Genomic DNA, 144,179 nt, shown 5'->3' with positions numbered 1-144,179 from the left:
AACAGCTCCAAAGTGAGGTGACTAAGGACTGGCAGAATGCCTGTATAGTGCAACTATATAAAAACAAGAACAAAAAAGAATGTTCAAGTTACAAGAGCATAAGTTCATTGATTCTATCTGATAAGCTGTATGGAGAGTGGTGATTTGAGAAGGCACTGACATGCACAAAACATTAGACTGAGAAGGTATTACATAGAGTAGTTCCTCCCACAACAATATCAGCGACCAGCAGAATGACACTATTCAGTGATATAACTACACATACCAACCACTTTCCTCTTCATGCCTCCCATATTGCTGACCCAACCTCCCCACTCATAAATAACATATTTTCCCAAAACTATCATCCTAGCAACCAGCAGTTTCTATCTAGCCAAGAAAATGAGTGAATTATTGGCAAATAAGTATGGACCTCAGTCAATGTGCATCTGGGAACTTCTTCCATGTGTTTACAGACATAACTACTCATCCCTGCCATTTTCCACTTCATACCTCTCACACTGCTGACACAAACTTTCCATTCATTAATAAGTTTCCAAAAATATATCACTCTTAGCAACCAGCTGGCAACTTCAGTGGCATGTCCACAGACAGACAGGGATGAATTTCTACTGTGATCATAATATGTCTAAAGAGTGACATGATGAACTAACTTTACTGAAAAACATCCATGATCATATGTCTGATGCTTGATAGAATGAGCTACCTGTCTTACTGGGGAGCATCTGCCATAAAAAGCCAAAGAAGCCTATGATACGCAGGAACTTCCAATAACCTTTGCAAGTGGTATGTCAATGATGACTACGTAATATGGAAATTCTACTCGTCATCTGAATTAGAATACAAGTACCATGATGTGTACTATGTTGCCATAATACAGCAAGCTTTTGCAAAACATGGAAAAAATCAAGTCATCTTTACTAAGCAGCTATTAAGATAAGGACAAATCAAAGGATGAACAGATGAAGATAACTTAGTTCTGTCATCCTCTCTCTGGGATGCAAGACATAAAATATAGGTAATTAACCCTTTTGCTGCATCAATTGGGTATATACATTATCCCATTTATTCCCACTAATACAAACAGATTTATCACATGGCTTCCAAAAAACTTTTTCCTCTACCGTGACTATTGGGAACATCCCTATGTCAAAAATAAAGTCCGCCACACCCTGTTTGCTGTCATCTATAACACCATACTCAACATTTGTATACAAATGCCATACTGACCAACCTTGTGGTCAGCTGTTCTCTTATTCTCCATGTCTGGAGGACTGTTTTTTCGACTTATCAATAAATATCATTTACCTTACATATATTCAGTTTTAAAGTACCTATCCTCAGATATAAAGGTACACCACCAAATTTCCAGCAACTGATGGTTCGGCACCTCCTATAGTCTGGACAAAATTACGTGAGGGAACTTGAAATTACCACGGCCACCAGACTAGTTTACTGGGAAGCCACAGAAGGCATTGTGTGTAGGGCGCACTTATTTACATTCTTTACACTGCACTTGTTGGTGGTGATACAGCAATTCTGTAAGTTTCTTAGCTTATTTTGCTTAAATCTAACTCTAACTGTGGCTTCTCAGACATATTAGAGTGTCAGTCGTGGTGTCAAACGTAAACACCAGTCCATATCGATCCAAGATAAAGTAGAACTGTTGAAAAAAATGGACTGTGGTGTTTTGGTGCGTAAGCTGTGTGACATTTACAGTATTGGTTCATCAACTCTTTATGATATAAAGAAACAAAAGGAGAAAATATTGAAATTCTATGCAGACAGCGATTCCAAGAAGCAAATGACGATCTGAAAAACTATGAAAGATGGTAAGAGTACTAAGCACGATCCAGTGATGATGGAATGGTTTCAACAGCATCGGAGTAATGGAGTGGACTTGCCAGGTAGCATGATAATGGACCAGGTTACGTTGTTCCATGAAGAACCTAAATTACATCATGAGCGAGACTATAGTGAATGATGGCTTCAAAGATTCAAGAACCCTCATGGAATTTCCATGAATAAAGTGTGCGGAGAAAAGCTGTCTGCAAACCACGAAGGAGCTGCCGAGTACGTGGATGAATTTGCAAAACTCGTAGCTGACGAGCACCTCAGTCATGGGCAGGTGTGTGATGCAGACGAAACTGCATTATTCTGGTGATGCACACCTAGGAAAACACTAACAGAAGACAAAGAAGACCCTACAGGATTCAAACAATCTAAGGAGACTTACCATCTTAGGGTACTCAAACACTTAATATTTGTTTAAATTTCTAGCAGTCCATGGTATACTTTAGACACATGAGAGATGTATAATTAGCGGGTTAGAGGTGTGTTGATGAATTATTATTATGGACCACGGTTGGTCCGGCAAAATGGTTAATCCTGTAAGGCTTTAGAACCAAGAGTGCCGGAAAACTGGTGTACCTGTACCAAGATACATCTGAGCTTTTGCATTAAACTGATAAAATGCCTACATATGTTGGTGTCTCTAGGATAAGCACTCAAGTTAATTCACTGAGAGTCCATACACGATGCTTGACCTATGATTCTGATTTTTTGGCAAATTACATTTGTTATATTTCCCGTGATATTCATAAGTATGTTTTATATCCTCTTACTTACTTGCATAAGCCAGAAGTTTTGGAGGGCTGCCATCTGTATGCAGCACAGCATGTTGTGAGTGTTTGCACTCAACAGATTATGCAGTGAGTGAGTAGCTACCTAACTCTTGTGTCATTTAATTCTTTTGTTTTGTTCGTGAAATAGCTATCTAACTCTTGTGTCATTTAATTCTTATGTTTTGATTGTGAAATATCTGATTTTCTCATCAACTGTCTATTAATTACTATGTAACTATTACACTCCATTTTCCCTCTGACGTTGGTATATGGCAGAAGTTATGAGATGAGCTGTTTTATGTTAATGGTTATGATTTCTGAGCCACTTTTATTTTCCCCATAACAATCATGAGTAGCAAGAGGAAGATGGCTGTAACTGATGCAGAAACTGAAGGAATTTTGGCAGAGGTACTGATACAACTGAGTGATGAGATGTAAAGAACAGACTCACTTCCATCAACTAGCTCTGTTAAAACAGATCCTGTACACAAACAGCATATAACTGAGAATGTCCATAACCAAAACCTTCTACATTCAGACAGCAGTTGCCTAATGTGAAAGACTTGAAATGTATATATAATAACAGTGTTTACATTTAAGATAAGAGCAATGGTTTTCATGAAATTTAATTGTCAATAATTCATAATGTATATAACAACGTATTCTGCACTGTCATTATCATAATTCACACTGACATAGAAACTAAAAGATAAAAACCAGAGCAAAATAACTTTATATTTTTCAAAAGAATTTCACTTCTTATATAGATGGTGATACTACATGTAATACATAATACTACTGAAATCCCAATGTAGGTAGTAGTTTGTAAGCAGCCATCAAACAGAGAGGTATATTACCCGCCTCATCATCAGAAGGGTTATTGACAGCTGCATAGGGAGCCAGCAATTCAGAGGTTGTCAAGATGTGCTCCTCTGTCCCAAGCAGGTCTTTTTTTCTCTGCCTCACCCACATGTGGACTGCTGGCATTCTGTCTACAAACATGAGCTCTCCTTGTCACATGACACTAAACACTTACTCACACAATTCATTATTCGCAGCTAGATTTTCCTGAGGTAAGCGCTGTACACTTTCCCTGCCTTTTGGCAAAATTGTAGGAGCAATAGACCAAAGTAGTAGGTAGGAACATTAGGCAGAGGCATTAGGTAGATTTAGTTGGCAGGAACATTAGGTAGAAGTAATCAGTAGGGATATTAGGATACACTGCATTAGAATTTCCCTCTGCCAGTGACCTGTTAAGAGTAGGAAACTAAGGGCTAAGAAGCAGTAATAGAGTTGACCAGTTATGGTGAATCTATTGCCATGGGCATCAGTGATATAGACAGATAATGAAATCAGTTTTCCTAAGGAAAAATAATTTTTGCCTAGTGAATTTGAGCACCACTTATGGAAGAACAACTTGCTCAAATTTTCTATGTAATTTGATGAAGAACATAATTTTTCTCCATCTAGTATGGACTTTAAGGAATTTTAGCGCCAGATCTAGAAAATATACCGCATCTTAGAATTGAAAACACAACAGAAATTGTTTATTTCATTCTTTTGTTGGTTTACTAAAACTTTAGAAACCAGCCTGAAATTCAACTATGCAGCAAAAGGGTTAAAGAAAAAATATCGCTGACTCAACCACTTGAGTACGTACCCTGAGTAGAGCCCGAAAATATGGAGAGCACGCAGAAAGCACCATTTTGTGGGCTGAGTAGGAATGACCATCACAGGCAACAGTAACATCAACAAAATCCTCCTCGTCCCGTAGAGACTGGAACGCCGTAACAATCTTGACTGTGTAGTCGTTCCACCGAAGTGAATAGTGCTGTTCTGACCCCATGATGTCCTAGTTTAAGCGGCCACAGTGTTGTGTTGTAGCTGCTTGTAAGTGGGCCGCCACCACCTTCATCTGTCTCCCCTCCTCCTCCCCCTCCCCTCCACCTCCCCCTGCTGCTGCTGCTCCACCTACTGCCACCAGCTGCTCCCGGGCCGCCCGTCCTGCTGCTGGGACGCTGCCTACTTGGCACCACCACCCACACACCTGTCAATATAAGTACATAAAATCAAACTTCCTAATATCTAGTACATACAGTATACATAAAAAAAAAAAGAGAGCCGAGTTACTGGACTGTCTTTGATAACCTCAGGTACATTCTACAAAATACATGAGTTATGAATATGCATCCATAAACACAAAAATACACTCCAATAGTATCTGAAGAATGTTTAATGATGTCTGTTTTGCAAGATAAAAGGTGGAAGCTGATGGTGAATGGGCCAGTGATGATGGTGGTGTTGCAGTTTGATTTTGCTGTACATGAGCTGGTTCTGATGTAGAAGATGTGCACTAGCAACCGGGGGTTGTTAATGTAGACAGCATGTGTTGATCAAAAACCAATGACAATGAGTGGTGAGTACTGATAAACAGAAGTTTTTTGCTTATTGTACAGTGTATGTGCTAAGTTTATGGTTGATGATGATGACTGGATACTGATACAAAAACAAAGTGTTAACAGATGGGATGGGTGCTCAGGTAGCTAAGGGGTTAGGCATTTCTGAAGTAGGTACTTAGAATGTTAGTTGTTTAAGCGAGATGAATATATAATATGTACTAGCCTATGCAGGCAGACAAGTGTAGATGAAGGATATGTGGATGTTAATGATGGTTCACAGGATGATACTGGGTAAGTGCGTGATGAGGTTCCCCCCACACACACGCAAAATTAGGGATTAATGTAGAGGGGATGCTTATGCAGAATGATGCTGCTGCAGGGTGGCTGCTCAAGCTGGGTTGAGTACAAGTGTAAAGAGGTGTGTATATAAAACACAAGCTGTGGTGTAAATGAGGACTTAAATCACTGAAAGATGCATGTAAAGTGTGTTGATGCTGGTGCAGGCTGATATAGGATAAGTTCTAATATAAAGTATGTGATGAAGGATGGGCAGGTGCTGATATTAGGATGAGTGTCAACACTGGGATGAATTGATGATGATGAGGTAAGGGTACAGTATATTCTGAGATGGGCAGTGGATGCTAATGTGTGCTGAAAGTGTGCAAATGTTGACGCTTGAATACACACTGGTACACAGAAAGGTGGTGATGTACAGCAATTATAAAAGATGAGTAAGTGCCAATATACGGTGGGCCTGGAGATAATGCAGGAGTGTTCCAATGCACAGTTAAACATTAATGAAAGGAGAATTCTGATGTATGGTGGCTGCTGATAAAGAGAGCACATGATGTGCGCTGGGCAGCTGATAAAGAGCACGTGCTGATGAAAGGTGAATAATGATGGATGGTGAGTTTTACTGCATGAATGGGTGTTGGCATAAGTGTATTTGGTCAAGCAGGGTAGGCAATGATGGAGAGTGGGAGTTAATTTGGGGCTGGTGCTAATATCAGGGAGAAAGCCAGAGGTGGAGTATGACCTGTTGTAGTTATGAATACCATGTTTGGATGGTGTGTTAATGTTGGCTGCATAATGATATAAAGGTGGTTGTAAATAAATGGGAAAAAATGAATGTTAAGAGATGGTACGAGCTGAGAAAAGAAGGCATAAAAATCGAGTGCATTTACTGCATAGTAAGAAGTGGCATTGATGCTCAGATAGGAGTTCATACCAAGATTAAATGTTTGTAAACCTCCACAATGACACTTGACAAACACACCCTTAACATACCAGGGGAATGCATACATATACATATCAGACAAACCACAGGCAACTATCAATATACCACTTTACACACTACCTTCTGCTTAAACTTCCTGAATCAACCACCTATTTTTTCATATGTATAATATATATATATATATATATATATATATATATATATATATATATATATATATATATATATATATATGGGTAAATGCCGAGGTTCTGGAACGCTTTCCAGTACAGTTCCCCATCAAGTAATAACAATGTAGGGCGAGTGATGAAAATACGGGTGGGAGTTATGTATGGGGCGGGTGTTTATATGGGATATATGTCAACAAGGGTTGTGTAATAACGTAGACTTGGAAAAGCCATTATGCAGTAACATTTTCAGTGTGTGTGTGTGTGTGTGTGTGTGTGTGTGTGTGTGTGTGTTTCCCATAAATACTGACAGTCCTGTGTCTACGAAAGCCATTGATTGCTACATTACCTAGAGAACCACACGACATTAAAGCGTCAAATTCTGCTAAATGTGTAAAAAAGCATAAGCTGATTTCCTGGGTCTTTGCTATAATATTATCGGCTCCAGATGTTACCGAATTAAGCCCACTTCTTTAAACTCCGTTTTGTGTAAACTGGACACATAATCATCCCATTTCAATGCAACTCATATTTTTTTTCATCTTATACGAGATAAGATGAATAAAACTGTCAATAACATCCATATGGTGGAGACCAGTGCGTGTGGTACTCAAATGTTAACGTCAATGATATACGTGACCAGAAATGTTTGCTATCGATTCCTGTGTAGGAGTACAGTAGGACGTTTACGTGAACATCAGTTGTTTAACCATTCCTATCGACGTACACACATGTATACTCTGAAAGTGAAAATACTATGGTCTATATCCGAAAAAAAATCAACTGTGGTACATGATGCAATTGGTCTTCCCAAGGAGCTACTCTTCTTTTGACTAATACAAATCTAAGCTTAAGAATGTCCATGACTTATCTGTATACATTCAAGCCAATCACTATAACTTATACACGATAAAAACAATACGTCCGAGAGGAAACATAGCATTTCGTGGAGGGCACGATATATATATATATATATATATATATATATATATATATATATATATATATATATATATATATATATATATATATATCGTGCCCTCCACGAAATGATATATATATATATATATATATATATATATATATATATATATATATATATATATATATATATATATAAGGTAAAGTTTGTGTGGCCTGGCTGTAAGTCTAACAAATGATGCACTATAGAGAACTGATGGCTCAGCACTCGAACTTACTCCAGCTGTCGACACCAAAAAACGGAGTGCCCGTAACACTACAACACAGCATCCTATGAAGAACGTCTCAAAATATAATACGCCCCAAGATCTAAGTTTGCGTAAATTCTGCAAGCTTCAGTTACGCTGACGTCCGTAAATATATTCTTTATACATTCAGAACAAGGTTTTGCGTAGTGGTAATTTCAGAGAAAGACATGGAGTGAAATTACAACGTATTCACCTACCAATAACATTATTCATTAAACCTCCCAGGTGTGGAGGAAAACACTTTTTACAAATGTTTTTTTTTCCACTAACTGCGCACTTTATCCAGAACCGAGGCAGGCATAACTACACCGGTCTTAATAAAAAAAAAAAAAAAATCGTGCAACATACTTCATGCGGTCAGATTTTGAAGCCCACAGTTTAAGTTTGGTGCCATACTGAAGGGACCAGCTCAACTTTTGATAAACTGAAGGACCCAAGAAATCGTGTAGAATACTAAGGGGAAAAAATGGGACTCGGTGCGTTTGCATATGGTTGTAGCACGCGGGAAAGGAATGTCAATGATCAAGGATAAAAAGTGAGTGAAGGCGCTGAAGATATTGCAATTGCAAGCTGACCGTCTTACTACGTTTGTGCCTAACTTCTCGGAATGTTGTGTGATTGTTTTATGAGGAAAAAGTCATGAGTACACACCTGTATATAACCATTATTAGTTTTATGTCAGCATTCCGTTGTTTTCCCTTACCTTTAATAAAGGCCTACAACTGTATTCGGCCTTTCTAATTGCAAGCATTCTCTTGAAACTTATTAGCTTTCCACATAATTTCTTTTCACTAATTAGGGCACTTTATATAAGCATGACTTTTCTCATATAGTTCAGTAGTTCAGCGGAAGGCGCTTGCCAGGTAGTAAATTATATCACTTGTGTCTGGTTTGAATCAAATCAAAGTAACGAACCACCCAAGGATTGCGTAAGTATATTTCATTGATGAAAACTACAATAAACTGTCCGATAATTTTCGCAAAATCTTGAAATTATTGATAAGACAAAAGCCTTCGATGCCCGGCTAGTCCCTCCAATATGGCCGCCGTGATCTGACGTTGGCTCCAATTTTAACAGAATTTTTTTTTTTTTTTTTTGATCAGTGGTCTAAACCAGAATCCTCAATCACTTCTTAACAAAGTCATCAATCACATATACAGAGCTCAAAACTACCTGCTTCTTATTCCTGAGATTATTTGAACTTAATGTGGAGACTTCAACCTTCGAACTCCTTCACTAAGAGTAATATACATTCTACAGGACCAAATACACTATACGGAAAAGTTCATGCTGCGGATAAAATCGTTTTCCATACAGTTTCAATTAAGATACACAAATTCCCTAAAGAAGCATAATAAAGAAAGAATTACGACGGCGAATTAAAACAATTATTGTTACTACTAGAGAACGCCCTCCTCGTACCCTTAAAACACGTAATCATAATATATATATATATATATATATATATATATATATATATATATATATATATATATATATATATATATATAATAATAATAATAATAATAATAATTTTAATAACAATACGGTAAGACGAGTCCCGCAGCGCAGACGCACAGCTCGAGAATGGAAAAGTTACATTATCTATTTTTGCACTACAAACTAAATTCATACACCATAAAGTAACATCTCCGGGTTGTAACTTTTATATAATACAATATTCTTGGTCTTTCTCAAATATTTAGTGTAGAGGTAAGTATCGGGAGTCGTGACGTCATATTGGTCACGTGACTCTTCTGAAAGTTTGGCGGGCAAAACCCAAAGAGCAGGGCGCACGTCTGGAATTGGATTAAATTTGTGTCCTCATTCGTGGCATTCAGCGTTGTTCTGCACAGTAAGTATCTCTCTCTAGTTACGCTTTTCAACTTGGTGAACAGTTGTGTCGGTGTTGGAGATGCCAATCGGCAAACTAGGGTTCAAATTTGAATTTCAGTCGTCTACCAAAAGAACCCGAAAGGAGAGATGAGCGGTTGGAGGCCATTGATAGGATTTTAAACCTGGCCCTGACAGTGACGTTATAGTGTATGGAATCCATTTCATCAGCGGTAAGTTAATGCTTTGATTAGTATTTTAGTGTTTGATTCAAGCTATGTATTAAATAATGTTTAAATCTTGTCAGGTGTATAGTTAGGCCCTAACTGAAATATATAATAAAAATTCTTACCTTAAAGTATTTTTGGCAAATTCATGTTTCGCTTTTGCCACCCGGTTTAGAAACATTTATTCAAACAGGGGCATACAGCTCCATCGTTCACTATGTCTAATGACGATATTTTGATGAGCAACTTTTTTGGAAATAAAACAAGTATAAACTCACTTTGAAGCTTCAAGTGACTTGTAAGCTTTTAAAACTTCTTCAATGAAATTCCCGGGTGTGGAAATCAAACAACGGAAAATACCTCCAAAAGAAACATTAAGCAATGCACTTGGGTTGTCAGAACAACCATCCAAAAAAAATGATCTGGAAGATTCCATTCATAAAAAAATGATCTGGAAGATTCCATTCATAAAAAATGATCTGGTAGACTTCCTCTTCGCTTGAAATAAGGTAATTTCACTTTGAATTTTTCAGTCACTAAATCCAAAGCTCTCTAGATAACTGACATCACATTCACAGCCGACTCGGCAGCTATGACTTCTTTTGCCTACCACCATTTTGCGGATGCGTGGAATTAAAGCGTTTTGTCGTTTGGGTGACCTGCCCAATTGCACTAATGTTATTATTTGAGTATTGTTTTGAGTATTCTTTTTCACTTCATCCTTCCATCTCCGATTTGGTCTCCCACTTCTCCTCGTTCCCTTATTTCTAAAACATATATTTATAAATAAAAAAAATAACGTGCGCGTGTGTCTGTGTGTGTGTAAAATTGCATTCATATGCACACGCGTGAGTCAGCACGTGCTATTCTGTCCGTGTTCATGCTTATACCCGTCCATTTGAGCGCTGCATTAATGGATGCATCCTCTTAAGTAACACATTAACTCTAATCCCACACAAAAATCCTCTCGAGAGAGAGAGAAAGAGAGAGATTGAGACACACCAAAGATATACATGCTGACACTCCCACAATTTGAAAAAACTGACTTCTTACCCTAAGAAGCTGGAGAGATCAGGTATGGTTGCCAAAGACACAACTTAGAAATACGCGTAGACACACCAAAGCTTATTGAAATATACCATGATAAGGCTGTTGCAATGCACGGAACCAAGGGAAAATATCAGTATAAAAAGCTATAATGGAAAACTGGAGCCATAGATTCACTGCCGACCATCCCTAATTTTACCGCCTTTTTTATGCCACTAGGGGTTACCACTACTATCCACCTGAGTATTAGGAAGGTCAGTGACGGCTGCGCGGTGAGCCAGCTCTTCAGAGGCTGTTAAGTTCCACTCATTTACCCAGGCATGCCGTCTTGCCTCTCCCACACGTGGACCGCTGGCACTCAGTCCACAAACATTTTTCTTTCTTTTGATTTGTGACGCCATTAGCGGTTACTTTAATGTTCACCCATGCTCATCCTGAGAGCGGTAACGCACAATGATTATGAAAGGCACAAAGGTTCTTTGTCAGATCTCAGTGGCTAGCTATTAGTACCTAATTTGTTACAAAGACGGTTCACTGCATAACGTTACAATCTTTCACAGGAAATGTATCGGTTACATGCAAGTAGAAAAAAATAATAATTTTAGGTATCTTATTAAAACTGAGGTGTCTTTGGGCTTATCCATAAATGTTTCAGCTCTTTAAGAATGTGTTCTTGTAAGTGTCCCTATCTCTGGCCGCAAACTTTACATTTCATACCATCTCTCCATCCCGCATAGAACTTCACAACAGTTCATTCATTCACATGACCCTTCCTTTCTAACTACATTTTTCTACGGTGAGCGTTGCGCACTTGACCCGCCCTTTTGTACTGCTTTCGCCGTAAGTACTAAGTATTCTCTCTTCTCTCTCTCTCTCTGGTAGGGAGTGAGCAGCAAGCAGCCACCGAGCACGAAGGCACTACCATCCGTGTATTGGGAGCGCAAGGACGGCGGCGCAGAGCCAGCAGCACTTCAGTGGCAGTCAAGTTTCCCTCCTTGAGCCAGGTTAGTTTTATCTTTCTGCCTCACAACATGTTACTTGCTGGTGTTGTCAACACACACACACACACACACACACACACACACACACACACACAGTCTGTTTCACAAATAAGACGACTACGTAAATCACCCAATTCGTTATTCTTAATTCTATTTTCCTGCTCTGAATGGTCCGCGCTTACGTTACCTGATACATTCTCTCTCTCTCTCTCTCTCTCTCTCTCTCTCTCTCTCTCTCTCTCTCTCTCTCTCTCTCTCTCCAGATTTCGTTGTTGGTGGGTGGGTAAATTCTTATTGTTTAAAATAATTTTGGGTTGAGACGGTAGGTGACTGGAGCACATCATTACTAAAGAGGCAGCAGTGAATTCTTAGATAAATGTATGCAACACTGGTGCGGCACATCCCCTTGTTAAGGAAACGCTGACGAAATACTGAGGGGTTCTCCACTATTCATTACGAGGGAACAGAACAAGGCAGTAAGCTTAGACCGAGAAGCGTTTGTTAGTGTCTATTAAAAAAGTATTCTTCGTTAAATATACTGAGAATTGGGACTGAATTTCATGGCTAAATACTGAGGCTTAAGTAACGAATGCAACAGCCATATCCTACCACTAAATAGACCATTGTAAGATGTTCTGTTTCCCATGATGGGCTAATGGCGCTCGCTGCGTCCGGTGCTTTACTGATAAACCTTCTCGCACCAGAAGGCGCTGCATCATACGTCCAGCTGCAAGCTAACACCCTCGATGTCTCATCATTGACTTGCACCTCACCCTCGTTTGACTTAACTTTAAACCAACACCCGTGACCTGTACTCCCATGACCTGCACAACACTACAATCTGGCCTGCTTCTGCCACCTGACCTGTACCCTATACCATCTGACTTACTACTCTACCTACCATTTAGCAGTCTAACTAGCACCTCCCATGATTTGAACTGCGCCTAACTCTGGCCTGCACCTCACACCGCCAATTTGCCTGCACACCCACATACCACCTGACCTATACATTACTACCTAACCTGTACCGCACATTCCACCTGACCTACACATCACTACCACCTAACCTGTACCCTACATTCCACCTGACCTACACATCAGTACTACCTAACCTGTACACCACATACCACCTGACCTGCATCCTACATCCCACCTGACCTACACATCACTACCACTCACCTGTACCCCACATACCACCTGACCTACACATCAGTATCACCTAACCTGCACCCTACATACCACCTGACCTACACATCACTACCACTAACCTGTACCCCACATACTTCCTGACCTGCACATCACTACCACCTAACCTGTATCCCACATACCACCTGACCTACATGTCACTACCACCTAACCTACATCCCACATACCACCTGACCTACACATCACTACCACCTAACCTGTACCCCACATACCATCTGACCTACACACCATTACCACCTAACCTTCACCCCGCATACCACCTGACCTACATGTCACTAACACCCAACCTGCACCCCACATACCATCTGACCTACACACCACTACCACCTAACCTGCACCCCACACACCACCTAACCTACACCACTAACACCTAACGTGCACCCCACATACTACCTGACCTACATGTCACTATCACCTAACCTGCACCCTACATAACACCTGACATACACATCACTACCACCTAACCTGTACCCCACATACCAACTGACCTACACACCACTATCACCTAACCTGCACTCCACATACCACCTGACCTACATGTCACTACCACCTAACCTGCAACCTACGCTACCGATTGACTCGCAACCCACAATATCACCTGACCACCCACATCAATACCATCTGACTTCACCCCACACAACCAACTAACCTTCAGCCCACATTTCTACCTGACCTGCACTTGAACAGTACCACCTACTAACCGACCTGTACACAACCCTACCATCTGAACTGCACCTTGCACCCTAAAGTACGACCTGATGAGCACCCCACACTACCACCCGACTTGCATCCCCATTAATGCAACCAAAAACCCACAGTAACTGAACTGCACTTCAAATTTTCACCTGAAGTTTACTCTTCAATACCACTTGGCCTGCATTCCACATAACCACCTGACCTGCACTTCAACACTTACATCTAAATGGCACCTCATCTGACAAAAAGACTTGCTTTCCACGCCATCACCTGACCTGCACTTCAAACCATCACAGTGACTAACGCCTGACCTGCACCCCACACCATTTGACCTTTACCTAACAATACTTCGTCCTGCAATTTATGTTAACAGACATACAATCCAAACGACCACAATGACCTGCACCCCACACTACCAGGTGACCTACACCCTACAGTACCACGTGACCTGCACCCTTAACTACTACCTAAGCTGTACCGCGCAATCACTTGACCTGCATCCCACACTTCCTCCGGATATGCATCTCATACAACCATCTGACCGGCACCCCCAAACTTCCACCTGACCTACAGCTCAAAGCTGCCACCTGACCTACATCTCACACTACCACCTGACCCTCACCTGTATTTTCATCACATTCATAGCCTTATCTGGTTAAGATCATATTACTGTCACCTGATATCTCTTACTGTCATGTCATCATCGCCACTTGTCAATGTCAGGTCACAACCAGTCTAACTGTCATTCATGTCATGACCACTTGACCTCTCATCAGTGATAAGAATGATGTCATTAACTGACATCACTACGTCAAGCAATAGCAAAATCATGTTACAACCAGCTAAACTATCATTACCCCCAGCTATGCGATTAAGGTTAGGTCACTAAGTTATTATAAAGGTCGAGTCATGAACATAACTCAAAAAAGGTCGTAAACTTGTCATCTAGGCTTTTTTATCACCATCTTAGCCGTCGTAAGGTCACGTCTCGACCGTCTGAGATGCTATCAAGGTCATGTCACAACCAACAGTGTTGTCTTTCCGCTCGGCATTACCACTTGATGAAGCTAGTCTGGTCACTAAAGATGTCACTAATCTGATGTCAGACACTGAAGCTGCGTCAAACTATGTCATCCATAACCACATGACTTGTCACTAAATCTCCATCAACAAGTCACAACCATAGGCACAGTCATCAAAATCACGTTATTTAGCTCCACGGTTGTTAATAAGATTACGTCATGTCACGGGCTGTCATACAGTTCAGATCACCCCCATCTAACCTGTCACCATGACATTAACACTATTGACAAGATGAAACAACAGACCTACGACCTACATGAAACAATGCTCAACGCAATACGTAGCCATAAAGATATGACAGAGAAAAACTGCTAAATCAGTATCTTACGTAAACATCATGACTACTCACAGGTTTCTACGTAAAGGTTACTGGAGCTAGAATGTGTGTGTATGTGTGTGTGTCTATTACCTACGGGTATTAGGTAATTGCAAACAAACAAACACACTCCAGCTCTAGAAAGCGTTTGTGTGTGTTTACTCTCTGCGAGTTACGTGGAGTGTTGCCCCGCCTCTTAACCTTGTACATGTGTACCATGTCTTTACTCCTACGTGTGTGTATGTACAAACGCACACCATCCTGTGTGTGTTAACTGGAAAGCTTTACACGCGTGCTGTTCTCTCTCTTAATCTTGTTTATGAAGCGTGTCTTAACCTTACGAATACACACCCCCAACTTACGCCAGGTAACTATTTATCGACCGTCCCTAAAGGGGAAGATGAACAGCTGGGTTCCCTGTGAGCAAGTTGCCATGTCTGGGAATCAAACCCTGGTCCTTCACACTGGTGTTCACAACCCTGACAATGGCACTGCGGGTGTTTGTGTGGGATTACTATTTGTGTTCCAAGGAAAGAGTTTTACGCTTGAGCTGCACCGTCTCTTTACCCTGTACGTGCGTACCATCTCTTTACGTCTGTGTATGTACATAAACACACACATACCAGCATAAGCCGGGGACCTATGTTTCGACCATCGCTTCAGGGGGAGGATGAACACCTGAGTTGTATGTGGGCCGACTACCGCGCCCAGGATTCGAATCCATGTGGGCCTGTGCTAACTCAAGGTCATTAATCGTGTGTGTGTGTGTGTGTGTGTATTTGTGCTGTACGGAGAGGAAAGTTTCACACCCGAGGCCCCATGTCGGGTGTATATGTGTATAATTATCTAGTTTCACACTCGTGGGGCCCCATTTCTTGGATATTCTCTATCATACAACTCCATAAACTTGTGTATGGTGTCTACATTAACAATGTCCTCAGTCATTCTTTTCCATTCATCCACCACTCTTATAAGAGTACTTCCGGACATCCCTTTTAACAAGTTTATTTCTTAATTTCATGTTATGTCCTTTGGTTGATCTATTCCTTCATTCGCTGTCCACGTCATCGATCTGTTTGTGTGAAAGAGATTATTATATGTATGTTACCTGGATAGAGTTCTACACTCGCGTTGCCCAGTCTCTTAATGTTGCTTATAAGTACCATGCCTTTATTCCAATACACTCACACACACACACACACACACACACACTTCTTAAGGTTTTAACACCGATGATGTAGACAGTGAACACTTCGATGCTGGGATAGGACAAGCAGAGGGCATGAGATTAAAAATAAAAAAAAAGTACTTTTATAGTAAAAGAGTGCTGGATGAATGGAATAGTTTGACTGAAGACAGCGTATGTAAATTTTAAAAAGTTATAAAATAATAGAGAATGCTTCAAAAGATGGGGGCCCCACGAGTTTAAAGCCCCCTCCCCGTACAGTACAAACAGGTGATTTCACATATGCTTTAGGAAACCAACTGTCTGCAACCGAATATTAGAAATGCAATCAAGTTCATGGATAAAAGATGGGGCCTTTTAAGTGTAAAACTCCCTTCCCGTACAGAACAAAGATTTAACTATAAATAGGAAATTACACGCTGACATCCCAACCTAAGGCAGGTACCCAATTATCGACCAACCCTTAGGGGAGGAGGATGAACACCCGAGTTGGTTGTGGGCCGAAGGCTATCCCCAAGGTCCGAGGCCATGTAGGATGACTGCAGGCAAGACCGTTTCGTCTCAAGGTTAGTAGTGGACAGTGCGTGTATCTATCAAATGTGTAATCACGGCCAGGGTGTTTAACACTAGTGGGGCCTTATCTCTTGAGTGATTAGTATTTGTGTGTTACAGGGAGAGCGGTTTTAAACTCGTGCTGCCCTGTCTCTTATCCTTGTATATATGAATCATGTCTTTGCTCCTATGCGCGCGCGCGCGCACGCACACACACCGGCCTAAGCCAAGTACCCATTTACTGACCAGTCCCGTGGGTAGGTTAAACACCTAAATTGGATGTGGGCCAGCTGTCACGCCTAAAATTCGAACCCATACGGGGGTAGACTCCGGGCTGGCCCGTTCTGACTCATGGTAAATAACGATGACCACTTCACCACGGAGGCTTGTGTGTATTCACCCAGTTATATTGTATAGGGAGGGAGTTTTACACACCTTGGGTCCCATGTCTTGATTAGTATCCATCCCAACATCTCTCAAAGAACTGTTCACGTCATCGATGTTTTAAAATCATAAGTTGTGATCACGGCATCCCTCCCCTGTCCTCCATGGTGGGCACACTTTAAGCCATCAGCCTTTACCTGTAACTAAGAACCCTTAATTCTGGTCCCCATCTTTGTTGCCTCTCGACCTTTCATAACTCTTAGTGCTTCTTGAAGTGATATGACCAAACTTAAAGAAACATATTCTAGTTTTGGCCTTATGTTAGATAAGTACTGATTGCTGTGTATTTCCTTATCCATATGCTTCAAAGCCATTGTTACCAAAATTTTTCTTCTTTACTGATCTAATATGTTTGTGTGATTATCTAACTGATTACCTATTCTTACTGTATGGGGAGGGTTTTATTGTAGGGGCTATCTCTTAATATTATCTATCATTACACCCTAAATTCGTGTAAGCTGACCGCATTCCCTATGTCCTGTCATTCTAATTCATTCACCTACCACTCGTATACTAAAAACAGTACTTATTTGCCTGATTTTTAAAAGTTTCTGGCTTAATATATCCTCTAGTTGTCCTATCACTAAATCCCTTAAAGAACTGTTCATTGTCCACGTCATCCATGTTTTAAAATCTTAAAAGCTGCGATCAGGTCACCTCAATCTTTTCTCTTCCAAGGTGGGTAAATTCAAAGCCTTTAATCTTTCCCTCTAACTTGGCTCTCTTAATCTGGTACCATCTTTGTTGCCCTCCTCTGGAACTTTTCCATTAGTTCTTTGTGCTTCTTTGAGATAACTAACTTGAGAAGCATATTCTAGTTTTGGCATTACGTTGGATAAGAAAAGCTTGCTTTAAATTTCCTTTTTCATATATTTGAAACTTTTGATATTTGCCAGAAGACCGTTTGTCTCAGTTCTCCTAGAGTGTGTGTGTGTGTGTGTGTGTGTGTGTGTGTGTGTGTGTGTGTGTGTGTATCCTGAAGGCACATCTATAAGAATGAATATTTACATTGGTTTCATAAATAATGGACATCATAATAAACGTCATCGTATAAAAATGTGATAACAAAAATATGTGTTACCACTTGGTAAATACTTACCATAATTGGCGGTTACCAGCCGTTTCGGCACTTTAGAGGCTCGGTACGCCTAACCAAAGTGCGAAATGAAATCTTATCAACACTTCTTTGAAAATGGATCCCCTGTGACAGACGTACTACTATGGACACGAATCTGAGAGAACAAGTCCTATAGACTGAAAGCGTTATACCTTGATATCTTTGTTCACCCTTCAACTACAGACGAGGAGTCCCCAAGACATGGAGCCGCAATAATATTATTAGAGACAAACCAATGTGCAACTACACAAGAGTAGTGCGAAACATGAGGCAAAGACCCTTGTCCATTCAAGCAAATGACAGCCTAAGACAGAGCGAAGTCCCTTGTCTACATCTACAACTAATAGCCTAAGAATGGGGTTATGTCCCTTACCTTTCGTATAACTACTACCCTTGGCGAGGGGAAATTCCCTCGCCCATACAGAAAAAGTGACCTTGGTCGAGCCAGAGAAGTCCCTCGACCATATAAATTTACTCAGTGGCCTCGAATAGGACTAAAGGTCCTCGCCCATACAATTAATTACTATAATGGGTCAGGGAAAGTCCCTCGCCTAAACAGACACCTATTAGCCTGGGACTGGGCAAAGTTCCTTGCTCATGACGACGCTTATAGACGCACAAGGTAGGGAAAAACCCCTCGCCCATAGACAATTAGTAGCCTAAGTGTAGGACAAAGTTCCTTGCTCACTCAAACAACTGATATCCTAACAGCAGAGCATTTCCAGTGCAACTAGTAGCCTGTCAAAGGATTGACTGATAATTTAGAATTATCTACTGCATGAATAACAAAGGTCCTGAGTTGCGTCTGTATGTACAGCAACGTTCCATATCCATACAGACACTGATCATCCTCTGATCCAACTGATATCCTTCAAACAAATGCCCTACAGAAATAGGCTTCAACAGATATCCTTTAAACAGATGGCCTGATGTAGTAGGCTCCAACATATATCCTCGAAACAGATGGCCTGAGGAAGAAGGCTCCGACAAATATCCCTGAAACAGATGACCTTAGGTAGTGCACTCCAACAGATATCCATGAAACAGATGGCCTGAGGTAGAAGGCTTCAAATATCCTTGAAACAGATGGCCTTGGGTAGTTGACTCCAACAGATATCCTTGAAACAGATGGCCTACGGTAGAAGGCTCCAACAGATATCTCAAAACAGATTGCCTCATGTAGTAGACTCCAAGAGATATCCTTAAAACAGATAGCCTAAGGTGGAAGGCTCAAACAGATATCCTTGAAGCTGAAGGCCAGATGAAGAAGCGTCTATCAGTAAACTTCTACAAACAATCATTCAGATGTCTTCCTATCTCATCAATAAATGAAGATAATCAACCCTTTTAACCACAGATAGGTTCCTAAACCATTTAAGGGCATTCACACCTTACCAAGTGAAGATACCCTTTCTCGCTAAGGGTAAATCCTATACCAGGTTGACTGACATCCAACTAATCAATCATTATCTAATGTGCCTATAACTTGTTCCTTTGCTGTTATTTAAGCCACCAACAATGACACTCAACCCTCTGAGTACGACAGTTGGACCCCCCAGGACGGACGGCCCGGCCTTTACCCCAAGATTTGAGGGTCAAATCAGAGGTCACGCCGTACCATACACAAGGGTTGTAGCGTAGTCCTAATATAGTCAATGATATGGCCTATGAGAGGGGTAACAAAACAAAACAAAAATTTCAGGCCATCACATGTACCGTCATGATGGCTGCCTTACGATTATTCAACCTATCTAAAATATCGTCACTACCACTTGACCCACAGTTTAGGCTTATCACAATACGATGACCTGTCATTAACATGTCATGTCATTACCACCTAACTAGTCACTCGGGTATTAACATCAACTGACTTGTTCCCTGGATGTCATGTCACCGTCGACCTGTCATCAATATCCTTACCCAAATGATCATGAAAGTACAATCACATCCATTTAACCTGTTATTAAAGTCACGTCACGACGATATGGAATGCCAATGACGCCACACAGACCTCAGGCATATCAGTATCACGTCGTTAGGATAATATCACAGGTATCAAGATGGTTGTTGAGAAGGTCAAGGCACACTGGATATGTCATTGTCAAATCATCACCAAATTGATATTAAGCTACAACCAAACGACCTTTTAAAGGATGTGTTATTCACACCATATGTTATTCAAAGACTGTGTTTAGGGTTAGATGGTAACACTAAGCCCTTCATATCTTCGAACTTTCCAAGTGAGGGGTAGCCTGCACCACATCCTACCGTTCGCCTGCTTATGACATTCCTCAAAAGACAAACTCAACATATTGCATTCACAGTTATCAGTTTCCGTAGCATATGTTTACTTTTGACATATAAAATACGTTTACGGAATTCCAGTTCACGTATCTTGAGGCGAACACATCGACACTAGCGAGCCAGACTTATGTATATTTGAGTACTGAAACATGCAAACTTCCAGCTGCGGCATGTCACCGCCAACCAGCTGATCTGCTGTCAATGTTGTCACTGCCACATGACCTGTTTAGGTAAGCTCAACTCCCCATGACCTGTTATTTAAGCTACGTTAGTGTCAGTCGATCCACCACCAGACACAAAAAAAAATGCTACCTGCATAATTCATCACCTTGTTAATAATGAACTAGTCTCCCTGATACCGTCCATATCATATTACATGGATCAGGAAAGTATCATCACAGACCACCCTAAAAGTTTTGTACTCACAACAGACTGACATCTAGCTTCAAGAATCCTAACTTAGGTTAACCTATCTAGCTCACACTGACTAGCTGGTGAACATCAAATCGATACTGTAACACTGACCGACTCATTCAACTCCTGGTGACCATCACCAAGCAACAACCTTTTATGGTGTCACCATTATAACACTAATTAACAACTTATCACCAAATATAACTACGTCACTTATCAGCGCCTGTCATCAACCATCAAAAGTACTCGTCTTCAAAGACTGCAAATTCACTGACACCATGTCTGATTCACATCGATATCACTGATCACTATAAAAGTATTGAATGTTCCTTCATGGGAATTAATTCATCACGGTTCAGTAACATCCATCCAGAGCTTATCTGTCTTTACCGGCAACATACCAAATCATTTATTCAGGTTCAGCATTATCCATTTTTTTTCAACATTGCCACAAACAGTGATGCTTACTGTATTTTCGTCAATGACAGCTCACTTTGCTTGTCCCCTTACGGTATGCCCGGGGTAGCTAACCTATATGGCCACAGACAGCATAAACTGAACACATTGCACAATCACCAAGGGGTCTTTAATCCTCTTGAATACAACATTCTTAATTCAATCCACATTAATTTCAATGCCCAACATTATAATCAAGCTCACTTAAAACTGCTTCACTGTATCAGTTGCTGCTCAAGCACAGGAAGCTTGATAATAGGCGTACATCTGGTGTACATTGGAGTAATAAGACGAGGCGGACTGGGTGCAGTACCAGCAGCCCGACGGCTGGCAGGCTCCAGGTGCCGGCCCTCCACCCCGACCCCACTACCACTCCCATGAAAATATATGGCTCCACGCATTTTGATTTTCGATACTCCTTTATATAATCGTCTTTCATTTTTTCTTCACAAATTTTCAATGATTCCTCACAACTACCGGGCTTACTTTACCATTCAATCACATCGAAATCATTGGCTTCACGTCACTAGTATGAAAGAAATGAACTGGTTTCTACTTGTCAACAGATTTATTTCGTCAGGACTGAACTCCGAGGGTTTTAGCGAGGAAGTCACTCCAATAAAAACGAGAAAAGTGAAACGTCTGCTGTTCTACTCTGTAGTACCATAAACTTCATATATTATTTGACACTACAACGAACTGCTTATATGCCCACATCAGAACGAACTTTTGCAATATTATGTCCACAATACTTTGCAAGCAGCGTTATGACCCCGAGGCAATGTCAAAATGTTATCAAGAAGAAAGTTAACTGCTACTGATATAGTTCTAGTACTAGGTCATTCACATTCCAGTTATAACAAAATGACATGTTAAAGTAACTAAATGAAACTTAACGAGGGTTTTATCGAGAGTTCATCACTTACCATCTGATCGACACCACCATACCACCAATGGTTACCAGCACGTAGCACATAACATAGATTTATCCCAAAGAATAACCCCTTCAGCAGCCCCAGAACTTCTGCCAATATTTGTAGGCATGTACATATGCCTCGGTAGCTACGATGAACACACCAGAAGGACTCCAGCATCCAGTGTGGGGGAGGCAGCTCACCATCCACCACCACCACCTCCACCATCGCCGCGTCAGCCAAACCAGACACCCAACGGCACCCAAAGTTCACGTCATCACTGAAGCCAAACCAATGTACTATCCACGTTGTTTTACCTCTTATATTGTGGGCAACACTCTAATCCTTAAATGAGCATAACTATGGTATATCTGAGGTACTGTACGCTCCAGATATTGGTAAATATACGCCAGGCTTACCTCATCTGTAGTGACAGGACGCGGAACGAGAGGTGCGCGAGCCCTCTATCGGCAGCCGGGCTAAGCTGACGTCCCGGGAGCGGCTACGGCTTCCACCTCACCATGCCGCCCCTGACCGGCACGTTGCCTCATGCACCATGCACTTTTTTCTCTTTTCCACCATAGACTCCGCCATTGCACCATGCGCTTCCTCTTTTCCACCATATTCCGTAACTTGTTTCTCTACTGCACCATAAACTTCACCATAACCATAATTCTTACGCCGCCTCACCGCAGCACCATATACTTCACCGTATTCCATGCAATTATGGGAGGAGGGAGGCGGCAGGGGGAAATAGTGCTATTCAACAAGTAAGACATGCGGTAAGTGCTACGCGCTAGTCTTGTCAAGGCAAAATCTAGCCGTCAGTACATTGCTCCTCTACTGCTCATGTACCAACTTGCACCAAAAACTGTTTCTCCGCTTTTATATACCATTCACAAAGCACTGTGCATTACCTTTCCCCTGCACCATACACAATACACTGCCGTTCCACTACATTTTACACCCCTACTGCTATATACACTATATTCACCTTCCCATTGCACCGTGTATTTCTTCTATCCACCATACACCATATTATGCCTCCCCTAGGGGCGTATATCCTTTCTACTCCCGCTTACACCATACTGCCTCTCCATTACATCATATATCTCCTTTCTGTATACTACACCAGTGAGTACCTCGTGTACCTACTCCAGTGTACACTATATTGCTTCCCCCGCCAAATCATACGCTTCTCGTTTCATAGTACACCATACAATGCTCCTGCATTAAACCATACATCTCTACATTACCATACACCATACAATGTAATCCCAGTGCATCATACACCTGCTCCCCACCCACTATAAAGGTTATCTACACCACAATACGCTTTTCTTCACCATAAACCATATGCACTAATTTCCATCGTGCACCATTCACAACACATTGCCTCTACAATGCACCATTCACCATACAGTGCTTTCTTGGAGAACCATGCACTTCAGTGCTCCACAGCACCATGAAGTTTTCGTATACACCGCTCCACCATCCATCATATATTGCCTCTCAATGCACCATACATCTCCCATCTGCTTTATTCCACTATTCAACGTCATCATTATCTTCACTATATATTTCATCACTTCCTCCTCTACTTCACTACATAGTTCCGCCATATCCCACTATACACTTATACCTCATATACATATCCTCTTCCATACATACCATCCCTGACAGCACTATATCCTCCATACACTATATTATTCCACCTCTAACTACATCATACAGTGCCCTCGTGCACTATATACCGTCACACCACACAGTAACATGCACCAAAAACAATACTTTGTCATTCACTATCAAAACTCACTTCAGTTTGAATTATTACACTACACTGCACCTTATGCTCTCATACATCATACATTGCATCCTTCACCTTCTCATACAAAATACATTTAACCTTGTCACACTATATGATGCCATCTTTACCACCTATGCACCACATACACCATAGAATGTCATACCGCGCCGTAGGTCTGATACAGCCTAAACTCCCACACAGTTTATTCACCATACACTCGCCATCTTTTATGGCACCATAGACCTTATACACTATACAATATCATAAATGACAGCACCAAAGACCTTATTCATCATACATTATGATTGTCTTCTACATCAACATAATCGTCTTTACCATGCAATGTTTTACTTTACAGTGCCATGCATCATACACACCATATATATCTCCCATCTTTAGTTTCACCATACACTGCTGTGCTTTACAACGTCATACACCCTCAGCACTGTACATACCCACTACCATACATACACTCAAATTTCACCATGCCATGCCCCTTATAACTATACACTGTCGTTTCATACCGCACCATACAACTTGTACACCATACACTGATACTTGTCTCTGACCACAAAACCCTCACACACAACCTATCATTCACCGTTAATCCCATTTACCCCTCACCATGTTACCATCATACACCTCATCCCATTACATTCAATACAAGCTACAGTACATATTTGCATTACCTTACATCCCATCATTCGCACGATACACTGAACCCCCTTCCTCTCTAAACACCAAATAAAGCACAACTACTCTCACATCATAAGCTCCCGCCCTGTATTGCACCATACAGCCCGCCACACACCATACACTACTAGTCACTACTGCAGCAAATCCCTCACACTGTTGTCATTCTGTAACATCACTTTTCATACAAAATCATCTCATACTGGACCGAATAATTCAGGCACTATACACCACCATACACGTGCTTATACTTCTTACTTCATGTGTAATGCACCGAAACCGCATTTCCATTATGATTCCCCCTTTACTATCAAAGCTGTACCGTCGTCAGCGGGCGAAACCTAGTAAAGCGTCGCTGAGGACCTTCTCGGCCCACCTTACTGTGCTCCTGAGTGGAACGCTGCCTCAGGGTTGCAGAAGCCCCATAAATGTTGTCCTAATGTTACATAATAACCTAGGTGCCCATACTTTGTCTGGGTTATGATTAAAAGATTCCACGACAAATACAAAAAAAAAAGTCAACATATTTGTAACTTACCGTTACACGATTCATACAGGAGAATTTCCCTCTAAAACTGATCCTTGGATTGTTGCAAGTTCATTAGCTGTCTCCTGGGCTCTCCGTCCAGCTATCGTTTCCCTATCTTGACTCTGTCTGGCAGCAGTTTCATCCACTGTGTTTAGTATCGTCACAGAAGATGTAAGCATTTTTTTTAGCGTCGGCCGCGCCCCAGGGCTCAAAAGACGATTTTATATGCGTACATGTTAGCCAGTCCCTGCTTTCCCTAGTTTCTTGTATAACGCATATCACCTTTAGATCTTTTCATTCAAATCAATGGCTATTAATACATTTAATGTACCAGAAGATGCCAGGGTTCTGTCACGTCATAGAGCGTCACTCGCAGCACTTTCCCGAGATACGATAATTAGGGATTTTTAACGGTTTTCAAGATCCTACTCATTACTGTACCATTAACCTGTGTTTCGACCAAAGTACCTAGATATGTTACCTAATATCTTAAACATAGAAGATGGGGAAGAAAGAGGTTCTATATCTTGCCACTGATATGCCCTTTGTTCCATTCAACAAAAATTGGTTGAATTGGCCTAGTGTAGTTAGATAACAGACAGGCAGTTCCCGCGCAAAATTGTGATCCTTTCCACTATAAATATATATATATATATATATATATATATTGCCCATACTTAATCGCGTTAGCGAGGTAGCGCCAGGAACGGACGGAGAAAGGGTGCATTTGCTTACAACCATTCTCTAGCTGTCATTTCCGGTGCATGGAAGCCACGGCTCCCTTTCCACAACCAAGCCCCAAAACTTTTCAGTGGTTTACCCCAGCCTCTTTCCATACCTTGGTTCAATCCATCGACAATATGTCGACCCCTGTATACCTCATCGTTCCAATTCACTTTATCCCGTAAACGCCTTTCATCGTCCAGCGTGATCTGGTTCCGTTCACTCAAATTCTTTTTTCATTCCAACCTTCCTTCTCCAATTTAGTTTCACCGTTGTCCTTTTTCCCTTCACCTCTGATACACATATCCTATGTTGACTTGTCTTCACTCATTCTCTCCATATGTTCGAACATTTGGCACACCCTCTTCAACTCTCTCAACCACATTCTTTTTGATTACCACATCCATCTCTTCCCGTTTTATCACTCGATCACACCACAGAATTCTCATACCTCGCATTCATTTAACATTGTTGGAACTGATGTACCATTAAGCATACCGATTTCTGCCCTCCCAGGCAACAACCTCTGTTTCAACAAACTCATCAGTGCTTCCAAAATCTTCGCCGCCTCGCCCTCCTTACGACGCGCTTCTTCCATGGTTCCTTTCGCCGCCATGTTCACTCACGGGTATCTGAAACACTTAACTTCCTCAATTTTTTCTCCATTCCAACTCACACTCAAGTTAACCTGACCCTCAACCCTACTAAACCTAATATCTTTCCATTTATTCGCATTTACTCTCAAATTTCTCCTTTCACACACGCTTCCCAAATCAGTCACCAACTTTTACCGTTTCTCACTCGAATCTGCTACTAATATGTATCTCCAGCAAACAAGAACTGATTCGTTTCCTAAGCCCCTTCATCCCATACAGACGGCATAATCGCCCCTCTCCCCAAGACTCCCTCATTTACCTTCCTCACCACCCAACAAATTAAAGACCCACGGAGACATCACACACCCCTGCCGCTGACCAACCTTCACTTGGAACTACTCTCTCTTCACACTCGTACACATGCCTTACACCCTTGATAAAAAAAAAAAAAAACTCGCTGTTTCTAAAAGCTTTCTTCCCACACAGTGTGAGTATATATGTATGTATATATATATATATATATATATATATATATATATATATATATATATATATATATATATATATATATATATATATATTTTATCCCTGGGGATAGGGGATTAAGAGTACTTCCCACGTATTCCCTGCGTGCAGTAGAAGGCGACTAAAAGGGGAGGGAGCGGGGGGCTGGAAATCCTCCCCTCTCGTTTTTTTTTTTTTTTTTTTTTTTAATTTTCCAAAAGAAGGAACAGAGGGGGCCAGGTGAGGATATTCCAAAAAGGCCCAGTCCTCTGTTCTTAACGCTACCTCGCTAACGCGGGAAATGGCGAATAGTTTAAAAAAAAAGAAAGATATATATATATATATATATATATATATATATATATATATATATATATATATATATATAGGCCCATAGCCTAGCGGTTAGCATTCCGGCCTCTTGCGTGTCGTAGAAGACGCCTTTATGGATGGCGGGGGGATCCTTTCCTGCAGTTTTTATTTTTTCCAAGAGAAGGAACAGAGAAGGGGGCCAGGTGAGGATTTTCCCTTTAAGGCTCATTCTTTTGTTCTTGGCGCTACTTGCTAACGTGGAAATAGCGAATATGTACAATATTTTTTCTTTTTTTTTTTCATACTATTCGCCATTTCCCGCGATAGCGAGGTAGCGTTAAGAACAGAGGACTGGGCCTTTGAGGGAATATCCTCACCTGACCCTCTTCTCTGTTCCTTCTTTTGGAAAATTAAAATATATATATATATATATATATATATATATATATATATATATATATATATATATATATATTCAGGTGTAACTTAACTCAGCCTGCAGATGCTTATACCATGAATGAAAAGACACCTTCGATGAGGGTGCATCATAGTTCGACGATGAAAGGAATACCGTCTCCTCAGGGAACTTCTAGTTCCAGATGAGACAATCATATTCCTACTGGGAGAAGTGTAACCTCAGAGCTCAGAGAGCCCTATAGAATAGATATTGGCGTTGTTTGATTATATGTGTGTGTGTGTGTGTGTGTTCTCCCTTACTTGATCGCCGTTTATTGCATTACCGAGGTAGCGCCAAGAACAGACAGAGCGGCCGCACCCGCTCACAGCCAGCCTCTAGTTGTCATATTTAATGCACCGAAGCCTCAGCTCCCTATCCAAAAGTAAGTCCCACAGACCTTTTCATGGTTCCTGTGGCCGCATCACATGCCCTGGTTCAATTCATTGACACCACGTCGATCACAGTATACCACATCGTTCCGATTCACTCTGTCCCGTGCAGGACTTTCCTCTACCTGCATGTTCAAGCCCCGATCACTCAAAAAATTTTTCACACTATTCTTTCATCTCCAATTTGGTCTCCCCCTTCTTGTTTCCTCCGCTTCTAACACACATGTATTCTCTATATTAACCTTTTTCCACTCATTATCTCCATATATATATATTTATATATATATATATATATATATATATATATATATATATATATATATATATATATATATATATATATATATATATACATATATATATATATATATATATATATATATATATATATATATATATATATATATATATATATATATATATATATATATATTTCCTTCTTTCTTTCAAACTATTTGCCATTTCCCGCGTCAGCAAGGTAGCGTTAAGAACAGAGGACTTGGCCTCTGAGGGAATATCCTCACCTGGCCCCCTTCTCTGTTCCTTCTTTTGGAAAATTATAAAAAAAAACAAGAGGGGAGGATTTCCAGCCCCCCGCTCCCTCCCCTTTTAGTCGCCTTCTACGACACGCAGGGAATACGTGGGAAGTATTCTTTCTCCCCTATCCCCAGGGATAACCATATATATATATATATATATATATATATATATATATATATATATATATATATATATATATATATATATATATATATATATATATATATATATATATATATTTATCTATTTATTTATTTTGCTTTGTCGCTGTCTCCCGCGTTTGCGAGGTAGCGCAAGGAAACAGACGAAAGAAATGGCCCAACCCACCCCCATACACAATGTATACACGCAAACGTCCACACACGCAAATATACATACCTATACATCTCAATGTACACATATATATACATACACAGACACATACATATATACCCATGCACACAATTCACACTGTCTGCCCCCATTCACTCCCATCGCCACCTCGCCACACATGGAATACCTTCCCCCTCCCCCCTAATGTGTGCGAGGTAGCACTAGGAAAAGACAACAAAGACAACAATTCGTTCACACTCAGTCTCTAGCTGCCACGCAATAATGCCCGAAACCACAGCTCCCTTTCCACATCCAGGCCCCACACAACTTTCCATGGTTTACCCCAGACGCTTCACATGCCCTGATTCAATCCACTGACAGCACGTCAACCCCGGTATACCACATCGATCCAATTCACTCTATTCCTTGCCGTCCTTTCACCCTCCTGCATGTTCAGGCCCCGATCACACAAAATCTTTTTCACTCCATCTTTCCACCTCCAATTTGGTCTCCCACTTCTCTTCGTTCCCTCCACCTCCGACACATATATCCTCTTGGTCAATCTTTCCTCACTCATTCTCTCCACGTGCCCAAACCACTCCAAAACACCCTCTACTGCTCTCTCAACCACGCTCTTTTTATTTCCACACATCTCCCCCACCCTCACATTACTTACTCGATCAAACCACCTCACACTACACACCGTCCCCAAACACCTCACCTCCAGCACATCCACCCTCCCGCGCACAACCCCATCCACAGCCCACGCCCCACAACCACACAACATTGTTGGAACCACCCATATATATATATATATATATATATATATATATATATATATATATATATATATATATATATATATATATATATATATATATATATATATATATATATATGTGTGTGTGTGTGTGTGTGTGTGTGTGTGTATATGTAAATATATATATATATATATATATATATATATATATATATATATATATATATATATATATATATATATATATATATATATACATGAAATACTTAGAAAAGCAAGTGGATTTGTATGTAGCATTTATGGATCTAGAGAAGGCATATGATAGAATTGACAGAGATGCTCTGTGGAAGGTATTAAGAATATATGATGTGGGAGGTAAGGTGTTAGAAGCAGTGAAAAGTTTTTATCGAGGATGTAAGGCATGTGTGCGTGTAGGAAGAGAGGAAAGTGATTGGTTTTCAGTGAATGTTGGTTTGCGGCAGGGGTGCGTGATTCCTCCATGGTTGTTTAATTTGTTTATGGATGGGGTTGTTAGGGATGTGAATGCAAAAGTTTTGGAAAGAGGGGCAAGTATGCAGTCTGTTGTGGATGAGAGAGCTTGGGAAGTGAGTCAATTGTGCGCTGATAATACAGCGCTGGTGGCTGATTCGGGTGAGAAACTGCAGAAGCTGGTAACTGAGTTTGGTAAAGTGTGTGAAAGAAGAAAGTTGAGAGTAAATGTGAATAAGAGTAAGGTTATTAGATACAGTAGGGTTGAGGGACAAGTCGATTGGGAGGTAAGTTTGAATGGAGAAAAGCTGGAGGAAGTGAAGTGTTTTAGATATCAGGGAGCTGGATTTGGCAGCGGATGGAACCATGGAAGCGGAAGTGAATCATAGAGTGGGGGAGGGGGCGAAAGTTCTAGGAGCGTTGAAAAATGTGTTGGAAAGCAAAAATGGGTATGACTGAAGGGATAGTGGTTCCTACAATGTTATATGGTTGCGAGGCGTGGTCTCTAGATAGAGTTGTGCGGAGGAGGGTGGATGTGCTGGAAATGAGATGTTTGAGGACAATATGTGGTGTGAGGTGGTTTGATCGAGTAAGTAATGAAAAGGTAAGAGAGATATGTAGGTAATAAAAAGAGTGTGGTTGAGAGAGCAGAAGAGGGTGTTTTGAAATGGTTTGGTCACATGGAGAGAATGAGTGAGGAAAGATTGACAAAGAGGATATATGTGTCAGAGGTGGAGGGAACGAGAAGTGGGAGACCAAATTGGAGGTGGAAAGATGGAGTGAAAAAGATTTTTGTGTGGTCGGGGCCTGAGCATGCAGGAGGGTGAAAGCCGTGCAAGGAATAGAGTGAATTGGAACGATGTGGTATACCAGGATCGACGTGCTGTCAATGCATTGAACCAGCGCATGTGAAGCGTCTAGGGTAAAGCATGGAAAGTTTTGTGGGGCCTGGATGTGGAAAGGGGGCTGTGGTTTCAGTGCATTATACATTACACCTAGAGACTGAGTGTGAACGAATGTGGCCTTTGTTGTCTTTTCCTAGCGCTACCTCGCGCACATGTGGTGGGAGGAGGCTTTTCATTTCGTGTGTGGCGGGGTGGCGACGGAAATGAATAAGGGCAGACTATGAATTATGTACATGTATAAATATTTATATGTCTGTGTGTGTGTGTATATATGTATACATTGAGATGTATAGGTATGTATATGTGCGTATGTGGACGTGTATGTATTTACATGTGTAGGTGGGTGGATTGGGCCATTCTTTTATTTGTTTCCTTGCGCTACCTCGCTAACGCGGGAGACAGCGACAAAGTATAATATATATATATATATATATATATATATATATATATATATATATATATATATATATATATATATATATATTCATGAGCCCCGGTGGTATAGCTGTGTTAGCGTTACTGACGCGCCGCTTAGGGGTCGAGTCCGCGTCTCTGTATATGTTCGTGATTTATTTTCCCCTCATGGTTATCAGCATATATATATATATATATATATATATATATATATATATATATATATATATATATATATATATATATATATACACACACACACACACACGGCGGTTTATGGTTGCGCATGTCCGTGAAAGGGTCACTACCTATGGGAAGGGAGTTTGCCTGATGGGACATTCCAGTAAACATTAACTTCTATCACTGCGCCTGCGCCATTCCTCCGCTGATCTGCTGCTATATGATTATTATCCTCTCAAACTGTACCATTGCTGAGTTGTTTATCTTGTTCTGTGTGTGATCGGTTACCTTCCTCTTTAATGATGTTTAGTTATGTGTGGGGTATCCGATTATCTCACCCTGTATTTTACAGTACGGAGGAAGTAGTTTTGCGTGCGTGTGCGTGGAATATCCGATTTTCTAATCCTGTATTTTACAGTACGGAGGAAGGAGCTTTGTGTGTGTTATACTTTTTTTCGTTGGAGGTTCCAGTAACGGACAAAGTCCACATCGAGGCCGAGCTCTTCATCGAAATATTAAGGGATATATATATATATATATATATATATATATATATATATATATATATATATATATATATATATATATATATATATATATATATATATATTACTGGCTCCGCTTGTAAGTGATAAAGCCGCGAGTGAAAATTCACCTTCGACGAGACTATCACGGAGTACAGTCTCGTGAAAGATCTCGCTCTAAAAGGAGTCCATTTCCCAGCTACGGGAAGTAGCATGATTCTTCCATAGAAGTTGGTTCTTGGGTAACTACAGATTAATATATATATATATATATATATATATATATATATATATATATATATATATATATATATATATATATATATATATGTGTGTGTGTGTGTGTGTGTGTGGCTACAGTGACGCACATATGTGGTAAATATTATTATGTAAGATAATTGTTGCTGGTGGCGTGGTGGTGGCGCGCCTGGCCGCATGCACCTGATCACCTGAGGTCAGTCTCCGTGTCAAGTAATGATAATGCTGGGTGCGTACCGGGGCACGTGGCCGCCGCTCCCATTCCCGCAGGCCTGGCCACCCCTGGCCAAGTGGCCGCCAACCCGACACCATACATATTGGCCGCTGGCCACGTAACAAACAGAATCAAACGAATGGTGGATTAAATGCTGGCCTAGTGATGTCTAAAGTCGAGTCCGAAGGCAAGGTTTGAGACAGCGCTGTGGTTGCTGGGCGCAGAGAGAGGAGAGAGAGAGGTGGGGGCGGGCGGGGGAGAGGGAGTGAGAGAGAGAGAGACGGAGACAGCGAGAGAGAGGGAGGGAGAGAGAGAGACATACACAGGCAGAGAGAGAGAGAGAGAGGGGAGGGGGGAAGGAGAGGACTGAGAGAGAGATTTGAAGAGAAACTAGTGAGCGTGAGGGAAAATTATTGTACGGGCCTATTTTACACACACACACACACACACACACACATATATATATATATATATATATATATATATATATATATATATATATATATATATATATATATATATATATATATATATATATAAGAAATCCTGGGTAATAAGCTATCTAATTTAAGTTATGGTTTCTTCCGAGGCAGCTAAGAAAGGATGTGCCAGGTGAGGAATCAGCTGGTATTGCTTGTGAGAATGTGAATTGCACAAAGTAGAGATGCTTGGCAGTCGGGCGACCCGTGAGGACACCGCGTCACCAAACCCTCACACTACTTTCGCTAGCTCACAACGTTTTCATAAATGTTTGGAATCTTATATTTCTTGAAGGAAGTAAAGTTTAGCGTCACGTTTTTTAAACTACGAATGACTAGAGTAAGTCGTAAGTTGAATTCTCACTATAAATCGTGACAAAAGGGTTCGATCGTGTGTATTCACACGCGATATAAAGTAGGAGAATGTTGTGGAGAGTGCCAGCGAACGAAACTCTTCGACAAGCCGGTTGGCAGTGGCGTAAGTTGGTCTCGCGCACGCACAACACGGCCCACCAACATGGACACACTATACACCCACCTATTTTGAAACCCAAATCATACGAGTGAGAAATAACTCGTAAACTTACATAAGACGAACGCCAGCGACGGTACGGACGAGCGTCTGATCCGACGAGCAGAGAGTTGTTAGGAGTACCCCGACAGTACCCGGGCTCATGGAGGCAGTAGGCCCAAGGGAAACTGCCCGAGGGACACAGAACTTGATTCATCCACAGCCCATGATCAAAATATCCAGAGCTCCTCCACCCACACCCATCCACCCCACACTCCCTTCAACCCCACTTCCAGGGGTGTTCCTCACCCAACCTAAAAAGCCTCTTTCATATCCAAGGATTCCCTAAACTCATTCTACAACCAAGTGCTGAGTTTGGTGGTGCGGGGGCTAGCGTAGCCAGGCCCAGGGTGCCGGGGACGGTACCCCCTCTCCCTCCCCGTCACGCACAGCACGCACCCCTGCACCGCCGCAATCAATACCCGGTACTGCCGCGCTGCACTTCTGCTGTACCCACTGTACCCTCCACACTCACTGTACTGCCGTGCCACCCGTACCATACCTACTGTACCCTCTACACCCACTGTACTTCCCTAACCACACTATACCATACATACTGTACTTTCCACATCCACTGTACTACCCACTGTACCCTTCCCACTCACTGTACTACCCTACAACCAGTACCAAGCCTTACCATACCTACTGTATCCTCCACACTCACAATACTACCCTACTACCAATACCACACGCTACCATACTTACTGTACCCTCCACACTCGCTGTATTACCCGATCACCCACACCCATGTACTACCCTACTACCGGTACTGAACCGCACTGTATCCATACCCACTGTAATCTCCACACGCACTGTACTGCCCAAACCAATCGCACCACACCGTACCCTACTTACTGTACCCTCCACACCCATTATCCTACTCTACCACCCGCACCATATTTAATGTACCCTCCACTCCCTCTGTGCTACCCTGTCAACCGTACTAATGTACCATACTCACTATACTACCCTGCAATCCGCACCACATATACTGTGCTACCCTATTCAACATTCACCATACCCTACACACCTGTACCACATTGTACCATACATGCTGTATCCTCCACACCCACTGCACTACACCAAGCGAACCACACCGTACCACACCCACTGTATTACAGTGCCACCTCTACCACCACTGTACCATACTCCTTCCCTACACACACATCCACTGTATTCTTGACACCATTTGTACCATCCTGAGACTGCTACCACACCTGTTATACCTCACTGTTTCACTGTACCTCCTGGCAATCTCACTAACTGGAACTTCTATATCTACCGTACCCTCTACACCCGCTGTACCGCCCTGCTACTTTAATAATGTCCTTCTACACCCATTGTACTGCCCTGCCATTACAATAACTATATCCTCCACACCCTCTGTACTGACCTGCCACTACAAAGATTGTACCCTCCACACCCACTTTACCACCCTTCCACCACCCTAATTCCACCCTCCACACCCGTTATACTGTCCTGCCACAATGGAGTTCTGCTTAACAAACTCGTCACCACACCTCTACCACACTAGTATGGTAGGCATCAGCACTTCCTGTACGGTTCTACCACATGTGTACCACACTAACATACGTAGCACTGTGTAACTATATTTACCTCACCCACTGTACTCTCCTCTCACATCATGTGCTCAATGTTCACACCACAAGTACTATACGCATCTAACACTCCACTAACAGACCTGCTTTAGAGACATATCTCTATTCAGATGGCTCAGGTAAGATGAATAGATAAATGAAAATGTATGAATAGATACATGAATTAATAAGATAAATCATTGGATACATAAGTAATTAAAGATTTCTACAAACCTAAAACTAAGAGAATCTGCAGATGACAATTACGAAAACGGGAATCATAGAAATGAATAATTTATATATGTACATAAGCAAGGAAAATCTGTTTAGGACACAACAGGTTCATCTAACCTCCTTGAGAGGGTCGACTGAACTCCCGAGTACTACGGGATTAACTTCTGAGGCCGATGGAGGACATCGCACTCAAGTGAAGTCATCGTACTAAAGGAGTTGAATAATCGTATTCACGGGGTTAAGCCAGAGTGGTTTTCAAGAGGTTAAATCTATCGTATTCGAGACGTTAATTAGGAGTACTCGTAGTGCTTATTCGTCGAACTCAAGGGGTTAAGTCAACTCATGGAGAAGTTGTCGTTCTCAAGGGGGTTAAGTCGTACTCATGGGGTTAAAGGATAAAAAGGAAGTTCCTTATGACGACCACCAAAATAGCGAGTATGCCAGCGGCACCTCACCCTCCTCCACAACACGAGACATAACAGCTATTCCGCCACATATGTGGGGGGAAATAGGTTCCAAATGTCGAACTGCCTTCATCAGCTCCTAACAGATCAGCTGGATCAGACGTCCGACATCCCCCGAGTATATAAACAAAATATAAAAAAAAAGCGTAAAATGAAAGATCGAACTAGCCATATCCCCACCTGTGTGGACACCTGAAACTAATAATTCAGACGGGCGCTGAATATTTGTTGACCCATTGCTCTAAGTGTATCGTATATGGCGGGAGCTGTGACCCTACGTAGTGGTCGGCTGCATTTAAGGCCTGTCACAAACTTACTAGGGCCATTAAGATTGTCAAAACTTATGACTCTCCAACGAAGAATCTTGAATACTTTCCGAAAGGGGTCTAGATCATTCTCCGCATATGTTCCAGGCTAGCGTAATGATCTTTACCATCGCATTCAGGAGAACTGCTCATTAAATGATTTCGTTGGATATGGAGTGGAACCAATAAGTACTGTGATATATATATATATATATATATATATATATATATATATATATATATATATATATATATATATATATATATATATATATATATATCAGAAAATCAACATACGTGTGACTTATGTGGCTTCCGCAGAAATTTACAAGACTTGATACTCAAAGAAAATGAGGCTGTTCTTTATTTTCCTTATATATATATATATATATATATATATATATATATATATATATATATATATATATATATATATATATATATATATCGAAGGTTGACCGTGAACCAAAAACAATGTGCAGAATCAAACAGAAATTCAAACGTTTAACTGTAACTAGTGAGGTAGAGCAAGGCCAGCCGCCTGTTGACGACCCTGTCATCCCCATGCTATATAAAAGCATCATGACGAATGACTACTTAATTATATAATGATGATAAAGGAACAGGTAAGACCTCATCAAAATCACACCGTACGACCCTGGACGGAAAGTATCGAGACGAGAGAGGAGGTTTTACAGATAGGCAACAGAAGCATTAATGAGATAAGATAAACTAAAGCCAAAACCTTACAAGGGAAAAGATTACAATTACCATACGAACTTACGTCCCATGAGGATCAAAGAGAAATATAGAGAATATTGAGGAACATGGCAGACGTGAGGCAATTTTTGTCCGCAGACATGTCGCAAAATATTTCTCCTCAAATGTAATGTCTAACACTACCCCAAGGATATGGAGGTCCTGTACTATGATCCTCGGGAAACCGATGAAAGATACGTAGGATAAGTATATCCTGTTGTCTGGGTATTGTGATGACATAGGGACCAGATGACCTCGTCAGACACTTGTCTCTCTCCTAGTCCACTCTCTTCCCATTTCCCTTTCCTATCTTTCCTTCCTATCCTCCTTGAACTCCATTTTGTTTTCTGTCTCCCACTCTCATACGCCTATTTCTCTCCATCTCCCTCCCAGCCAAGCAGCGGCACCCGCGTGCACTCTCACACCTTGCGTATCTGCCGGCCCGTGACCTGGCTGCTGCTGGTCGGGTCATGCAGGAGGCTTTGCTGGGGACACGTTGGTATATCAGCCCTTTGTTCACTCCCTCGCCCCGTTATGCTGGCCAGGGGTGATGGCCTAGCCCCTACCTTGCTGGGGGAAGGACTCGTGCTCTTCTGGTGGGAAGGAGGGACAGTTTTCTACTAGTGAAGGAAAGAGGTAGCGTTCTATTGGTGGTGGGAGGGGGCAGTGTTCTACCATTGGTTGAAGGAGACATGTCTGGGGTGAGAGAGTTCTACCCGGTAGCGATGGGGAGAGAGCGATTAAAGGGAGCTGTTCCGGTCCGGGCGAAGGAGGTGTCACACTAAAACGATAGGAGACGTTTGTGCGACACTGAGAGGTGGAGTCTTGTCCGAGTGGTGGGGGTACTTTCGTCAGGAGGAATGGGACCAGATGACCGGGCCAACTGTGGCTCAGTCCAATGAGTTCTCTTACCCCCCCCCCCCCCCCGGGGGGGGGGGGTCGTTTTCTCGAGCGGAAGGTCGACTTATGAAGCCGATGGAGTCGCTCACCTGTGAGTATATGGATCCGTCTTACCGAGTTAGGGGACGACTATCTTAGTACGTGAAGGGTTGTCTTAACCGAGCGACAAGGTCGTCATGCGAAGAAACTGGATCTTGCCTTGAAGTACCTACGTAGGTCATCGTTTGAGGCGAGGGAACCCACTTGGTGGGGGAGGGAGTGAGTGAGGTCTTATTGAGTAGGAAGTGACCACATCCAGTGAGGAGGGGAGGGGGGGGGAGCATCTTGCTCAGTCAATACCATGCCAAGTGGTCGTCTTTCCAAATGACGGGGTCGTTTTACCAGAGTTGAGTGATAACGAGTCAGTCGATCGTCTTACCGAGGGACGGGGGTCGTCTTACCAAACCAGAGAACATCCTTCCGGGTCAGCGGGGGGAGTTGGTAGGATGGTAGACACAGTGGTGGCCTTGCCTTACCCTAGCCATGACCGTCTGTTCCCACTAATGGGGTGGGGTGGGGGATTAGTCCATGTTGATGGGTCGTTCCACTCTGAAAGTGTAGTATACTGACTGGGATGGTCGTCTTTACCGAGTGGTCACTTTACCAAGTGAGGTGAGGTGGTCACCTAACCGGGTGAAACGGTCACCTAACCAAGTGGTGTGGTCACCTGAACGTTGTAAACTAAATGGGCATTCATACTGACACTTGTGCCACCTGCATCGCGGTATATTTAATGAGGTTGAAATAAGAACGGATAGAAATATTGCTTGGAAAATATCAAACACTTGTGTATCGTGTTCCATGATGGCCAGAGCTGTAATTTTCCCTAAAGTTATAAGCCTGGTTAAAGGCCTGGGTTAAATCTTATTATGGAAATCGTAAACTCGTCACATCATTAATCACGTGCCATTCAATTCTTCAGATGCTGGGGGAAGAAAATGCTCAACATTTCATGAGGATCTAACTCAGAATTTTCAAGCTAAGTTAAAACCCAGGTCAGTTCAGCCTTTTTGAGCGATTGTGCGATCCTCCAGCACGACTGTATGACCCTTGAGCGATACGGTGTGATCCTTGCTTATCGAAGGCACGCAGCCAATCGCCCACCCCTTCACGATCATGTCTAAGATCACCTTTCCATACCCATGGGCCAAGGCGTCGTGCTTAAGGGTATAAAGTTGTCGTCCAATCATATCCGTGGGTCGTACCGCTGTGTTAAAGAGCTGCGTTTTACCACCACAGTACATATAATCTCTGTAATGTAAGAAGGATTGTACTCTATAATTCATAGACGAACAATGCGGTGCCAGTATGTGGTCCACAGTGGATAATCATTGGCTGTGGGATTCGCAGTTTGCTTTAAGAGGGGGTCGGTGTGCTATGCAGTCGTCCTCATGTTCCCTCATCTGACCTGGCTCTGGTCATAGGCACGAGTACTCACAGATGTCAGGCCTTGGATGAAATATGGTAACAAGGCTGAAAATCAACAAAAAGGAAAGAAAGAAGGAAAATTTATGTTAGGAGATTCTGATGAGGTGGAATACAAACATGCCTTTGACAGAGGATCAGGTCTGCGGTTGTTAGGGAAGACGTGGCAAAAGGTGTAGTGTTTGCTTAGAGAGTACCTAGTATTTTGTGTATGTTCTTGTGTTCTAGTGTATGTAAATGGGTTGTTCGTTGAATTGTGTGATAGTGTTTCAGTTAACTGCTATAATGTGCTGTAAACTGTTTAGCTGGTTGTGAACCGATTCGGTTTTTGAATGGGCCGTAAATTGTGCACCTTATAGCGTGTTGTAAACTATTTAGCATTTAGTGTTTTGTAAACTACTCACCTTGTAGTTAGATGTAGATTACTTAGCTCGTATAGTTTGTTGAAGTTGTATATGAATCACATTATGCTATATAAACATGCCTTGCTTAAGAATCGCATGATGTTTCCCAGTGCCTTGCTTCAGGGTCACATATGCGATACATGTCTACATAAGGATCACATCATGCTTTACAATGCCTTACTGTATCGTAAAGAACGTCTGCTACAAAATGGTATTACCCCACACACCAGCTGATTTGGCTGGGAACCTGTGAGTGTTATTGATTCGTTGGAGAATTCATCAGTATTACTGATTGGCTGAGGAACATATAACAGTGTTAGTGATTGGCTGAGGAACATATAACAGTGTTAGTGATTGGCTGAGGAACGTATCATAATGTTCCTGATAGCTGGAGGAACGTATCACCATGCTGCTGATTTGCTAGAGGAACGTATCGTCATATTGCTGATTGGCTGTAAAGAGTATCCCCGTGCTGGTGGTTAGTTGGGTAGTTGTTTGGAACGTAAGCTTGTTAGGGTCGTTAAAGCCGCCACCTTGACGTCAAGCTACTTCCACCAACTGAAAAATCTTAATATTTTTCCTCATATTCTAAGACCACACGCTATCGCTTTGCATGTGGCCCTTGTAATACCAGACATGAGCTGCAAGAAGACATCTAAAAACTGACTTAGTGAACCCTCTGCTTCTATGAAACATCTAAATCGAACCAATTAGTACTCGTTTGTTAATCTACTGTTTTTTTTAATTTTCCCTTAATATATCTCAATACCTGTTCATTGTTCTATATTTTTCTGTAGAACGATAATCCTCTAGGGAATGATAATAACTAAGATTGATAATATTAATGATACTATTAATGATATAGTGCGTCTCGCACCCACTTGAAGGTACGTTTCCAACAGTAGCAGCGGGCTTCGTGACCCCAGTGAACCCGGCGCACAGTTTGAGTGAGTTACTTTCACCAGGCGACCGGGAGGACTTTCACCGTGAGTATACCTCCCACACAGCAGGAAATGTAACCATTGTTTTTATTCCTTTTTAAGGAAGTTTACATACATTTTTCACAAGCTTTTTACAGTTTTGTGTTGTAATGGTTGTTGTGGGCACTGAAAGGAGAATAAAATCATCCTGAAAATTATAAGTTATTTATCAGGGTTGTAAAGACAATATCACCTATGGGTCACGTAACTTACTATATCTCATGGGAGTAAAGCAGTTAAGCAGTTAGGTCTCGGCAACAGACATAACCTATTGGCCAGGCTAAGAAATATATGACTTGATGACACCCGAATCATTAAATAAAAAGGAGTTCCAAAGCTCTGAAAAAAATTACTGATGGAATTTAGGTGAACAGCAACACTTCCTCAACTAATGAATGCATCGTTTTGTGAAGGGAAGAGCCTCTCGTCCCTCGACCGTTTTGTCAAGGAGAAACCCTCCCGACTTCTGACTGTCTTTTCATGAGAAGAGAATTCAGCCTCCCTGCCGTCTACTGAAGGTATGAGACTCTCGCCCTTGGTCATCTGCTCTAACGAAAAGCCTTTCCCTCGGCCGTCTGCTCAGGGGAAGAGCCTCCCGTTATCCGGGTCGTCTGCTCAAGGTAAGAGCCTCTCGACTGTCTGCTCAGGAGAAGAGCCTCCCGACCCTTGGCCGAACGCTTAAGGGAGAGGTTCTCGACCTTCGGCGTCTTTTCACAGAAAGAGCCTAACCCTAGGTCATCTTCTCTGGGGAAGAGACTTTCGACCCTTGGCCGTCTGCTCAAGGAAGAAGCCTTCCTACCCTCGGCCGTCTTCTCAAGGGAAAAGCCTCCCGGTTGGTCTGCTGAAGCATATTCCCGGCTTATTTGTTTTGTCTTGCTACAAGAAAAATGTTGATGGGACATTATGCCGTCACTCGTGTAATGTACGATAATTCTTGGTGCCCCTTGTAGAGGTGGGAGGTTCATATTTATACCACGTATGTATAAATAAAGACAAACTCCATGGGAAAAAAATGCTTTGTTTTTGTTTTTCATATAGCTTAAGATAAACAACGGAAGCGCTTTTAGTTTTTATTTGTCAACTGTTGCACGTGAATGTTAAGTCACGTTAGTTCAAAGGAACGTAACATACTATATGCATAAACAATCACGTAAATCTTTGAGTCAGGATTGTCTATAATCTTAAAATGTCAATTTATCCACCATTCTTGTCTGAAAACTTTTTCTTTTCTTTAAACAATCTAAACATAAAAGTCTTCAATATATGGAAATTTTTCACACCAGAAGATCTTAGGCTGTTCCTACAGAGGATATTATTTTCTCAACATAATAACACTGCATAACTTCGAAGTGAGTTTGGATTTGTAGAACTATACCTAAGTTGAGAATGTGTAAATCGCCAACGAGAACATATTTTTGAATCCTTAAGATGGCTCAGTTAAAGATCTTTTTTATTTGTTTCTTGCCAGCAAAATTAATTATTTTACTTCTCGTATTCGTTGTCGTAACCAAAGTCTGATGTAAGCGGTAGAGATCTTCTCTAGTGATACTTGATATGACATCCAACCTCTGATGGCCTCCATGTCCCATCGTTCACTGATCACTGTATAACTTTCTATAATAACTTATTGATACTGAGTTGTGAATGTTTTTACCTAGGAACTTCACGAGCTAAGAGCACAGAGACTTCACGGTACTGAATTCTAATTTACCAGACTCGCTGTTGAAGTACTGCCCAGAGAACACTTGGAAGTTAAGCCACTAGTGACAGCGCCATCGCCCTCATGTACTGTGCTATGCTGTACCCACAAATACACAAGGGTACTGGATTACACTATCATATAATTCTTATCTTCCTAACATTGCGTGCACTGTGCAGTGCATGGAGGCCTTGATCCCTGTCCATTTGCACTATACACTCCATCACTGTCTCATGTTTTCTCTCTTTTTCACGTTACTTGTGATTTATCAATATAAAGTGTTCAGATGATATTGCTTTCAGTACTTGGCGTCGTGAGGTGCTAAGAATCTCGGCATCCTGTTGACTCTGCTCACAATGAGAGGAGAACATACCTGCAGTATTGGCTCCACCCATTTCTCTGCCGTAAGACCCGCCTCTTTCTATATAACACACACAGTTACAACGTTTCCTTAATCCTTTCCTTCTTTTAGACAACCAAATGTCCAGGGATGTTTTTTACTGGACCTCTTTTGCATGTATGATATTTTTTTCACCATTTTTATAGACATAGATACATGCATGCATGTTGCATGCTTTGTAGACCTGAACTCCAAAGTTTGATTGTCTTTTGGAGTAAAACGTGTGAATCAATTCATAATATTTCACATGTCTCACCTATTATACTATTTTTTTCTCTGAACTCTGTCGTATCTCTCGACCAACTCACTAATACAAGGCTATGCTAGCCACGCACTTGCTTAAAGTCTCTATCATGGGAATTTCACCTACACCACTGTGGCCCAGTTCTTCAAAATGAGGCTTACTCCCTTTTTGTCCTGACATGACAACGTATTCGTATTCCTAGTTGTTTAGGATTTCTTGATCGCTCTATAAGACTCCTTTTCTATACCATTCCCTCTTTCCACACGTCTTAGACACTAATGATGGCGCCAGACCATTTTAGAGAACTAACGATTTTCTTTTTCAACTTTTTGTATATAAACAGCTTCACCTCGTTTTACGCTTATCTAGATAACGTATAATAGAGGTCCTTATTACATGTATGGGATATAATCCTTCTAAGTCTCTTCATCTAAGGTTTGATCGCTCTTGTTTTAGATTCACCCGACCCATGAAAAGAGCAGTGATAGATTCCTTATGTGCATCACACAGATGACACCAGAGATGTTGCGATAACTTGCTTTGATCCTATTAGGTTGTGATTATCCCCACACTGTTCTTCCTGTGGTTAGGTGTAATGGTGTGATGTGACATTTGATTTAGTTCACTGACAGCCAAGTATCTTGCTCAGCAATATTTAATCGTATGGCTTAGATATACTAAGAATGCTCTTCCTTAGGCATTACTAAATCGATCTATTGAGATTAGTTTGGATTGCATAACACATATCAGTGGTTACGCATTGAGAATGGGATTGTTTGTCAGATAATGTTATTTGTCCAGGAACGTAACATGCAGGCACAACTAAACTTCAAGTGATTAAAACTTTTTTTTTTAGATGACGAGCAAGCAATCCTGTGTCAGGAAATGTATAAGCTGTATATAAGAATATTGACTATCACCATGTATTTCTTTTGTGATCCTGTAAAACGATTGCGGATATGTCTCCGTTTGTTGATATGAACGTCATCTGTTTGCCACCATGGCGTCGTCGAAAGACTTTGCTGTGCTCGACTTACAGGTAACTGGGTTTCACACGATATTGATGAATTTTATTTGGGTATACATCCCTGTAGATCAAATAGCATAGTTTGAACTATGTGTCAAAATTACCGAAATAGTTTGTAGTAATTACACTTAACGATGACTTCGTAGTTTACTAGATTATCCTCGTCGTTGGGGCTGTTATGGGCCAAGTGTTGTCTGGTATTAGTAAACCAGACAACTCTGTTGTGGACGTGGCATTTCACTCGCACGTTTTCTTATGAATGACTGCTTTAATTGTGATTGCAGTATGTTGACGTTCTTTCTAAGAGTGTCTATGTATGTAACTTTTTAAATTCTTACATATTGGTACAAATAATTGAGCTCATTTCGTTAATAGTTATACGTGGTTACCATTTTGTTTTGTATCTAGTTAAATTATATTTTTTCTCTTATTCTTTATGCCATTTATCATTTTGAACTATAAGGATTTGTTTATTTAATGTTATTTCGATGAAATATTTAAACCTATACACTGGACATGTATTGTTATTTGCCAGACAAACCCTAACCCCGCATTGTGGACCGTGTAATAGTTGCAGTTTTAACTAGACAGGGTATGGGTAATTTACCAGAAAGTGGGCGCACATGTTATTTTATATATTATGATGAAAGTGATACCAATGGATTTCTTACATTAGAATTGTTACAGAGTGTGGATTGAGTTAACACGAAGTGGTTAGGCCTTTGAATTAGAGGGATCGTGGTAAGGAATGGATTTGAACCACTTTCATGAAAACCTAACAGCTATTACTGGAGGGATACCTACGCCTTCTCAAAGTGAATTTTGGATGACCTACAGATGGCCCAAAACAGATCTCCACTTGTCTCTTTTTCTGATTCTGTAGACCTTTATTTGGTTTGTAAATCATGATGCAAAGCATTTACAACTTGAAGGGTGAAAAAATACAAAACACCCCATAACATCGATTATGTTTATACCGAAGACCAAATTCCAATAGGTATAGGTGTCAGAATCTGTTAGAAAGGTTGTCAGTTATATTGATAAGCAACTCCTTTTAAAACAGAGGTTGTGTATTCAATTTTAATAATAACTATAGCCACTTAAAAAGAATTCAGCTTGCTGATGCTTTTCAAGCTGTTATCCTGCTGATGGTGTCCCCTAAGTAGTGGACATTTTTTTCCAGTGATTAGTTTATTTTGATGGATCATATTGCAGTGTCTTCTCATACTGAGACTTCACATATAAAGAACACAAAAGGGGATGGTTCTTGCATGTTAGGATTGTTTGGCTTGGAATCTTCTTCCAGTTTTTTGAAGGAGATATGTACAAGACTATTTCGAACACTGAAACTAAGCAGGGAAATGTGATAACTTGTATACATTACAAATTATGGAAGAATCTGGAACTGCAAGTCATTAAAGTGTTGAACTTTAATGGTAATCGTAGATCAATGTAAGCACAGAAAATGCACAAGATTATTTAAAGTAAAATGAAATTTGTAGCATGATTGGACATTTAAGTAGCTGTCTGAAGATAGCTATTCAGTAATGTCTGAATTTTCATATGTATATGATAACTGCAGTACATTGTTATTGTCATTTTATTAGTAGTAGTCATAGCATTGGTTTTGTAGGTTTTAAAACTAATCACAAAAGCCGGGTTTTCATAGTTTTGCATATGATAATCATGTTAATCTTCTTTTTCAGAATGAATCACAAGACCTTGGAATGGACCTACAGTTTCAAGGTATGAAAAAAGGACACATTTCTATCACCGTTTCATGTACTGTTTTTTTTTTTTCCCGCTGTCTCCCGCGTTTGCGAGGTAGCGCAAGGAAACAGATGAAAGAAATGGCCCAACCCACCCCCATACACATGTATATACACACGTCCACACACGCAAATATACATACCTACACAGCTTTCCATGGTTTACCCCAGATGCTTCACATGCCCTGATTCAACCCACTGAAAGCACGTCAACCCCGGTATACCACATCGATCCAATTCACTCTATTCCTTGCCCTCCTTTCACCCTCCTGCATGTTCAGGCCCCGATCACACAAAATCTTTTTCACTCCATCTTTCCACATCCAGTTTGGTCTCCTACTTCTTCTCGTTCCCTCCACCTCCGACACATATATCCTCTTGGTCAATCTTTCCTCACTCATTCTCTCCATGTGCCCAAACCATTTCAAAACACCCTCTTCTGCTCTCTCAACCACGCTCTTTTTATTTCCACACATCTCTCTCACCCTTACGTTACTTACTCGATCAAACCACATCACACCACACATTGTCCTCAAACATCTCATTTTCAGCACATCCATCCTCCTGTGCACAACTCTATCCATAGCCCACGCCTCGCAACCATACAACATTGTTGGAACCACTATTCCTTCAAACATACCCATTTTTGCTTTCCGAGATAATGTTCTCGACTTCCACACATTCTTCAAGGCTCCCAGAATTTTCGCCCCCTCCCCCACCCTATGATCCACTTCCGCTTCCATGGTTCCATCCGCTGCCAGATCCACTCCCAGATATCTAAAACACTTTACTTCCTCCAGTTTTTCTCCATTCAAACTTACCTCCCAATTGACTTGACCCCCAACCCTACTGTACCTAATAACCTTGCTCTTATTCACATTTACTCTTAATTTTCTCCTTTCACACACTTTACCAAACTCAGTCACCAGCTTCTGCAGTTTCTCACATGAATCAGCCACCAGCGCTGTATCATCAGCGAACAACAACTGACTCACTTCCCAAGCTCTCTCATCCACAACAGACTTCATACTTGCCCCTCTTTCCAAAACTCTTGCATTCACCTCCCTAACAGCCCCATCCATAAACAAATTAAACAACCATGGAGACATCACACACCCCTGCCGCAAACCTACATGTACTGTTATATCTGTATTATCTAGATTTTTTAATTAGGGCTTTGTTTGTTATGACATTCTATGGACAGGAAGGAGTCCCCCCCCCTCTCCCTTCAGTATATTTCATGTCACTTACATTTCTGCTTCAACTGCAATTAAGAAGTTCATATATCAGTTGATATACAAAAGTAAAACAAAATTTTTGAAATAATGATGATCACACATGTATTTGCCTTACTGTGTTGTAGATTTCTTGTGGGAAATTTTTTTCAGATATTGGAGACTTTGGAATATGGTTTTCCCTAGCTCATGTAAATAGTAGAGGATGTATGAATTTTTGTGTCACATTAAATGTATTGTTCATGCTTAAACGTGTTGTGTAGTTTTGAACAATATATTAATTGGGCTTATTTGCATCAATGACAGCATGCGCTACCTGCCATTTAGCAACCAAACTATGAGTACTTTCGTTAGCTCAGGATACTGTGCTCCTTTGAGCTGTCCTTTATATGATTCCTTTTTTCTCCATACATTTCTTAGCACTTTCATGAATTATTGTTCTTTAAGTTTCATAAATATTTTTGCATGTTAATCTTTATGCTTATTTCAACCCCATGAATGTATCTTGTTTTATCTAGCACTTGGGGAATTATTAGTGGCTGCCAAGCATCCACAAGCACTCAACACCTACCCAGTGAAACAAAGATCCTCCCAATACATTACTATTTCAGTATGCTTAGTGCTCAATTTTTTGCAAAATCACTATACCCCTTTCAGCCTAGCAACTCCGTAACTAACCATTAACCCCAAAGTAGAAATATAAAAACTTACCCTTACCTCACACTTCACTACAATTTATCACCTTTTGTCCTGGATGATGGATGTAGCTGCAGGAGCCTCACAGAAATGGAATGGATTTCCACCTACTTGTTTTTCCCCTTTTTTTTTTGTTCCCTTTATTTCTGACATGTATAATCTCTTAGTCATTCTCTCTCCACTCATCCTTTCCATATCTCCATACCATTTCAGCTCTCATGCATACTCTCCATACTACCACACCTCTCTCCTCCCCTATGATTTTGTATTCAGTTAATCCTCCTCACATCATATGCTGTCATACATTTCATTTCCAGAACTTTCATCCCATTCTGTGCATTTTTCATCTTGAGCCCATGCCTTGCATTTGTACAATGCTGTCAGGAATACTGTACCATGAAACAAACCCATCATTGTTCTCTCAGACACTGGTCACTCTTTCCACACAACTCAGTGCACCCAGAACCTCTAATACCACTTCACCATTTGCTCCCTCCACTGATGCTCCCATTTGCTTTTTGTTCTTCTCATGCTATTCACATCCTTCCAAAACATTTTCTTATCCTCCATAAAGATAACTGATACTCTCTCTAGATATATATTCATTGTCCTGTCTTTGTTTCAATTAAGGTACAGCAGTGATGTAAGAAAATAAGATATCACATCAGACATGGCAGTAATAATTTAATTTTCTTGTGATGGAAATAACATGATTCTTTTCTTTGTATTGTTCAAGAAATATTCATTGTATAATTTTAGGAAATTATTATATTGATTAGCTACTGACATAAAGGAATCCTCAGATTTTGGTGCTCCGACCCAGCCAATAAGTGTAAGCAGTGGCCAACATGAGCAAACCATACACTTCTCAGAGTTCCCTGATTCAGCAGAGGATGAACAAGAGCATGATAAGGTGAGCCCTCTGCTGAGAATAATGGTAGTAATACAATATAAACGAAGAAGTTCCTGTTAATATGACTGAGCTCTATTATTTCTTCATGCAAATAGCATCTTTGTATGACTTAAAAGGGCTTTAGATATATGTAACTCTGAATTGGAGGGATCAAGAATTTTTTCATACTGTATGCTTTAAAAGTTGATGAACAGTAATAGGTAACTTTGAGTAAATGAAATCAAACTATGCATCTATGCTTGCTCTGGTATGGCTAGGAGCATACATTATATATCCAAGTTGTACTCATTTATCAAGATGGAGATCAGAAAGGCAGCATAGACACAGATGCAGGGGATGAAAATACTCTACAGAAGGGAAAGCAGGTAAGGAAAGGAAGAAAGAATATAAAGTACGTTAATTCTGTGTATTAGGAATTTGCTAGTTTGTTATGTCTGAAAGAGTGCATGGGAGATAAATTAATATTTTATCACTTAAGGATGTTCTACATTTTATTTTGTAAGGGTAGATGTCATTTTTGGGACAAGTATTGGCTTTGTGACACAGATATGTGCAAATCATTATCATAGAATAAAAATGCCTTGAAATGTTGAGTTCCCCATTTTGTAAGAACAATGTGATTCAAACTTCATGATGGAGAATACTATAATTTCTGTGAAGACATAGTTGACATTGGAACTTTTTTGACTCGAACATAAAAGAGGATAGATGGATAAACTTACCGCTTTGTACCAAGAGATCTAGATAATGATTGATTTATATTTCACCACCAAATAGAACAAGATAAAATAACAGGAAACCTTAGAAAAAAATTCTCATACTATCTCCTTGGTGACTTATGTAACACCTTTCATAAGTAAGGTTCATGGTTATAAATCATATTCAGAAAAAGCAAATGAAGTGTGTGGTGTCATAATGAAAACTTGGAAATGTGATGACATGGACACTGAGGTGTCACAGGAGGAAGGTTATGGGGAATTAGCTCATACGTTAAAGACCTTCTCAAAACAACTGAGCTCTTAAAAGTATGCAGTTGTTTGATAGAAGTGCTAGGTAATAATGTTTAAAAACTTGGGCTTATAGACTTATTTATTCCACCTAGCTAAAAGCACCGGAGGTGAAACCAAAGGAATTTACAGGTTAATTTTGAAATAAGGAATCCTTCCAGGAAGACCTAGGAAGGTTTACCTTTAACCTCCGTACTGAAGATGGAAAAAGATTAAGAACAATATGGTTGCTGAGGAACTCCTAGAAGTAGTGTAGACAGACACTGGCAGAAAAGGGAAAATTTTGTACTGTGAATGGTTTGCCTTTTAGCAGATAATAGGTCTAAGAAGAAAAAAATACCTATTTGTATCTCTGATACCTATTCTCCTTTGAAGCTCCCATCAAGGGGGTGGCCATGGCAGAAGAATCTCCACTTATCCCTGTCCTTAATTCCTCCCTGACATGCACCATTCTATACACTCTTCCCCATTTCTTTACCTTCAGTACTCCTCCACTCTTTTTTCCCATGTCACAGGTGATTATCCTCTCTCGTCAACCGCTTTTATTATATTATCATATACTGTCCTTATAAACTACATGTCTTTCATCCTTTCCACATGCCCAAACCACATGTAGTGTTGATTAACTTTGTAGCATGAAAACCCCCTTTTTTCCCCAGACTATATCATTGATGAAATACAGACAACCTTGGATATCAAAGAATTATAGTGTGGGAGAATTTAGCTAACAAATACATTTGAAAAAATAGATAAACTGTCTTTTCTCAAGCATGGTACTTTTTACATTTTTAGATTATTTTTGCTATCCCTGTACTTGATTTAATTCCCTATTCTTGCGTGTAAGTTTAGATATAATTTTCCCTTTTAATGGTCATTAAGAGTCAAATGTAATGGTTGTACGATTGCTCCAGGACATGTCATTAAAATGTGAAAATGGGCATTTCCATAACAAGAAAACACATCCCTTGTTCTTGTAAAACTGTACTTATTATTGCAAGCAACTAATCATTGTGTCATATATATGATCCAAATTAACAGGGAAGAAATTTTTATTTTACCATGTGTTTAGAGGATTACTGTTGGATCTAATTCAGGAAGGAATGGGAATAATCAGCAACTGAAAATTTTGGAGATTTTAAATGAACCACATCTTCCTGTGAAGATGGAATAAGGATTACATGATAAAGATAGATTTTTTCAGTACATACTTTTTCTTAAGAATTAATCATTAGTTATTAAGGTTCTTAAGTGAATTTTAAATGGCTCTTCTTTAGATTACTAAGAGTTTTAGTATGAATGGGGTGTACTGGATATTTTGGGTATTAACAATTCATTGAAATACAAGGAATATTACCATACCAGAGTCAGATTAGCATGATAGTCAGTATGCATTCATGATGAATTTAGGAAAAAGTAGAGATGTATCTATTAAAGAAGCTAGACATTACAAGTACTTGATAATTGATGGTTCGATAGAGAGATAAGTCTTGATAAATAGATGTTGCATGTTTTGAAAAAAGCAAAAAAGAAAAGTGAGGGAGTTTGTTATTTCCAGATTGGTCCCAAGATTAAGAGATGTAAAAGAGAAGATGGCTCAACTCCTCTATTACCATTGTGTCCCTCAGAGGTGCATGTAGCTGCAGTTCTGCCAGAAGGTGTACATGGGAAAGTAGATCTTGCTGAAGTTGTAGTTCTGCAGGTGAAAGAGAAGCAGTGCACTTCACTTGCTGTAAAAGAACTATCTCAGAAACTACCAGTACCTGCTCTTAGTCACCTAAAGAGAGTACGAAGATTGGTAAGAACTTGTAAAGTGTTCGAGAAACAGACAGAAGATCAAGTAAAAACAACACATGAAGATTATTTGTTTGTGTACCTGAACTTTATAGAGGATTTTGGTGTTCATCCTGTTCAAGAACTCTGTGGTGATAATATCATGCCCTTAAGTATGATGGACACAGAAAAAATCTTTTTAAAACTCAAGGAAAAGAAAATTGAGACTTCGGTATTTACAGGGAAAGCATTTATTTCCAGAGTGGCTAGGTATGCCCCAAGAATTCGTGAGATGTATGATAAGGTAGCAACATATTGGCCTTGTTCCTATCATGAAGACACTTATCTTACTCAGCTCTCTTCTGCCAATTTTTTCTCTGAAAATGAAATAAAGATTATTGTAGAACATATGAATAAAGCAATAGAAATGGGCAGTAGGGCAAACATGGAAGGAAATCCATCGGTTGGTGTTGTGATCATAGACAGCCAAAGTGGACAAATTGTTAGTGTTGCACAAGACCATAGGCATGAACATCCTTTGCAACATGCTGTCATGATAGCCATTGATAATGTGGCTAGAAGGCAAGGTGGTGGGGCTTGGACTCAGAATGAATTTTTTCCTAGTGGAAATCCTTTTTATGGAGATGGTAGAAAGAATGCATCAGATACAGCTTTGATAATGGAGGAATTAAGTGCAGTTACTGATATGAACAATGAAAGTTCTTGTGTTCATAAAGATACAAAAACTACCAGTATGAAAACTTTGAATTCTCAGATTAGTTGTAATGGATCATATATATGTACTGGATATGATGTCTTCATGACGCATGAACCATGCATGATGTGTGCAATGGCTTTATTACATTCACGTGTCCGCCGTGTTTTTTATTGTTGCCCAAATCAACACTTGGGTGCTCTAGGATCTGTAACAAAGCTCCACATTTTGTCTGGTATTAACCACAGATATGAAGTGTTTACTGTTACTCCAACATGATAAGGCATTTTGAAGTACTCAAATACATTTTAAGGGCTTAGGCAGACAAAGGTAAATGATGGTTCTTTTGTTGTACAGTTAGATAAAGGTAAGGTTAATGGGATGAAACGACATTGAGATGTATATGCAGCATATATGAAGGTGAACAGTTAAAGACATACATGCAGTGTATATAAAAGGGTGCACAAAATTTATCTGAGATGTGAATTGGAAGAAAGAGGATGTGATTATGCACCATGGTAGTGTAGATAAATGGTAAAGAGATGACTGCTGTGATGACTGGCATATGATAAGTTGAATTATTTTTGTGAATCATAAGGAGACAAAAGCGTGTTTTTATTTTTCATATATAGGAAGAGTTAACAATGGAAAAATGAAGGATATTTATTAGTTATATGAATGTCTACGGTTCATAGAAATTTTCGAGTTGTTGGTTACAGAAAGGGGGAAGTTCTATGTTCATGTTGCAGTTGTGGGAGCACTGTATTTTTAGAAATTTACATTGACCTGGTAGGGAAGAAGATGCAGTTTTGGACAGTCAACTTCTGAATGAATGTACTCGTTGTGAAGGTAAAATTAGTTCAGTTCCCCATGCAAGAGCTTTCTTCCTGAATAATTTTTGTGCACATAGAGAAAAGGTTTTCTCATATTCCATATGTACACATCCAAAGGCTTTTTGCTGGCTTAATGTTGTGAAAATAAGTTATCAAAACCATAGATAATTAGTGTGATATTTTGTGGATTGACTGAGTCACTCTGTTGAGAAATTAATTCAAAATTAATCAATAAAGGCATTTTTTTATAAACCTCACCAGCAAATTGCATTTCTTGTGTCTCCGCAGTCCTGGCTTACTAAAAATTTGCACACTTTATCAAGACCCCTATGTTTACGTCCATTATTACCTTGTCGATGAATAGATAATCTCTTAAAAGCCTATATTAGTTTTCCTTGATCCCTTTCACAGAATGAGTTTATACATGCTATATTTTCCTCATCCACGATTATGATGGAAAAAATGGTCACAAAAAGTCAAAACATGCCTGATTATCGAGGGTTGCAAAAAAATGGTACAAAAATAGTTAAAACACCTGATTACCAAGGTTTACATTTACTTTCCTTGAAACTTCTTTGGGTTGTAGTTTATGGATACTTAAAAAGAAGCATGACTTATTAAGTGTGATGGGAAAATAATTTCAAAGAATATCATGGGGAAAGTAATAAATTTAGATATGCAGTGCTTCATTGTTGCTCCACAAGCAGTGAACACAAGGTAATGGAAATAACCCTGAGGCAGGTGAGGTTCCTGGGATAGTCAAGGTTTTTCAGTTACCACCACATATCTTTCTCTCCATACTTCCATCTCCTTCTCTGTGTTCCCTTTTTTCTTGTTCCCTCCACTTTTAACATACATATATCCCTTTCATCATCCTATCCATTTGTCCAAGCCATTTCAGCACTCCTTCAGTTCTCATATGCATATTCTTACTACCACACCTCTCCCTTACCTGTCATTTTTTATTCAAACATTGTCCTCAAACATTTTGTTTCCTACACATCCTCCCTCTCCCATACATTTTAACTAGGAATCATGCCTTGCATCCATACAATATCATTGGGATTGATATATCATCAGACATGTCCATCTTGGCCTTCACAGCAAAAGTATCTCCCATTATTATTTTTTAGATTAGTCCACAATCTTTGTTCATTCACTGAAGCAGAAGGGTGGTTGATTGGGTAGTTGACAAGTGATCTGTGTATACGCCACTGAACAGATTTCCAGGTGTGCATTGTTTTGCTTCATTAGTTGATAGTTTCTTGCATATACATTCCTTTAGTTCTTAAGATTTCCCTGTGCAGATCACTAATCCACACAGTTTGTTTATAACTTTTGATGATCTCTAAGAGTCGGGTATGTTTACCTTACAGCTTATGGATGAAACTGAGAATGGAGAACCAACAGGACTGAAGTCAGGTGCATCATTTTGGACATTTGAGTTTTACCAGCAGTTTTTTGATGTTGAAAGTAAACAAGTTGGAGATCGAATTCTTTGGTCTGTGGTACCCAAACCTGGAGTAAGTTACTTGCAGTCATACATTCGACCAAATCCTGATCTTTATGGTGAGTTCAAATGGATTACTTTCAGTGGTGTCTGCTGTTAACATATGACTTTTGATTATTCACTTTTTATTACTGATGCTTGAAGTTTTGATTTATTTTTCATGATTTAAAAGATTTCATTAATGTGTCAAAATCAGTCAATATTTTAATGCTATTTGAAATTTACCTTTAAGAAGGGAGTGCTGAAAAACAGCTTATTTTAGGATGGTCTCTTGACTATTCATATCTTAAATTTGGGAGTTCCAAATTATGTGGTCTTGAAAGGTACTATCCTCTGCAGCCTTTTCATGAGTGAGAAAGACATTCTATAGGATATCTCTAGAAAAACCAAGGTTATTACCCTCTAACTCTCAGTATTTCCTGTAAAGAAACACTGACTGTTCTTATCCTTTTCTAAACATTCATTCATGACTATGACAGCTTGCTGGTTTTGGGCCCACTCTCGGCCAGTCAGAGATTGCCACAGCGATCACGTCATCATCCCACCAGGTCCTAGTTGCTAGCAGTAAAGAACTGCATAGGGTCTCATGCTGTCAAGATACCTAGTGCATGCCATCAAACTGGCTTTTTACCTATTTACAAATTTTCTTCCTTTTAAACTTAATTGATAATGAAATTAAAGCAATTTAATTTAGTTAAGTTAGAGTGGTGAACTATTATTGGTGTTTCATTTATAGAGAATACATGAGCCCAGGAGGAAGGTGGATGAAGGTACAATTGTCAGGGAGGAAGTGTTGGGGAAAATTATCCTGACTCACCCAACCTACCTCCAAGTGCCCCCATTGATTTGAAGTTGGGCTTCAGCCATTCCTACAGGCTTTTTGCAATGCTTATGCATCACTGCAAACTTTCCTCTTATGGATTTGTAGTCAGCAAGCAATATGAACTCTCTGTACACCTTATTGTGGTGAGCAAATCTGGAACAAGTAATCATATAATCCATTAACAGTGAACACTGTCCAGCAGTGAAAATGACTTAATATAAATAAGCTGATTACTTATCACACTACTATCAAATTTCGGTTTATTAGGAGAGACAGTTGTGTCTAGCCATCTGGTATATTTGACCAGCATAATTTGTTTATGGATGGGGTTGTTAGGGAGGTGAATGCAAGAGTTTTGGAAAGAGGGGCAAGTATGAAGTCTGTTGGGGATGAGAGAGCTTGGGAAGTGAGTCAGTTGTTGTTCGCTGATGATACAGCGCTGGTGGCTGATTCATGTGAGAAACTGCAGAAGCTGGTGACTGAGTTTGGTAAAGTGTGTGAAAGAAGAAAGTTAAGAGTAAATGTGAATAAGAGCAAGGTTATTAGGTACAGTAGGGTTGAGGGTCAAGTCAATTGGGAGGTGAGTTTGAATGGAGAAAAACTGGAGGAAGTGAAGTGTTTTAGATAGCTGGGAGTGGATCTGGCAGTGGATGGAACCATGGAAGCGGAAGTGGATCATAGGGTGGGGGAGGGGGCGAAAATCCTGGGAGCCTTGAAGAATGTGTGGAAGTCGAGAACATTATCTCGGAAAGCAAAAATGGGTATGTTTGAAGAAATAGTGGTTCCAACAATGTTGTATGGTTGCGAGGCGTGGGCTATGGATAGAGTTGTGCGCAGGAGGATGGATGTGCTGGAAATGAGATGTTTGAGGACAATGTGTGGTGTGAGGTGGTTTGATCGAGTAAGTAACGTAAGGGTAAGAGAGATGTGTGGAAATAAAAAGAGCGTGGTTGAGAGAGCAGAAGAGGGTGTTTTGAAATGGTTTGGGCACATGGAGAGAATGAGTGAGGAAAGATTGACCAAGAGGATATATGTGTCGGAGGTGGAGGGAACGAGGAGAAGAGGGAGACCAAATTGGAGGTGGAAAGATGGAGTGAAAAAGATTTTGTGTGATCGGGGCCTGAACATGCAGGAGGGTGAAAGGAGGGCAAGGAATAGAGTGAATTGGAGCGATGTGGTATACCGGGGTTGACGTGCTGTCAGTGGATTGAATCGGGGCATGTGAAGCGTCTGGGGTAAACCATGGAAAGCTGTGTAGGTATGTATAGTTGCGTGTGTGCACGTATGTATATACATGTGTATGGGGGTGGGTTGGGCCATTTCTTTCGTCTGTTTCCTTGCGCTACCTCGCAAACGCGGGAGACAGCGACAAAGCAAAAAAAGAAAAAGAAAAAAAAAAAACTATTGCAAAACGATAGACTGGTCCAAGACATACACTCGTTATGTAATTCTACATTTAATGAAGCCATCAGTTTTGTAACGACACAATTTGCAACATTGGGCACACTTCCACCATACCAGTCAGCCACTATATACATGTGCAACATCAAATTTACTCCATAGAGATTGAATTTGGCACAAGATTAGAAAATACTATGTTGCTTGTTGCTTGTTTTTTACCTTTTGACTGTGGCTTACAATGGAAGTATCTTGTCACTGTGCAGTAACTTTGAACACTAAAGTGATGCTGGCAGCGCTGCTTATTCTGTTTACTGGGCAAAGTTCCAGATGTTCCATGTCATATTTGAAAGTATCGTTCATAAGCATACAAATGTAAATCCAAATACTAGTTAAGGCTGAATATGAAGTCCTTGGCTTTTGGATTTATTCTGGGTTACAGTAATCTGGTATGAACCATATGGCCATCAGTGTTTATTGTCTCCCTGCTTGACTCACCATATCATTCATCATCATCTGGCTCTTCTGTTTATGAGGGGTCAGCATGAAGTTGATGTAGGGTTGGCCAAAGAGGTGAACACAGCATTTCATATGTAATCTCTGTAATTTAACCTTGAATAAATAGATGGATGAATATTTTATTCAGCCGTGATTGATCTAAGGGAAACTTGACTTTAGGCAGTTTGGTAGTTTACATGCAAGTAATTTCAGTTGAGTGAGATCTTCAGTGAGTGAGGTACAGAGAAATGGGAGTTGGATTTTTTTACATAATAGGAGTGGCATATTTTCCGGGGAATGCAAGACTGTCATTAATATTTTCATTTCAGGCCCATTCTGGATATGCATTACCCTAGCCTTCACAACAGCCATTACTGGTAATCTTGCAAATTATTTGGCCACAAGACCTGAAAAGACATATGTGTGGAGATATGAGTTTCGTAAAGGTATAGTTATTCATCTTTAACTTGTGTTTTTATCTTTTACTGAGACTGTTTGTACTTGCATACTGTTTAGAAAGATGCATACAGAATCTTTTCCAAAAATTTTGGTTACTAACCATATTAACATATTCAGCTTTGTTAGAAATCTGGCATCAAATGTTATTATGAGTTGAATTCTTTATTTTCATTTGGTGGTAACATGAGAGAAAGTTGTTATTTGCTTTGGCTGAAAAAAGATAAGATTTGGTAACATGAAAAGATTTGCAGGCTAGCTGTAGGAAGCATACTCATAGTGATGTTATTAAGGCAATATGTTATGTATTATTATGATTTGAAAACATTACCACAAAACAGTGTAGCACTCAGAATACAATTGTTATAGCTTATCTTTTGCAGCTGTATTTTCCTTATAATTTCTTTTCATATTAGGGTTAACCATGTCTGAATTTTACCATCATGGATCAGACTTTGTGATTACATGAGAAATGGTGAGAATAACATAGGAAATAATTCAGTCTTTTTAGATTTTCCAAAACCCACTACTTTTTTTTTTTTTTTTTTTTTTTTTTTTTTTTTTTTTTTTTGCTGTCTCCCGCGTTTGCGAGGTAGCGCAAGGAAACAGACGAAAGAAATGGCCCAACCCACCCCCATACACATGCCTTGATTCAATCCACTGACAGCACGTCAACCCCGGTATACCACATCGCTCCAATTCACTCTATTCTTTGCCCTCCTTTCACCCTCCTGCATGTTCAGGCCCCGATCACACAAAATCTTTTTCACTCCATCTTTCCACCTCCAATTTGGTCTCCCTCTTCTCCTCGTTTCCTCCACCTCCGACACATATATCCTCTTGGTCAATCTTTCCTCACTCATTCTCTCCATGTGACCAAACCATTTCAAAACACCCTCTTCTGCTCTCTCAACCACGCTCTTTTTATTTCCACACATCTCTCTTACCCTTACGTTACTTACTCGATCAAACCACCTCACACCACACATTGTCCTCAGACATCTCATTTCCAGCACATCCATCCTCCTGCGCACAACTCTATCCATAGTCCACGCCTCGCAACCATACGACATTGTTGGAACCACTATTCCTTCAAACATACCCATTTTTGCTTTCCGAGATAATGTTCTCGACTTCCACACATTCTTCAAGGCTCCCAGAATTTTCGCCCCCTCCCCCACCCTATGATCCACTTCCGCTTCCATGGTTCCATCCGCTGCCAGATCCACTCCCAGATATCTAAAACACTTCACTTCCTCCAGTTTTTCTCCATTCAAACTCACCTCCCAATTGAATTGACCCTCAACCCTACTGTACCTAATAACCTTGCTCTTATTCACATTTACTCTTAACTTTCTTCTTTCACACACTTTACCAAACTCAGTCACCAGCTTCTGCAGTTTCTCACATGAATCAGCCACCAGCGCTGTATCATCAGCGAACAACAACTGACTCACTTCCCAAGTTCTCTCATCCCCAACAGACTTCATACTTGCCCCTCTTTCCAAAACTCTTGCATTCACCTCCCTAACAACCCCATCCATAAACAAATTAAACAACCATGGAGACATCACACACCCCTGCCGCAAACCTACATTCACTGAGAACCAATCACTTTCCTCTCTTTTATTGCCATGAAATATTCACTTGGATTTTTTTTCATGCACAGATATGCCTCTCTCATATAAACCATTCTCCTAGTCATGACCATGTTACTTTGAGAAAAATAATTTGGCTCAGGTGTTTTAACTCTCTCATAGGCAGAATTCAAAATGGCAAAATATGAAAACAAGGACAGTTGACTAGAATATATCTAGAGAAGAAAATATTGGGTGGGGGAGTTAAAGGAAAGGAACTGAAATCAAAAGTAGCACTGAGACCAAGATGTCTCTCTTGGGATAGACTAGGGCAGCATGCTCCACCTGTCCTGGTGCTTCATGTGGATCTTTGAGACCCATCCTACTTTTTCTGAAACATTTGTTCAAGCGTAAACCTTTAGTCAAGGAAGCAGCGCATCCTAATGTAGAATACTGTTGGGATAATTCCTTGAACTACAGATGCTATGCATTTTTAGGAATTGTTCCCAGTTGTGATTTCGATTGCTTACTTTGTAAATTGTAGTTCATCATTCCATTTAATTTTGGATTTAATTTTTGATTTCAGAAGTTACTTCCTTTCAGAGTAACAAGTATGATTTATGAACAGTACCTGTTGTTTACAAGCATTGACCTCCTTGACTTTTTTTCTTTTACTTGAAATTATTGATTGATAATAATGTTCAAACTTATGATCTGTAGCAGTGATAGACTCTTCCAGTGTATTAATCCCATATTTTTAAATAATTACAGTTACCTTAGCTGCCTCTGCAATATTTGCATATGCTTGGTTGGTCCCACTTGCTGTTTGGGGTGTGCTAGTGTGGCGAGGATCACGGGCAAAAATCTCACTTCTTGAACTCCTCTGCATCTATGGTTACTCACTTGCTATTTTTGTACCAGTTTCTGTAAGTAACTGAAATTTTGTTATTGTCTTAGAATTTTAGTTACTACTTTAGTACACTTTTTTTCTGTGGAATTTGTCTTTTTAAAAAGAATAATACTGAAAAACAGTATATAGTATTTTGCTAAATTTGCATAACTAATTGGAGAATGTTAAGCTGGAATGTTAAGTATTCAAGGTAAGGTCAGTTCCTTTTGAAAATTTCAGATATTATGGATGGTACCACAACCTTGGTTCAAATGGTGTCTTGCCATTGTTGCACCAGTATTGAGTGGTAGTGTGTTAGTGCGAACAATTTGGCCATCTCTCTCCCATGATTCCAGACAAATAGCCATTGGTATTGCTGCCTTCATCCTAATGCTTCATGCTACACTTGCACTTGGTTTTATGGTAAGTCTAGAAAAAAGATCACAGTTCTAGTAACCAGTATTATTTTCTTGAGAAATGAAATGTGACAGATATGTAATTAATATGGAAGTGAGTAAAAAAACAGAAGTAAGCATTTTGATGAAGTAATCTGTTATGAGAGAATTTGCAGTGAAAAACTTTTTGAAGTTAGGACATCAGAATAACACTGGCTAAGGGACTGACTAACAGCTTGATATGAATTGGTAAAACTAATGCCAATTTAATCATTGTGTAAACAGTTGGTTATTCAGATGCTGATTGAGGACAAGACAAGGCCGACCACAAAGCTGATGTCGTCCTTACCATTATAAACAGAATCATTCCTTTCCTGAACACATGCTAAAACAGTACATTTTCTACCAAATGACACCCCACCAAACTTACATCCATCCAAATCAGATTATGATTAATATACTCATACCCCTAGCGAGTTCCTGTACTTTTTCCTTTCCATTACATCTCGCTTCCCAACAGTACTTAACTAATTTTTTCATACATATTCATAATTTCTGTGTTAGCGAAGTAGCGTTAAAAACCGAGAACTGAGCTTTAGGGGGAACATCCTCACTTGGCCCCCTTCTGACTTTCCTTCCACATGCAGAACACATGGTATCCTTATTATAGACTAAACAGTTGAATTTATATTCATTATCACCCACAATTTGCGTACCTGCCTGACTGCCTTCCAGACTTAATGACGTCCATGTCCCCTGACCTAAATGTTCATCTTCTCTAACATCTACCACAACCTGGAAGAGCATTTATGACCTCCTATCTGACCTCCTTTCCATAGTTATCACACGTTAGTTCATGAAATTCACAGCCACCTAAATGAAAATCTACATCAATTTTGATATAAATGTAAATGAATCCAACTTGATTAGAAGTAATTGCTGTAATGTTAAACACAGTATTACTGTATCTCATTGGTCATGTCCTGTTTTACTTTTCAGTTATATTTCTTTAGTGCTCCCGACAAATATCCATCAAAGTTGGTTCCAGCTCAGCCTGACAATGATACTGGCCCCGTAATCTCACCACAGTCACTACCCATCAAACAAGAAGGAGTTGCAGACAAAGCAGATGCAGTTCAAGTAACTGAAAAAACTAAAGCTGAGAAGGAAGATGAGGACCCAGGTGATAGCACTAAGAGTCAAGGAGAGGATGTAAATGAAGGGAAGGCTGCTGTGAAGAAACATCCTTTAGATGGAAAAGGAAAAACTGAAAGAAGTATTAATGCTCATCAGCAGAAGACCAATGCCAGCAATTTGGGAATGGGCACAAATGTCTGATGTCTTCAGTCTTGCTGTGATATATATCTATTAATGCTTATGTGTGGAATTATGATGTTCAAGAAATTTTCATCATTCCTTCTTGAAAATTTTATTCCAGCAATCATTACTCAAGATATCTTTCGACTATGTACCTCTTTATTAAGCATCTTTTAAAACCTTAACTTTACTCACTTAAAATGAAGAACAATATATATATATATATATTGGTAATGTGGTGAATTGTGGGGTCCCTTTTTTCTTATACGGTTTAGTTTCAGCTATGTGTTTGACAGCAAGAATTGGATTGGTGTGAACTTTAGTAATTATGGCATTACATATATATTGTTACTGTTTTCTGTCATTGAGATTGAATGCCGTACTGAAGAAGTTGTACCTATTGCCGATCATGGGAAGTCATCTTGAACTCATAATTTTATTAGTTTTGTTTCAGAAACTTGCTTTGCTACTCCTAACATGACTTTGTGCTCATGCACAGTATTCTTTCTGCAGTGGACTAAAAGAAAAGCATATGCAAGTGCAGGTAAATCTGTTTGCAGTGGTGATTACATAAGCACTGTGTAAAGCTACTTGCAGTGTAAACTGCCCATTAAAATGTTCACTCTGCCACATTCCTGAAGGTTACAAGCAACAGTGAAGGTGGTTATAGCAGCCCATTCTGCTCTTCAGTTATATGTTCCTCTGATCAACACCTATATGAACAAGCCTTGTGATTCAAAAGCTGTTAATTTTTGTCCAGTGATGTGCTTCGGAAGTATTTTGATTTTCAGGGTCCATGTTGAGTTAAACTTTTTTCATGAAAATTTTCCATTCCTTGTATAGTGAGGTAGCACCAGGAAAATGGAAAGAACAGCCTCATTTGTTCACGTCAACTCTAACTCATATATAACATACTAAAACCAGAGGCCCCAGTCCACAGCAAACCCCACAGACCTTTTCATGATTTCCCATGACCCTTTCACTTTCCATGGCTCTGCCCATTAAAAGCATGACACCCTATGTATACCACATTGCTTCAGCTTGTTCTATCCCTTGTATACCTCTTGCACTCCTGCATGTTCAGGCCTGATAACTCAAATTGTCTTTCTTTCTATCCTCTTAGCACCTTCCACTTCCTCTAGATATACTGCAGCATAATTTGGTGGAACCTGAAACGACTGTTTTAACACTTTGGGTCCAGAAATTACTTTCAAGGGAACAACTGAAAATGGCTGTTTGTAGCCATTAGATGAGAGCCTGTGAATGTGATTCTTTCAAACTTTACCTATTGAATAACCCCAGGCAAAATCATTTTTGCTCATTTGTTCTGGGTACTGCCACACTAATGTAGGAAAGAGCGAATAAGTGAGAAATAAAAGAAAGGAGACATAATTTGCTCTTTATATATATAATACTTCAGAAAGATAGATACCTGAGAGGAAACAAAGAATTTAGAACACTCACAAATGTTTGTATTTTAAGATGAAAAAGGCACAATTAATTCTAGAAAGCTGTAATTAGCTTATCTTTTATTTCACTTTATCACAGAATTCTTGTTCCCTTTGGGAGCTTCCCTTTTTGGAACAGCAGTTGTCGAATATCAGAAACAAGTTAGATGTTTTTCTATGTCCTTGGGATGAAATTGCATCTTAGAACTAACTGCCATGACTGCAGTTGATTTTCAGACCCAAACACTATTTTGAAAGAGACCAGTCAACCCACCTCAAATATCTGGCTTAGGAAAGGCAAGTTGATGTGGATGTTGGTATTGATTCACAAGATTCTAACCCATTAGATGAAGCAGTCTCCTCTTGTTAAGGTGCGTGGATGAACCTTTTAGAATTCACATTTTATTTATTTCTTATCGAGTGAATTTACAAATGTCATAAGTGACTCATTTAGTTAAACCTTTAATTTTATGTAATGGCTCTCATTTGGCTCAAAATATATCATTTGATGTACTTTAAGCACAGTATTCTGTCCTGAATTCTGACAAGAATTTGTTGATATTATGCAATAATAAGCAATATTTCTTGAGTGTAGGGGTTGATATCCTTGAGTTACGTCAGATTTATTGAGCATATTACTTGTTAAGTAGCCTTATAGAGCAGACATCTGAGTCTGTTATGAGTGACTGTTGTACACTTAACACAAGTACATGACTGAATCTAGTGCTTCAGTTTTCATTAGCTCTCTCAGTTTGGATCTACCATTATGAAACCTGAGGGTGGGAAAATTCATTCCTCACTAAATTGCCTGTCAATCTTTGTTTTTCAAGGGAACCTTTCAGGTCTTTCAGTGGATTGGTTTGGACAGTTACTGGATAGATGACACACTGAGTAGTATAACAAAAAAGTATGATTGCTCATTGGTCCTGCATTAAGTAGTGCCTTCCTTGGAATGATAATCCAGCCATTATGAGGCCTAAGAATGATGTGTACATACACAAATATTGTGTGCATGTATCAGCTTGTATTGTAGTGCATTCCTGTCATGATCACTTAATTGTGATATGCTGATTACAACATATGTAGATTTAAGTATGGTAGGGTAGTAAGCCTGACTTAGGGTGAGATAACTTCCCTTACCATTACCATCCTGCAGGATTGTAATTAGGATCCCAGCTCTGCATGATTAGTTTCCACAGAAAGTGCTTGGATCTATGCGCAGGATCCACCTCATGTAAGTGGAAATGGAGTTAGTAGATCGATAGTATTTAGTTTTACTCTCAGTTTTAGCTTCTGTAAAGTAGTTTCTATAACATAATGCTTTTGAACTACTGGGTGAAGAGCTATTGCAGAGTTGTCATGTATCATTATCCTGATTCCTTGTAAGACATACATAATATTGGGAGCAGTCAGTTGTGATGACATAACTTAAGTGTCTTTCAGAAATAGTTGAACGTAGTTCTACAAAAACATGTATCTTTCCTAAGTTCTGAAATTTTGTTAATCGACTTCTACTGCAGAATTTTTTTTCTTCCAGACGTAGCTAATGTTGCCTGACGTAAGGAAGTTAGTTCATTCATGTAATTCCAAGTTTCTTTTGATAAGTCTTATGGGTTGTATCCCAGGATATGGTTCCAGAAATCCAAAATGATATGCGCTTGATAGTGGATATAGCTCTCATAACATTTCTGCTTACTTATTTTGTTAGGAATAATTACTCTTCATTCCAGTGTTTTGAAATCTGGTGTTACATCTTATAGTGAAGTTGTACATTGAATTATTGTTTCAAGGAAAATTTACTTTTTGTAAGGATGTGTTTTTATCCTTCATATGTTATAGTTGCTGGAAATGCTAATGCAAGAATCACAAAGCTTAATGATAACTGTGCTTCTAAGAATTGGCACATGATGTCATATAATCTCAGATTACAATAAATGTAAGACAAGCAACACACTGTATAATACTAAAAAGGTTATTTGTCACATGTACAGATATTTGAGTGAAACAGTGTTAAGTAGTGATGTAATATATGGGGTGGTTAACTTTTTATAGTACTCTGTCTTGCATCAGGGAAGTGGCAACTATAATAGATGGCAGTTGTTACAAATGTGGACAAAGCATATATTGGGAGGTAATAGGTTATTGAAGCCAAATGCAGCTTAACCTGCCTTACTGTACTAATCATGACACATACCTTTACCTCATTAGTGAGGAGAAAAGCTTTGTGATCATGTATATTTTCACTTCAGATCAGCTCTTCATGTCAAGTGCTAAAGGGCTTAAAGTCATGTCAGTATGAGCATTATGCAAACAGTAATCTTGTTCTTTCAAGTTGTGTTAAAAGTACTAAAAGAACTATCAAGGATGTCATTCATTTGCTGGTGAAACTGTATACAGTAAGTTATATTCCTAATATGGACAAACTGTTTTTCAGCTGATTTTTGCTTATGCATAAATTAACATTAGGGTGTGTTTGTGGTTTGGGGACAGTAATTTACACTCCTTTCAGTAGGAGTTGGCTGTGATGTGTATTAAACATTTTTGGGGACTAGTTTTTTCTTTGCTATATGTAGATAGTGGAGCATAATATACTTTTATGCTAATAAAAGGGGATATGTTAAAATGCAAGTTATGTAGGTCATTTCATAAAAAATATGAACTTGGCATTGTAGCCCCAGAGTTGTACGTATTCTGCATTCCATATATATGTATATAAATATATTTGTGTGTTTGAGAATGAGAGAGATTAAGATTTATTCTGGTATGTACTATATGGATATTTTGAAAATTGAGATACATAGTCATACTGTATATGATAACTTTTAGTAAAGTTATTTCACCTCAGAGTCTGATAATGTTTGTAACAATTGGTAATCATGCCATTTTTTATAATCTAAAATTATTGGAAATAGTAAATAGTAGATTTTCCATTGAAAGTACTGTAGAATGACAATAGATTATTGGGATATCTTATGTCATTTAAAACCACAAATGATTTGTAAAAATACTTATACCAATATTGCCAAGGACTTTAGAGGTTTTAGTCGAGAGGTAACATTTGGGTAAGACTGGCTGAATGATGTCACTGGCATTAGATGTTATCAGTGTTTTACGTCCAAGACTGGTTAGAATATAATGTGAAATGCACGGCTTGTTGTTATAATAATTTTATCGGTAACCTTAATTTGTGCTCAAGGGGTCATGGTTGTACTTTTCATAAATATTTTGGATCAAATTTGATATCATCTACTATCAGTTTACTCGCACTTCAGATTCTGTCATATTGATTGTTAAGTTCTTATGACCCTCATAATGTCCATATAATACTTGTTTTAATAAAAAGTCAAATGTTTCATTTCTTTTGTACTTAAGCTCCAATTTTTATCCAGTAAGTGGCTCATTATGTATGTTGGAGTTGGTTGCAGACTTACTCAAAACACTTGTCATGATGTATATCATATTCCTCCACAATGCAGGCTTTCCTACAAACATACATATGAACACACTTTTCAGTGTGTCTTTCATTTCTTTGTGACTTCTTTCTCGTCTTGCTTTAAAAAGAAATAACAGACCATTACTGTCCTGTCTATTATCTTTATCTCTGCTTCCAATTACATTTATTGGATCAAGTGCAGGCTCATAAATCTACTTCAGGTTGTCAGGCATCCAAGGCCCTTTTAACCCTCTGGGACCTCAGCTGTTTATGTTGCGTAAATTAAGGGGACAGAATGGGGTAAGGAGTGATAGATAGGTCATGGGTCCCAGAGGGATTGTAAAGGGATGAGTTATCTTTGTAGCTGGCAAAGATTATACCCATCATGTGTGATATTTATTTCAATAAGGTTACAAATTACTGTTTTATGATGCATAAGTTTATATGGCATTAAAAATATAGTAACATCATTAATTATACATTTTGTTTCATAAATATCGTTGAGGACACCATGTCTCTGATCACATCAGCAGTTATTAGTCAAGTAGCTCTGCCCTCGTTTGCTGGTATGGTTTCCCGGCGAGATCCGGAATGAGCGAAATTTACACTTAGTTTCCCTGCTTGTTGGTAAATGCCAGTCTTTTGGATTTCATGAAACAATGATTAACATTAAACGTGTTATTTTTTTATTTATTTTGCTTTATCGCTGTCTCCCGTGTTAGCGAGGTAGCGCAAGGAAACGGACAAAAGAATGGCCCAACCCGCCCACATACACATGTATATACATACATGTCCACACACGCACAATATACATACCTATACATCTCAATGTACACATATATATACACACACAGACATATACATATATACACATGTACATAATTCATACTGTCTGCCTTTATTTGTTCCCATTGCCACCTCGCCACACATGGAATAACAACCCCCTCCCCCCTCATGTGTGCGAGGTAGCGCTAGGAAAAACACCAAAGGCCCCATTCGTTCACACTCAGTCTCTAGCTGTCATGTAATAATGCACCGAAACCGCAGCTCCCTTTCCACATCCAGGCCCCACACACTTTGCATGGTTTACCCCAGACGCTTCACATGCCCTGGTTCAATCCATTGACAGCACGTCGACCCCGATATACCACATCGTTCCAATTCACTCTATTCCTTGCACGCCTTTCACCCTCCTGCATGTTCAGGCCCCGATCACACAAAATCTTTTTCAGTCCATCTTTCCACCTCCAATTTGGTCTCCCACTCCTCCTCGTTCCCTCCACCTCTGACACGTATTATTAAAACAAATTTCTTTTAACAGTACATTATGGGATACTTTCTTTGTTTATAATTTCAAGGTTGATTGCTTAGTTATTTAGGCATTAAGCCTATCAACTGCCATGGTCATTAAGGCTGTCAACGTCGTTATAACAACCACCCAAAAAATCTTTAATACCTTCAGGTGTTATATATAATTTTCAAACTACACCTACTGCATGCGGCCCTTAACTCTAAGTCTTCTGTTTGTCACTTTCCCCCCAGAACAGTCGTAGAAATTAACAGAAATGTAACATATGGAAAAACAAAATCAAGCTGATAGAAGAGCTCATATTTTTGTATTCTTTTAACGGATATTGCCGACAGAGAGCATAGTTATTGTGCAAATAAACTAGCATTAATGTTTAGAAACTTTTCGTGTAGAGTTCTATAATCAATTATTTATAAGATAATGTATGAATAGCATTTACACAGAGAGCATTCGTAAGTGTATTATGAGTTCTGGTTCAATAAGTAAGTTGACCATAAATCCATATGTATATATTGGTGATCGACTTAGTTCCATGCGTTTCACATGGCATTAGTTGGTAAAGACAACGAATAATGCTGTCAGGATATTCTTCAAAAAGAATCATGATTACAAAACGTATTATGATAAACTTAAGAAAAACTACATCCTATTCCTAGTGACATCCAAGACTGAAGATGACAGCCCATATCATTCCATAAAGTAAACATAAATGTGATCAAGTTTGTTGAGTTTCATGTACAGTAAATTGCCCTCAAGGTACACAATCAAGTGTGTTGAGTGACATCCTAAGGCAACTGAACCAAGAGTGGTAAGGTTTTATGCATTAAAAAAATGTCTGTGCACCATGTCATCTTTGGAATGATTAATGTTTTGCATAAAACAAAAGTTTAGAATGTGAAGCTGGGGACAGGAGTGAGTTTGTACATTTGAGGCAGGTTTGAGAGTTCTGATGGGCCGGCTACAGGTGAATACTTACCTTATCTGATGGTATTTTTGGCCCACCACAGCAAAAGCTGGATTCAGGCAAAATGGTGTCGGTGTGAACAGGTAGTAATGCAAAGCAGGTCGAAAACGTGGTTTAATTAATATAGTATGAGCCATGGCTTTTGTTGTTGAAGACCTGGAGTCTGGGTATTCAACGAGATAAACCACAGCTCATATAGGTTCAACATCAGTTGGACTCCTATTTTGTTGTGTTGGGTGCATGATGTGGAAAGGATTATATATGGTGAATATAGTGTGTATGGTGCATGATGAGCGAGTCATATGCTGGGCAGTTAAAAGAAGTGAAGGTAGCTATGTAAAAATGAGTCAAAGGCGTGATGAGGTGCGTAGTTTAGATATGTAAAGATGTATATAGAGTCATTACAACCACTGATGAGCCCCTTAATGCAAGACCAATAACTTGTGCAAAATTTTTGTATAATTTTCCTTCAGGCACAATTATAGGTTTCTTTCAGTCTTGTGAATGGTACATCGATTATAAAACTCAAATGATTTAAGTGCTTTTTATTTCACGCTGGTTGGTTAGTAGGGCACTAGGCTAATCAACTCATCCTTCAGACGCTGAAGATCATTCTAAGACTCATACACTAATGTATATTGCTCTTTTTTCAGGTTTGTTGGTTGGGTTTTAGGCATATCATCTACCAAGGTAATTAAGGCTGTCAACGTCAAGCAACATCCACTAACCTTAAAATCTAAGCACCTACGTGTGTTAAGGAGAAATCTAATACAAAATGCATTCTATTCATGTGATACATTTCTTAGAGGTAAGGAAATCATTTATGTTCCTTTTCGCTCTTTTAATTCTCTTTAAGTGCAAACTGAGATACAAGCATTATGAAGAGCATAATTGAAGAACGAAAAATTTCTTTTGATCTCAGGTTTTATTGAATTCCGTACTGAACATTATGATAGAAACTGAAGTAAACATTCAAATTATGCTACTGTAATTGAGCAGTACGAAAGCGCCGCTAAGAGTCGCATCAAATAGTTTGAAGTGTTGAATACGCCTACGCACGTATGAGTGAAAGTGAATTGTGAGGGATAGTCATGTTTGTGAGATTGGAGAGATGCTTATCATGAGCCATGGTACATGTCATGAAGAAAGGCACTGAGTGGAAGTGCGTGTGAATTTAGGTGGAGGCATGAATGAGTAGTGTGTGTTCGTTATGCAGAAGCACTGCACTAGACAATAGCCAGGTCTTGCCCAAGCAGGCTCGTCAATTCTGTCTCTCTGTCCTCCTGGTGTATCATTCTTCGATGGTCAGAAGGCGACACTGCAGCCTCCGGTGAGGCCGGAACGGTGGCAGCAAGGGCGTTCTGTGAGCTGTGCCCACTCTTATTGCTGCCTTGCGGTGCACCGATCCTACTGGTTGGGACGTCAGCAACATAGTCACATGGACTCGTGCCATCAGTAACAGGAGCAGGTGGAGTATGAGGGCCATCGTTAGTTGCAGATGAAATTAGGGGATGGAGATTGCTGGTACTGTATTCTCTGCTGACGCTGCTGTTACTGCTGCTGCCTCCTTCCTGATACATGAGTGAAGGTTATTGAACAACAACAACAAAATTTTACAAGTGTTTTATACTTTGGGTGAATTGTTAATCAGCTATATTAATCGATATATAATGACGTATACACCCGGAAAACATTCATCTGCCATGCCTTAGTATGGATATGACGGGTATGGCTATTACAGACAAGAAGTACTGTAACTCTTGTTAAGATGAGACAAACAAATGGGTGTAACCGCTTGGGCAGCAAAGTAACATTTGCTGGTATCTCTAACACTTGGTAATGAGTAACTGGATGGTATGTAACTTAGCAGTGTGGAACTTTTGGCAGTATCACCCCTTACGCTAAGCTTATCAGTTTCCCTGCTGCATCAGAACTCACCAGCCTCCCTGTGGTGTTACCAGATCGCGTTGGCCTCTGTCCTGCCCGCCGTGCCGCCAGCACCACCGCTGCCGCAACCACAGCGGCCGCCGCCCGCCTGCGGGTCCTGGGCTGGGACACAGCCTCCACCACTTGTCTCACCACCTCCTGCTAGAGGAAAACAGTGATGTTAAGAGTCACAGAACCTGCTGCATGAACGTCAAGTGTCTGTACAATTAAGGGGTGACGGACCATCTGCTGGGGATAGGCCGTTGCATGAGGGTTGATTATTCTCACGTTAGCATCAGACCAGCTGGCTGACGGGCAATGCGTCAGTGTCAGGCCAACTCTTGACGAGCTGACGTCAACGTCATGAGCTAGGCGCACCTGTGTTGCGTTGAGACATTTGGACTAGAGGACACAAGCCCCAGCATAAGTGCCGGAATTGTTGGAAGTGAAAGGAACAAGAAATGCTGAGATAAAGCCCTGTGGGTGTTACGCTGCTCCTCCAAAAATGCATATATATATGCTCTCACTTTCTCATTATTATAGAATTAGTTTAGCTTATATATGCTACTATAGGCTACAGATTGTATATCAAGTTAACGTCTTGCCGGACGACTTAACCCCTTAAAGTCATGTTAGAGGTCAACGCCGTTATTAATGAGGTCGTATCGTTTGTATGAACTGATGGTTTTAAAACAGCAGTAGACTAGATGTTTCACTTCGGGACTGACAGTGCAATATCTATAGCCTCACCACCTGTGTGCGCTTTTCGCCGGGGTGGCACATGTACACACGCCCTCCACCACCCACGCCAGCAATTTACTATGTTTAAACCCTTGATGAGATATTTATGGCCCGTAAGAACGTGACTGCAAATGGCTGAGAGTGAAAGGGTATGCCTTACCTTCAAAGATAAACAAGGTCACTGCCATACAAACGGGTTAAACTAAGTAACATTAGCATAGTAAACTTCACCTGACCTGATTTAGGTTTGGCTAAGGTATATAGTTTGAATTGGTGTATCAAGGGGTAAGAAAAGTTTTTCTTGTTATGAACCCACATTACCAAAGTTCATAGCTGGTAAAGGTTATATATGTCGTGTTCGTCGACTTGATACGGGAAATTTTTTGATGGATTTCTCATGATTTTTTATTTCATATTGTATCTAATTATCTGAGTAATATATTACAAAAGGCTGTATTAATTTTTGGCTGTAGGATCAGTCTATAAATACCGCGGACAATTACAGAAATCAGACACCATTATTTTTAAACTTCTTTCATTTATGACCTTGGCTCTTGGCGATGACGTGCTTCGAGTAACGTAAGAGTCAATGAGCCAGGATTGATGCCCCGTGTGGTTGACGACTTCTCAGCTACGGGTGGAAAATCTATCAGACAGATTAAAAGGAAAAGTTGAAATGACAGAGTTTTGTGGGAATGCGTTACATTCTTGAGAGATGCTCATAACTAGGTCATGGGTTGATCGAGGCTGATGCTACTAGGTTTGGGGGGGAAGATGACCAGAGTCAGGTTTTGCGTTCCTGGTTTTAGAAAACGTAGGAGCTAGAAGCGGAGGACAAAAGGGGGAGGGAAAAGGAAGGGAGGGGAAAAAGTTAGAGAAATGGAGAAGATGGCAAGGAAAAGAAGAAGGAAGGAGAAATAGAGGGAAAATGACAGCGAGGAAGGGAAGGGTGAGAGAGAAATTCATGTCACGTCAGTAGTCCTGTCCCTGTCCGTGTGTCCACAATGGCATTTTGCGCGAAAAACACGCACCTCGTGAAACTAAGGCTGTGTCTGCTGGCCATCTGTGTCATACAGTGAGAGTCATCTTTGGGTATTAGCATGTTTATCAGTTCCTCTTACAACTTCTGACCAATAGCGCTTGGCTAGCATCCGCTGGACCTCGCCAAGGTGTTGGTAATTATTATACGAGACGGCTCATGACAAAGAATTCGTCTGAATCGTAGTGTTAGAAGGCTTACGTCGATTCAGTCGGACTTAAATGATGAAGACATGTGTTGCCATTATATTTCCCTCTTCGGGGAAATCATAGCTGTGATCTTTATACATAGGAAGGGTATGAAGTGGCTGGCGTCAACCAGTGTTCATGTTTGCTGTCTGTGATATGACTGCAATAACTATGTGGACCATATTCGTGTATTTGCCGCGTTTTGTGCCCACAGCAAATGGCCATAGTCTGAAACATGTATTCGTAGCCAGACACGTTACGCCTATCATCAGAAACAAACAAACGTCTTCCTAAGCTCAACCTAACTAAAGTAAGTGTTAAGGGGAAAACAATGGAGGCCAATCTTTATTTACATGCGAGGACTTGGCGCTTTGTAAAAGTGAGGGACTTTAAATAATTTTCGGCGATTATATCGACCTTTCCTACACATTTAGCTGGATGATTGGACTGTACAACCTGATAAATGTCTTGATATACAACTAGTGGCAGAGTTCGCAGATGGCAAGAGGAATTTAATCATTCGTGACGTCTTTGATGACGTAATAGGTCAGGTGCGGCACGTCAAAATTTGGACCAGTGATTCTCTCTCTCTCTCTCTCTCTCTCTCTCTCTCTCTCTCTCTCTCTCTCTCTCTCTCTCTCTCTCTCTCTATCTATCTATCTATCTATCTATCTATCTGTCTGTCTGTCTGTCTATCTATCTATCTGAATGAGAGACTATTTCTAGCGGTGAGAGGGAAAAGGTGTCTCTTCTGACACCCCAGGTACAATTAGTTATTACTTGTGAGGCAGAGAGCCAAGGATGGAAATACATGGCCATCAGTCTCTCTGCTCCTCTACCTCTTCCGCGGCTGAGATGTCTGGATGAGAGGAGGAGATAGAGCCAGTGGAGGGGTCAGCTATGGAAGGGGATAGCGCTATGGGAAGGGACAGCTAAGGTAAGGAATCGAACTATGGGAGGGAATGGAACCATGGGAGGGAACAGAATGAAGGGAGGGGACAGGGTGAAGGGTATCAGGTATTAAGACCAGTGTTGGCAGGCGTGAGAGACTAGCTAGAAGCAGGCACGTCTTCCTGACCCATCCCATAAAGAACCATAAATCCGGGACCTGCACCCCATGACATCAAGCTTTCCTGCTACCTACAAAATTATACAGCAGATCATTACCCCTTCAGCAGGTGCTAGGATGCTATCTGTAAATAGATCTTGGAGTATTTATATTCTTTATGTTAGCTGAAACAGCACGGGCAGCTGAGACCCTAGTCAAAGCCATATATATATATATATATATGTGTGTGTGTACACGCCTGAGCCAGATACCAGTTTAATCGACCAACCCCTAAGGGGTGGATGATCATCTAGATTGACTGTGGACCGACTGCGGCAATCAGGATTCGAACCTATGCGCTCGACCCTGGACGGCCCGTGAATGCGTCACGGTCAGGAACGCTAACCGCTACACTTTCGTTCTCGTTGGGCAGGCTGTGGCGAATTGTAGCTCCTCCACCATTACTATCTGTGGGAGAAATATCGTGTGTTTTATCGAGTCTCAAGAGAGACTGTGGTGTAGGAGACGCAGCGAGTTAGCGATACCTTAGTAACCTAGTCCCATATGACTTGATTACCAGGTAATGACCTCTCCTGACGGTTCTGGCCGAAGTGCCATCTCCTCTGCCCAGGGAAAAATCTTGCCTACTCCCTTGTGGTGTAGGGAAATAGGATGAGGTTTCTGGTCTGTACACCCTGTTCGGTGATTTTAATGCTATTCTGAGACATTGTGGTTTGTGAGCTGTTGACGCTGGACATCATAAGGTGCTAGCAGGAACAGGAGGTGAGATCGTCTGTCTTCAGTGACGTGGTGGCCTTCAGTTCTTATACGTGCGATGGGCAGGGGCCGCGACAGACGCCATTAACTCATGCGTTCTCTTGATGGAGACTTCCTCCTGCCCCGGGCCTCAGATACCAAGAGCTACACACGGGCGGGCTATAGCCATGGACGTGTGAGGTAAACACACGCACCACTCGTGATTATACTTTGCTCATGTGTGTGTGTGTGTGTGTGTGTGTGTCACACATGCCACCTGCTCTCGTGAGGCGCTCCTGTATTACCCAGGGTCAGGCAGTCACCACCATCATGTATTTTGAGTGATCAGGGCCTAAACATGCAGGAGGGTGAAAGGCGTGCAAGGAATAGACACGAAACGCGCTCGCTGCATGTACGAAGCAGGTGTGCGTTCAGCGTTATCCACTTGACTTACTCCTCTGCACTAGGTTATACCGAAGGCGTGGCACACACACATCCTTGGATAATGCTTGGCACACTAACCTGGGAGGCGCTGTGCCAGGGTGACGCGCTGGAAATTGCGTATTTATAGATCCTGCCTCGAGAAATAAACACGTTATGACAGATGGCCGTCAACATAGTGAACCGCAGTTATCAAGGGAAAATAAAGTCAACTTCTCATCAAAATATTGAAACGATCTATGGTTTCTTCCTGAAGGTGCACCAATTAGTTATGATTATTATAAGATATCGGATTTCCGGCCCTGTCTCCTGCTGCGACTTAGACCATATATGTCTGATCCAAGGGTGTGGTCACGACCCGCAGCGCTAGGAGAGGTGGGTTTGGAGAGCGCTGGACATCCTGCAGACGTTCCCTCCCCATAGCCCAGGTTGCTCTTTCCTCTGTGCCTCATAGTCTCGCGAGTTGCTGGAACAATCCACAAACACAGACCTACTCTTCGTCTCTCACGTAACGCTAGACTACACACAACTCGGACGATTCTCAGTTCAAAACCACAATTATCCTTTGGCCTTGTGAGAGGGAAATAAGAAAACGACCCATGTATCGCTTGGGTGTTGCATGTGAGGGAACTCGCAGGTGAGGGCTGTTGGGGGGGAGGGGGGCTTACCCTCTTGTATTTTGAATTTAGAAAAAAAAAGAATAGAAAGAGGTGGCCGGGGTTTATCTCAGAAGGCTCAGGCATGGGTGCCTTATCATGTGTGGATGTAACTAGGATGAAAAGAAAGATAGTTGTTATATTTGATGAGAGAAATAGGTATGTTTTGTATCCGAACGAAGCACATACCAGGGTCTGAACCTTCGAATGGGTGGACTGAACCAGAACAGATGAAACGGTGAAGGTAAACCATCGAGAGGTTTGAAGGGAACAGCTATAGGTGTTGGGTTGTGGCCTTGGTGCAGCCAACAGACATGAGAGCTAGGCACTCCTTATGTTTGCAATGGAGGCCAATGCTCGTTAGTTCCTGATGCTAACCAACGAAGATAAGAAAAGGTAGGTATAATACATCTCTGTTCTACCTACCTACCCATCGCTACCTATCCATAGATTTATTTATCTGTTCTATCTAACTATATATCTATCTGATTTTTCTTCTCATACTTGTTCGTCGTTTCCCTCGTAGCGAAGTAGCGCTAAGAGCTTACGAAGAATGGCATCATTCGCTCACACCCACTTTCTACCCGTCATGTATAATGCACAGAAACTAGAAACTAGAGCGTCTACCTCGTCAGTACCTCCACGAATTGTATTTCTAATTTATCATTGTCGTTTCCCCCGCTGATGTCCGTCTCCCGGGGACCTTGTGGATGATGTCTGTGGAGGACCTGATGGTGAGGTAGGTGGTGTTGTTGGGTCCACAGCGCTGTTGACGCACGACCTCACTGACGCTACACTCACCCCGACCATCAATTCCACCTGACTTACACTCACGGAGCTATACACATCCTACTCCTGTGTCGGCCGGAGACCACCGTTCAAAGAGGTTCTCCAAACATTTCAGCCACTGCGAGATTTATATACATTCCCGGGCTTCATCGTGGCTCTAATAGCATTTTAGTTTAGATACAGACACATACACACACGTCCATATATATACAGTATATATACACCTGTTCCCTCTCGTCATTTACACACACACCCCTCCCACGCCTCCCCCGCAACCCGTCACACCACCTGTTGCTCCTCACCCGTCACCTACACCCGTGTCTCAACACCTCACTCCTCACCTACGCTCGTGTCCTACGTGAAGGCCGAACCTAAATTGAAATGTAAAAGGACAATAGAGAGCTGAATAAGAAAAGAGGAAATATATTTCAAGAACTTCGAAGAACTGGAAAACCCGTGTTTATAAAAAGGACCAGGTCATATCTGTTGGGAAAGACATGAGACGTTAGAGATTTCCAAAGCTTCGATGTCTAGGGAATGAAACGATTACACAGTAATTACGTGACGCAGTAGTTTGCCAAGTAATACTTGGTCTAACTACTGGCGGGAGGGACACAGACAGCATGTTCTCGGGTGCAAAAACCTGTAGATGGAGAGTGAGCCAACAGCGGCATAGGTAGGGCAATGAGTCAAGTAGTGTGGTTAGATTGGTCGTGATGTAATGGACCTGGAACGATAGGGGTAATTTTAATCGGTCGTCATTCAGTGGTTTGGTGGTGATGACCTGTAAGGAGGAGAAAATGGCTCACCATGGGCGGCGAAGGTTGGGAAGTGAGAGTAAGGGAGAGGGAGTGAGAGTAAGGCCAACATCGTGACGTGGTGGTGACAGCAATGACGATAATGCTGTCCCAAGCCTGGACCGCGGCCAGCACCCCCCAAGGTCGCTATCAACCCTGCCTCCCCCTACACCTGCCACTCCAATCTTGCCTGCCTCTACAGCTGCCACTCCCGCCCTGTCTTCTCCTATACCTGCCACGCCCGTCCTGCCTTCCACGCCTGTCCTGCTTCAACCCATACCTGCTACGCAAGCCCTTCCTACCCCTACCTCACCAGTGCCAGCCAGGCTATTCCACCTGTCGTGCCAACCTTACATTACCACAACTGCTACGCTGACCCTGCCTCACCCCACACCTGTCATGACGACCCTGCCTCACCCCACATGTCATGACCCTGCCTCACCTCACACCTGCCATAACGATCCTGCCTCACCTCACACCTGCCATGACGACCCTACCTCACCCCACACCTGCCATGACGACCCTGCCTCAACTCAGACCCACCATATGGGCCTTCCCATACTTTCCCCTCACACCTTTCACGCCGACCTTGCCGACCCCTCACCTGCCATACTGCCCTGCTCCACACCTGCACCAGCGCCACAGGCATGCAGTATATGCAATTAGGCCAATTAAACAATAGGAAATCAATCATCATGAAACACACAGCTGCGTTCCAAACTTCTGGGCTAAACATACAGCTGATCAACAGGTGCTCGGAATACAAACAGATGGGCCAGAATGATTACGAATCTGTGGTTCACACACACAGCTGGACGACGCAACACAAACAGCTAGACCATAAGCACACACAAACACGCACCTGGGTCACGTGCAGCTCGTTCTCAAAAAACATGAGCCACACGACCACTGGTCTGCATCAGGGTTAGACTCAGGGGTACAAGCAACGTTTGCTGGTTGCATCGCCCCCGTGGGAGGTAGGCGCTCCCGCCCAGCTGAACTAGGTCTAACCTACAACATGACTCACACATTCTCAACCTTCTTACAATTAAGGAACCATGAGCCTCCAGTATGGCTCACAACATCGCCTTACTAAAAGGAATAACTCGTGCGACCTGTATCCTCCTTCTGATTTAATAATCATATGAAATTTAGCTCAAGGAAGATTGTCACAATTTCCCTCTTAAAAAGCGACATATGTAGCTTTTGCCAGAGTACCGGTCCCTCAGAATGAAGCTGGAGACCATTGCTCTACACAACGTGGTTCTACTGGATGCCAAGTTTTACTTATACACAGACATCAGTATTCACTTTACACTGGGTGCTGCTCTATATTGTTAAGGAGGGAGGAGTGTGCTTCATCAACGTCGGTGAACATCCGACGTGTGTGGTGAGAGTTAGGTAGAGGGAGGTAAGGTCGTAGCCTGCCTACCGGTGCCGCCGGTCCTGGCTGGCATGGCTTGTTAAGCCGCGAGGTGCTCGGGGGACACAGCCTGACTGGTGCGTGGCCGACCTCAAGCCACTACTGAAATCGCGAGCAGCTGACGGGCAGCCATATACCTCCGGTGCCAGTCCGACCCTGGCACGCGCCCTCCCTCACCTGCCACCATCTCTCAGGCTGACTTATTGACTTATTGAGCATTACTGCTCGACCCTTGAGCACGACGGTACGAGCCTTGAAGCAGACCTTCCTATTCGAGGGGTCACACAATGGACTGAATAAGATGCCTTGCAAGTTACTACAGGCAGTTAGTTCCCTTAACGTCTTCATCCACTAAAGTCATATCTCAGGTGACACCAGGGTAACACTGCAATTCCCGTTGAACGTATTACCGGTAATAACCAGAGAGACCTCCTCTGATTCACTTTTGAGGTTGTGTGTGGCCTCAGCCGTGATGCCACACTGGTGCCAGTAAAGGCATAGGAGCACCCGTAACGCCAACTCTTAACCCGCCTTCTGGCCAAGGTCTCTGTTGGTCCGTCACTAGTCATCAAGTCTCCATGGAATACATTTCTGTTCTTTAAAGACTCCTTACTCTTGAGAGAACTGTTTTCCTCTGTTATCTCTGTGGCTTCTCATGTCTTACATTAAGTTATTTATTTGAACCTTCCATCGGTTGACACCTTTATTCGCCCCAGCGACAAATGTCTTCGTCGCCCCCACTTGCTGATGCCTTTGTCGTTGAAGATATCATGTTTATATATTTTATGTCCAGTATTCTCCTACCCTCCAATCATGTTCTTTAAGAACCTCCTGTTTGCATGGCATGTTCTTATGGAATCTCTTTTCTGCCTTGCGTGTTTTTCTTGTAGCCTCTTCTACTTTGCATGTCCTTTTAAGACCTCCAGCTTCCTTTTTCATGTTGTTTCGGAAACTCTATCCTGCCGTGTATTATTATCTTGTAACCTGCCTGCCTTGCATGTTCTATTCGAGTTTCTTGCTTGCATTGCATGCTATACTTTAAGAAACTCATCCTCTGTTGAATATTCTGAAAACACCTTCAACCTTCGCTGAACCAAATCAATTTTGTATCGAGTAATCATTTAAGCAATACATAATTCGTCACCGAGCATCATCATTTGTTTAGGAATTCTTTAATTCGTCACCGACAGTATCTTCAGTATGGTGAAATATAGATATAAACTGGATTTACGTAGAACTCGGTATTTGGTGCTTGTTGGTTCTTGAAAATTTGTGGGGGACTGGTATTGTAATCATGCCAATGTTTCACCGTAGCAATCGTTAAAGATAGCGAACACAAACAGGTCGGCGCTACAACGCTAAAAAAAATGAGATACATAGAACAGATAAAGATATTTATATAAAGCTGTCACATGATTCATTCATCTAGCACAGACATATGGCATATACATAAATCATTTAATAAAGTAATAACACCTGCATTAACCAAAGATAAACTAGGAGCGCTGTAAAGGGCTTACCTCCTGTGGGGACCTTTTATAGGCATAAAAGGGATAAGGAAGGTTGGGTAGATGACTTCAAATAATACATGTATGATTTCTCAAAAACTCCATAAAGAAATGGGTAAAAGTAATCGTACTGTTAGATATTTCTTTATATATTTTCGAGTTTACAGTTCATTTATTTGACATCATTATTTCATTCATTATTTTGAAAGATACTACTTTTACTTGAACCGTCATCAGTGGGCTGATCCAATGCAAATGAAACAGTCAAGATTAATTATGAAGTCTAAAGGGCTCTCATGTGGATGGTAAGCTTTGGTTTCCTTATATGATACTTGATAGAGATTGGATATGTGCAAATCAGGTCATTCTTCGTTCATATATATAATATATATATATATATATATATATATATATATATATATATATATATATATATATATATATATATATATATATATATATATATATATTCTTTTTTTTCTTTCAAACTATTCGCCATTTCCCGCATTAGCGAGGTAGCGTTAAGAACAGAGGACTGGGCCTTTGAGGGAATACCCTCACCTGGCCCAATTCTCTGTTCCTTCTTTTGGGAAAAAAAAAAAAAAAAAAACGAGAGGGGAGGATTTCCAGCCCCCCGCTCCCTCCCCTTTTAGTCGCCTTCTACGACACGCAGGGAATACGTGGGAAGTATTCTTAATCCCCTATCCCCAGGGATAATATATATATATATATATATATATATATATATATATATATATATATATATATATATATATATTTTTTTTTTTTTTTTTTGCTTTGTCGCTGTCTCCCGCGTTTGCGAGGTAGCGCAAGGAAACATGCCCTCATTCAATCCACTGACAGCACGTCAACCTCGGTATACCACATCGATCCATTTCACTCTATTCCTTGCCCTCCTTTCACCCTCCTGCATGTTCAGGCCCCGATCACACAAAATCTTTTTCACTCCATCTTTCCACCTCCAATTTGGTCTCCCACTTCTCCTCGTTCCCTCCACCTCCGACACATATATCCTCTTGGTCAATCTTTCCTCACTCATTCTCTCCATGTGCCCAAACCATTTCAAAACACCCTCTTCTGCTCTCTCAACCACGCTCTTTTTATTTCCACACATCTCTCTTACCCTTACGTTACTTACTCGACCAAACCACCTCACACCACACATTGTCCTCAAACATCTCTTTTCCAGCACATCCATCCTCCTGCGCACAACTCTATCCATAGCCCACGCCTCGCAACCATACAACATCGTTGGAACCACTATTCCTTCAAACATACCCATTTTTGCTTTCCGAGATAATGTTCTTGACTTCCACACATTCTTCAAGGCTCCCAGAATTTTCGCCCCCTCCCCCACCCTATGATCCACTTCCGCTTCCATGGTTCCATTTGCTGCCAGATCCACTCCCAGATATCTAAAACACTTTACTTCCTCCAGTTTTTCTCCATTCAAACTTACCTCCCAATTGACTTGACCCTCAACCCTACTGTACCTAATTACCTTGCTCTTATTCACATTTACTCTTAACTTTCTTCTTTCACACACTACCAAACTCAGTCACCAGCTTCTGCAGTTTCTCACATGAATCAGCCACCAGCGCTGTATCATCAGCGAACAACAACTGACTCACTTTCCAAGCTCTCTCATCCACAACAGACTTCATACTTGCCCCTCTTTCCAAAACTCTTGCATTCACCTCCCTAACAACCCCATCCATAAACATATATATATATATATATATATATATATATATATATATATATATATATATATATATATATATATATATATATCTTTCTTTTCTTTCATACTATTCGCCATTTCCCGCGTTAGCGAGGTAGCGTTAAGAACAGAGGACTGGGCCTTTGAGGAACATCCTCACCTGGCCCCCTTTTCTGCTCCTTGTTTTGGAAAATCAAAAAAAAAAAAAAAAAACGAGAGGGAAGGATTTCCAGCCCCCCGCTCCCTTCCCATTTAGTCGCCTTCTACGACACGCAGGGAATGCGTGGGAATTATTCTTTCTCCCCTATCGCCAGGGATAATGTTGATATGTATATGTGCATATATACATATCTATATCTCAACAAATACACAAAGACATACACATATACACATACGTACACATTCACACTTGCTTGCCTTCATCCATTCCCGGAACTTCCCTACCCCGCAGGAAACAGTATCTAGTATATGCATAGAAAATTTATTTATATATATATATATATATATATATATATCTAGTATATGCATAGAAAATTTATTTATATATATATATATATATATATATATATATATATATATATATATATATATATATATATATATATATATATATATGAGAGAGAGAGAGAGAGAGAGAGCGAAAAAGTCTGACGAATATTAAATGAAACTATTCGCTAGGTGAAGTTAGCGCTCGCGTCGTGCAGTGTGTGTTTGTGAGTGGAAACGTTAGTATGTAAAGCGTGTTTCTGTAGTCAAATGTGAATGTGTAAGTATGGGTTGATAAGGTTTTAGTCGGGCTGAGTATCTGACCTATGTTGTGGTGGTGATGATAACAGAGAGGTATGCACACATAAGGGTGACTGCTCCTCTCTCTCTATGTCAGACGCTTGTTCCAACTGGGACTCCCTCATGGGGTTAACCACGGCAATAGTCTCTATAACTAGTGAACTTAACAGCCTCTTCTTAACCTCTAGTGCCTCGCCCTTTACAGGCCACTGGCAGAGGGTAACTTTAGCGCAGCGTTTGCAGAAGCTCCTACTTAATGTTCCTGCTGACTACTAACTAATGTGTCTACTTAATGCTCCTGCCTTCTACTCCCTAATATTTCTACCTAATGCTACTGCCTGAATGTTCTTACCTAGTACTACTACCTATTGCTTTTTCTATTTTGCCATAGAACAGGATTAACGCTTAGTGCTCACCGCAGGAAAATCAATCATGAAGAATGAGCTGTGTGAGTTATGTGTTGTCAAGTATTATGTGAAACAAGAAGAGATTGAATGTTTGTGGACAGAAAGCCAGTAGTCTACATGTGGGTGAGACAAAAAGGAAAGACAGTTGTTTGGATCAGAGAAATGCAACTTAATAACCACTAAAGTGCTGGCTCACTACGGAACTGTCATTAACCCTCCTGATACCCAAGCCGGTAGTTTTGGTAACATACCTTCCTGGTCGTTGGCTGCTTACCAACTAAGAATCAAAATAATATTGCTTCATCAGAAGTTGGAGAAGCTGAGGTGTGACGAGTGTCACTTGGTGCAAGTGCAGATGAGGCAGGATGGTAAATTTTCAGTTTAGGGACCACAGAAATCACGTAGTTACGGAAGAAATACATATCTGTAAAGAAATTCTTCATACTGGAAGACATGGAGACTGGAGTATTTACTTGGTGGTCTAGTTTTGATCTGCATCTTATTGGGGTTGGATATTGAGTAAATTTAGTTTTTTGCTGTTTGTTCAGTATGTAGAGGTCATGATAAAAGTTGTGGAGCATGAATTTGAGCATTATATTTTATAGAAACATGATGGAATGCACAATGAAGAATTTTAAGATGGCTCTTGATAGGCATGTTTACTTTGTAAGAAACTACGCAGGTAGTGATTGATTACATGGACCTGCAGGCCATGGCTTCCAGCAGCTTGTTTGACCACTGACCTAGCTCATTGGTCTGTGCCCAGCTGTATGCATGGAAGGCTTCCAAAGACTACTCTAGGTATACTTTGGTTATGTTCATATATATATATTCCCCAATAATTACAGCAACTTTCTTCAAAGGGAAGAGTTAATAAATCCACTAAGAAAGTAATACAATAGAATTACCATATTTATATTTTGCCTCAGAGCCTTGTATTGCCTCAGAACCTTGTTCATGCATTAATACAATAACCAGTCATTTATTTGGTGTGAATGTTGTGTTTGAGTATCCTGAGTGTGCTTGTTGCTTCCTTGGCATGATGTTAGAGTTGGACTGGGATGTGGCCTTATGCTTACACACTCCTTTATTATTGATTGATGTTTGTTTAGCGCTGTATGTTGTTAGATGAAAGGCAGTTGAATCGACAAAGAAATTTAACCCCTACTTTCTTATGAAGTGGCTTAGCATTAGTTAGTTCATGACTTAATTGTTCTATTACTTATATGTTATGAAGATGATTTAATGAAGTACAGTATGATGTTTACTGTAGTAACAACAGATTGATCAGTTTGAAATTTACTTTATTGATCTGTAAAAACTACCTTACATTGTACTTTTGCTGTTTTATTAAAGATGTAATTAGCTTTTTTATTAACTAAAATCTGTAAATTATGTTAGCTCTGTGTTATGGTATTGATTTAATTTGAATTGTTTTACAGGTACTTAAGAAGTAGCTGGACTCTATACGACAAGCTCTACTGGGGAAAATGTTTTCATTAAAAGCCATCCAGAAGAAAAATGAAAGGAGTGCGAAGTTGCACAAGCAGCCTCACAAATCAAAGCCTCCAGCCAAAAAGTATGTGGATGTTAAATGTAAAAATTTTAATCTGAAGTGGTATTGAAACTACTGAATTTCATAATCACTGCGTGTTGTGTACTTGATGAAACATGAAAACAGGAATTGCAGAAATGGACTCATTAATGCAAAAAAAGAAAAATGGGTTAAACTTAAATCACATTTTTAGCTTAGAAAGATTATTAAACAGCATGTGATCAATAGAGATTCAGTTCGTTAGCTGAGAGAACTTGTTAAACAGCATGTGATCAATAGAGATACAGATTGTTTACAGGATTGATGTTCCATAACCTTATCCCTGGTAGTTAAATCATGTTGTAAGATAGTTTACGGGAGTTTAAACTCAGATACTTTTTTAACGGGCATTCCTTTTCTTTTCCTAACATCAATGATATTCAAATTGTTGGTCAACAACAGTGATATTGTTGGTCAACAACAATGATATTGTTGGTCAACAACAATGATATTTAGCTGAATAGTTATGAGAGAGACCACGAATGTTGGTATAGGTAATAGAAAAAGAGACAGGTCTATCAGACGGGGAAAGGTTATGGGGTTAGACGGTACTACTGTTGTCTGAGCCCTCCCTATCATTACCAGTAGATTCTGATGGGAACCCTGAGATTCTTAGCACACCACAATACCAGGACATACTTAAAGTAATATTTTAAATGTGAAAGTTTACAATTCATGTTGTAGGAAATAATGCATCAAAGAAACCTTGGATACTGCTGTTATACTTCTTGCATTATTATTGCTATGTGAGGAGGTTAAAGGAAAGTATAGGAGTTGACATATAGGACAGATTTAAGTAGAACTAATCTTTCAATCTACTCTGATATATTTTATTAAGATGTGGTGTGGCTTGAAAGATTTGAGCAGTTAACATGGATTACTTGAGAAGTGAGTATGGATTTTACTGATTTGGAGAGGAGAAACAATGAAAAATAGAAGAGATAATACTTTTGGAGGAACTGTTTGATAAAGAAAAAAACAGAATATTGAAATGGCATGAGTATGAATAGAGCATGAATAAAAGTTTATCCAAAGGCATATGTTAATTATATAAAGACAGTGAAAGGTGTGTGTGAGTAATTACCAATTTGTACCGTATGGAGAGGAGGTGTGTATGTGTAATTACATGTGAGTACTGTACAGAAAGGGAGTTTGACACTCATGAGGCCATATCTCTTGACTGTTCTCTACTGTTGCTCAACCTTTTAAACTTGTGTATGTTGTCCACATTTATGACATCCTCTTTCATTTCATTTCATTAATCTGTTGTCACATTTATGACATCCTATTTCAGTTTATTTCATTCATCTGCTGTCCACATTTATGGCATCCTATTTCAATTTATTTCATTCATCTGCCACTCATGCTGTTAAAGTACCTCCTTGCTTCTATTTAACAAGTGTCTTGTCCAATTTCACATTGTCTTCTCATAGTCTTATCCTTACATCTTTTGAAGAACTGTCCTCTAGGTACATCTTGAATCTTGTTTCAAGACAAAAGTTGTGATTAGGTCACTCCTCACTCTTTATTTCTTCCATAATGGGCAAATTTAAGAGTTCTAGCCTTTCGCAGTGCCTCATCTCTCTTAATCCTGGTACCATCTTTGTTGTCCTCCTTAGGACCTCTTTTAGCTCTTTGTGCTTCTTTAGGTGTGATGACCAAGCTTGAGAAGCATTACCTAGTTATGTATGATGTGAACAGTGTACTGAATATTTCATTATTCATATACTTAAAAGTTATTCTGATATTTACCAGCACAGTTTCTCTCCTTTACCATTCTCCTATTATGGGACTAGGATGATGGGTTATGGACAGTGTCAACTTTGTATTCCCTTTGTCACACAGGATTGCAATGCTTACATCTTGTGAGATGATAATCATTGTTACAATCTGCCTCCACCACTTTCACATTAAAGGGTGTATAATCAGCCCATAGGCCCGTTAAAACAGATAACTCTGAAATAACAGCTTCTGTTAACAGAGATATTTGGGCTAGACACAGATTCCCTTACAATCTGGCTTACATCTCCTGACAGGTGATGGCTGTAATAATACCTACACTTTCCCTTCTCCTCAAGTTGGTCAAATACCAAAGACATATGAAAATATATAAAAATATATTTATAATAGTAAAATACATGGCTCATAGTGCCATTGTACAAAGGCAAAGGGGATAAGAGTGAGTGCTCAAATTACAGAGGTATAAGTTTGTTGAGTATTCCTGGTAAATTATATGGGAGGGTATTGATTGAGAGGGTGAAGGCATGTACGGAGCATCAGATTGGGGAAGAGCAGTGTGGTTTCAGAAGTGGTAGAGGATGTGTGGATCAGGTGTTTGCTTTGAAGAATGTATGTGAGAAATACTTAGAAAAGTAAATGGATTTGTATGTAGCATTTATGGATCTGGAGAAGGCATATGATAGAGTTGATAGAGATGCTCTGTGGAAGGTATTAAGAATATATGGTGTGGGAGGAAAGTTGTTAGAAGCAGTGAAAAGTTTTTATCGAGGATGTAAGGCATGTGTACGTGTAGGAAGAGAGGAAAGTGATTGGTTCTCAGTGAATGTAGGTTTGCGGCAGGGGTGTGTGATGTCTCCATGGTTGTTTAACTTGTTTATGGATGGGGTTGTTAGGGAGATAAATGCAAGTGTTTTGGAAAGAGGGGCAAGTATGAAGTCTGTTGGGGATGAGAGAGCTTGGGAAGTGAGTCAGTTGTTGTTCGCTGATGATACAGCGCTGGTGGCTGATTCATGTGAGAAACTGCAGAAGCTGGTGACTGAGTTTGGTAAAGTGTGTGGAAGAAGAAGGTTAAGAGTAAATGTGAATAAGAGCAAGGTTATTAGGTACAGTAGGGTCGAGGGTCAAGTCAATTGGGAGGTGAGTTTGAATGGAGAAAAACTGGAGGAAGTGAAGTGTTTTAGATATCTGGGAGTGGATCTGGCAGCGGATGGAACCATGGAAGCGGAAGTGGATCATAGGGTGGGGGAGGGGGCGAAAATTCTGGGGGCCTTGAAGAATGTGTGGAAGTCGAGAACATTATCTCGGAAAGCAAAAATGGGTATGTTTGAAGGAATAGTGGTTCCAACAATGTTGTATGGTTGCGAGGCGTGGGCTATGGATAGAGTTGTGCGCAGGAGGATGGATGTGCTGGAAATGAGATGTTTGAGGACAATGTGTGGTGTGAGGTGGTTTGATCGAGTGAGTAACGTAAGGGTAAGAGAGATGTGTGGAAATAAAAAGAGCGTGGTTGAGAGAGCAGAAGAGGGTGTTTTGAAGTGGTTTGGGCACATGGAGAGAATGAGTGAGGAAAGATTGACCAAGAGGATATATGTGTCGGAGGTGGAGGGAACGAGGAGAAGAGGGAGACCAAATTGGAGGTGGAAAGATGGAGTGAAAAAGATTTTGTGTGATCGGGGCCTGAACATGCAGGAGGGTGAAAGGAGGGCAAGGAATAGAGTGAATTGGAGCGATGTGGTATACCGGGGTTGACGTGCTGTCAGTGGATTGAATCAAGGCATGTGAAGCGTCTGGGGTAAACCATGGAAAGCTGTGTAGGTATGTATATTTGCGTGTGTGGACGTATGTATATACATGTGTATGGGGGGGGTTGGGCCATTTCTTTCGTCTGTTTCCTTGCGCTACCTCGCAAACGCGGGAGACAGCGACAAAGTATAATAAAAAAAAATATAACATAGATCTCTCTCTATAGTACTTAGCATCACTCTGGCAAATTCACTGGCCTCAATTATATAACATTAGAGTTTGAAAGGACTGAGATGTGCACAGATTGCATTATACATTTACCAGCAGCTTTGTATGACATCCTTCCTCTTAACCTTGGCCATCTTCCATTTTCTATACAGTTTCTCAAAGAAAACTGAATAAGCTATAATTGGTAACTATAACATTTATTGGTAAATAGGGGAGATAACTGTAACATCATATTAAGGCCTTTCCCTCAATACCATCTTTATTACTCTATGTTTACTTGGGTTGACTTTCCTCACCTACGTGTCAGGCAAACTTTGGGGCCTGTTTAGGTCCCCTTTTAAGCTGATGTAATTGTGCTTGCTTTTTACTTTTCGAACATATTTAGATATGAGTCCATACCTTCTTGCAAGTCATTTGTATAGATCAGGGAGAGGAATGGTCCCAGAACAGGAACTTGGTAGCACTCCATTGGTGACCTTGACACATTTGGACAAGGCTCCTTTGATAATCTTGTATCCATTGGAGGAGTCTTCCCCTTATTCCTGCCTTATGATCTAGCTTCTTAATCAGCCTCCTATGCAGTACAGTGTCAAATGGTTTCTGGCAGTTCAGGAACAAACAATCCACCCAGCCTTCCCTTTTGTCAAAGATAGAAATTCACTCTCTTTTATATATCAAAGAGTTCATTCGTATGACATCTTCCTAAAACTGAATTGTTTTTCATTTATGTAATTTCTACTTTGTAGGTCATCCATCCATTTGCTGTCTAATTATCTTTTCCAGTACTTTGTAGACCACACTCAAGAGGATTGGTCTACAGACCAGTGCCTCTCCCAGTCTCCTTTCTTACAAATGGGTATGACATTTGTCATTTTCCACTTTCTTTGCAGTTAGGGTTTTTCCACTGACATCTTTTACAGTGTTTTGAGAGGTCTTTCTAATGTATATGCATGCATATTCAGTATATATGGTGAAATTTCATCTGGACCATGAGCCCTGTATGGGGTCAAGAGCTTTTTTTTTTTTCTTTAGAAAAAGACATCTCAATGTTTAGTGTGTGTGGGTGTGGAGAAGATTCTGTTTGATCCATCTTACTCCAATGGTAGGTACTTCAGGGGCCATATCTGTGTGATGTTTGATTTTACATAGGCCATCTTGTTCTGGTAAAAGTAATAGGAGGCCTTTGAGGTGAACTTATGTATGCAAGCCATTTTTTGTGTCATGTCCAATACATAATATTTTTTCTTTAGGAAAAGGAAGAGGAGTGCTGCAACAGCTGAGGTACAGGAGTCTATGAACACAGCTCATAACCTGAAGTCTGAAGGAAGAAGTATGTTCAAGAAGTCCAGGAAGCAGAAGATATTAGCAGATAGTGTAACCCTAGATGTAAATGGAACAGAATCTTGTAATTCATCACAACCTGTAGTGCACAAGGCATCCCCCTCCTTACCAAAGGAAGCAAAAAAGAAAAAGTATAATAGGACTGAAAAGATTACAAAGAAAGATAAGGCAAAAAAGGTATCAAATTCTTTTGTTCCACACATGAAGAAAAATAACCTAGGAAAGTCTTGTAAAGCTGATACTTCAGATAACAGTCAGGATGGTGGGGAAAATGCTCAAGCTGATACCTCAAATAACAGTCAGGATGGTGGGGAAAAAGCTCAAGCTGATACCTCAAATAACAGTCAGGATGGCGGGGAAACTGCTCAATTCTATAAGATTGGTGATAGTGATAGAATACAGAATTTGTGCCACGATTCTGATTCTGATAGTAGCTTCATGGATATAAGTAATTTGTGGAAGTTTGTTCAGAAAGATAAACAGAAGGACGATACCATTTTAGAAAGTGAAAGCTTTTCAGAAAAACAGAAGGACGATACCATTTTAGAAAGTGAAAGCTCAAAGGAAAAGCAGACAGGCATACAAGAAAAATCAGGTACTTGCAGTACCCTGAGGCAGCGTGAAAGAACAAAGAAAAAAGAAGAACTAGAAAATAAGCTGAAACTAATAGGAGATGTTGTTAGTGCAATAGGAACTTTTAGAGACACTCTTGTCATAGCCTTGAGTCCTGGATCAGCCCTTTACATCCAAGGTGTATTGCACATCCGTCCTCTAGTCGGCACTGTTAAAGTATTGGGCTACACACTGCAGCAACGGGAGATGCAGACAATGTATTCCTTTGCCACTGGTGCCTTACTTTGTTTATGTACAGTGGATGCTTACATTGTAGATCCTTCAGATAAGTACCTGCAGGATAGAGGAATACCATCTGGATGGCTAGAACATGTCAACAGGAAGCAGGTAAATTAAGTATTTGAATACCATGCTTAGCTTAATTTGAATGGAGAACTTTAATTGGCAGTACTCAGTATTCACTTCTCAGAGGTACTGCTTTGTCAAGCAAGGACTGTGCTATTTTTCGACAATGGTAAGTTGGCGCTGTATCCCTTTGCAAGGTTTTGTACAGCTGTCCAGTCCCATTGTCCTAAGAGATGTCATCTTACACACTGGGAGGTATATGATAGCTTTAGTTGAAGGGAGGTGAAATCAAACCAAAACAATCGTCAGTACGAGGCACTGCAGCATACTAAATGTTGTTGTCATTCATGATAGCTTTAGTTGTATTGAGGTGAAATCTTATCATATGAAACAATATTACATGAAGTCCTGTGAAATATATGATGCGGAGGTCTACAGACCTCCTCATCATATATTTCACAGGACCTCATGTAATATTGTTTCATATGATTGTTGTGAAATCCCATTTCCCTCTTTGTAATCTAGGAACACAGCTTTGTATAGTTACCAATCTTATATATCTTTTCTTAGGTTGGGTTTCATTTGATTTCTTTGTTATTACTTCATTAGGTGCTCAGTCAGATTCACGCTGTCCATGATCACTTTTTATTCCCAAAGGGGGTATCACATTTTATTTTTCATTCTCCAGATGTCTGTATGTGAAGATAACATTGGTATGAGTATTGCCCCCATGAGTTTAAGTGGGCTCAGTTTGATGTTGACACAGGAAATGTTAATGAAAATACTAGAAATCTTTCTTCATAATTCTTCTCCCAATGTTCACTTGATTGTTTCATTCAAATTTATTAGAAGGCATTATGTCTGTGAGTTTTCACATTTACTTTGCAGCCAGTTTGTGTAGAGTATTTGTTCTTTTTTTTGTGTTCTTTCCTTTATTGTCCATTGGGAAGCTGTGTTTGAATGTGTAGTCTGTATTGCTCATCATGCTGAAATAAGGTTGATGAATTTTACCCATTTTTAGCATCATTATAGTCCTCTGAAATGTCCCAAGTGAATGGTATCAGTATCTGTTCAATAAGTTTTGTATTTGATAAAATGCTTTGTTTAGATGAATTTGTTGGATTAGATAGTTTAGGAACATAGATTTGCCAGATAACCATTTCCTATAAGAGTGTTTATTTTTAAACTCCATCATTAAGTTTTTATAAAAGCTCAGAACTACTAAAACATTTTGCAGGCTGGACCACTTGGAATAATTGAGCTGCAGAAGTACTATCCACCTGTCTTAAGACTTTTATCACGAGCTGGATATAAGAATCTTTTCAAGACTAAAGGGTATCAAAATACGTGGTCTGAAATGGGAATAACTGTCGTCACAGAGGCAAACTGCAGGGAATTTGGTCTTTTAAACGAGGTTCCAGAATGGATGAATATTATGGACGCAATCAAGACTTGTTGGACTTGTGGCAGTGGTAAGCATAGCATTTTTTGGATCTGAGAATATTAATTAAAGTCTTTGGACAATTCTGTTGATTAATATGAGAGTAAATGTGAATAAGAGCAAGGTTATTAGGTACAGTAGGGTTGAGGGACAAGTCATTTGGGAGGTAAGTTTGAATGGAGAAAAACTGGAGGAAGTGAAGTGTTTTAGATATCTGGGAGTGGATTTGGCAGCGGATGGAACCATGGAAGCTGAAGTGAGTCATAGGGTGGGGGAGGGGGCGAAAGTTCTGGGAGTGTTGAAAAATGTGTGGAAGGCGAGAGCATTGTCTCGGAAAGCAAAAATGGGTATGTTTGAAGGAATAGTGGTTCCAACAATGTTATACAGTTGTGAGGCTTGGACTATAGATAGAGTTGTGCATAGGAGGGAGAATGTGCTGGAAATGAGATGTTTGAGGACAATATGTGGTGTGAGGTGGTTTGACCAAGTAAGTAATGAAAGGGTAAGAGAGATGCTTGGTAATAAAGAGAGTGTGGTTGAGAGAGCAGGGTGTTTTGAAATGGTTTGGTCACATGGAGAGAATGGGTGAGGAGAGATTGACAGAGAGGATATATGTGTCAGAGGTGGAGGGAATGAGGAGAAGTGGGAGACCAAATTAGAGGTGGAAAGATGGAGTGAAAAAGATTTTGGGTGATTGGGGCGTGAACATGCAGGAGGGTAAAAGGCTAGCAAGGAATAGAGTGAATTGGAACGATGTGGTATACTGGGGTTGATGTGCTGTCAATGGATTGAACCAGGGCATGTGAAGCGCCTGGTGTAAACCATGGAAAGTTCTGTAGGGCCTGGATGTGGAAAGGGAGCTGTGGTTTCAGTGCATTATTACATGACAGCTAGGGACTGAGTGTGAACGAATGGGGCCTTTGTTGTCTTTTCCTAGCGCTTCCTCGCACACATGAGGGGGAAGGGGGTTGTTATTACATGTGTGGCGAGGTGGCGATGGGAATAAATAAAGGCAGACAGTATGAATTATGTATATGTCTGTGTGTGGATATATATATATGTATACATTGAGATGTATAAGTATGTATATTTGTGTGTGTGGACGTGTATGTATATACATGTGTATGTGGGTGGGTTGGGCCATTCTTTCGTCTGTTTCCTTGTGGTACCTCGCAAACGCGGGAGACAGCGACAAAGCAAAATAAATAAATAGATAAATTTTTTTTTTTTCCGCTGTCTCCCGCGTTTGCGAGGTAGCGCAAGGAAACAGACGAAAGAAATGGCCCAACCCACCCCCATACACATGTATATACATACGTCCACACACGCAAATATACATACCTACACAGCTTTCCATGGTTTACCCCAGACGCTTCACATGCCCTGATTCAATCCACTGACAGCACGTCAACCCCGGTATACCACATCGCTCCAATTCACTCTATTCCTTGCCCTCCTTTCACCCTCCAGCATGTTCAGGCCCCAATCACACAAAATCTTTTTCACTCCATCTTTCCACCTCCAATTTGGTCCCACTTCTCCTCGTTCCCTCCACCTCCGACACATATATCCTCTTGGTCAATCTTTCCTCACTCATTCTCTCCATGTGCCCAAACCATTTCAAAACACCCTCTTCTGCTCTCTCAACCACGCTCTTTTTATTTCCACACATCTCTCTTACCCTTACGTTACTTACTCGATCAAACCACCTCACACCACACATTGTCCTCAAACATCTCATTTCCAGCACATCCATCCTCCTGCGCACAACTCTATCCATAGCCCACACCTCGCAACCATACAACGTTGTTGGAACCACTATTCCTTCAAACATACCCATTTTTGCTTTCTGAGATAATGTTCTCGACTTCCACACATTCTTCAAGGCTCCCAGAATTTTCGTCCCCTCCCCACCCTATGATCCACTTCCGCTTCCATGGTTCCATCCGCTGCCAGATCCACTCCCAGATATCTAAAACACTTTACTTCCTCCAGTTTTTCTCCATTCAAACTTACCTTCCAATTGACTTGACCCTCAACCCTACTGTACCTAATAACCTTGCTCTTATTCACATTTACTCTTAACTTTCTACTTTCACACACTTTACCAAACTCAGTCACCAGCTTCTGCAGTTTCTCACATGAATCAGCCACCAGCGCTGTATCATCAGCGAACAACAACTGACTCACTTCCCAAGCTCTCTCATCCCCAACAGACTTCATACTTGCCCCTCTTTCCAAAACTCTTGCATTCACCTCCCTAACAACCCCATCCATAAACAAATTAAACAACCATGGAGACATCACACACCCCTGCCGCAAACCTACATTCACTGAGAACCAATCACTTTCCTCTCTTCCTACACGTACACATGCCTTACATCCTCGATAAAAACTTTTCACTGCTTCTAACAACTTGCCTCCCACACCATATATTCTTAATACCTTCCATAGACCATCTATATCAACTCTATCATATGCCTTCTCCAGATCCATAAATGCTACAGACAAATCCATTTGCTTTTCTAAGTATTTCTCACATACATTCTTCAAAGCAAACACCTGATCCACACATCCTCTACCACTTCTGAAACCACACTGCTCTTCCCCAATCTGATGCTCTGTACATGCCTTCACCCTCTCAATCAATACCCTCCCATATAATTTACCAGGAATACTCAACAAACTTATACCTCTGTAATTTGAGCACTCACTCTTATCCCCTTTGCCTTTGTACAATGGCACTATGCACGCATTCCGCCAATCCTCAGGCACCTCACCATGAGTCATACATACATTAAATAACCTTACCAACCAGTCAATAATACAGTCACCCCCTTTTTTAATAAATTCCACTGCAATACCATCCAAACCTGCTGCCTTGCCGGCTTTCATCTTCCACAAAGCTTTTACTACCTCTTCTCTGTTTACCAAATCATTTTCCCTAACCCTCTCACTTTGCACACCACCTCGACCAAAACACCCTATATCTGCCACTCTATCATCAAACACATTCAACAAACCTTCAAAATACTCATAATACAAATAATAATAATAATAATAATAATAATAATAATAATAATATGATAGAGCAGGAGAACATTGATTTGGATATGAAAATACTGCAGGTACACCACTGATTTTCCGGCACTTTTGGTTCCAAAGCCTTGCCGTATTAACCATTTTGCCAGACCAACTGTGATCATGTAATAATAATTCATCGACACACCTCTAATCCACTAATTATACATCTCCCATGTTTCTAAAGTATACCATGGACTGCTAGAAATTTGAATTAAACAAATATTAAATGTGAATTAAATAATTGAATGAAATACAGGTACTTATACACCTGCTCAGGACTGAAGTGCTTGTCAACTACGAATTTCACAAATTCGTCCTCATACTCAGCAGCTCCTTCGTGGTTTGCAGACCGCTTTTCTCTGCACACTTTATTCATGGAAATTCCATGACGCTTCTTGAATCTTTGAAGCCATCATTCACTATAGTCACACTCATGTTGTAATTTAAGTTCTTTATGGAACAACTAAGCCTGGTCCATTATCGTTCTACCTGAAAAGTCCACTCCATCACTCCGACGCTGTCAAAACCATTCCATCATCACTCGATCATGCTCAGTACTCTTACCATCTTTCATAGTTTTTCTAATCATCATTTGCTTCTTGGAATCATTGTCCACATAGAGTTTCAGTATTTATCTCTCTTTGCTTCTTAATATCATAAACAGTTGATGAACCAATACTGTAGATGTCACGCAGCTTATGCACCGAAACACCACAGTCCATTTTTTTCAACAGTTCTACTTTATCTTGGATCAATGTGGACTGGTGTTTACGTTTGACACCACGAGTGACACTCTCATATGTCTTAGAAGCCATATCTAGGGTTAGATTTAAGCAAAATAAGGTAAGAATGTCACAGAATTTCAGTATCACCCCAACAGTGCAGTGTAAAGAATGTAAATATGCATGCCCTACTACACACAACGTCATCTGTGGCCGCCCAGTAAGCTAGTCTGGTGGCTGCGGTGATTTCAAGTTCTCTCATGTAAATTTCTCCGAACTAAAGGAGGTACCGAACCATCAGTTGCCAGAAATTCAGTGGTGCACCTGCATTCATATCAAAGGAGTCAGTTATGGAGATAAGTCCTCTCTGTGATCAGGTCTGAAGTGAAATAGTGTAAAAGAAAAAGAGAACATGGAAAAAAGGTGGAAGGATTTAAGTAGGTAGTAGTTGGTAGGCAGCCAATGACTAGGCAGGTATATTACCAGTAGTACCTGCCTTTCTCTCAGGAGGGTTAGTGACATCTGCTTAGTGAGCCAGCACTTTAGTGGTTGTCAAGTTGCACTTCTCTGACCCAGATAGCTATCTTTTCTTTCTGCTTCACTAATATGTAGAGTGCTGGCATTCTGTCCTCAAACAATCTCTCCTTGGCATATGTAACATTTAACATCACTTAATGCATGCAGCTCATTCTTCATAACTCTAGATTTTCCTGTGGTTAGCACTGTATGCTAGCCCAGCCTTTTGGCTAAATGGTAGAAGCAGTAGTACTTAAGAAAATTTAGGCAGGAGCATTAGGTAAAAACATTAGGTAGAAGTAGTAAGTAGGAGCATTAGATAGAAATAGTCATTAGAAACATTAGGTAGGAGCCTCTGTAAACACTGTGCTAGACTTGCCCTCTGCCAGTGGCCTGATAAGGGTGAGGCACTAAAGGCTAAGAAGCTGTACTGGAGTTCTTTATTCATGGAGACTGTTGCCATGGCCACCCCCTTGAAGGAGTTCCAACTGGAACAGGCATCAGAGATATAGATATATCGACTGAAGATTTAAGTATTTAGTGTTATGCAAAGTCAGCTGCATGTAAAGAGTCAAGTCTTTGTTTTTAGGAAAAACATGAGAAGGTTAAGAAGAGTGTAGGATAGTTCTAAGTTTGAATGAATGTGTGACAGATGCTGGAGCCTTGATATTTAGATTATGGTTTAGAAGAAAGGTGCTAACAGACTTGCTTTACTTTACCTCAATGAAAATACAACTGAAACCTTCCAAAATATGATATTTGTTACTTAGATTTGATGTGTGCATGCAGAGGAATGATTTCTAGAATCTGCATAGTTTAATAAATATAAATGTAAAGGCTTAACTTATTTTTTACAGTGCCACGTGTGGTGGTTTGTGGAGCAAGAGCTGTAGGAAAATCCACGTTCTTCAGGTACATCAGCAACAGCCTACTCTGTGAAAAGTCAGAGTCTGGTATTATGTGCCTCGATCTTGATCTAGGGCAGTCTGAATTTTCATTGCCCACATGTATATCACTTATACAATTAATAAAACCTCTGTTGGGAGCTGCATGTGTTCATCATATCAATGAACTTGCTTCTTATGCCAAACAAATATTAGTGGGTGAGACAAGCCCAAAGTTTATGCTGCAGAAGTACATGGGTGCAGTCCAGTACTTGCATCAGCTAAGTCTAGAGCAGCCATCAATCCCTCTAGTAGTTAACACAATGGGATGGACCAGAGGCACAGGTCTGGACATTATGTTAGATATCCTAAGGATCATAAAACCCACACATGTCATTCAGATACAAAGCTCTAATCATGCCAACAACTTTCCTATGGAACTGCATTGTGAAAAAGTTGAGACTGTTAAAGGAGGCATCATCACAAATGCTAATGAAACAGAGCTTAACTATAGGTTATTAGTTTATTTATCTACAATAAGAGGGTATGCTTCTCATCTTTCTTTAAAGCCAAACATTGTAAGAGATTTATCTGTTATAACTCATGTGGGCCAGTTTATAGACTTGTTCCAACAACAAGAGCAAAAAAAGACAGAGGATAAAACAACCAATGTGGTGAAGCTTTCATGGTCAAGTATTGTACTTCATGTTTGCGATGAGCAGATACCAAAAAAACGTATTTTGCAAGTAATAAATGGACAGCTAGTTGCACTGTGTGAAGTCAGGCATGATAATGTAGAAACTGTGGGTCCAAACCTCCCAAAGCAGCTGACAGAAGACTCAGACTTTGGGAATTTAGCAGGCTGGGGAATTATCAGTGGCATTGACCCAGAAACTCAAGAACTGTACATCCTGACCTCTCTTCTGCCCGAGGTGGTTACCACTCAAGTAAATGCAGTAATTATGCCAAAGTTATTCCTACCAGAGTCTGCTTACAAGCTGTTTTCATCAGGTAAGTTGTGCTCTTAATAATTATGTTTATTTTAATGCAGTCATTCAAATGTTTCCCATTTTCAAATGTGGACTTAGGAGGAACACTCCAAACATTTACAGCCAACTCATATTTCAAACATATATTGACATGCCTAGCTTTACAATTCACTCATTACAGTGTAATAGGTAGATCTTTTTTCATCAGTTTCACTTGGATATATTCTTGTTATGAGTTTCTCATGCTGTCAGGTCTTCCTTTCCTTCCCTGTCAACCTGTTTTTATTACACTGCTAAGAATTTTGATAATAATTCTGTAACCTCTAATAACACCATATCCATCTCTTTAAAGAGTCATATGAATATGTGGGAGGTGGGCAGATTAGAAAGGGTAGTGAGTGGTGGGATGAAGAAGTAAGATTATTATTAGTAAGAGAGAGGCATTTGGATGATTTTTGCAGGTAAATAATGCAAATGACTGGGAGATGTATAAAAGAAAGAGGCAGGAGGTCAAAAGAAAGGTGCAAGAGGTGAAAAAGAGGGCAAATGAGAGTTGGGGTGAGAGAGTATCATTAGATTTTAGGGAGAATAAAAAGATGTTGTATGTAGCATTTATGGATCTGGAGAAGGCATATGATAGAGTTGATAGAGATGCTCTGTGGAAGGTATTAAGAATATATGGTGTGGGAGGAAAGTTGTTAGAAGCAGTGAAAAGTTTTTATCGAGGATGTAAGGCATGTGTACGTGTAGGAAGAGAGGAAAGTGATTGGTTCTCAGTGAATGTAGGTTTGCGGCAGGGGTGTGTGATGTCTCCATGGTTGTTTAATTTGTTTATGGATGGGGTTGTTAGGGAGGTAAATGCAAGAGTTTTGGAAAGAGGGGCAAGTATGAAGTCTGTTGGGGATGAGAGAGCTTGGGAAGTGAGTCAGTTGTTGTTCGCTGATGATACAGTGCTGGTGGCTGATTCATGTGAGAAACTGCAGAAGCTGGTGACTGAGTTTGGTAAAGTGTGTGGAAGAAGAAAGTTAAGAGTAAATGTGAATAAGAGCAAGGTTATTAGGTACAGTAGGGTTGAGGGTCAAGTCAATTGGGAGGTGAGTTTGAATGGAGAAAAACTTGAGGAAGTGAAGTGTTTTAGATATCTGGGAGTGGATCTGGCAGCGGATGGAACCATGGAAGCGGAAGTGGATCATAGGGTGGGGGAGGGGGCGAAAATTCTGGGGGCCTTGAAGAATGTGTGGAAGTCGAGAACATTATCTCGGAAAGCAAAAATGGGTATGTTTGAAGGAATAGTGGTTCCAACAATGTTGTATGGTTGCGAGGCGTGGGCTATGGATAGAGTTGTGCGCAGGAGGATGGATGTGCTGGAAATGAGATGTTTGAGGACAATGTGTGGTGTGAGGTGGTTTGATCGAGTAAGTAACGTAAGGGTAAGAGAGATGTGTGGAAATAAAAAGAGCGTGGTTGAGAAAGCAGAAGAGGGTGTTTTGAAGTGGTTTGGGCACATGGAGAGGATGAGTGAGGAAAGATTGACCAAGAGGATATATGTGTCGGAGGTGGAGGGAAAGAGGAGAAGAGGGAGACCAAATTGGAGGTGGAAAGATGGAGTGAAAAAGATTTTGTGTGATCGGGGCCTGAACATGCAGGAGGGTGAAAGGAGGGCAAGGAATAGAGTGAATTGGATCGATGTGGTATACCGGGGTTGACGTGCTGTCAGTGGATTGAATCAAGGCATGTGAAGCGTCTGGGGTAAACCATGGAAAGCTGTGCAGGTATGTATATTTGCGTGTGTGGACGTATGTATATACATGTGTATGGGGGTGGGTTGGGCCATTTCTTTCGTCTGTTTCCTTGCGCTACCTCGCAAACACGGGAGACAGCTACAAAGTATAATAATAAAAAAAAAAAAAAAAAGATGTTTTGGAAGGAGGTAAATAAAGTGCTTAAGACAAGGGAACAAATGGGAACATCAGTGAAGGGGGCTAATGAGGAGGTGATAAAAAGTAGTGGTGATTCGAGAAGGCGATGGAGTGAGTATTTTGAAGGTTTGTTGAATGTGTTTGATGATAGAGTGGCAGATATAGGGTGTTTTGGTCGAGGTGGTGTGCAAAGTGAGATGGTTAGGGAGAATGATTTGGTAAACAGAGAAGAGGTAGTGAAAGCTTTGCGGAAGATGAAAGCCAGCAAGGCAGCGGGTTTGGATGGTATTGCAGTGGAATTCTTTAAAAAAGGGGATGACTGTGTTGACAGGTTGGTAAGGTTGTTTAATGTATGTATGACTCATGGTGAGGTGCCTGAGGATTGGCAGAATGCTTACATAGTGCCATTGTACAAAGGCAAAGGGGATAAAAGTGAGTGCTCAAATTTTAGAGGTATAAGTTTGTTGAGTATTCCTGGTAACTTATATGGGAGGGTATTGATTGAGAGGGTGAAGGCATATACAGAGCATCAGATTGGGGAAGAGCAGTGTGGTTTCAGAAGTGGTAGAGGATGTGTGGATCAGGTGTTTGCTTTGAAGAATGTATGTGAGAAATACTTAGAAAAACAAATGGATTTGTATGTAGCATTTATGGATCTGGAGTCGACATATGGCAGAGTTGATAGAAATGCTCTGTGGAAGATATTAAGAATATATGGTGTGGGAGGCAAGTTGTTAGAAGCAGTGAAAAGTTTTTATCAAGGATGTAAGGCATGTGTATGTGTAGGAAGATAGGAAAGTGATTGGTTCTCAGTGAATGTAGGTTTGCGGCAGGGGTGCTTGATGTCTCCATGGTTGTTTAATTTGTTTATGGATGGGGTTGTTAGGGAGGTGAATGCAAGAATTTTAGAAAGAGGGGCAAGTATGCAGTCTGTTGTGGATGAGAGAGTTTGGGAGGTGGGTCAGTTGTTGTTCGCTGATGGTACAGCACTGGTGGCTGATTCGGGTGAGAAACTGTAGAAGTTGTTGACTGAGTTTGGTAAAGTGTGTGAAAGAAGAAAGCTGAGAGTAAATGTGAATAAGAGCAAGGTTATTAGGTACAGTAGGGTTGAGGGACAAGTCAATTGGGAGGTAAGTATGAATGGAGAAAAATTGGAGGAAGTGAAGTGTTTTAGATAACTGGGAGTGGATTTGGCAGCGGATGGAACCATGGAAGTGGAAGTGAATCATAGGGTGGGGAGGGGGCAAAAGTTCTGGGAGCATTGAAAAATGTGTGGAAGTCAAAAACGTTATCTTGGAAAGCAAAAATGGGTATGTTTGAAGGAATAGTGGTTCCAACAATGTTATATGGTTGCAAGGCGTGGGCTATAGATAGAGTTGTGCGGAGTAGGGTGGATGTGCTGGAAATGAGATATTTGATGACAGTATGTGGTGTGAGGTGGTTTGATCCAGTAAGTAATGAAAGGGTAAGAGAGATGTGTGGTCATAAAAAGAGTGTGGTTGAGAGCAGAAGAGGGTGTTTTGAAATGGTTTGGTCACATGGAGAGAATGAGTGAGGAAAGATTGACAAGAGGATATATGTGTCACAGGTGGAGGGAATGAGAAGTGGGAGACCAAATTGGAGGTTTAAAGATGGAGTGAGAAAGATTCTGAGTGATTGGGGCCTGAACATGCAGGAGGGTGAAAGGCGTGCAAGGAATAGAGTGAATTGGAACGATGTGATATACCGGGGTCGACGTGCTGTCAGTGGATTGAACCAGGGCATTTGAAGCATCTGGGGTAAACCATGGAAAGTTTCGTGGGGCCTGGATGTGGAAAGAGAGCTGTGGTTTTGGTGCATTATACATGACAGCTAGAGACTGAGTGTGAACAAATGTGGCTCTTGTTGTCTTTTCCTAGCCCTACCTCGCGCACATGCGGGGGGAGGGGATTGTCATTTCATGTGTGGTGGGATGGCGACGGGAATGAATAAGGGCAGACAATGTGAGTTTTGTACATGTGTATATATGTATATGTCTGTGTGTATATATATATGTATGCATTGAGATGTTTTTTTTTTTTTTTTTTTTTTTTTTTTTTTTTTTTTTTAATACTTTGTTGCTGTCTCCCGCGTTTGCGAGGTAGCGCAAGGAAACAGACGAAAGAAATGGCCCAACCCCCCCCCCCCATACACATATACATACACACGTCCACACACGCAAATATACATACCTACACAGCTTTCCATGGTTTACCCCAGACGCTTCACATGCCTTGCTTCAATCCACTGACAGCACGTCAACCCCTGTATACCACATGACTCCAATTCACTCTATTTCTTGCCCTCCTTTCACCCTCCTGCATGTTCAGGCCCCGATCACACAAAATCTTTTTCACTCCATCTTTCCACCTCCAATTTGGTCTCCCTCTTCTCCTCGTTCCCTCCACCTCCGACACATATATCCTCTTGGTCAATCTCTCCTCACTCATTCTCTCCATGTGCCCAAACCATTTCAAAACACCCTCTTCTGCTCTCTCAACCACGCTCTTTTTATTTCCACACATCTCTCTTACCCTTACGTTACTTACTCGATCAAACCACCTCACACCACACATTGTCCTCAAACATCTCATTTCCAGCACATCCATCCTCCTGCGCACATCTCTATCCATAGCCCACGCCTCGCAACCATACAACATTGTTGGAACCACTATTCCCTCAAACATACCCATTTTTGCTTTCCGAGATAATGTTCTCGACTTCCACACATTTTTCAAGGCTCCCAAAATTTTCGCCCCCTCCCCCACCCTATGATCCACTTCCGCTTCCATGGTTCCATCCGCTGACAGATCCACTCCCAGATATCTAAAACACTTCACTTCCTCCAGTTTTTCTCCATTCAAACTCACCTCCCAATTGACTTGACCCTCACCCCTACTGTACCTAATAACCTTGCTCTTATTCACATTTACTCTCAACTTTCTTCTTCCACACACTTTACCAAACTCAGTCACCAGCTTCTGCAGTTTCTCACATGAATCAGCCACCAGCGCTGTATCATCAGCGAACAACAACTGACTCACTTCCCAAGCTCTCTCATCCCCAACAGACTTCATATTTGCCCCTCTTTCCAGGACTCTTGCATTTACCTCCCTTACAACCCCATCCATAAACAAATTAAACAACCATGGAGACATCACACATCCCTGCCGCAAACCTACATTCACTGAGAACCAATCACTTTCCTCTCTTCCTACACGTACACATGCCTTACATCCTCGATAAAAACTTTTCACTGCTTCTAACAACTTGCCTCCCACACCATATATTCTTAATACCTTCCACAGAGCATCTCTATCAACTCTATCATATGCCTTCTCCAGATCCATAAATGCTACATACAAATCCATTTGCTTTTCTAAGTATTTCTCACATACATTCTTCAAAGCAAACACCTGATCCACACATCCTCTACCACTTCTGAAACCACACTGCTCTTCCCCAATCTGATGCTCTGTACATGCATTGAGATGTATAGGTATGTATATGTGCGTGTGTGGACATGTATGTATATACATGTGTATGTGGGTGGGTTGGGCCATTCTTTTGTCTGTTTCCTTGCGCTACCTCGCAAATGTGAGAGACAGCGACAAAGTATAATGAATATGAATAAATGAATATGTTTGATATTAAGGACAACTTGCTGGTTCCAATTATTTAATCAAAATGCATTACTGAAGTTGAGCAGATCAGATTGAGACATCTGAGCATCTGAAAGAGCACTTGCTCGGTAGGGGGTTAAATTACTATATTTCCTTTAGAAAAATAAAAAGTATATATGAGGATTTGCCCATCATAAGACATATGAGGCTGGCAGGTGCTCATTTAGAGTAATACTCAACCATACAGCAGTCCACTTAGGTGTGTGAGATATCATGGCGCATCACTCCATTTCGATTTATCCAATGTATGCATCTCTTCCTCCTGAATGTTCTGGCCCAAAAACTCATAGCCTCATCTCATTCCAGCTTTCTATCTCTTCATTCTTCCTATCCCTCATGCTCCCTCCACTTCTAACAGGTATGTCCTCTTAGTCGTCCTTTCTTTACTCATCCTGCCAAAGAGTTTGCTTGTGGGGATGTAATGGTTTATAGAGCAGCATTCAGTTGCTATTACTGCTTAGCAGTTTGTCCCTTTATCTTTAAACATATGCTGATATCAGATCTAATATGTAATCAGTCCCAAAAGATTGTAAGATTAAATTTTTTGTTTTGCTTTCTCAAGAGTGGGACAATCTCCTTCAGTATAGTTGGAATGATATCCAGGATTGCTAATTCACTCCTCAAGATTCTTTTACCCACCCCTTATGCATTGAGTGGTAGACTTGGTGAGGTGAGAACTGTATGTTACTATGGTCTTGCAGAATGATAACAAAGGGAGTGAGAGAGGTTGTTGCTATGAATTTGAAATGTGCATAATGGGTTATAAAGTTTTTTCAATAGTGAACTTATTGTCCAAAGAAAAGATCCTTTTGCACATCAAAACAGTTAGATTTTTTAGCAACTGTTATTTTTAAAAACTTTATCTGAATTATGTACATTTTCGTCTTTTGTTCATTAACAGGAGAAGCTCCGTACCTACATCGTCAGATACGGGAAGGAGCTGGACAACTTAAAGTAGAACGACAGATAAAGCCACGAATTCATCATTCTATGATTGATTGACTTTTGTGGATGTACATTACAGTACTTAAAGAAATGCAGGACATGTTTTCTCATGCATTAAATATGAACTCATGAATATTATGGTGATATAAACGATGGCCATACAATATTTGTCTGGCAAAATTGATAGTACAGAGTCTACAGTTTTGTACAACCAGTACTGCTTTGCAATTAGGATCATGTATTTGAAATGTTCACACGTTAACATAAGTCCTTTATCATTTGTTGAGTTTTATGTGATAAACTACATAAACAAAGTGATAAAAAATACTTTAGGGAAGCATGTAAGAGCAAAGAATATATAAACTATTTTCTTCATTTTTCAGTATAAGAGTGAAAGTTATGGAAGAAGTTTATTCTTTATGAAATAATTGGAATTAATCTTGTGGATATTTGGTAATGGTTACATTTTAATGAGCAGTCATCAGTTACCTTGCATAAGCTCTGACAAATGGAGGATTTGGCTTAAATGGTAAGCTAATTGAGGAATTGAAGTTTTTACAGTGACCAATATGGCATAGGCATACATGTCCAAGTCATAACCATCTAGGTAAGAAGAAAAAGGTAGGGAACAAAAATAATCAGAGCTCTTCAGGTTTTTGTAGACCTAACTGAAAGGTAGGATCATTATATGAAGTAGGAAATATGAAGGAAGGATGGAAGAGAATTCTAAAGGTTCACTGTATAGGGAAAGTAGATATTGAATCCATCAATTCTTGAGTGGCAAATCTATCTGTCTATATCTCTGATGCCTGATCCCAACTGGAACTGCCTCAAGGGAAGTGGCCACGGCAGTAGTCTCTATAACTAATAAACTACAGCTCTAATGCCTCACCCATAACAGGCCACTGGCAGAGGGAGTCTAATGCAGTTTTACTGAAGCTCCTACCTAATGCTCCAACTGACTACTTCCTGATACTTCTGCCTAATGGTCCTACCTACTACTTCTACCTAATGTTTCTGCCTAATGCTTCTCCTAATGCTTGTTGTAGACAGATTCAGTTATGTCTAATACCTATTAAAATGGATTGTAAAAAGACAATTCCTACTGACATCAACCTCAAGTTTCCACAGAAAGTATGGGAGGCAGGAGCCAGATGTGTGCCACAGGTCCAGATCTGGGAGGCAAGGCACACACTGATAGCTCACAAGGTGGTGACTATAATGATGTCAGGACAACAAGGAGAGGGTAGCAGCATCACAGTAAACAGAAAGGAATGGTTAGAGAAAGGTAATTAATGCCTAAAGAATGAATGGGATGGAAGACTTTTGATTACACTCTGGTTTATAGAGAGGTGATGAATAAAAACTAGTAGATGTTAAATAGCTGCTCACAAGAAAAATGTGTATGACAGTTGTATAACACCCAGCTTATGGGAGGAAAAGTTTGTGATGTTAATAAAATGGGGTTTCCAAGATCTAATAGACAGTATGGATATGTCCAGCATGTTAATGTTACTATAGAGTTGAGTTGTGCTTTTGTATAATGGAAGATAACAAATGATGTTTAGAAAATTGTATAGACAGAAATTGCATTTTAAGACAATTGAAATCATCCAAGTTACTGCTTTCCCAGTCTCAGGTGTTGCATAGGTCCAAATCTAGAGGAGATAAGTTCATTGCAAGAAAAAAGAGTTATAAAAGGAAGGAAATTAGGTTGAAGCATATGAAATGGAGTCATTAGCATCTGTCATCTGTCAGTAAACTTTTCACAAATAAATGTTTTCTTCAGAAATCACAGATTCAGTTGAATGGAACTCTGCAAAAGTGATCTTTGGAGGGTAATTTCAAATTTCCCTTATTTCATGTTGATTTGGACATCATAGGGCACAATGTTGTTTATTTGGTTGTGTTCTGTCATTGTCTATAAACTTTTCACATTGTAACCATATAAATTTGTGGGTCAGTTGAACTGAAACTTTGCAGAAATGATCAATGGATGGTTCTTTATTTTGTTATCCTCATTTCCTGATGCTCCATCCAAATATGGCCACCACAGGGCCAAATGGTTTGATTGGCTAGAATTTACAAATCTGGTTAGAAACCACAAAGCAGATTTAATCAAAACTTTAAATTCATGATGTAAATCAAGGGTTGTCAGTGATCAAGCAGTGGTTATGTCCAGTAAGACATGTGCATTAAAAAGTGTTAATTTAGTGAGGGAAGCAAAGTAGATGAGGATATTGTATGTTATCTTTGTTCATCCTAAAATAATGGAACGTTGACAGTCATGTATGTTTGCATCCAGAAACAACCTTCTTTGTCAAAGAAAATATTTAGACGTCAAATGAAAATAATTGATGTGGAGTAATGTATTTTTGTACTTGTTAACCTTCTTTATTTTCTTAATGGATCCTAAGTTTTAATAACTGTTACTTGAGACAATGTACTTTTACTGACTCTAAATCATGTTGAATAGGTTTTATATTGAATATATGAATGTAATTTTAATCTGCATATATTTTACAATCTCCTTTAGTGTGTCATCTAATGTTTTTATTAGCTCGGTAAGCTAGTATCATCACTTGATGTCTGTGTCAGTGAATTTTTCACATTTCAGTCTTCTCAGAAACTACTGGGTCAGATAAATCAAAACTATGCTGTAATAATCTGTAGATGGTGATTAATCAGGTTCCTCATTTCATGCTGATCCAAGATCTGATATAGCTGCCAAGGGCAAAGTGATTTCTCTTAATTGCTTACTACCATCATGTCTTTAAATTCTGTACATTTAAATTTCCCCGTAAGTCTCAGGATAAGTTTTGATCTGAATCTTTGCAGAAATGATCTGTAAATTGTTATTTGTCAGTTTTTCATCAATCCAGCATCCAACACTACTGCCAATATGATCTCTGATTAACTGAAAATTAAGATTTGTTTTTGATGGAAACCAGCCGGCAGCTTAAACTAAATACTTACAAAAATGATCGATCGGTGGACGTACATTGTTTCTTAGTTTTGCAGCAATCTGATGTCCATTATGGCCACCAAAGAACAGAATGGTCACAGATAGTAAGAAAACCCAAGAAATTATTGAGCTAAAACTGTTGAGAAGTGATTGAGGGATGGTCCTGTCAGGTTTCCTCATATCTTGATCTAACATGCAGGACAACCATAATAGATAGCTTTGATTGAAAATTCAGTATTGTTTTCCAGGAACAACTGTGCCAGTTGATGTAAAAGGTAGGAGAAAATGACTTTACATTGATTCTGCTTTTTTCTTGATGATGGCAAATTTAATTGATGTGTGCAAATGAGAGACTCTTAGATGTGAATGTACTCAAGAGGGGCAGCTGGTGGGATGTTTGGTCTTTATTTTGTGGAAATTTGGGTAAAGATCTGTAAAGGCTTTGGAAAAATGGAAATAATGGTGGGAAGAGTGTGAACTAAGGAAAATGGCTGGTGTGAATATATACCAGGTTGATCACAACTTTCAGGTTTTAGATACGTTTGATGATGTCAACAGTGCACACTTCTCCACTAAGCATGGAACACGTTTGAAAGGATGTAAAGAGGTGCTTTTATAGTATTAAATTAGTGGGGAATGGAATAAGTAAACTATTGAAACTGTGAATTATGAGAGTATACAAATGCTTGAAATGTTGTATGGTGATAAAGAAAGCTCAACTTATGAAGCTCTCATGAAAGAACTATCCCCTCTACTGTACAAATAGACAATGTTCCTTGGATGTGTATGACACATTCCACAATGCTATCTCTTGGTGCCTTCCTTGAGGCCAATAACCAGAACTTTACAATGGAAACATGGTTGTGCTCTGGTAACTGGTAAGTGTGTCTCTAGACTGAAATATTGCTAGAAATTTATATGTTTCTCCATGAATTTTATGTTTTTGCCTCTGTATTGAGGAGGGGGTCCCTTTTCTATTCAGAAAAACAAATCTGAAAATCTGTTTGTGCCTGGACCTGTAAAAAGAACTGTTTATGAAGGTATTTTTCAGCAAATATTGTTTGATATAGTCATTTTGTGGTTGAAATACACTTGATAAAAATCATGCTTTAGAAGTATATTGCTCTGAAACAATAAAGTAATAGATACAGAGGAACACAAGTTAGTTAAGGATAGATGATAAACAAAATGGTGGGGGGGGGGGACACCTGCTGTGACAGATAGGAGATAATGAACAGGAGAAACAATTAGCTGTTAAGGTATGTAGGATAACAAGAAGTCATTACCTTCTGCTTTGTTCAGACTTGCAATATGATACATCATGTATTTGTTAAGAACTGAAACTTGAAAGTTTTTGGCCATTGTTCTTATAATCCTATTACAGATGACTGGTGTAGTGTGTGAAAAAAGTGATGCTAATTTTTCATGTTAACTGAACTGATAAGCTGTCCTCAGAAATGTGTGTTTTCATATGTCATAGACTTTTCATATTTTAATCATTTTGCAAAGATGATCCATGAATGGTCTGTGAAGTTGCCTTACAGCATGCTGCTAAAGAATTAAATGGTCTCAGAACAATTGTGGGTAGGGTCTCTAAGAGGAATTTTATCAGGAGTTACAGAGTTTCTTTTGGTTCCCCTTTCCTTGTCCATTAGTCATCCTGATTCCACTATGGTTTTATGGCATGAGCTGTGAGGCCAAAATGGGTATAGAAGATGAGAGGGGTGGAATGGAGCACTCTGTTGATTTTCTGCACTTAAGGCCATCAGCTCCTGTATTCCCCTTCTATGATGAATAGGCTCACACAAAATGTGAAAATATGTAAATATTTTCTGAGATTCCCGAAAATTCCCGGGCCCAGGTACAGTGTACTCCCAACACCACCTCATTGGCCGTGATTGTGGACTGTGTGCAAATTTTTCAGTTTAATCTCCCACAAATCATATAGCCAAGTAATCCATTTTTTTTCCCAAAAATGATCAGTATATTGTCTTTTATCAGGATTCCTCATTTAATGCTGGTTCAAATGATATGTAGCTGATATTTTTTATAATCAGTATGACCGTCACAAGCTTGTCATGGTTTGGATTGGCTGTAAGTAAAAAAAAAAAAAAATTTTGGGCCTCAGCTCATGCCAAAATCTCTGTTGTACATGCTAATGAGTGAGTTTTGCATTTTTTTCACAAAATATGGTCAGTTCATACAATCATGTTTTGATTGTAATTTCCAAAACTTATAAGAAACATGTGATGTGGTTGATTAGGGGATTGATAAGAAGAACCAGAACAGGAAATTGTCATAATCCCAAAACTAGAATGACCTTCATAATGGGCTTTATTGGTTTTGACTGCCTTAAAATTTTGTTAGAGGCAGCCGGGTCTAATTACCTGAAACTTATGAATAAATGTGGAACGGTCTTTAATTAGATTTTTCATGCAATCACAAGTTCAGTATGACACCAGAGGAAAGCAATCATTATGTTTGAGTGGACAAAAGTTTGAAGAACTTATCAAAAATGACAAAGCTGTTAGATTCAAAATTAGACATGAAAAGTAAAGTGATGGGCCTTTATATTTTTTTTCGTGTTCGTACCATTTTACAGTATTAATCTTTTAGTTTTCTATCTGTAAATAATAACTCTCCACACATTTCATAAAACTTCGGGCTTTTCAAATGTGCTTTTTGTTAGTCCATTTATATTACAAATTGTTAACTTCCTCTAACTGGTCATTTATTGTCATAGGGGTGATACAGGCTCACTTGAATCTCAGGTTACCAGACCTAACCTACATATAATCCTAACATGCGTTGGTTGTGCATTATTCATGTTCGCGCGCCACATGGCGTAACAAGGCGAGTTTTCCGCCTCGCCGCAGCAGCACCGCTGACTCAGCAGGTTGGCCAACAAGTCTCTGTTGACACCATGCCGTCTTTGTGACGTCACGGCATGTATCATGATCTCCCTTCTCGTGGCCATATATATCTTATTATTAGAGCTGCTATAATAAATCTATAATGAGAAGTGTTCCTCGACGATGAATATTCGATATATATCTTTAAAAGCATAAGTGGTTTATCATTAAACGCGTCAATCGTCAGTATAGTTTTGCAAGTTCTTTTTGCCATCAAAGAACATCAGATGGAAAAACTTGACGGTAGGTAGCAGTCACTCAGCTTTAAGTGTAAGTGCTGTAATATTTGAGGATTAAAGAATCAGACAAGCTGACCGTATTCCCACAAAGCAAGAACATCTTTCATTTGATCGACAGCTTCGTGTACGCTGCCTTGTCTCGCTCACCAACCTGTTGAATGCGCTAAATCACAGTAAATCAAGTACAATCTTTGATGTCATGTGGTATATCCATTGTCACGTTTTCCAGACCGAGAGTCGAGCTGTCAAGGGCGGGTATACCTTAATTCCCATCCCCGATTCATTTTAGGAGTTGTCTCATATAATGAAGGTCATGCGAACATGAAACACTCGTTTATAGTTGATAAGAATTATACTTACACCACGGATCGGACGTGGTGGGTCGACGCAATAGATTTTGATAAGATATGATTTCGTTAATAGAAAGGCTTTGTCTAATTATAGCAGCCACCCCTGCAAGTACCTGATCGCAGAGGGATGCTCACGAGCAAGTGACATGTATATATATATCCTCGACATATACATACAATTAATCTGCTCCATTTGTACTAGGCTTTACCTGCCTGGTTTTCCACCCCTAAACATCATCCATCGTTGCACGTTGCAAAAACGAATTTCATCATATCTCGAGCCCCTTTATGCAATCGCCATAAAGGACACGTAGTACTTACCCCTGCACTCTCTGCACGTAGACGTATATGCATAACAACGCATTACGTATGACTTGTGGATACGGTTGGTGGACGTGGTTATCTTGAGTGCTGTAGGAGCCTCTTAAGGATGAGATTCCTGGAGGAGGAAGTAAGCACATATACGCGCCAAAGATTGGATATGGGGCGATGGTGATGTGCTGAATTGAGTACCTGATTGTGTGAATGGAGAGGTTAGTGCCTATTAGGCAATCTTATCGTAGGAGTCCTGAAGATGTACGGATTGTGAATGCAAAAGACAGGTAGAAACCGGACTTGTGGAAACGAAATGCTTAAGGATAATTACTGGTGTAAGCGGGTAGAAACCGGACTTGTGGAAACGAAGTGCTTGAGGATAATTACTGGTGTAAGCAGGTTGATCGTCTGAGAGAGGTGACCAGAGTGTGCTTCATTTTTCAGTAGGCTATGCGTCTTTACCAGTAATATTAGAAAAATATTCCCAAATTTGAAGTTTAATCTTGATGGCCCATCAATGATCTGCGGTATGGATCTCTGACAACTTGAAGACACATTCATAATCCCCTTTAACTGAGTGAAAATGCATATGTGGCTCATTATACGAAGTATGTGTAATTACCTCTGTATGGCACAAAGAGGAGTTCGACTCCTATAGAACTCTCTAAGCCTCTCTTTATCAAACTTTTTAGAATTGTAAGACAGCATTCACACTTTTACCACTTTAGGTTATTCCATTTATCCCATAGTCTTTGACACTAAAAATAGTTTTATATCGTTTAAAGACGATTCTTATCTAGCTCATGATTTGCACCTTTCGAAGGAAAGTCGGCTATCGACACCATAAATTGGTTATAAGTTTGAAGTTTTTGATCAGGTCATTTCCTTACTTATATTTCTTCCATGGTATGTATATATATGGACTTTGATCTCTCACAGTATATTTTCTGAAATCGGGTACCCTCTCTATTGGCCCCATTTCACGACTTTCTCAATCAGTTGTTTGCGCTTAGTTCAGTGACTAAGCTTGAGAAACTATTTTGGCCTCATACACGCTATAAATAGCATGCTGAGAATACCGATTCCGGATTTTTTTTTTTTGTTTTGTTTTGTTTACAGTCTCAGAGATTGTTTCTCCAAGATATCGTTCTCGCCTTCCACACATTCTCCTTTTTCGAAGACTGACAACTCTAAGATATAATCAGAGAGGTAATAATGATGACTGTACTAATGACTATTTTTTTCCTCAAAATTTAGTTTTATACAGTTGTTGTTCGCTGATGATACGGCGCTGGTGGCTGACTCGGGTGAGAAACTGCAGAAGCTGGTGACTGAGTTTGTTAAAGTGTGTGAAAGAAGAAAGCTGAGAGTAAATGTGATTAAGAGCAAGGTTATTAGATACAGTAGGGTTAAGGGACAAGTCAATTGGGAGATAAGTCTGAATGGAGAAAAAACTGAAGTGAAGTGTTTTAGATATCTGGGAGTGGCTTTGGCAGCGGATGGAACCATAGAAGCGGAAGCGAGTCACAGGGTGGGGGAGGGGGCGAAAGTTCTGGGAGCGTTGAAAAATGTGTGGATGGCGTGAACATTACCTCGGAAAGCAAAAATGGGTATGTTTGAAGGAATAATGGTTCCAACAATGTTATATGGTTGCGAGGCGTGGGCTATGGATAGAGTTGTGCGTAGGAGGGTGTATGTAATGGAAATGAGATGTTTGAGGGCAATATGTGGTGTGAGGTGGTTTGATCGAGTATGTAATGAAAGGGTAAGAGAGATGTGTGGTAATAAGAAGAGTGTGGTTGAGAGAGCAGAAGAGGGTTTATTGAAATGGTTTGGTCACATAGAGAGAATGGGTGAAGAAAGATTGACAAAGGGGGTATACGTGTCAGAGGTGGAAGGAACGAGAAGTGGAAGACCAAATTGGAGGTGGAAAGATGGAGTGAAAAAGATTTTGAGCGATCGGGGTCTGGGAGCGGGGGGCTGGAAATCCTCCCCTCTCGGTTTTTTTTTAATTTTCCAAAAGAAGGAACAGAGAAGGGGGCCAGGTGAGGATATTCCCTCAAAGACCCAGTCCTCTGTTCTTAACGCTACCTCGCTAACGCGGGAAATGGCGAATAGTTTGAAAGAAAAAGAAAAATATATATATATATATATATATATATATATATATATATATATATATATATATATATATATATATATATATTTTCTTTTCATACCAATATATACCAATATATATACCCTATATATATTTTCCCTGGGGATAGGGGAGAAAGAATACTTCCCACGTATTCCCTGCGTGTCGTAGAAGGCGACTTATAGGGGAGGGAGCGGGGGGCTGGAAATCCTCCCCTCTCGTTTTTTTTTAATTTTCCAAAAGAAGGAACAGAGAATTGGGCCAGGTGAGGGTATTCCCTCAAAGGCCCAGTCCTCTGTTCTTAACGCTACCTCGCAAATGCGGGAAATGGCGAATAGTTTGAAAGAAAAGAAAAGAAAGATATATATATATATATATATATATATATATATATATATATATATATATAGATAGATAGATAGATAGATAGATATACGTTGAAATGTGTCGGTATGTATATGTGCGTGTGTGGACGTGTATGTATATACATGTGTATGTGGGTGGGTTGGGTCATTCGTTTCCTTGCGCTACCTCGCTAACGCGAGAGACAGCGACAAAGTATAATAATAATAATAATAATAATAATAATAATGATATGAATATATTTTTTCAAGCTTTATTCTTTTGCTGTTGAGTTTCAGCCATATGTGATAGGTTTTGTCAAAGGAAGCTAGATCAAGAAAGTTCATGAAGGGAGTGAGAACTAACGTTAATAGGTAGGGTCGGCTTGAATTTCATATTACACATATTCAGCTTGTTCTCTTTAGATTCATTAATCGTGGAGTTATCTAGTTTACACCGGGGCCGTCCCGAGACGAACTAGGTTGATCCTTTGTTCAGTTAACACATTTAGAGGTTAAGGATGCCTAACATTTATTATGACTGGTCCTCACTTGCATAGAGTTGCGGGTTATATTCACCAGACTCCTACCTATGTCGGGCCCTTGTCCAGTGGTCCGTTCTCAGTTCACAAGGAAACGTAGGTCTTCACCATGGTTGTACCTTTGACATTGTGAGATCCTCAGATAGGTTGAAATATTGTGAAGAATGTGATTTCGCGGGGCGAAACAGATCTCACCGACATCCGGAGATGAGTTTCTCAACGATTTCATTTTCCCTCTATGTTCACAAGACCCCTGCATGTCACAACCACATGAGAACATATGGACATGGGAATGGACGCACGGACGACATGCGAGCGAAACGTTCGAAACCTTAAGAAGTGCACCTTCTTTTCAACTGACCGTAATACCGCTTTCTAAGTTAATGACAAACTCCACCCCGCTGTTGTTTCCTCGTTTAACTTGTTAGTTAGCAAATGAATGAGGAGACTGAAGATTATGGAGCTCTTGGCATGGAGAACTATGAAGTCGGCGGGATAGGGTGTTACGCAAGGGGACGTCGGGAAGTGAAAAGAGCGGATGTCTGGGAAACAGCCATGATAACGGAGCCACGCCTTATATATTCGTATGCTTAAAGATTATATGAAAATGAATGTCTTCTATGAAAGCTGTTTGCAAAGTTGTAAAGCTCCTTGTATGTTTTGTTGAAAATAAAAGCTTGTATTGCGTCCTTACCGTGAGGTTTACTCAGAGAGAAGCAGTTTTACTAATGCGTCTTGAGAATGAGTTTTTCTTCTATCACCATATAGAGATTACCCTATATATGCAAAAATGAAACAAAGAAAGAGTGTATATCTTTACAAACTTGACAGACCATAAGCATAAATATGGTTTTATGAGTAGTACTGCATAGATATTTGAACACAGATTATTGTATGTATCTTAAAGAATTCTGTAGAGGAAAAGGTAACTCTTTTGAATATATATGCTCCAACTGTCCTTCTAACAGCCTATAAAATTAGAATAGTAATGATTTGAAGTTGGCGCGCCACCATGATGTGCCAGCAGTGCGCTCCTCGCCAGCACAGAAACAAGTATGGCGGCAACAAGGCGGCTGCAAAAGGTAGGCCCGGTTCCTATTTTTTGGCTTTCCTCTTGCAGTTCTCATGGGATAAGTCATGAGTTCTGTCAACAGTAATTTGGGGTGCTATTCTGTGGAGAGAGAGAAGAAAGAGTGTTTATATAACGGGGAAGGGTGGGTAAATATCACGTGACTTATCAGAATCGAGGTCGCTTTGTAAATGTTTGGCTTCTCTAAATAGTACTGGACTATTTCCTCATATTGTGTCATGCACAAATAAATCCTGAATAGATTGGAAGTTTTTTTTTTGTTATGACTGGGCATGACACAAAAATCTGTAGAACTTGGCTGGCTTAAGTGGCGTCAACTTCGCAAACTTTGTTACTATGTAAGGAATCTATAGATTTTAGGAATTGCAGTATGTTTGGAAGTTTGTCTTGGGTCATATTCTACCCCGGGCAATGAGATGACACCAGTGGCACTATAGTTATGTAATATGGAGCAGTGTAATGGTAATGATTATTCTCTTGTGACATAACTGGTTCCCCATGGTACTCCTGATGTGTGGGATGGCCCCAGGTATAGGGTAGAAATGTCATGACTGTTAACAAACATGTACAAGAACTGTGGTTAAACGTGTTGTTTAGTGCTAAAACAGATATAGCTGTGGGATTGGTACTTAATTTTGCTGTAGAATGTTGTTCAGACTTACATCATAGAATGTGTGGTAGAGCTGTGAAGATGATGGAAAACGTGAGAATAGTTAATCTAAAAGTATATCAGAAATTAGAAAACTAACGAACTTATGAAAACCCCACCTAACCATATTGCAGCTGAGATTTACCTTGGTTTTCATTCTTGAAGAATGTGTGAATTTTATGGTCTCACGTTTGAAACCAGTTGCTGCGAGGTTGGACAGAGTGGTGTGTGCAAAGACTTCCATGCAACCAAAGAACAGAATTAACCATTTCTGTTTTGCGTTTTTTATGATGTTTAACACGACTGATGCAGCAATTAATTATTCCACTATAACATTGAAAATTAGGTTTAATGTGATTTGGTAAGGGAAGGTTTCATAGGTTTTGTTGATTGCTACATATTTTTTTATGCTTTTAATGTCTTTTTGATGTTTCCTGCATTAATGAGGCAGAACCAGAAACAGATTAAGAAGGGCCTCATTTGCTTACGTCCATTCTCTAGCTGTTGCGTAATGCACTTTCATGTAAAAGAAACCCACATTTTATCTTATTGGTGAATATTTACTTTCAGTATGTTATTGCTGGATTTATGTTTTTGCAATGAAGAAAATTCAATACAATTATGAAGATTCCCACAAACATGTATGTTAATATGGAAAATGAGGATTCATAGAATTCATAAGAAATTAAAGTCCATAACATGGAAGTCTTTATTGAACAGCTTTTAGTGATGGCTATATGAAAGTTATGGTAGTATTGGGCTTAAAGTGTTCCATTGATTTTAACCAATTTTTATTATTAACATAGTCACTGTTGAGTGAAGATGATCGATGGTTAGCTTAGTGCTTAAATATCCATAAGCAAATGAAATGATCAACAGTTAGATGTCTCCCTAGCAATTTCATCTCGATTCTATTATTAATATGGATACTTCATAATTATTTTTGAGTGGTGATATGAAGATTGATAGCTTATGTGATTTATTTAGTATCGTTTTATAAATCAAAAGAAAAACAAATTGGTAATTGTTTAGTTTTGTTATGTATCGCAGTTACTTTTCAATATTGACTTTATTTTGCATTGCTAGTGCAATGTTTAGAGATTAAGATAGAGGTTGCAAAGCATGTAAGAAGCATTGTATTTTATTGAATGATATTAGATAGGGTGGTAACAGTTATGTTTATGTTTATCAGGGAGAATGTGGGGTGAATGTAAAAGTAGTTAATACACAAAGTATCAACAGAACCTATAAGAACTTCACTGGGTAGCTGAAATGATAGGTGAAATATACCATTATATTTGTCTCCTGTTGAGAATTGTATTATTTGTTTACATGTGCCATATAGGTGGTGCATTTTAATGAATGTGGCTAGAAAATTGAACATTACAGGAAATGTGTTCTTTTGATTTTTTCAAGTGTATTATATGGTTTTAAAATAAGTATCCCTACAATTTCCTTGATATACAACCATACCTTATTTAACATCATTACAGTAAAAGGTATTGAATGTAAGAAATTACATTGTATGGTGCCATTGTAATAATAGATATTACTGTTACAGTTCATGTGTTGTGTAATATCTCTGTAATATAAAGGAATACCCTCAGTATTATTTTACTGAAAGTTTATTAACTAAAATTCAGTTAAGCCTGAAACGTGGATTGTTAATGTCTCAATCTCCTTGTAGTTAGGTTGGATTTAATCTGGGTCTGATATATGAAACACTTATTTGCATGAGGCTCAATTTATCATTGTCCTCTGATCTGATTTCTAGGATTGTATTCATTTTAGAACTTCCTTGTGGTAAAAATGATTTGTTTTCATGCAATGAAATAAGTTTTATCTATATATTGCAGGAGCTGGCAGATATCCGCAAGTCAGGAATCAAATCGTTTCGGGACATACAAGTGGATGAAAGCAATATTTTAACATGGCAAGGACTTATAGTGCCGGTGAGGGACCGCATCTTGTTGATGGTAGAGTTTGAGTATAAAGATTTCATCATATTGTCATATTTCTTAAAGTTAAGGAATAAGAATGTTTTCTGTTTTCAGTTTATTTGTGGTTAGTTAAGGGTTGGTTTTAGTGGGAGGGGTCTGATTCTGTTGTGTAGAATTGAGTGCCGAGCATGTTGAGGTAGGATTATATTGGGAACATCTTTGTTTCATTGTTTAGTTGTTGAGTGTTAGTGGTTGCTCGGCAGTAAGGCATTGTTGTGAGTTCACTCTTTTGTGTAGTTGACAGCAGTTATATTTGCTAGTGAGAGATTGGATGACCCACAAGTTGAGGTGCAGTTTAGAGTAGAGCAATTGAATTATTTGTAGGGAATATTGTAAGGGTACTTAGATTGTATGTTGCTTTTTGTTGATGTAATTGGCTCTCTCAAACACACTCTTTTTATTACCGCACATCTCTCTTATTCTTTCATTACTTACTTAATTAAACCACCTCGCACCACATATTGTCCTCAAACATTTTATTTCCAACACATAAACTTTCGTCTGCACAACCTTGTCTGTAGCCCATTCCTCTCAACTATATAAGATTGTTAGAACCACTATTCCTTCAACATACCCATTTTTGCGCTATGAGATAACGTTCTTGCCTTCCACACATTCTTCAACGCTCCCAGAACATTTGCCCCCTCCCCCATCCTGTGACACTTCTGCTTCCATGGTTCCATCTGCTGATAAATCCACTCCCAGATATCTAAAACTCTTCACTTCCTCCAGTTTTTCTCCATTCGTACTTACTTTCCAATTGACTTGTCCCTCAACCCTACTGAATCTAATAACCTTGCTCTTATTCACATTTACTCTCAGCTTCTTCTTTCACACACTTTACCAAACTCAGTCACCAACTAATGCAGTTTCTCATCCAAATTGGCCACCAGCGCTGTATCATCAGCGAACAACAACTGACTCACTTCTGAAACCCTCTCATCCACAACAGACTGCATACTTGCCCCTCACTCCAAAACTCTTGCATTCACATCCCTAACAACTCTGTCTATAAGCAAATTAAACAACCATGGAGACCACGATTTTTGCAGGGAAATAGTGCAAATGAATGGGAGATGTATAAAAGAAAGTGGCAGGAGGTCAAGAGAAAGGTGCAAGAGGTGAAAAAGAGGGCAAATGAGATTTGGGGTGAGAGTATCTTTGAATTTCAGGGAGAATAAAAAGTGCATAAGACAAGAAAACAAATGGGAACATCTGTGAAGGGGACTAATGGGGAGGTAATCACAAGTAGTGGTGAAGTGAGAAGGAGATGGAGTGAGTATTTTGAAGGTTTGTTGAATGTATTTGATAGAGTGGCAGATATAGGGTGTTTTGGTCGAAGTGGTGTGCGAAGTGAGAGGGTCAGGGAGAATGGTTTGGTAAACAGAGAAGAGGAAGTGAAAGCTTTGTGAAAGATGAAAGCTGGCAAGGTGGTGGGTTTGGATGATATTGCAGTGGAATTCATAAAAAAAACGGGGGTGACTGTCTTGTTGATTGGTTGGTAAGGAGATCCAGTGTATGCATGGTTCATGTTGAAGTGCCTGAGGATTGGTGGAGTGCATAAGTTGTGCCGTTGTACAAAGGCAGAGGGGATGAAGGTGAATGTTCAAATTACAGAGGTATAAGCTTGTTGAGTATTCCTGGGAAATTGTATGGAAGGGTATTGATTGAGAGGGTGAAGGCATATACAGTGCATCAGACGGGAAGAGCAGTGTGGTTTCAGAAGTGATAGAGAATATGTGGATCAGGTGTTTGCTTTGAAGAATTTCTGTGAGAAATACTTAAAAAAAACAGATGGATTTGTATGTAGCATTTATGGATCTGGAGAAGGCATATATAGGGTTGGTAGAGATGCTTTGTGGAAGGTCTTAAGAGGATATGGTGTGGGGGGTAAGTTGCTAGAAGCAGTGAAAAGTTTTTACCAAGGATGTAAGGCATGTGTATGAGTAGGAGGAGAGGAAAGTGATTGGTTCCCAGTGAATTTTTTGTCACTTTGCGGCAGGGGTATGTGATGTCCCCATGGTTGTTTAATTTGTTTATGGATGGGGTGGTTATGGAGGTGAATGCAAGATTTTTGGAGAGGGGCAAGTATGCAGTCTGTTGCGGAAGAGAGGGCTTGGGAAGTGAGTCAGTTGTTGTCTGCTGATGATACAGCACTGGTGGCTGATTCGGGTGAGAAACTGCAAGAGTTGGTGACTTAAAGTGTGTGAAAGAAGAAAGCTGAGATTAAATGTGAATAAGAGCAAGGTTATTAGGTACAGTAGGGTTGAGGGACAAATTAATTGGGAGGTGAGTTTGAATGGAGAAAAATGAGGAAGTGAAGTGTTTTAGATATCTGGGAGTGAATTTATCAGCGGATGGAACCATGGGAGCGGAAGTGAGTCACAGGTTGGGGGAGGGGGGCAAAGGTTCTGGGAGCGTTGAAGAATGTGTGGAAGGTGAGAACATTATCTCAAAGAGCATAAATGGGTATGTTTGAAGGAATAGTGGATCCAACAATGTCTTATGGTTGTTAGGCATGGGCTGTAGATAGGGTTGTGGGGAAGAGGGTGGATGTGTTGGAAATGAAATGTTTGACGACAATATGTGGTATGAGGTAGTTTGATTGAGGAAGTTTTTTTTTTTTTTTTCCCCGCTGTCTCCCGCGTTTGCGAGGTAGTGCAAGGAAACAGATGAAAGAAATGGCCCAACCCAACCCCATACACATGTATATACATACGTCCACACACGCAAATATACATACCTACACAGCTTTCCATGGTTTACCCCAGACGCTTCACATGCCCTGATTCAATCCACTGACAGCATGTCAACCCCGGTATACCACATCGATCCAATTCACTCTATTCCTTGCCCGCCTTTCACCCTCCTGCATGTTCAGGCCCCGATCACACAAAATCTTTTTCACTCCATCTTTCCACCTCCAATTTGGTCTTCCACTTCTCCTCGTTCCCTCCACCTCCGACACATATATCCTCTTGGTCAATCTTTCCTCACTCATTCTCTCCATGTGCCCAAACCATTTCAAAACACCCTCTTCTGCTCTCTCAACCACGCTCTTTTTATTTCCACACATCTCTCTTACCCTTACGTTACTTACTCGATCAAACCACCTCACACCACACATTGTCCTCAAACATCTCATTTCCAGCACATCCATCCTCCTGCGCACAACTCTATCCATAGCCCACGCCTCGCAACCATACAACATTTTTGGAACCACTATTCCTTCAAACATACCCATTTTTGCTTTCCGAGATAATGTTCTCGACTTCCACACATTCTTCAAGGCTCCCAGGATTTTCGCCCCCTCCCCCACCCTATGATCCACTTCCGCTTCCATGGTTCCATCCGCTGCCAGATCCACTCCCAGATATCTAAAACACTTTACTTCCTCCAGTTTTTCTCTATTCAAACTTACCTCCCAATTGACTTGACCCTCAACCCTACCGTACCTAATAACCTTGCTCTTATTCACATTTACTCTTAACTTTCTTCTTTCACACACTTTACCAAACTCGGTCACCAGCTTCTGCAGTTTCTCACATGAATCAGCCTCCAGCGCTGTATCATCAGCGAACAACAACTGACTCACTTCCCAAGCTCTCTCATCCCCAACAGACTTCATACTAGCCCCTCTTTCCAAAAGTCTTGCATTCACCTCCCTAACAACCCCATCCATAAACAAATTAAACAACCATGGAGACATCACACACCCCTGCCGCAAACCTACATTCACTGAGAACCAATCACTCTCCTCTCTTTCTACACGTACACATGCCTTACATCCTCGATAAAAACTTTTCACTGCTTCTAACAACTTGCCTCCCACACCATATATTCTTAATACCTTCCACAGAGCATCTCTATCAACTCTATCATATGCCTTCTCCAGATCCATAAATGCTACATACAAATCCATTTGCTTTTCTAAGTATTTCTCACATACATTCTACAAAGCAAACACTTGATCCACACATCCTCTACCACTTCTGAAACCTGATTGAGGAAGTATATATGTATATTCAATTTGATTGAGTAAGTATTTATTTATATTCAATTTATGCTGCTGAGTTTGTGACAGTGGCATGCTGAACTTTTAGTTTATGGAGTTTTCTTGAGAAACCCATTAGTGAATGTACAGAATTAATGACTAAAAGTAGATAGATAGGTGAAAAGCCTCTTTTAAAGAGAAATGTGATCTAAAAAAAAAAATAAGGTGCTTGTTATACTCAGTGTCATCTTTAGTCAGATTTGTCATATTTGATTTGTTTTATTGTTTTATTTCATTAACAGGAAAACCCTCCTTACAATAAAGGAGCATTCAGGATTGAGGTTAACTTCCCAGCGGAGTATCCATTCAAGCCTCCCAAGATAAACTTTAAGACCAAGATATACCATCCAAATGTGGATGAGAAAGGCCAGGTGAGTTACCAGTGCGTCTGATCAGGTGTAGATGAATTGAATTAATTTAACTGGCAGGAACTAATTTCCCTGCTGAATTTGCTGACAGTAGCCAGATCAATTGCTGATATAACTGCTAGGGGCCAGGTGAGTTGATTTAACAGATATAGACTAAATGAATTGCTGATATGGATATTAAATCAGGTGAATTATGTGGTTGACAAGAGCCATTGAAATTGTTAATATAGTCAAGGGTGAGGTGAGTTGCTAACATATTTTGATTAGTATTATTTATTTTTTATTATACTTTGTTGCTGTCTCCACCGTTAGGGAGATAGTGCAAGGAAACAGGCGAAAGAATGGTCCAACACACCCACATACACATGTATATACATACACGTCCACACACGCACATGTACATACCTATACATTTCAACATATACATATATACACATACACAGACATATACATATATATACACATGTACATAATTCATACTTGCTGCCTTTATTAATTCCCTTCGCTACCCCACCAAACATGAAATGACACCCCCTCCCCACACGCGTGTGAGGTAGCACTAGGAAAAGACGACAAAGGCCACATTCGTTCACACTCAGCTGCTAGTATGAGGCAAATCATCACTTTGCTTTGACAAAGGCTAGGTGAATCAATTTGACTGACATTTGTTCCTTTTCTAATGATCTACTTATTTTTACCTGCAGTTTTGATTGTGCTACTCTACATCCCTTTTTCTAATTTCTGTGTATCCTATATGATCATACATTGAAAGGCCCAGTATTTTGTTCTTATACCTTTTCATACCTTCATTCTCTACTTTTCCACTCCAGCTATATCGTGTGAATTACCCATCTCTCATGCATTTATATTTTTTTTTTTTTTTTGTCGCTGTCTCCTGCGTTTGCGAGGTAGCGCAAGGAAACAGATGAAAGAAATGGCCCAACCCACCCCCATACACATGTATATACATACGTCCACACACGCAAATATACATACCTACACAGCTTTCCATGGTTTACCCCAGACGCTTCACATGCCCTTATTCAATCCACTGACAGCACGTCAACCCCGGTATACCACATCGATCCAGTTCACTCTATTCCTTGCCCGCCTTTCACCCTCCTGCATGTTCAGGCCCCGATCATACAAAATCTTTTTCACTCCATCTTTCCACCTCCAATTTGGTCTCCCACTTCTCCTCGTTCCCTCCACCTCCGACACATATATCCTCTTGGTCAATCTTTCCTCACTCATTCTCTCCATGTGCCCAAACCATTTCAAAACACCCTCTTTTGCTCTCTCAACCACGCTCTTTTTATTTCCACACATCTCTCTTACCCTTACGTTACTTACTCGATCAAACCACCTCACACCACACATTGTCCTCAAACATCTTATTTCCAGCACATCCATCCTCCTGCGCACAACTCTATCCATAGCCCACGCCTCGCAACCATACAACATTGTTGGAACCACTATTCCTTCAAACATACCCATTTTTGCTTTCCGAGATAATGTTCTCGGCTTCCACACATTCTTCAAGGCTCCCAGGATTTTCGCCCCCTCCCCCACCCTATGATCCACTTCCGCTTCCATGGTTCCATCCGCTGCCAGATCCACTCCCAGATATCTAAAACACTTTACTTCCTCCAGTTTTTATCCATTCAAACTTACCTCCCAATTGACTTGACCCTCAACCCTACTGTACCTAATTACCTTGCCCTTATTCACATTTACTCTTAACTTTCTTCTTTCACACACTTTACCAAACTCAGTCACTTATATTTTTACCCATTTAATAAGAGGAAAACTAAAGTTTCACATCCATGTGTATGAGTTAGGATTCTTGTAAAACATCAGGAGGGAACATTGTGTACACTTAACACTTCAAAACGGAGTAAAGCGGGAAATCAGTCAAGGCACAATTGTTCAGAAAATGCCCAGACAGAAGGGCAGATGATTCTGCAAAAAACAAGGGCCATCTTTCTGAACATCATTACCATTGCAAGTGCTGGAGTTTAGGAGTTGCTGGATTGGAGACATTATTGTGTACTGGTATTTCTTGTTTAAGACTTGTTAGAATAAAAGTCAAACCTCCATATGATTTCATATTCCTTATCCTGACACATTTATGGTACCTGATATATTCTTTCTTGCCTAAAAGTTATCATTCAGTCCTGTTACATTCCTAATAGAAATGCTTAGGTGTTACGTCATGCATATAGACAATTGATGAAATGCATCGTTAACTGTAGGTAGGTTACAGTATAGGAGTCTCACATAAGTCAGAAAAATTTGGACATACAAAAATATAGATTTTTTGGAATCCAGAGGCTTATGACTTATCAAAAAACATGCCTCAAATGAACAGTAACTAACTCAGTTTAATAAAAAGGTGAACTTGACCTTTGTTAGATAATTATTCATTATGTTATTTGTCTTTATGTATTTTAAAGGCCTTAAGTTGTAACTAGAATTTTTTCTTGGTTGATAGTGACACCTTGCAATGTTGAACAATGCCAGTAGCCTTGCTCCATTTTGTTAACTGAAAGGCCTCTCTATTCAGTAATCATTGAACTGGAGGAGGATGCCTTAGGCTTTGAAATCATGTAATTGATTGGTTAATTTTGGCTCAAGAAATTTGTGTCCAATGATATTTCCTGACTTCAGGGTTTATGCTTTATGTTGACAGCCAGTGAGGGACAAGTTCTTGTGCTCTGTCAAGAAGTTGGTATCTTGGTTATGTTTTCAGATCCAGTTTTGAATGTGTGGGATACAGCAAGACAGAGGTGTTAATAGCTATATTTTAATGTTTGCTCTACTAGATATTGTGATAATCATGGGTTCTTTTTGTTCTGTTTTTCATTAATTTTTCATTTACCAGGTGTGCCTTCCTATCATCAGTGCTGAGAACTGGAAACCTGCTACCAAAACAGACCAGGGTAAGTCTTCTTTTCTTGAACACTGAAGCTGCTAATATGTAGTAATTTTGCATTCTGGGTGTACAAGTCTTGAAAACTGCTGTGATTACTTATGAATTAATTTTAGTTGTAAAACCACAAACTGCTATTATTACTCATGAATTAATTTTAGCTGTAAAACCACAAACTGCTATGATTACTCAGAATTAATTTTAGTTGTAAAGCCTCACATCTTCAAATGTATACATGATGGTTTTCAGTTACTTTACAATAAAAAATTTAAGATTGATAATGTTTTCCATAGTATGTATCGGTACATATTTAATTATATCTATCTATCAATCTATATCTTTTATGCAAGGGGTTAGCCACAGCATAAATCTTCATAATTTAACAGGCCACTAGCAGAGGGCAACTCTAGTGCAGTGTTTTCTGAGGCTCATTCATGTATGAATAACAAGATGATAAGTGAAAATGAGAAAATATGAAGCAGTGCAGACAGCGGAAGAGGTTGAGGTGATGGTGAGCAGTTTCAAAGTATGTAAAAAAAAAAAAAAAAAAAAAAGCTGTCATGGAGGTATGCAGCAAATACGTGTGAAGGTTATACTGCAGGTACCTGATCCACAATCTAGAATTCTCAGGACCTTAACCTTGCTAGATTTTGAAATTTGCTGGGTTTTTGGTTTTTGAATGTACAAATAATGTCATTCATATTTGAAATACAAACATAAAGTTTTGTTTTACAAATTATGTTGCTTCCTCTGACAAAGCTAGGGCTGAAGGGTACATCTTCATTGATTACATTACATCTGATGAAGCTTGAGTATCTGACATGATTTCTTGAGTGTGGATGGGCATAATAGTACTTATAGAAGTTAAGGTGCAGGCTAAAAAGAATTTTCACTGTATGGTGTAACTCTCTAATTTTTTTTTTTTTTCTTTTTTTTTGCTGTCTCCCGCGTTTGTGAGGTAGCGTAAGGAAACAGACGAAAGAAATGGCCCAACCCACCCCCATACACGTGTATATACATACATGTCCACACACGCAAATATACATACCTATACATCTCAATGTATAGGTATGTATATTTAGGTATGTATATTTGTGTGTGTGGGCGTGTGTGTGTGTACATTGTGTATGGGGGTGGGTTGGGCCATTTCTTTCGTCTGTTTCCTTGCGCTACCTCGCAAACGCGGGAGACAGCGACAAAGCAAAATAATAATAATAATACATCTCAATGTACACATATATATACACACACAGACACATACCTGTATACCCATGCACACAATTCACACTGTCTGCCTTTATTCATTCCCATTGCCACCTCGCCACACATGGAATACCATCCCCCTCCCCCCTCATGTGTGTGAGGTAGTGCTAGGAAAAGGCAACAAAGGCCCCATTCGTTCACACTCAGTCTCTAGCTGTCATGCAATAATGCCCGAAACCACAGCTCCCTTTCCACATCCAGGCCCCATACAACTTTCCATGGTTTACCCCAGACGCTTCACATGCCCTGATTCAATCCACTGACAGCACGTCAACCCCGGTATACCACATCGATCCAATTCACTCTATTCCTTGCTCTCCTTTCACCCTCCTGCATGTTCAGGCCCCGATCACACAAAATCTTTTTCACTCCATCTTTCCACCTCCAATTTGGTCTCCCACTTCTCCTCGTTCCCTCCACCTCCGACACATATATCCTCTTGGTCAATCTTTCCTCACTCATTCTCTCCATGTGCCCAAACCATTTCAAAACACCCTCTTCTGCTCTCTCAACCACACTCTTTTTATTTCCACACATTTCTCTTACCCTTTCGTTACTTACTCGATCAAACCACCTCACACCACACATTGTCCTCAAACATCTCATTTCCAGCACATCCATCCTCCTGCGCACAACTCTATCCATAGCCCTCGCCTCGCAACCATACAACATTGTTGGAACCACTATTCCTTCAAACATACCCATTTTTGCTTTCCGAGATAATGTTCTCGACTTCCACACATTCTTCAAGGCTCCCAGGATTTTCGCCCCCTCCCCCACCCTATGATCCACTTCCGCTTCCATGGTTCCATCCGCTGCCAGATCCACTCCCAGATATCTAAAACACTTTACTTCCTCCAGTTTTTCTCCATTCAAACTTACCTCCCAATTGACTTGACCCTCAACCCTACTGTACCTAATAACCTTGCTCTTATTCACATTTACTCTTAAATTTCTTCTTTCACACACTTTACCAAACTCAGTCACCAGCTTCTGCAGTTTCTCACATGAATCAGCCACCAGCGCTGTATCATCAGCGAACAACAACTGACTCACTTCCCAAGCTCTCTCATCCCCAACAGACTTCATACTTGCCCCTCTTTCCAAAACTCTTGCATTTACCTCCCTAACAACCCCATCCATAAACAAATTGAACAACCATGGAGACATCACACACCCCTGCCGCAAACCTACATTCACTGAGAACCAATCACTTTCCTCTCTTCCTACACGTACACATGCCTTACATCCTCGATAAAAACTTTTCACTGCTTCTAACATCTTGCCTCCCACACCATATATTCTTAATACCTTCCACAGAGCATCTCTATCAACTCTATCATATGCCTTCTCCAGATCCATAAACGCTACATATAAATCCATTTGCTTTTCTAAGTATTTCTCACGTACATTCTTCAAAGCAAACACCTGATCCACACATCCTCTACCACTTCTGAAACTACACTGCTCTTCCCCAATCTGATGCTCTGTACATGCCTTCACCCTCTCAATCAATACCCTCCCATATAATTTACCAGGAATACTCAACAAACTTATACCTCTGTAATTTGAGCACTCACTCTTATCCCCTTTGCCTTTGTACAATGGCACTATGCACGCATTCTGCCAATCCTCAGGCACCTCACCATGAATCATACATACATTAAATAACCTTACCAACCAGTCAATAATACAGTCACCCCCTTTTTTAATACATTCCACTGCAATGCCATCCAAACCTGCTGCCTTGCCGGCTTTCATCTTCCGCAAAGCTTTTTCTACCTCTTCTCTGTTTACCAAATCATTTTCCCTAGCCCTCTCACTTTGCACACCACCTCGACCAAAACACCCAATATTTGCCACTCTATCATCAAACACATTCAACAAACCTTCAAAATACTCACTCCATCTCCTTCTCACATCACCACTACTTGTTATCACCTCCCCATTTGCACCCTTCACTGAAGTTCCCATTTGCTCCCTTGTCTTATGCACTTTATTTACCTCCTTCCAGAACATCTTTTTATTCTCCCTAAAATTTAATGATACTCTCTCACCCCAACTCTCATTTGCCCTCTTTTTCACCTCTTGCACCTTTCTCTTGACCTCCTGTCTCTTTCTTTTGTACATCTCCCACTCAATTGCATTTTTTCCCTGCAAAAATCGTCCAAATGCCTCTCTCTTCTCTTTCACTAATAATCTTACTTCTTCATCCCACCACTCACTACCCTTTCTAATCAACCCACCTCCCACTCTTCTCATGCCACAAGCATCTTTTACGCAATCCATCACTGATTCCCTAAATACATCCCATTCCTCCCCCACTCCCCTTACTTCCATTGTTCTCACCTTTTTCCATTCTGCACTCAGTCTCTCCTGGTACTTCCTCACACAAGTCTCCTTCCCAAGCTCACTTACTCTCACCACCCTCTTCACCCCAACATTCACTCTTCTTTTCTGAAAACCCATACAAATCTTCACCTTAGCCTCCACAAGATAATGATAAGACATCCCTCCAGTTGCACCTCTCAGCACATTAACATCCAAAAGTCTCTCTTTCGCGCGCCTGTCAATTAACACGTAATCCAGTAACGCTCTTTGGCCATCTCTCCTACTTACATACATGTACTTATGTATATCTCGCTTTTTAAACCAGGTATTCCCAATCACCAGTCCTTTTTCAGCACATAAATCTACAAGCTCTTCACCATTTCCATTTACAACACTGAACACCCCATGTATACCAATTATTCCCTCAACTGCCACATTACTCACCTTTGCTTTCAAATCACCCATCACTATAACCCGGTCGCGTGCATCAAAACCACTAACACACTCATTCAGCTGCTCCCAAAACACTTGCCTCTCATGATCTTTCTTCTCATGCCCAGGTGCATATGCACCAATAATCTCCCATCTCTCTCCATCAACTTTCAGTTTTACCCATATTAATCGAGAATTTACTTTCTTACATTCTATCACATACTCCCACAACTCCTGTTTCAGGAGTACTGCTACTCCTTCCCTTGCTCTTGTCCTCTCTTTAACCCCTGACTTTACTCCCAAGACATTTCCAAACCACTCTTCCCCTTTACCCTTGAGCTTCATTTCACTCAGAGCCAAAACATCCAGGTTCCTTTTCTCAAACATACTACCTATCTCTCCTTTTTTCACATCTTGGTTACATCCACACACATTTAGACACCCCAATCTGAGCCTTCGAGGAGGATGAGCACTCCCCGCGTGACTCCTATATTTTTTTTTTTTTTTTTTTTTTTTTTTTTTTTTGTCTGTCTCCCGCATTTGCGAGGTAGCGCAAGGAAACAGACGAAAGAAATGGCCCAACCCACCCCCATACACATGTATATACATACGTCCACACACGCAAAATATACATACCTACACAGCTTTCCATGGTTTACCCCAGACGCTTCACATGCCCCGATTTAATCCACTGACAGCACGTCAACCCCGGTATACCACATCGATCCAATTCACTCTATTCCTTGCCCTCCTTTCACCCTCCTGCATGTTCAGGCCCCGATCACACAAAATCTTTTTCACTCCATCTTTCCACCTCCAATTTGGTCTCCCTCTTCTCCTTGTTCCCTCCACCTCCGACACATATATCCTCTTGGTCAATCTTTCCTCACTCATTCTCTCCATGTGCCCAAACCATTTCAAAACACCCTCTTCTGCTCTCTCAACCACGCTCTTTTTATTTCCACACATCTCTCTTACCCTTACGTTACTTACTCGATCAAACCACCTCACACCACACATTGTCCTCAAACATCTCATTTCCAGCACATCCATCCTTCTGCGCACAACTCTATCCATAGCCCACGCCTCGCAACCATACAACATTTTTGGAACCACTATTCCTTCAAACATACTCATTTTTGCTTTCCGAGATAATGTTCTCGACTTCCACACATTCTTCAAGGCTCCCAGAATTTTCGTCCCCTCCCCACCCTATGATCTTTCACAGCTCCATCATCTTCTTGAGGCTTAAGATGCTCCTCTTGTGCTTTGTGCAAGACATAGATGTTTTCGAGTAGTTATCATGCAGTTGCTGGCGTAACTTGAAAGGGTTAAGTTTCCACAGTAGGAATCTAGAGTGCACAGAAGTTACAATTGTGCAAGACTAGCTCATAACATTGCACCAGAAAGCACATAGGAGACTGAAAGTAATTACCAGCACCACAAAATGGTGGTGAGTACACTAATTGCCGTGGGGTGGTGTACACATGATTTGAAATATTTTTGTGTCTTTTTCATTTTTTGAATTTTTAGGATGATAAAAGATTGCCAACCGAAATTGAAAAATTCATTGCTCTGATTATTTTGTTGGCTCGAATTACAAATGGCGGAGGTTTTACTGTATGTACTTAAGCTGTTGGTACTTCCTATAATTATATGCCTGCTTCTTTGGTATTGTGTAGGAAATGAGGTTTTTGTATTCACTGCTTTTTAAGGCGTGTATTGTAAATGTTACCATAAGTGTTTCGCATACTTTAGAGAATGCAACTAGAATTAACCGTAACTTTTGCATTTAGGGAGTTCAGCTAGAGTAATCAATTAAAACTTGTGCACTGTGAGTGCCCTTACTGTGTATGAATGATGTCATGGTATTATAATTGTTGTATTTGTTTGATTCATAGATAAGAAATAGGTTTTCATGCTTGATAATGTATATAACATGCATTAATGATCTTTGTATTTGCTTGCACTGGGAAAGTTTGGTTTATATTTTTATTAAAACAAAGATTTTTAATGCTGGTTGTGCAGATTTTCTCCATGTTCAGCCATGATAGTTATACTGGGTAGGTTTAATATACGTATATCACTTATTAGAGTTCTTGTGAATTGTAATCATCTTTCCTTATTCTTTCACTTTTCGATATCAAGGATGAAATATCAAGTTTAAAGGGTTCAAACACTAAGGGAGAGAGAATGAATATTAGTATCTTAAAGGCCATATTTATGATGGTATGAATTTCAGTGATCGAGGCTCTGATCAACCTTGTGAATGAACCCGAACCTGAACATCCACTTCGTGCTGATCTAGCTGAGGACTACACGAAAGACCGTAAGAAATTTATGAAGAATGCAGAGGAATTTACCAAGAAGAATTCTGAAAAGAGGCCAGCAGACTAACTATCCAGTGTATGTGTAGTCTGTGATAAACAAAAGCACTTTTAAGGCAGCAGACGTTTTATACTTTAGTCCAGCTTTTATGTTGTACTGTGCTTTAAAGTTTTACGTTAATAAAAATGAAACATTGGTATTGCTTTAATATTTTCTCTTACTGTATTTCATTGTTAAATTTCATTATACTATTAATCAGCAGTCTTGAAATTGGTTAGGTATTTATGTCAAAGAATGTTTCTATAGTTACAGGGAGGAAGACTTTCTCAAATTATTTGTCTCGAAATTAATTATTCAGTAATCTCGTGTAACTCCTTACCAAGTTACTGACTTTAACACTGTTACTGAATTTAAGAATTTAAAAAAACAATTATATTTATTTTATCCTTTAAATTTTCCTTTTTTCTAATCCTATGTTTCCTTCTATTTTACATAAATGTTATTTATCATATATATTATTTGTAGCATCCACTTAAGGAATTTTTATGATAAAATATGTTTATAAAACATATCCATGGTCAGTGATCATGTGTGTAGTTGTTTCTCCCAGTAGTTTGGCATGTACATTGACGAAAATACATGCAGTCATAGGAAGTCTGAAATACATTGTAATGGCAATGTGAAGAAGTTATATATAGGTGAATAGCTGGTGATTTTAAGTATAATACATGGTTTAGTCAGCAGTTCTTGGATATTTGGTACTTCAGTAAAATGCATATTTAAAACAGTCTGCCTGTTAAGTGCCCATACACCCTTAGAAATATGTAAAGCCTGTAAGTCTTGCTGCCTATTCAGTGATATTTTTAAGATCACTGTTGTGTAGACATGTATCAGGTTATCACATCATAGAAGCGTATTACTCAAACCTTAAATCTGAACAAAAATCTTATAGCAGAATATGAAAATGCTACATCAAATTTTCACATCATCTCAATGTAAGGGTCTTTTTTTTCTTCCTTGCAAGATGTGATTATCAGTATAAGCCTTCCCTTGCTGACCCAGTTGAATTCTCTCTCTATCTCTCTCTCTTTTTTTTAAGCTCTTCCCTCAGTCTTGGTTTTATCAACATATGGAAGTGGTCAGGCTCATAAGTCAGTTAATTTTAATGGTTAGGTTATATGGCCATGCTTGCGCTGCTGGGTTATTATTGGATGAAGGGTTAGATTTGCCAGTTCATACTTTTGGGACCTACTTCGACTCATTTTCTTTCATATGCCATGCTGGAAGATTTAGGATATAATCCTGTCTTGAAACCTATGAATTTAGGTTTAATGATTATGTTTGCAAACAACCTAGCTAGCTTGGTCATAACCTGATTTTTTTCACTGTAGGATGGTAAATAAAGCAAGTGATACTGTTACCTTTATGTGATGTCCTTGTTGATTTAATGCCAGGATTTCTATAAAGCTGTCATTTCATATGTGAAGGGTTTATGTTTAGTGTGTTCAGTTGGTTTTAAGGTATTTCTGGACTCTGCCTGTTTAAGGTTACCACGAGTAAAAAGTCACCTTTGGCAGAACTTTATCATTGGGTGTATAATCTTGTCAAAGAGCTTTTCATTCCCAAGGAGTTTACATTTCCATGCTAGTTAGCATTGCATCCTTTGGATGCAGGAGCCTTTAGAAAGGTCCTGGATAACATCAGGACTCTTTCATAGAAATTGGTCCAGGGATGATTATAAGTGAAAATATAAACTTTAAGTCATCAGTAAGAGCACACTGAAGATGGTGATGAACCCCATTTTGAGAAACTTGGTATTCCAACATGTTTCAATGGTGGTAACCCTTTCCTGGGTCCCAGTGAGTTAGGAAATAACCTGGCCAGTTTCTTTCTCTCATTCTGAAATGCAGAGGTTCATGACAGGGGTTCATGGAAATACTTTTAGTGATACTTAAAGCAGTCTGTACACTTACCTGTTTTCCTTATGATGTGATGTAGGTTTGCTGAAACACTGCCAGATCTCTATATGAATTAGCAGTTTTTTCATTCCTGGCACCAGTCTGGAAATACATAGGATATGTCTTAACCAATAATTCTATTATGAGGCAAGTTCATGGATGTGATGGCTGTTCATACATGCTGTAAATGAGCAAGATTATGTATCCTTCAGAGTTTAATTGTATATGGCAAGATTAAAAGTCTCCTTGCTAACTGTATTTGGGAGGGAGCCATATAGGCTGAGATTGTGGTCTTTATATGAAAGCAATTTTTTTCTTCATATATATAAAGGTGTGAAAGTTGGTATGTAAGAAAATAGTTTAGACTTAAGAGCAGTTGTTGAACCGTTTGTTACTAGTCTTTGGATTCACATCTTTATACTTACAAGACTAATGGTTTATGTTGCATTATAAACTTAAATTTATTATTTCTTATGTCATGTCACATTTCTCGAAGCAGTTGAAGAGTATCCATAGCATATGAAATGTATTCCTTTGCTGCTGTGGATAAAGTAAATAGAGATGCTTGCCTTGTGAGTCTGTTCATGGAAACCATATATTATTTAATCTTCCATATCATGGGACTCAATTATCTGTATAGACAGGGTTTTTGCCTTTTTCATTAAAAACACCTTATAACCCCTGTAATGTTTAAATTTTTCAGCCTAGATTTTCTTAACCCTTTAAGTGCTGGTAGGGTAAAAAATTCTGATCAGGGTGGGAAAAGTTTGCAGAATTTAAAAAAGTATAAAACCATTTATACCCAGTGCATCATAAAAATTTACTCCAAAGGAGCATCCTCAGCATTAGAATTTTTGGCACATCACTCACCATTATAAAACCCAGCAACTTATGCATCATCCTCCACTTTGACATTTATGTAAATACATACTTCAGTTTTCCAGTTAAACATGGATGTACAGAGACAACACTTTCCTAGAGTTCTGGGTGTCATATAGCATCTGTAAATGCTAGAAAGCATTATCCTCATGATGCATGGGAAGGAAACCAAGGTGGTGGTGGAAGGGTGAGGTAAAAGATGCATCAATGGATTGTGGCGTGAACATACGTGAGGTGTGCAAAGGATAGAGTATATTGAAACAATATGGTACACAGGAGTTGATGTGCTGTTAGTGAGCTCAACCAGTGCACAAGAGGCTGTCAGGGGAAACCACAGTAAGATGGGGTCTGATTGTGGATAGAGGGCTCTGGTACCACTTTATATATGACAGCTAGAGAAAGGTCTATGGGGCCTGGATGTGGATTAGGAGTTGTGGTTTAAATGCATTACTTATGACAGCTAGAGACTGAGAGTGAATGAAAGTGGCCTTTTTGTCTGTATTCCTGGTGCTGCCTCACTGAAGCTGGAGATAGCGATCCTGTTTTCCCATGTTGTGGGGTAACCGCGAACAGATGAAGGCAAGCATGAATATGTCCATGTGTATTATGTAATGTCTGCGTATGTGTATGCATATATATGTATGAATGTGTGCGTATGGTGGTGTTTATGTATATATGTGTGTATGTATATATACAGCAATCATGTATGATAAAATAAAATTTTAATGAATAATAATATTTATATATTTATATTGAGAGCATATGGTGTGGGAGGTAAGATGCTAGAAGTAGTGAAAGGTGTTTATCAAGGATGTGAGGCATTTGTACGAGTAGGAGGAGAGGAAAGTGATTGGTTCCCAATGAATGTCAGTTTGCGGCAGGGTGCTTGATGTTTCCATGGTTGTTTAATTTGTTTATGGATGGGGTTGTTAGGGAGGTGAATGTAAAAGTTTTGGAGAGAGGGGCAAGTATGCAGTCTATTGTGGATGAGGGGGCTTGGGAAGTGAGTCAGTTGTTGTTCGCTGATGATACAGCGCTGGTGACTGATTCGGGTGAGAAACTGCAGAAGTTGGTGACTTAAGTTTGGTAAAGTGTGTGAAAGAAGAAAGCTAAGAGTAAATGTGAATAAGAGCAAAGTTATTAGGTTCAGTAGGGTTGAGGGCCAAGTAAATTGGGAGGTAAGTTTGAATGAAGAAAAACTGGAGGAAATGAAGTGTTTTAGGTTTCTGGGAGTGGATTTATCAGCGGATGGAACCATGGAAGCGGAAGTGAGTCACAGGGTGCAGGAGGGGGCGAAGGTTCTGGGAGTGTTGAAGAATGTGTTGAAGGCGAGAACATTACTTCAGAGAGCAAAAATGGGTATGTTTGAAGGAATAGTGGTTCCAACAATGTTATATGGTTGTGAGGCATGGGCTATGGATAGGGTTGTGCGGGGGAGGGTGGATGTGCTGGAAATGAGATGTTTGAGGAGAATGTGTGGTGTGAGGGGTTCGATCGAGTAAGTAATGAAAGGGTAAGAGAGATGTGTGGTAATATAAAGTGTGGTTGAGAGAGCAGAAGAGGGTGTATTGAAATGGTTTGGTCACTTGGAGAGAATGAGTGAGGGAAGATTGACAAATAGGATATATGTGTCGAAGGTGGAGGGAACGAGAAGTGTGAGACCAAATTGGAGGTGGAAAGATGGAGTGAAAAAGATTTTGAGCGATTGCTGCTTGAACATACAGGAGGGTGAAAGGAGTGCAAGGAATTGGGTGAATTGGAACAGTTTTGTATACTGGGGTCAACGTGCCGTCAATGGATTGAACCAGGGCATGTAAAGCGTCTGGGGTAAGCCATGGAAAGTTTTGTGGGGCCTGGATGTGGAAAGGGAGCTGTGGTTTCGGTGCATTACACATGACCTAGTAGAGACTGAGTGTGAACGAATGTGGCCTTTGTTGTCTTTTCCTAGTGCTACCTCGCATGCGTAGGGGGAGGGGGTGCTGTTTTTCATACGTGGCTGGGTGGCAACGGGAATGGATGAAGGCAGCAAGTATGATTATGTACATGTGTATATATGTTTATGTCTGTGTATGTATATGTATGTATATGTTGAAATGTGTAGGTATGTGTGTGTATGTGTGTGTGTGGGCGTTTACGTGTATGTGGGTGGGTTGGGCCATTCTTTCGTCTGTTTCCTTGTGCTACCTTGCTAACACGGGAGACAGCGACTAAGTATAATAAATAGAATAAATAATAGGTGGGATTAGTCATTAGGAACATTTAGATAAGAGCCTCTGGGAACACTGTATTAGAGTTGCCCCCTGCCAGTGGCCTCTTAATGTTAAGGCACTAAAAGGCAAAGTTGCACTAGAGTTCACCAGTCATGAAGACTTTTGCCATGGCCACCCCTGTCAAGGGAGTTCATGAAGGGCTTTGGAGATATAGATAGATAGATTGAAAGTGTTGCCAGACTCCACCTGTATGAAGTTAAGTAATAAGTAAAAAGTCACCTTTGGAGAGGCTGTATCTCTAGGATTACAATCTTGTTAAAGAACTTACTCCAAATAGAGTATGTTTCCCTGCATCTGGAAGTAGGGATTACAATCTTGTTAAAGAACTTACTCCAGAGGAGTCTACATTTCCCTGCAACTGGAAGTATCTCTGGGAGGCTTTAGAATGTTCCTGGGTAAAACCAGGACTCTTGAGAAATTGATACTAGGGTAATTATAGATAAAATAGATATTTAGGGTGTTACCTGACATAACCATCCAGTGGTTACAAGAGTGAAAATGCACTTTCGATGAGGCTGTATCATCGTTTGTTTATAAAAGGCAATGCAGTCTCACGAAGAACTCACACCGGAGGAATTCATCATTACTCTACTAATGGAAGTAGTGCAGCCTTTGAGCTGCATGAGATTCTGGAAGCGGGTAAAAGAACTGGATCCTTTTTATGAAAGTGAGGTTGACAGTTTTAGATAAATAGGTAGAGATGAATGTATCACAGCACTTAAAGGGTTAATTTTCTTTTGGCAAGGCTCTTGTCTGCTTGTATTTTTATTTACTGGTATTATTTCATTGGCATTCTTGTATCAAAGGTTGTCATGTTTAATGATACAATAGTCCCAACAGTGGGGATGAGTCATAGATCCTGAGTGCTAAAGAAAGGAGGAGGATAGATATGTTGGAAATGAAATACTTGAGGAGAGTACTTTGTATGAGAAGGGTTGATCATGTAAGGAATGACATTTTAAGAGAGGTGTGGTAGCAAGCAGAGTATGACTTAGAGCTGAACAGGGTATGCTGAAATGGTTTGGGCACATGGAGAGGATGATTTACAAGAGACTGACAGATTGGATTACACGTCAGAAGTGGAGGGAGAAAGTGAGAGGGCGAGACATGGAAGGAGGTGGAAAGATGCGAGTGAAATAGGTTTTGAGTTCTTCGGGCCAAAATTTGTAGGAAGGTGAGGATTGTACATGGATAGAGCACATTGGAGGGAGATGGTATACAGGAGGCAACATGCTGTCATTGAGCCGAAGCATGGCATACACAGTTTGTGGTGGAAACTACAAAAAGGTTTGTGAGGCTTATCTGTAGATTGAAGGCTTTGGTTGCATTATATGTGATGGCTTGAGAGTGAATGTGAACAAATGGGGCTATCCTTTCTCTGTTCTTGGCACTGCCTTGCTAATATGGGAAATGGAGAACAAGTATAAAAAAGAGATTTTGAAAAATTTGAATTACAAAGACCCCATGACTGTGTGAATATAGTTCTTATCAAGTGATGTACTTAATTTACAAGCAAATTTCTGCTGTCCACATCTCCATTCCAGACTCTTTGGATTGCCCATTGCCCAGTTCTTTGAAAATTTTGATTTCTTGTATTGTCTATCTCTTAAAGTATGAAGGGTCTGTTGTCTTAACCTCATGCCATCTTGCTAGGATGGAAAAGGTAAGCAGGTATAAAAAAGAAATTCGGCATCCCTATACAGCTGATACCCAAAAACTTACTAATCCTTTGCAGTTCTGAGGACCCATGTTATGTTTCAGTTGTAGATGTTTAAGCCACTGTGTGAAATGTAAATTTACATTGTGTCATGCTTTATTTACAGGTTTTTACATTTTATTGTGGCTTTTAAATATTACAAAACAGCAGTATCACTGTGGCATAACTTATATTCCCACTTACTCTCTCAGGTGCATTTATTTTAGCTTGTCCTTTCTCCAACCTTGGTTTCTTTTTATAAATCCACCTTCCCAGTTATCTCAGACTACCTGCCGATGTAACATCTGGTCTCTGGACATAGTTGTCATCGGCCCTTTCAAGAAGTAAGTGTGTAATGTGAACATCATATAACAGTTGCTATAAGTATAATGTTTAAATATGAATTTTGTGCCAATTATTGTTCACATTTAATAATCATATTTTCAGAAAGTAAGTTTTATCAACACGGTCTCATATATCACTTTTATGTACTTTTTTTTTTTTATGTTGAAGGCCCCAGTCACAGACAAAAGCCCACATCAAGGACAGGCCTTAATTAAAATATAGAGAGAATTATGATATGAAAAATGTAAGTCAAGGGAAAGTATTTTTGAGAAGTGAAAAACCTTTCTTTTGAAATGTGCTAGGTCATAGTTACTGGGAAAGACATAAGAGGGTAGAGAGTTCCAGTGGTTTGACATGGAAGTAAAGAAGCAAGTATCAAAATGGCCTACCCCCAAGTTGCTGATAGCCACACAGTAATCATGTGACGCAGCAGTACCAAGTATTGTGTGGTCTAGCTAGTGGTGTGGGTGCTTAAGCAGCCAGTACAGTAATTTCTTCCAAATCCAGACAATACCAGGTTTTCCATAAGCTCGACTTTTTGAAAACCTGTCTGGTGTGAAGGTTAGACAGAGAAAGTAAGCCTTTCTTGGTAATGAGATATTTTAGACTGGGTGCAACACTTGTGCTGCTTTTCTGTTGGTAGATTTTACACTAAATGGCTAATGCCCATAAGTGGGCCTCTGATTGACAAGTGGCATCCCAATTAACCCTTCCACTGTCTCCTGTAGCAGATCATGTTTCATATTGTGCGTATATCTCACTGGGAAGCTTCATATAATTTATGGTATTATGGTAGGAATGCTCCATTGTTTACTGAGGATGAATAGATTTGTCCTTAACCTCACAATGAAGACAAAAAATTCTTTTCTTCAGGTATGTGTGTGTTACTGTGGTGATGCCTGTTTACTTTTTTATCATTTATACAGTACAGTATTTAATGTTATGCATTAAGCATTTACAGGTCAAGTTCAATATATGCATGGGAGGAAGGTTATGGGTGGGTAATGGAGCAACATAGCCACAGCTTTCTTGGTAGGCAAGAGGCAAAAGTTTTGGTTCAAGGGAGGAAGGGGTTGCACTATGCATAGTATGGGTGGATAACTGCACTTCACAGTCTGGTTGGCAGAAAGGAGTTCCTAACATGCAAACAGTAAAGTACCTTATGTGTTTGAGTATCAGCATTATTACTGTCCATATTTGACATGATGATGTCTTTTATCATTTTTAGACAAGAAATAATTCAAACATACATCAGTGTCCTTGATAATCAACTTTCCATCTTGAGTAAGGAGTTTGCACTCTATTGTATTTTGGCTCAAAAATACTTATTAGGATTTTAGTTAAAGTAAATCAAAGATATACTACATGGTCTTTGTATGAGGGAAGCTTGATACATACATTATTATTTCATGGTTTTCTGAAAGTGATGAATAAGTAAGTTTTACACACTGTCAGTGAATTACCAATTCTGATTTTGGTAACTTACAAGATTGTATCATCATTAATGGATGGGAATACAGTCTTGTCGAGGGCATTCATGCTTCAAAGGAGGCCAAGATTTCCCCGTGCCTGCAATAGAATTTAGCCCGTATGAAAGGGGTTAAGGGCTTATGTAATGAATAACTGATAGGTACTCTATTGATCTAAGGTCAGTATTACTCACCCATACCATGTCTTCAGCTGTCCCCAATCACATCAAGATCTCCATCTTTTGGTTGTCAGGCTTGTTTAACTTGTTTATTCACTTTATATAGATAGATAGACAGAGTTTGCTTTCTTTTGGGACATTTTCACCAACCATAGATCAGATCGTTTTAGGTATGTAAATTGTGTGTGTTACTATGATTATTGTATGATGATATTTGACTCAAAGTAAAGGATAATACAGTATTATATATCTCAAGCATGGAATTTGCTTTCATATATTGTGATTACAGTCTAAATAATTATGACTTAAAATACAGTAAAACATGGGCAAGAGGATTATCTGAGCAGCTGAATGTTTTCGTAAGATTTTCTTGATTACTGCAATTAAATTGTTTTCATTTTTCATGAGAAATATCAGTATCTTTAAAGCATATATTTTGTTCAAAATGAATATTTGAGAAAGTCATTTGTAATACTTGAGCTATGTGTACCCTTCCTGAATTAATGTATACATTTAATTTGTCAGGCTTTTATTTTAACATGACGCATATGTGTTCTGTGGATTGCACCTGCAACCCCCTGTGGTACTAGCAGGAATATTTGACACATTCTGAATACTGTTCTCAGAATGCATGCTATTTAACACTCAAGGTTTAAACAGAAATATGATGATACTTTGATCAAAACTATCAAGAGTGCAACATGCGATCTAAAGTAAACATTTTCACGTTATAACCGAGCAGTGTCAGAACACACAGCAATTTTTTAGGTGTAACTCTTAATAATGTACAAAACATTTGCAGAATGCTCTTAGCTGCTGCTCAGAACAGTATGAAAAAACCTTCACAAAGGGTGATTCACACATGTGTTATTTTCTATAAGAAGTAGGTAGTAGATGCAGTAATTAATCTTGAATGATATTGATTTTTCCAAAAATACTTGTCCTTTCTTTTCTGTTTTGTTATTCATTTATGTTGGCAACTTTGTTATCTGTAGGTCAAATAAAAATACTATGAGTGAGGTACCTTTCTTTTTATCTGAAGATAACTCTGTCTTATCTATCTATACCTCTGACACATTAATTTTGAAAAGTACCTAGGGAGGTGGCCTCAGCTGAAGTCGCAGGCATAAAATGTGGTGCAGGATTTTGATGCTCAAACTCAGAATAATTCCCTTTGCACACCAGTTAGTGTGGGTTTGAGAAAGAACACTTTATTTGCAAATAAAAATCTCTTTCAGAAGGGACCAAACAATACTTTACTGCTATATGAGGATGAGAGTCATGGCTGGTGGGCAGTGACTCTCTGTTTAGCAGTAAACTGCTACATCATGTACTTGATGATCCTGTTCAACCCTGCCTGTAATTCAAGAATACCCCACTTTGCATGCTGTGTGTCTGATCCAAGGAAGAATTCAACCGTGGAAAGGTTCAGTTCGTGTGACATTTAAAGTGTACATGATGAGCCATGACTGGATGTGAGAAATGTTTAGCACTACCATGAGTTTCATCCCTATCCTTGTTGCTAGCCAGAGCACAGATGATTTAATTTGACATGTGGGATTGCAAAGCTTTTTAAGTCTCCTTAGAGTGTGCAAACACTATCTGGCATATTGAATTATGTTGGTATTTAATATGTGGATAGTAGAAATTTGCTTGTGCTGTACTTTTTGAAAGTATAATCACGATCAACTTTTCTTAGCTAGTGTAAGGACAATTATGTGTATCTTGCAATTTTTTGCTAAGGAAATGGCTATCAAAATCTAAGAAGTTTATAAGACATAAATTGCTTAGTCTTCACAGCAGTATCTACTGAATCCAGCCGTGCTAGTGTCACTCACATTTTTTTTTTACAGCTTCCCAATAATGTTGAATTTAATTGTACTGCTCTTGCTGAAATTACAGGTGCATTAAATTTACAATTGTTTCCTTGATGTCCTTAACTGCGTTGTACTCAAAAAAAACATTTACTGTTTTCATATGCATATAATGAGCATGAACTTTCGCATTTTATAGTGGTTCAGTGAACTCTTTCCGTGTCTGCTATGGAGGTGATACGTTTATATTTTATAAGTAGTTTCTGTTATTTAAAGCAAGTGGTGATTGTATGATCTTAACTAAGTCACCAAAGTTTAAAATCTTAACTGCTGTGCTTGACATCCAAGAAAATTTGCATTTTTACATTGATAATAAATAAGAGGTCACCAAATGATTTCTCCAAAAGTCTGAATTACATTGCCCTTCCAGTTGTATATCATACTAATTTATCTTGCGTGTTTTCCCCTCTACCTTGCCCTTCAATAACTCTGCTCCTGTGCTCCCCAACAGAACTAAACTTCACATTTGCAGTAACTAACCAGTCACAAAATTTATGGCCATTAGTATCAAGCATTCTAAGAGTTTTTCTTAACTCTAAGGTATGGTGATGAATAAACTGAATGAATAAACTTAATGAATAAACTGAAAAGAAAGCCACTGTGCTTTAAGTGAAGTAAAAACGCAGACATTGTGAAGAATATGTAATGAAGTATAAAGGTAAAAAATTAATAAGAAAAGTTGAGTTAGTTTTCACAGTTTTTTCT

At 40.0% G+C, this 144,179-nt stretch overlaps 4 protein-coding genes and 1 long non-coding RNA gene across 32 annotated transcripts in view; 3 read left to right on the top strand and 2 right to left on the bottom strand.

Annotated features, from left to right (window-relative positions):
* The window catches only part of LOC139756326 (uncharacterized), a 164,852-nt gene extending 141,864 nt beyond the window's left edge, over positions 1-22,988 (bottom strand). For 2 of the 13 annotated variants that reach the window (XM_071675651.1, XM_071675653.1), the window contains exons 1-2: positions 22,466-22,657; positions 4,285-4,671 (exon numbers count right to left, since the gene is read on the bottom strand). In XM_071675651.1, coding sequence (XP_071531752.1) covers positions 4,285-4,470 — 186 coding nt within the window. In that variant the 5' untranslated portion in view covers positions 4,471-4,671; positions 22,466-22,657. Of the gene's footprint in view, positions 1-4,284; positions 4,672-22,465; positions 22,690-22,872 lie in introns of those variants that run through there. The other 11 variants (XM_071675644.1, XM_071675657.1, XM_071675654.1 and 8 more) reach the window with 11 other exon arrangements.
* Positions 22,989-41,371: 18,383 nt separating this feature from the next.
* On the top strand, positions 41,372-67,188 carry LOC139756323 (protein YIPF1-like). 9 transcript variants are annotated; one of them, XM_071675639.1, is made up of 9 exons: positions 41,850-42,049; positions 43,219-43,320; positions 46,294-46,333; positions 49,091-49,200; positions 54,902-55,094; positions 58,084-58,200; positions 60,559-60,713; positions 60,917-61,099; positions 62,071-67,188. In XM_071675639.1, the coding sequence occupies exons 2-9, from the start codon at positions 43,273-43,275 to the stop codon at positions 62,407-62,409; spliced, it is 1,185 nt and encodes a 394-aa protein (XP_071531740.1). In that variant the 5' UTR covers positions 41,850-42,049; positions 43,219-43,272; the 3' UTR covers positions 62,410-67,188. The 9 variants fall into 9 exon arrangements, with proteins under 9 accessions (XP_071531736.1, XP_071531734.1, XP_071531735.1 ...); XM_071675641.1 differs by lacking the exons at positions 41,850-42,049; positions 43,219-43,320 and adding an exon at positions 44,510-44,599; XM_071675642.1 differs by lacking the exons at positions 41,850-42,049; positions 43,219-43,320 and adding an exon at positions 44,789-44,901.
* Positions 67,189-67,504: 316 nt separating this feature from the next.
* Positions 67,505-79,506, bottom strand: LOC139756325 (uncharacterized). The gene is made up of 3 exons (XR_011714311.1): positions 79,356-79,506; positions 71,481-71,630; positions 67,505-71,113 (listed from the first exon to the last, which is right to left on the bottom strand). It is a non-coding gene; the product is annotated as an uncharacterized lncRNA (long non-coding RNA).
* Positions 79,507-83,237: 3,731 nt separating this feature from the next.
* On the top strand, positions 83,238-108,064 carry LOC139756322 (polynucleotide 5'-hydroxyl-kinase NOL9-like). Of its 3 annotated transcripts, none has more exons than XM_071675632.1 (6): positions 83,238-83,323; positions 85,234-85,370; positions 90,347-91,397; positions 92,593-92,827; positions 97,976-99,013; positions 105,513-108,064. In XM_071675632.1, exons 2-6 carry the CDS (start codon positions 85,282-85,284, stop codon positions 105,611-105,613), a joined length of 2,514 nt encoding a protein of 837 aa, XP_071531733.1. In that variant the 5' UTR covers positions 83,238-83,323; positions 85,234-85,281; the 3' UTR covers positions 105,614-108,064. The 3 variants fall into 3 exon arrangements, with proteins under 3 accessions (XP_071531733.1, XP_071531731.1, XP_071531732.1); XM_071675630.1 differs by having other exon boundaries at positions 83,285-83,364; XM_071675631.1 differs by having other exon boundaries at positions 83,313-83,438.
* An 8,261-nt stretch (positions 108,065-116,325) lies between these two features.
* Positions 116,326-143,431, top strand: Ubc10 (ubiquitin conjugating enzyme 10). Of its 6 annotated transcripts, XR_011714310.1 has the most exons (6): positions 116,632-116,785; positions 118,953-119,072; positions 123,393-123,521; positions 126,403-126,460; positions 126,837-126,961; positions 132,719-132,857. XR_011714310.1 is itself a non-coding variant. In XM_071675627.1 (5 exons), exons 1-5 carry the CDS (start codon positions 116,413-116,415, stop codon positions 132,871-132,873), a joined length of 489 nt encoding a protein of 162 aa, XP_071531728.1. In that variant the 5' UTR covers positions 116,326-116,412; the 3' UTR covers positions 132,874-135,444. The 6 variants fall into 6 exon arrangements, 5 of the variants coding, with proteins under 5 accessions (XP_071531728.1, XP_071531729.1, XP_071531730.1 ...); XM_071675627.1 differs by lacking the exons at positions 116,632-116,785; positions 126,837-126,961 and adding an exon at positions 116,326-116,439 and having other exon boundaries at positions 132,719-135,444; XM_071675628.1 differs by lacking the exons at positions 116,632-116,785; positions 126,837-126,961 and adding an exon at positions 116,344-116,439 and having other exon boundaries at positions 118,953-119,048; positions 132,719-135,444.
* Positions 143,432-144,179: the final 748 nt, after the last annotated feature.

This window comes from Panulirus ornatus, chromosome 21, assembly GCF_036320965.1.
Source record: "Panulirus ornatus isolate Po-2019 chromosome 21, ASM3632096v1, whole genome shotgun sequence".
NCBI classification, from domain to species: domain Eukaryota; kingdom Metazoa; phylum Arthropoda; class Malacostraca; order Decapoda; family Palinuridae; genus Panulirus; species Panulirus ornatus.
The sequence above is the reverse complement of the archived record's forward strand: the minus strand, read 5'-3'. Positions and strand labels throughout refer to the sequence as shown.

What these genes read in the sequence shown, in the direction of transcription:
- LOC139756322 (XM_071675632.1), top strand. Translation starts at nt 85,282, where the DNA reads ATGTTTTCATTAAAAGCCATCCAGAAGAAAAATGAAAGGAGTGCGAAG. An exon ending in AACATGTCAACAGGAAGCAG is followed by an intron (nt 91,398 to 92,592) that starts GTAAATTAAGTA and finishes AACATTTTGCAG; the next exon opens with GCTGGACCACTTGGAATAAT. An exon ending in TTGTTGGACTTGTGGCAGTG is followed by an intron (nt 92,828 to 97,975) that starts GTAAGCATAGCA and finishes TATTTTTTACAG; the next exon opens with TGCCACGTGTGGTGGTTTGT.
- LOC139756323 (XM_071675635.1), top strand. Translation starts at nt 43,273, where the DNA reads ATGAGAGGAGAACATACCTGCAGTATTGGCTCCACCCATTTCTCTGCC. An exon ending in GCTCCACCCATTTCTCTGCC is followed by an intron (nt 43,321 to 46,293) that starts GTAAGACCCGCC and finishes CTTCTTTTTCAG; the next exon opens with AATGAATCACAAGACCTTGG. An exon ending in ATGAACAAGAGCATGATAAG is followed by an intron (nt 49,201 to 51,762) that starts GTGAGCCCTCTG and finishes TGTTATTTCCAG; the next exon opens with ATTGGTCCCAAGATTAAGAG.
- Ubc10 (XM_071675624.1), top strand. Translation starts at nt 116,720, where the DNA reads ATGACACAAAAATCTGTAGAACTTGGCTGGCTTAAGTGGCGTCAACTT. An exon ending in TTCGCAAACTTTGTTACTAT is followed by an intron (nt 116,786 to 118,952) that starts GTAAGGAATCTA and finishes TATATATTGCAG; the next exon opens with GAGCTGGCAGATATCCGCAA. An exon ending in GGGACCGCATCTTGTTGATG is followed by an intron (nt 119,073 to 123,392) that starts GTAGAGTTTGAG and finishes TTTCATTAACAG; the next exon opens with GAAAACCCTCCTTACAATAA.